The 144,179-nt window shown below is 44.7% G+C and overlaps 1 protein-coding gene and 3 long non-coding RNA genes across 7 annotated transcripts; 2 read left to right on the top strand and 2 right to left on the bottom strand.

Moving 5' to 3' along the window:
* Positions 1–23,786: 23,786 nt before the first annotated feature.
* LOC309538873 lies at positions 23,787–104,684 on the bottom strand. 4 transcript variants are annotated; one of them, XR_014222428.1, is made up of 5 exons: positions 104,612–104,684; positions 76,129–76,188; positions 69,386–69,494; positions 68,856–68,960; positions 23,787–23,908 (listed from the first exon to the last, which is right to left on the bottom strand). It is a non-coding gene; the product is annotated as an uncharacterized lncRNA (long non-coding RNA). The 4 variants fall into 4 exon arrangements; XR_014222429.1 differs by lacking the exon at positions 23,787–23,908 and adding an exon at positions 56,502–56,561; XR_014222430.1 differs by lacking the exon at positions 23,787–23,908 and adding an exon at positions 64,810–65,851.
* A 758-nt stretch (positions 104,685–105,442) lies between these two features.
* LOC309538931 lies at positions 105,443–106,722 on the top strand. The gene is made up of 2 exons (XR_014222520.1): positions 105,443–105,547; positions 105,884–106,722. It is a non-coding gene; the product is annotated as an uncharacterized lncRNA (long non-coding RNA).
* A 4,322-nt stretch (positions 106,723–111,044) lies between these two features.
* FOXA2 (forkhead box A2) lies at positions 111,045–116,290 on the bottom strand. Its single transcript, XM_082234522.1, has 2 exons — positions 116,084–116,290; positions 111,045–114,160 (listed from the first exon to the last, which is right to left on the bottom strand). The coding sequence occupies exons 1-2, from the start codon at positions 116,168–116,170 to the stop codon at positions 112,877–112,879; spliced, it is 1,371 nt and encodes a 456-aa protein (XP_082090648.1). The 5' UTR covers positions 116,171–116,290; the 3' UTR covers positions 111,045–112,876.
* Positions 116,291–117,655: 1,365 nt separating this feature from the next.
* On the top strand, positions 117,656–119,204 carry LOC309539844. Its single transcript, XR_014222993.1, has 2 exons — positions 117,656–118,430; positions 118,702–119,204. It is a non-coding gene; the product is annotated as an uncharacterized lncRNA (long non-coding RNA).
* Positions 119,205–144,179: the final 24,975 nt, after the last annotated feature.

The raw sequence follows: 144,179 nt of genomic DNA, 5'->3' as shown, positions 1-144,179 counted from the left end.
GTCTACATGGATGGGCTGTGGCTCTGTACAGGTATTGCACCTAAGAAGAGCCTGCGGGGTCAGGACAGTGGGGGCCACTCTAGTCCAGCATCATGTTCTCACAAGAGCGGAACAGTTGCCCGTGGGAGACCAGCAAGTGACATTGCAGCACACAAGGACTCTCCCCTCCTGTGCTTCCCAGTTCAATCTCCAGCATCTGCAGGCTGGGTTGCCAAAATGCTTTGTTGGAAACTCTGGAGAGTCACAGAGAGTCTATGCAGTAGTCTCATTTGGTATGAGGCAGTTTCAGATGTTCATGTGTATATTCAACTTATCACCATATTTTTAACCATACTTCAGAAATTGCCAATAGTCTGCAATTAAGCCAGAGAGGTCTCCATTTTTATCTCCAATGAAATCTGCAGTGGTTAAAGTAATAGCATTCAAAATAAATGCTAAGACACCTGGTCACTTACACTTGCTACTGAATTAACCAGCTACATTCACTGGTCTGAGCACTTGTGGAGAAATGAGGTATGAAATCTCTTATGCATCACCTGCTACTTGGGAAATTTGGACCAAGTGAGAATGGCAAGATTGCTGGGACAATGGTCTCTCTTGAGGCCCCAGCAAATGACCAATGTCACTGCCGGCCCTATAGGACATAAATCTGTGGAAGTATTAAGGGTATAGCAGGATCCATCCTCTTGATTAATTAAGACAGCTCCACAGATTAAAGCTTCGTTTCTTCCCTCCAATTAATGTATTGGGATTGTTCTTGAATGCCTTCTAGGGCCAGGGTGTCATGGGAAGCCTCTTTTCCCATATGCCCTGCCACAGAGAGGGCTACTCATGGCCTGAAGCTGGACTTCTCTTGGAAGTAAATACAATTGTAATCAATGGGATTTAAGACCAAGAAAATATGTTTAAGATTTTGAAGTGATCAACTAGTTACCATTACACTGCTTACTAATACAGCGGTACCTCTAGTTATGCACTTAATTCGTTCCGGAGGTCTGTTCTTAACCTGAAACTGTTCTTAACCTGAAGCACCACTTTAGCTAATGGGGCCTTGCACAATATCTGTTCTCATCCTGAAGCAAAGTTCTTAACCCGAGGTAATATTTCTGGGTTAGTGGAGTCTGTAACCTGAAGCGTATGTAACCTGAAGCATATGTAACCCGAGGTACCACTGTATTTACCCATACACTGCATAAGACTAGTGGTAGTGAATAATGATGGAGGGCAATGGGAAATACACCTGGCATTGGCATGCTTCCCTCCCTTTAGGGTGTTTTTGTTTTTTGAAGAAAACATTTATAGTCAAGGTGTGGCTGGCCAGTCATGTACATGCTTACAGATGCTCATTTTAATATATTATCCTTCTCTCCAAGAAAATGATACTTATTTCCAAGTAAGTAAGCATCAGGAGATCAGAAACAAGCTCCATTTTATTCTGGCAGTTATGATGAAGAGTTTACAACAGTGGTTCTCAAAGGGTATGTGCTGCAAATTGCACACAGCATTCGTTTGGTGTGCGATTCCTTGCTCAGCTAGGGAAATGCATTCAGAAGCTCACTTCCTTGCACCTCTCGAGCCAGACAGGGGCAACTGTCACTCTCCTCCCATTGAAATAAATGGGCTGTAAAGGCGCTTAATTGGCTTGCAGGACACAACTTTTTTCAGCAAGCCTTTTTAGGCATTTCCACTTTTTTGTATCAATCTGAATTTTTATGTCATTCAGCTGTAATTTTTAGTTGATAATTTGAGCTATACTGTAATTTTTGTAGATTGTTTGCCACCTTGACTATTTTTACACATAGCTGGTATAGAAATGTTGGAATAAAACAACTAAATAAAATGCAGCACATTTTAACAATTCAAAGCATTCTATATATTTTATTCTCAGTAATGAGAGTTGGCATCACAAACATTAACACTGTTGTCAAGGAGGATTAGGGGGCATCTCACTCAGAAAGCTAGACAAGAACTTTTTTTATCTTATTCAATCTAGAATAGAGCAGATATTGGAAACTCCCAACTCCACCCAAATCCATCTAAAAGTCCAGCACCATCTAGTAACAAAACTATATGACACTATTATCCACCCAACTGAAGAATATCAAGCCAACAGTTATAATATAATTAAGAAATATTGTCAAAATTGTACTTTGTGTTCAATAGCTTTATTAAATTAATTAAAACAAATAGGCTACAAACAGTGCTTTGCATTGTTTAGATTTAGGTTTAAGTTTAGGTTTGGATCTGTCCCTGTTAAGTGTTTTATGTCCCGTTAACTCCAATGTTTGTATCTCTCTCCTGCAGATCAACAGGACTTGAATGTGCTTAGCTTGGGCTGGATTATGCTCTTTTCTAATTATCAAGAGATTTGAAAAGTATAACAGTAAAATCAGATGTCACTATCTTACTGTTTCGGAGGTAAGCTCTTTCTTTTCATGATAACGCATACAAGAATTTCATTTTGGAGTTTATCACAACCATTTTGTCCCAGTGCCCCTGCTGTCTAACCCTGTTTGCTGACTTACCCAGGGTTTACTGACAAGTTTTACTTGAGTAAATTGTATTTAGACAACAATATATTTCATTCAAGTCTCTTGCAGTGACTGGGCCAAGGTCAGTTTTATATTCTGCTGAAATCATAAAGTGACACTCGAGATAAACAGAATGTTTACTCTCTCCATGTGAGCTGGAGCTGATATGTAAATTTATCCTTATTCTTTCATCAAATTTGCATTTACCCTCTTAGTCAAACACTACAGGACTCCAAATCAAACAGTTTTAATGGTGGTCAACTCTTTATGACCGATCGCTGTATCGAAGGGAAAAGAAGCAGCAATTTAGATTAAAATGCAAAGAATAACACAACACGGTGAGTGTCATCCGGTTTGCAATAATTGGGTAAAATTTCCATACAAGTGAATGGGTTTTGGTGCTTGGGTGCCTGAAAAGCAATTGCTGTATTCTTGTATTTTTATTATGCTCTCGTTATCTGCAACAAACAGGCCATTCTCACCTGTCATTGTTATTTTTCTTATGATCAAACAAGTCAAGTGCTACTGAACAAATTCTTTTTTTCCTCCACCCACTTTTATAATCTACATGAAAGAAACGCACTTCGATCCACAATTGAAATGGCCTGCAGATACAACAGCTAATTTTACAATAATGCCTCAGAAGAAAAGGAAATCTATAGGCAGGATTTTATCTTTCATGCAACCTAAAAGAAGATCAACATATGCTAACATGCATATTCAACAAAGGCTGAAAATTTCCTTAGATGAAGGGTTAGGAGAGCAAGGCTGGGGACAAAGAACAATTTTTAGGAGAGTTAAATGTGGCCTGAGAAAAGGGATTTACTTGCCATGGTGTAGTGCATACACTTTGGTTCTTTTGTTTGCATTTCTTTTGTTCCATTATTATCTGCAGTCAGATAGGTTTCATGTGTTTTTTAAACAATAAGTAAACCCACAAAACCTGTTTGTGAAAATGGTCTAATTAAACACACTATGAGCAGCGATCCCTCTTTCAAATTGCCTTCAACTCTTCTTCTTCTTCTTCTTCTTCTTCTTCTTCTTCTTCTTCTTCTTCTTCTTCGGTGGGAATACTCCAAAAGAGCTCCATGCCATATAAATTGGCATCTGTTGGCTCGCATAGATGTGAAATGCACAGAATAGAATTCAAGTGTTTATTTTCAGGCTCTACACTGTTTTGAACACTGACCTGTATTCACACATGCTGCTGAGTAACTTTAAGATTCACTCTAAAAGAATATTTCCAGCCTTATTTTAGCAACAAGTGAAATAGTTTCCGTGATGTGCATCCAAGAGAGGTAGTGTGATGTAGTGGTCAGACATTTGTTTCACAGTTGTACAAACAGTGTGGGGCAGAGCAGAGAGATCACAAGCTGGGGGTCACCAAATGAAGCTGGTCAGCTGGATGGACAATAGGAAGTACACAGCACATGACTAGTCAGTATGGAATTCCCCGTCACAGGGTGAGAAAATTGCTATTAGCTTGGAAGACTTTTTAGACACATACATGGTGGTGAAATCTGCCCATGTTGCTATTAGATATGATAGTTTAATGGAACCTGCAGGTACAAGGACAATATGCCTCTGAATACCGGAAGTTTAAGGATAAGCAACAGGGGAGCCCAGTGCCTTGAAGCTTGATCTGCGAACTTCCAGAGATATTTGGTTAGTCAGTCCTGGATCCATCCTATGTTGTTAGTGTGACCCATGAGCTTGGAAGTCCCTGCTTCAAATTCCGCTGCAGCCACAAACTCACTAGGACTAGATGGCCTCAAATAAGCAACTATTTCCCCAGCTTTCGCATCTGCAACAATAGCACCAGACTGTCTATTTTGGACTACTGTAAGGATTACTGAAACAATGTCAATCTGAACTACTTTGAATCCCTCAAGCATGCTTTATAAAGGCATTGAAGTAGTAGTATTGTTGTTGTTGTTAAGCCCCAAAGCTATAATGGTGGATTAATCAAAGACCACACACCTGGGATGACTAAACCACCAATTTGACGTTTACGGAAAACATGCTTTCATACAAGATCAGAAGCTTTTCTGGCAGATACTTTTGGGAGAGCAGACACAACAGGAAAATAAAAGAGAAAAGGGGGTGAATGATATGGCTTCCTGTAAGAAATAAAAATGATGGTGAAGATCCAGCTGCAGTCATAGGTGTGTAACAGCTGGTAGCCCCCAGCTACTGATATCCCAATTCACATTCTAATTCACAACAAAAGATGCATTCAGCCAGTTCAACGGGTAAGCATTACAATGTTGAGAATGTCCATCCATGTCTCTTATGTGTGCCAAAGGTGGCTTCCAAAGGCAGAAGGCTGCTTCTGTGGACAGATCTCTTTTGCTGGATCTAGGCAGAATTATATGGGTGAAAGCTTTTATAGGAATGCCATGCAATTTTAGTAAGCCATCTGATCTGGTAAGAAAAGTTACAGTCCAGTTGGACAGTCTATTGCACAAGCCCCATATATTTTATTTACTAACTTTGCATCCCACCCATTCTTCAAGTTGCTCAAGGCAGCGTATCTGGAGTTATTCCATTGTACTCTCTCTCTCTCTCTCTAACACACACACACACACACACACACACACACACACTTCCTAAGTGAGCTTTATGGCTGAGCAGGATCCCAAGCCCACATCTCTCTGATCTACTTTATCCTCTATGCAGCCCTAGCTCACCATTCATTTCACTGGGGCTTGCATAAGCGACCTTTGAAATGGATTGTGCCTAGTGGTTTATTAAAATGATATTTAACAGGCAAGTATGTTTTCCTGCTTTATGCTGCTTGTCTTTAAAAAAAAAAAATCCATCAGCTTTAAATAAAAAAGAGCGCAGACCTGAATTTCCCTTTTCAGTGTGGGCTGTCAAATGGCTATCTAATAGTGGCAGGACTGTAGCGGGAGAGATATCTGCCTTTCTCTGGAGCCTGCAAGTATTTCTGCCATTCACGAAGCCAAAGGGATGCCACCCACATGGTGTTTGCTCAACATAAGCAAACAGATTGTAAACTGGCTGATAATTTTTGTCCTGACAATGTCATTTACTGCTGTCAGCCTTTTGTCTGCCATGTTTGCTTTATTCAAATATGAACCAAGTGGACCTCCCTTCCAGCGCTTTCTTCTGCATTAAAATCACATCAATTCCCTTCCATTCTCTCTTATCTAAAATTCATTGGAGGCCAATCACTTGGATGAATGCTTTGGTGTTTCCATGGAGGCTAGAAGTCTAGTGTGGACTTCAGGGGATTAGGAAGTTTCACATTTAAAGCCTTGAAGTGCACGTTTTTGTATTGTTCCAACCCCCAACCCCCAAATTCAGTTCTTTCTTTTGCCAGTAGAGACAGAGGAAAAATTCGCTACATCATTTTATTTTTTCCAAAGTGCTGTTTCACAGCAAATATATATATATATATATATATATATATATATATATATATATATATATATATATTTCCTCCTGGTATGTGTGTATAAGAGAGAGAGAAAGAGAGAGAGCTCACAAGACTAAAAACAATTTATGACTGGCTTCTTACTGTCCTGACTGACCGAGTGCCTGTGCTGGAATGCGTCCTCTGGATTGTCTTTAACAGCAATTTTCCATCCCCTTGTATAATAAATTCTAGCACATCTTCAATAAGCTTGACTTGGATCCTGCTGCTTCCCAGGGCGCTTGCCCACAGGTCTTGAAGCATCTCCCTTTGTTAACAGAGGTCACGCTACTTGGTGTTAAATAATTCACATCAGACATGTCTGTGTATAGTCTGGAAGCAGCTGCAGATGTTGCCTGTTTGTTGGACAGTTGAAGACAGAACTTTAAAATTTAGGTTTCCCAGCATCTAACCCAGAAGAGTTCAGAGGAACTTGTCATTTGGGGCAGCATGCTTTGAAGTCATCTCCCCATCCCCTATTGCTGGTGTAAATGTCTCAAAATTTTAGCGTATACAGGTATATATTTTAAGGGAGCTTTGCTGATTCATGGCAGCACCAAATGTACACTTGGGACCCTGCATCTCCCCCATATTATACATTTGGCACCTACAATAAATAAATTAACAAACGGGAAATATATTCATGAAACACTATGGAAAATGTCTTCATTTCAAAAAACAATTTCTTTCTAGATGTTAAGCTTAAAACATATGATAACTGAGTGTTTTGTTCTTATTGTGCATATTTTGTTTTACCTGCCACAAGCCCCTTGGGGAAAATGAGATAGAAAGCAAACAAGCTGGTATATATAAGGCACAGTATAAATAAGCCCAGGCTCCAGGCATGTAGTCAAGAAACAGAAATCTTGAGCCAATAATATTATTGAGAAGACATCTGAAGGCAGCCCTTCAGATGGGGAAGTTTTTAATGTTTAATGTTTATTATGTTTTTCTATATGTTGGAAGCCGCTCAGAGGAGCTGGGGCAACCCAGTCAGATGGGGGTGGGGCACCATCATCATCATCTTGGTGAGGAAGAAGAAGCAGGGGAGATGATGGATATAATGCCCCCCTTCTCCTCCTGATCAGCTGATCTGCTGTACTCCATCCTTTTTTCACTGCTGGGGACTGATGTACACACAGAAGCCATTTTTTCCTCCCGCCAGCTTGGGATCTGCACAGAGCCATTCTTTCCACACTGCTAGATTGGAACATATACAACTATATAGATTACAATAAAGTAAATATCAGGGTAGAAGGAGAAGAAAGGAGGCAGAAAAGTCAGGGAGGGACATGAAAGAAGAGATCTATAAAAACCCTCCATGTGTTGTCAGCCACAACTGGGTCATGGCCCATGACCTACGGTGGTTCCTGCCTGTGACACCAGCCACTTCCAATTGTTTTTTTGTTGCTGTTTTATAAAGAGAAGGTGCGGGAGGGGAAAGAGATAGAGCTTGGGAGCCAGAGAGAGAAAAGGAAGGATAATTAGAAAGTCTCTCCTTTTAAAAACAATTTCAACAGCAGCATAAAAAGAGAGCAATAAAATACATTTACATTGATCAGCATGTAATAAAGCCAGGGCTTATGAATACCAGTTAGGAGGATTTTTCCCTGTTGACTTGATGAGCAACAGACAGGACCCTGTTGTCTAGTTAGACTGCTGCTGTTCCATGCCCAATTTCAACAAGCCAGCTGCTTTTTATTGCCTGTTTTCACTGGCTTTTTAGAGAGGTTTTTTGATGTGTACTTTGTTAGCTACCTTGAGATTCTAGAAATAAGGTGGGATACAAAATGAAAAATAAAGGAACTAAATATATTAATGGTTTAGTTCATCCGCAGCATAAAAACATCTGTAAAATGTTTTTTTTTAATGGCACTAGCTGTTCCATCTGAAATTGCTGTTCACGCACCTTATACAAAATCCAGACGGCATTGTTGTTTGCTTGTTGCATTCCAGTGTTTTCTGTGTTGCTGTCTGTTCATCTTTTTTGGCATCTAATCTGTAATAATCTTTCTCCTCAATTTGAACTGAATTTCAGTGCCACCTGTTAAGTATACATTGGCTGATGACTTTTCTATTAAAATGGCATTCAGATCATCTTACAATAAGAAATAATACAGAATAATAATGCAAAAATATAAAGTGCACATCCATTAAAACAATAGGCAATACTTAAAACAGCAGAAATTTAAAAAATAAAAAGGCAGTGGTACAAAATCTCAACTCATGTAGATCTGGCTTCAGGCCCAGGTGTGGCACAAACTGCCTTGGCTGCCCTGACTGATGAGCTTCCTTAGGAGAGAGGCTGGGACAGGGCAACTTTCTCGGTTCTCCTTGAACTCTCAGGGACTTCCCACGCCATCAAGCACAGTGGCCTCCTGGAGCAGCTCCATGGGCTGAGAATGGGAGGAGCTGTGTCCTACCTCTCTGATAATTTCCAAGGAGTTAGCTATGAGGGACTACTACATTACACTGTAGGAATTGACCTGTGACCTCTTCAATCAAGTGAAACTAAATCTGGACAAAACTTGAGATTTACAATGCAGTGCATTAGCTATGAAGAGTCAGAGCAGAAAGCAAACTGAACCTGGCTCAAAACATTTGCAGAGTCATGAAACTCAGTAGATGTCTGGGTCAGTTCATACACATCACCTAGTACTGGGCGACTTGCAGTTGAATCTGTGGGCATACTCTGTTTCAAAGCTTGAAGTGATATGAATGTTCTGTCTGTGGTATTTAATCTGTGATAGCTCATTCACCAATGTGCAAAATTAGTATTTTTATTATCTGTTCATGCAAGTGCCTTTGACTGTGTTTGCAGAGGATTTGCAAGGATCTTTCATGTACCAACTCATCAGAATGCACCTTCTGCCTGTTCCTCTGCTCCTGCTGATGGACAAGCCAAACTGGAGTCAGTGCCATGTTTACGGCAGAACATCTATGCCAATTATCTAACAAATAATTATGCCAATTGTTTAACGGGACTCTTTAATTGTCCATTGTATTTGGCTTCTGCTTTCCCCCCTGTGGAAAGAAAACCCAATCACAAGAGCAAAACCTAAGGATATAAAAGTGGGGGGGGGCCCCGCCCCACCCCACAAATTCAACAAGTGATGAAAAAGTTTCACGTCAGTAACTGGAAGAACTTAGTATAGGCTTTGCTGCTCTGCCCCACTGACAGCATGATTTAGCTCTGTGGGGTTTTGTACTGTTGACATGACAACTGTTGAATATGTCATAAATATGCTTGCAGTAGACGTGAATAGTATGTTTGTCTTGCCTCCATTGTATTGCATGATGGGTAGCCTAGTTCTCCGCTTCTAGAACTCTTGGCAGTGCTTCCTTTTGATTGCAAAGTGTCTGCATCGTAGCTTCAGTAAATCTTCTCCCTCAAACCTCATGGAAGGGCCTAAGTTAGTCAGGATCAAGTCCTATTGAAACCAATGGAATAATCTAAGTCAGAATGAATTTAAGTCATTTTTTTATATATAATTTTTTTATTGGGTTTTCCGCTTTTATAAAAACAAAACACACACAAAAAATAACACATAACAAAGACATGTATAAATTCAGCAGATCCTCGTTTCATAACCTTGTTCCCTGACTTCCCCCCAGCCCCCCTCGTGCATCCCAATTCCCAAAGTTATATCAGCAAGTTGGTATTTCTCCTCTTAACTATCTTATTCCTCTTATTACCTCTTTTATAATAAAAATTAATATTCCTAAGTTGGACTTAATTTCTCTTCCATCGATTTTTCATTTTGTCTTAATTAAAAATCATATTAACCAAACCTAAAAGTCTTAAGAGTTTCTGAAAATCTCCTCTTCCCTCCCTCCCATCCCCGGTTTTTGTCCCTTCCCAATAAAAATCCAAAATCGAGATTCTCAGCCTGGGTTCCTCACGTCCGAGGCTTTCAAATCTCTTTCAGTCCCTCTCCGCCGGTCTTGTTGGTAGTCCTTTATGTCAGTCGTCGAGTCTGGAAAAAGTTCTTTCACCATCCAAGTATGTTCTCTTCCCACAAGGAGATTTGTAATCAACTGCTGGAAAATTTCCACAAAGCCTGTATCCTCAGAATCAAAGGCCAAACGGAGGCCCCAATCATATCTCTTTATTTTAAGTTCCTGTATTCCATATTGTCCCAGGGCCTCCTCCTTCTTCTCCTGTATCTTTCGCAGACTTGTGGTAGATGTGTTCCCAAAGTCTCCTTGCTTGTATTCCACAGATGTCAGCTTTTGGTTGTTACTTCCCAAGGTTACTTTCTCTTTTTCTTGTTTAATCTCTTCCACCTCTGAAAATGTTGTTTCCCCTTCAGCTGTGGATTCTTTCTCATTCAGGTCCTCAGCACAAACAGCAGAGTTGCCTGTTCCCAAGGTCATAGTCGTAAGTTGTTTATTCATGGCCAAGCTCTGCTCTTGTAAGATTCCCACGAATTGAAACATCCTTTCGATTTCCACTAGTAACTTTCCATCCACAGCCATTGTATCCATTGTAGTTTCACAGAATTCCCCCTAGGGGGAATCTGGTTACTTATTAATCTTTTGCCCAACAACCCTTTAACTTCTTGTTATTACTTTGTTTCCAACAATTTTGGCTCAATTGTAGCTCGTCTTAGTCCAGAGGGGTCTTAAATACCGATTTTTCCGCTTTAAATTGCCCGTTTGACAGCTTTGACAGCTGTCAAACTCCGCGGCTCTTACACAGGCACAAAGGCAGGACGTTCCCGAGCCCGGGAGGGGGGGTTGTTTAAAACAAAAAGAAGGCTTCTGAAACTCCACTCTCCAGCACGAAATTTCCTTTAACTAAATCTTGAAAGTTAATGTCCTTTTTAACTCACCCCACCAAGGGTAGGCTCTCCAGCTTAGCTCTTATGTCGTTGCTTAGATCTTCTGCAAGGGGGGGGGTGCGGACTTCCTTTTAGCACACACCCCGGTCGTCTCCAATTCAGGGTAAAAAAATTTTTTAAAAGTCCCAATCCGTCTTACTCACGGGTAGTTCTTTCAGTCCAGATTTTCAAGGAAGAAAGTCAGCGCTCTCTGGTCATGGCTCGCGGCTTCGCTCCACCGAGGTAGCGATCGACTCTCAGTGCCACGCCACCCCCGTATCCCCTCCGCAGCCTTTAAAAAGGCTCTTCGCGAATCAGGGGGGGCGCTTAAGGCACCTGCCGAGTCTTCAGTCCGCAGGCTTCCGCGCCTGCGGTTTTTAAGGGTCCCCGCGTCGCCGGCACGGCAAAGACCCGTCCTCGGTAGAGCCGATTCCCTCCGCAGCTCGGAGGGAATCCGCCATTTCCAGATCGCGTCAACCCGGAAGTCCCCAGAATGAATTTAAGTCATGCTGCTTTCAGTGGGATGTGATCACAATAAACTATAGCTAGATCCAGACCAATCAGGGTATGTATGTATGTATGTATGTATGTATGTATGCATGCAATTTATACCCCACTTTGCACCATATGTCTCAAGGTAGCTAAGCCTATGGCACGTAAATTCAGCACATAAATGCAGAATTTAACCGTTGCTTGCGATACTTTCTTTTTGAAAAGTATATAATGATGGGAAGGTCTCCTGAGAAATTTTACTCAACTTGTCGGAATTCTTCTGGCTCCCTTGAATGGCCTCAGATATTTTACCTGAAGAGTATGAATTTTGCTTTAGTTGAAATCTAATAACAGTTAGGTATGTGAGGACCCAGCCACCCCAGTCATTTTTGAAACTTTTCTTTTTTATATATAAATCTGTTTTATTGAGTTTTACATTGCAAATTTAAATTCAAACATTAAACATCCACATCATCATTTAGGATCCCCTGAATCCTTTGACTCCCCATCTCCCTTCCATGGTTACCACTTTCAATCTTTTTCAACTGCTTCACTTATTTTCTCTCTTTTTCTTAAATAAACCATTTTTACCTTAATTTTAGTACATTACAAGCGTTACTCAAATCCTGCCAAAGGTTTTAGTTGTTTACAGTGTTCTATCCTTTTGAAACATTTCTGGCTACTCTTGAATTTTCTCCATATTTCACTCTGAAATATGCTTCAGCTTCAGCTCTGAGGCAACTAAGTGACAACTAGGAATGTAAAGGCAAATCTATCAACTTTACACATTCTGAAACAATACGAGCACCAAAAGACATCCTTAAAAAATTGCACCTACCCAACATTTACAAAAAATGCACATATTAAGGGAAGGTGTGCATAAAAATCTATGTGTTAGTGAAAGTAACATACAAAGATGCATTTTGTGTGTACATTAGTCAAAATGTTTATTAAGGTAAATTCAAAGTAAAATGCTGATGAACTTTCATGAGGATTTTATAAATAAACAAATCATAAATTTCTGCAGAAATGTGAAGAACTAAATTTAAGATAGGAAAGATGTGAAACTGAGAGAACTGAAATTGGCAGATACTTCCATCCTAGTGACAACCCAAGGATGGGAGTGATGATTCTGGCCTGCTTAACATAGTGACATTTTTTAAGGTCAGAAATCAGAATTCTATCTGAGGAGTATACAAAATGAGTCTGTCTTCTTTCTCTGGTGTATTCCTTTGTTTGCTGCGCAGATAACCTACAGTGGGGTCTAAAGTAGAAATTCTCATTGACATACCTATACTCCAGACTTAGGACAGAATCAGAATTAGTCTTCCTAGCTTTGTTGCTCCAATGGGATGTTTATGCTAAAGGAAGAGGGGTGGGATGCAATTTTTGCCAATTCCCTCTCCCATATGCAGTCCCCAGAGTCCTAAACAGATTTTCAGAGGGATGCTGGGGGCTGTAGAGAAGATGGGAAATTGGGGGGGGGGAGTCCCCGCCCCTCCTCCTCTTTTAGTAGATACCTCCAGTTGGATGAAATTGGCTGGACCACTTGGATACAGACCATGATGTGGTTTAATGGTTATTCCCTTTTCCCAGGAACTCCTGTGAACTGTAGCTCTGGGGATGAGGAAACAGTTGTTAAAATAAAAAAGTTCAGCACCTCAACAATACAATCAATAATTGCTAGGACCCTGTGGGTGAAGCCATGATTTTGAAAGACTGGTATGCTGTAGGACTCCATAGCCACCGTCCAGAGAAAGATTCCATTAGAACCAAGTTTGGGCTAATTTAGCAGGGAAAAATGTAAAGTATTGCACTTGGGCAAAAAAAAAATGAGAGGCACAAATACAAGATGGGTGACACCTGGCTTGAGAGCAGTACATGTGAAAAGGATCTAGGAGTCTTGGTTGACCACAAACTTGACATGAGCCAACAGTGTGACGCGGCAGCTAAAAAAGCCAATGCAATTCTGGGCTGCATCAATAGGAGTATAGCATCTAGATCAAGGGAAGTAATAGTGCCACTGTATTCTGCTCTGGTCAGACCACACCTGGAGTACTGTGTCCAGTTCTGGGCACCACAGTTCAAGAAGGACACTGACAAACTGGAACGTGTCCAGAGGAGGGCAACCAAAATGGTCAAAGGCCTGGAAACGATGCCTTATGAGGAACGGCTAAGGGAGCTGGGCATGTTTAGCCTGGAGAAGAGGAGATTAAGGGGTGATATGATAGCCATGTTCAAATATATAAAAGGATGTCACATAGAGGAGGGAGAAAGGTTGTTTTCTGCTGCTCCAGAAAAGCGGACACGGAGCAATGGATCCAAACTACAAGAAAGAAGATTCCACCTAAACATTAGGAAGAACTTCCTGACAGTAAGAGCTGTTTGACAGTGGAATTTGCTGCCAAGGAGTGTGGTGGAGTCTTCTCCTTCTTTGGAGGTCTTTAAGCAGAGGCTTGACATCCATATGTCAGGAGTGCTCTGATGGTGTTTCCTGCTTGGCAGGGGGTTGGACTCGATGGCCCTTGTGGTCTCTTCCAACTCTATGATTCTATGATTCTATGTGCCACGTGTATCAAGCAGCATGTTCCTCTGGATCCGGACCTGTGAGGATCCAGAATTCCCTTCTCCAAAAGAAACTGGACCTATTAAGCCGACCTCCTAAGACTTGGGAAAGAGCCCTCTTCACAAACTGGGGGGTGTTTAGGAGGGCAAGTATGGATGGGAGAGAATTGTGCAGTCTGCACTTTTGTGCAAAGGTACCCAATTCACATTTCCCTAAACCAGCGGTTCTCAACCTGTGGGTTGCGACCCCTTTGGGGGTCGAATGACCCTTTCACAGGGGTTGCCTAAGACCAGGGGTCGGCAAGCTTTTTGGGGGGTGGGCTCCTCTGCCGCCCGCAAGGGCAGGCGCAGGAGCCAGGCTTAGCAGAGCAGCAGTGGCAAACAGCTTGGAAATGCCCTTGGCCAGCTCAGCCCAGCCCTCTCTCAGCCACGCGCAGCTGCCGCTTGCCCATTGGCCAGGGCCTCAAACCTTAGCATGCGATTGGCCGGCGATTTGCTGCACTGGGAGGAGGGGGAGGGAGGGGGGAAATGTCAACATGGGGGGGGGACGGAGCCCGGGCCACAAAAAACAACAACCCCGGGTTCCCCTTGCCAATCCACGGAACCGGCCATTCTACACCATGCTTCAAGACAACATTTCATTTATTTGTAATTAGAAATAAATATTTCACAATATATAATTACCTATTGTTTTGTGATTAATCACTATGCTTTAATTATGTTCAATTTGTAACAATGAAAATACATCCTGCATATCAGATATTTACATTATGTTTCATAACAGTAGCAAAATTACAGTTATGAAGTAGCAACAAAAATAATTTTATGGTTGGGGGGTCACCACAACATGAGGAACTGTATTAAAGGGCAGTATTAGGAAGGTTGAGAACCACTGCCCTAAGCAATATGCAAATTTAAACACAGCTACCCTGCAGAATTTGAACTTATCAAACCAAAATGTGTAAAAAACGTGCTTAGGGTTGCCATATTTTGAAGAGCAAGAAAGATGACACATTTGTCAGCTTCTACTTTTAACTATGGATCGCTATGATGACTCATTTTACAAACCTATTCTGAAGACAACATGAAATTCCATTAAGTGCCTGGAACCCCTGAAATTTCACACTGCTCAGAGATTAAGGTGGCATGCAACACCACCCAAAAAATAATTTGATGCTGGGGAAAGGGAAATCTCCGAAGCTGGGGAATGAGTTGTTTTCAAAGGCTGGATGGAGTCTATCCTATCTTCTGTGTTTAGGGATCAGAGAGGGAAACTCTTAATGGTAAACTTGACATGAGCCAACAGTGTGACGCGGCAGCTAAAAAAGCCAATGCAATTCTGGGCTGCATCAATAGGAGTATAGCATCTAGATCAAGGGAAGTAATAGTGCCACTGTATTCTGCTCTGGTCAGACCTCACCTGGAGTACTGTGTCCAGTTCTGGGCACCACAGTTCAAGAAGGACACTGACAAACTGGAACGTGTCCAGAGGAGGGCAACCATAATGGTCAAAGGCCTGGAAACGATGCCTTATGAGGAACGGCTAAGGGAGCTGGGCATGTTTAGCCTGGAGAAGAGGAGGTTAAGGGGTGATATGATAGCCATGTTCAAATATATAAAAGGATGTCACATAGAGGAGGGAGAAAGGTTGTTTTCTGCTGCTCCAGAAAAGCGGACACGGAGCAATGGATCCAAACTACAAGAAAGAAGATTCCACCTAAACATTAGGAAGAACTTCCTGACAGTAAGAGCTGTTTGACAGTGGAATTTGCTGCCAAGGAGTGTGGTGGAGTCTTCTCCTTCTTTGGAGGTCTTTAAGCAGAGGCTTGACAACCATATGTCAGGAGTGCTCTGATGGTGTTTCCTGCTTGGCAGGGGGTTGGACTCGATGGCCCTGGTGGTCTCTTCCAACTCTAGGATTCTATGATTCTATGGTTGCTGGCTTACATTTCAAGCCACTGGGCTGCTGTTTTTTGCAGCATGCAAGTTAACAGGGGCAAGAGGCCTGCAAGTGGGTGTCATTATTGATCACTGCTGCAGATTAGTGCTTTGAATTTGGGTAGCTCATGCAGAAAAGAAGAGCACTTTTTTATAAAAAGCATGTTGTGACTTTGAGTCAGATTATCCACGCAGAAAAAAGTGCCAATGCTGAATTGATTGGAGGCAGTCCTTCTCAGGACCATGTATGAGTAAGCCAACAAGAAACAGGAAGATCTAACCATGAAGGAAGCTTGAAAATCAGATCAGAAAATGTCCCACCCCAGGGTCTTCCTGGCAGTTTCCTTTGTGTTCTGGTTAAGCGCAGAGAGAGGATCACAGACCCCATCACAGGCCTGTTTACTTAGGGAACAATCAGTAATGTATGAATAATAAGGGCACCTTCTGACCGTGACTAATTGAATCACAGCATGCTGGTGAGGCAATGAGAAGGCTTTGCGAGCTGCTAGTCTATCAATGTTGTTTTTCAAGCAGCAGCAATGACTGATGGATGTATACGCATTTCCAAACAAGTCATTTTAAATATTGCAGCATGAGTCTGTCGTTAAAAGAGGGGGCGGGGGTTAAGAAATCCTGAACTGAACAGCAAAAAGGAAGCCAACAGTGGATGTCAAATAAAGAATCACATATATGTTCTGGTGTGGAACGCTCTGGCAGATTTGTACAGGGAGAAGAAGGGCCACATGCAGATGAAGCCAGAGCCAAAATATTCCTAGTAGATCAGAAATTGGTTAAAAGAAAGATGCATAAATGATCTCCTTAAATGGTGAAGAGAAATGAGATGGGAGCATAATAATTTGGTCTGTTCTTGCAAACACAGATTGGGATGGTTCAGGTAGGTAGCTGTGTTGGTCTGACACAGTAGAAATATAATAAATAAATAGTGTCCAGTAGCAGCTTAGAGACCAACTAAGTTCGTTATTGGTATGAGCTTTCGTGTCCATGCACTTCTTCGGATTGGGATGGTCCTCTTTCACAGCTTCCTTTTTTTAAATGGGGCTAATCCATAATTCTTAACGTTTTAGGAAAGGATATACAGTGGTGCCCCACAAGACGAATGCCTCACAAGATGAAAAACTCGCTAGACGAAAGGGTTTTCCGTTTTTGCGTTGCTTCGCTAGACGAATTTCCCTATGGGCTTGCTTTGCAAGACGAAAACGTCTTGCGCTTTTTTTAAAAGCCGCTTGAAGAGGCGCAGTTGCGACGGACCATGCTTCGCAAGATGAAAAACATCGCAAGACGAAAAGACTCGCGGAACGAATTCTTTTCGTCTTGCGAGGCACCATTGTACGAAGCAAAGTGACAGCTTTTGCAGAAATTACTAATTTGTTTCACATGGTACCAATTTTGATTTGTCCAGTGCAAAGTGTGATGAGTTATGAGAACAGATCCATGCCTTCAAACCTTCTAGACCAGAGAATAGAAAGGGAAGGTGGAAAGGAGATGGGTCCCAATCATGACAAGAAGTGTTTTACTCCTTATATATTTGGAAACCTAGATTTAGAGTAGCACATAAATAGAAGGAAGGAAGGAAGGAAAATAATCTTCATGAATCATAACATGAACAATTGGTTTGTTTATATCTTGGGTCATGTGAAACTCCATGACTTTGCATTTTAACTACCTATTTAAACTCATCTATTAAAGAATACGAACAGAGTTGAGTTATGCAAGTGCTTTTCTCTCTCGCACTGAACATGTTGTCTTAGGTTGTTTGGATTGGCACCTACTCTGGCTGGAACCTCATGCTGTCTTTTATTTTATCTAAGCTTTTTACACATTCCTAATCCCCCTTGCTGGCATTCTAGAAGTGGATACTAAAATCAGAATGAGAAGAGAAACAAACTGACCTGTGCTCCTTTGTTAAGAGAATTCAGATCTAGCATTAGCAGCCCAAAAAAGCTGGGCTCAATTTCCAGAGCAGATGAAGCATTACTGTATCTCCATCGCTTACAGCAAAAGGTAAAGGCAAAGGACCCCTGGACAGTTAAGTCCAGTCAAACTTGACGATGGGATGCGGCGCTCATCATACAGTGTTGCCATCTGTATCACAGACATGAATTAAAGCAGTAGCTTTGAAACTGTCTACCTATGATAAACCTTGTCTACCTTGACACTTCTGCCAAGAAACCCCCATATACATAAGTTGGCATCTCAGTTTGACCTTGAATGTCATTTTAAGGAGGTCTCTGATGAGAACTAATACAGCATAGTGGTAAAAAGAATGAGCTGTGAATCAAGAAGTCTCTAACCCAAAATTCAAATCAAAGCAGCCTTTCCAGAGCCAGCCCAATACATTTTGCTGCCTGGGGCAGAAAATCCCATGTGCCTCTCCATGGCAGTAAAGCTACAATAATAAAAAATGATACCAATATTTTAAATGAATAATTTTGTTGCACATTCATGGCACTCCCAATCACCCTGTCTAATGGCATGGCTGATCATTAAAAAAAAAAATCCTGATAGGGACACTTGCCTCACTTACGAAGCTGCTGTAAGGACAGCTGAGATCAAAATCTCTCTGAAGTGCCTTGGGAAAGTATGGAGAACACTGCCTAAATGTCAAGCACATCATCTTGCTAATGGCAAGCACTTTTAAATCCCCTTGATTTTCAATGGGAAAGATTTAAGCACATACTGAAGTCAATGGGACTTGAAAGCACTTAAAATCTGCAGGATCTTTCCCTAGGTATTACTACTACTATTACTACTATTACTATTACTACTATAACTATTCTGAGCCCCTTTCATGAGCCAGGATAAGGCATTAAAACTTGTCCCTGGAGGCGCTGGCTCAACAATTCTAATGAGTTCCAAGCTATAAAGCATGAGACAGTTAGCAGTTCTTGAAACTGGCACTTTGTGTGAAGGCACCAATCCAGCACCAGCCTTCTGTGAGGGTGATATTTTATTTGATTAAGAATAGGATAGGAAGTTCACTAAATTCTGTGTAAATCCTTTCTTTCTCAATACTATTAAGGGAAACATTGTGATTTATATCCTCTTTGTGCACTCAGATTGTCAGAGCAGAGGTGCCAGCCGCTGGAATCTGGTCCAAAACAGCAAGCGTGAGGTCTGGGTATAAGTCAACAGAAGCTTTGTTTATACAGTGGAAGCCAAATGAAAATCCTTCATGCTGTGGACCAGCTCTAATTGATCATTCTTCAGAAAGGCAACTGCCTAGTCAAAGTCTTTTCTTCATCTGTTGGCAAAATATGGCAGCTGACAGTGATGCTTTAGTGATTACCTGGAACAGCAGAAGGCTTCAGGCCCCAAGTGTGTAGATGGCGCATCCAATAACATGATGGACACCATGTCAAATTGCTTTCCCCGACTCTCATCCATGCATTCAGATCAATCAGAAATCTGTTGCATACAGCAATCCACATGTTGATTCCTAAGCCAAGACTAGTTCTATCATAAACTGAAAGATAAAAGCTTGGATTTTAAAAAGGGGGTGGTTATTCACCATGGAACTGCATTAAGTCTTCTGAGAGGAAGTGCTCATTAATGGTTCCTCATCAAACTTGAAAAAAGTGACAGGTGAGCTGCCACAGGGTTCTGCCCTGGGCCTGGTATTGTTCAACATCTTGATAAATGACTTGGAAGAAGGAGCTGAAGGAATGCTCATGAAATTGGCAGGTGACACCAAACGAGGAGAGGTAGCTAATGCCACAGAAGTCAAAATGGGGATGCAACATGACCTGAAGAAATTAGAGAAGTGGGCCAAAACTAACAAAACGAATTTCAAAAGAAAGAGCTGCACAAATATAAGGTGGGGGACACCTGGCTTGCCAGTAGTACATATGAAAAAGATTGAGGGGTCTTAGTAGACCACAAGCTTAGCATGAGTCAACAGTGTGATGCAGCAGCAAAAAAGCTAATGTATTCTAGGCTGCATCAAGAGAAATATGGTGCCCCAATCAAGGGAAGTAATAATATCACTATATTCTGCCTTGGCCAGACTCCACCTGGAATACTGTGCCCAGTTCTCATTTTAAGAGGGGTATTGACAAACTGGAACACATGCAGAGGAAGGCGGTCAAGATGACCAAGGGTCTGGAAACCAAGCCTTCTGAGAAACAGTTGAGGGAGTTGGGCTGACAGTGGAATGGACTCTCTCGGGAGGTTGTGGACTCTGCTTCATTGGAGGTTTCTAAGCAGAGATTTGCTGGCCATCTCTCATGGATGACCTGAGATTCCTGCATTGCAGGGGGTTGGACTAGATGACCCTCGGGATCCCTTCCAACTCTACAGTTCTATGATTCTATGTTTCTATGACATTATATTATTCTGATCTGCCACCACCAAAAGGATTCTGATGCCCTTTATTTTAGGATCTGCTGGGTGATATGATAGCCATGTTCAAATATATAAAAGGATGTCACATAGAGGAGGGAGAAAGGTTGTTTTCTGCTGCTCCGGAGAAGCGGACACGGAGCAATGGATCCAAACTACAAGAAAGAAGATTCCACCTAAACATTAGGAAGAACTTCCTGACAGTAAGAGCTGTTTGACAGTGGAATTTGCTGCCAAGGAGTGTGGTGGAGTCTTCTCCTTCTTTGGAGGTCTTTAAGCAGAGGCTTGACAACCATATGTCAGGAGTGCTCTGATGGTGTTTCCTGCTTGGCAGGGGGTTGGACTCGATGGCCCTGGTGGTCTCTTCCAACTCTAGGATTCTATGATTCTATGAATCCATGCCAGCCTGTCTGTCCCTAAGATCTCTGTCGGCAGATTGCAGTGAGATTTCATAGTTTCACTGCTATGTTTGACTGAATGTTTCTTTGAGGTATTTTATTGATTATGAACTGTTTTGTGCTGTAATTGCCCTAAAAAGCACCATTTTTAAAATAAGCAAATACTCACACTTGCTTACCAGAAATGACTGCTGCTCTCTCCTTGGTTACTCCCATGTCATAAAAACTCATAAAACTATTATACACATGTGGGAGCATCATGGTTAGCAAAGATGCAGGGGACACAAGGTCCAAGAAGCCAAGCATTGCCCATTGTCATCAAACCACTAGACGATACTACTGAGTTCAGATACTGTTCAATTATTATTATTTTTAGCCAGATTTATATGTGACTTAATCAAGAAAAACCTCTTAAGAGGTTTACAGAAAACTGTTGACTCTGTAAAGAATATTTGGCAGTATTTAATAGTGTCAAAAATTGACAGTGTTTGATAGCTGACAGTCGTTGGCCATCAAACATGTATAAATCTAAGATAGCTTATCAAGATTTGTTGGTATCACATGAATTTCCAATACTATGTCTACTTGATCTATGGCTCCAGAAATAAAGAAAATGCATGATACACCTAATATAAATTCATGTTTTTGAAGGAGGACCCCTATCTTAGTGGCAGCACAGACTTAGCATTCAGGTTGTTTGGGATACTGGGTTTAATTAAAGGCATATCCAGTTCAAACATCCTCTTCTCAGGGGGCTGTTTCAAAACCACTGAGGCCTTGGAAAAGCACTGTCCATTGGAGTAGCCCAGCTTGGCTCAACCTTGTGTCCTCCTTAATAACATAAGAGCCTGCTGGATCAGGCCAGTGACCCATCTAGTCGGGCATCAAGTTCTCTCAGTGGCCCAACAGATGTCTATGGGAAACCCACAAGCAGGTTTGGGACTCCAGATGTTTTGGGCTGCAACTTCCACCACCCCTGACTGCTTGCCCTGACTGCTGGCTGTAGCACCAGGTTGGGAAAAGCTGGAATTGACAGTAGTGGTGACCAGTGGTGTGACTCAATATAAAGCAGCAATAATACCATTTTAAAACACATCTTCACATCTCAGTCTTGTCAAACAATCCACCTCTTCACTGGGTTTGTAATCAGTTGGTTTTGCAATTTGTAGGCAATCCCTAAAATGATACCATTCATTCCAAGCAGTGAAGAGTAGAACTTAATACTGGCCACTAACTCAGTTTATTGTTTTTGTTGGGTTTGGACCTTAAATGAATCCATACGGGACCAGAATGCATGAATCCAACATCCCTTGCAAACTGAAATTTTCCAGATTATTTTTTATGGTAAGTCTGGAAAAAATGTACAGTTTGTTGGAAATCAGTCCTGGGTAACCTCCCTTGAAATAAATAAAAGTTGTGCAAGAGTCCCAGAGGACCCCAGTGTATCTCCTGTACATTATGTGGGACTGGCTTTGCGCCCCACATTTGATGTCTGTGTAAGCAGCCTTTTGCATTGGGTCCAGGAAAGAAACCTTCTTTGCTGTTCCATTTGAACATGGCCTTGTGGAAACTCAGGACGGCAGGGCCCTAACATCATCTCCACTATATGTACACTTGGTCAGGCTGTGTAAACTTTGACATGTGGATGTCAATCTTTCTCATATTTGCAGATGGCTTTATCAGAGTGTGATTAGTTTCCAGAACAAATTTGAGCAAAAGAAAACATTACCTACAGTATGTAAGCCAACAAGACCCGCTAGTTTTCAGATTTGTCTATTTACATGGGCACTGGTTGTTTTGCTAAGGCTCTCTAAAAGGGATGGTAATTGAATGGTGCCAGTACGTTCATGGAAGCTGATGAGTTGTAAAGGTTTTATAAACAACCAGGGTGGATTTGGCCATAGCCTTTTTTCTCTTGTAATGTTTGTTAATCCCATTGAGCAAGTCGGCACCTAACGCAGAACAAATACTCTAGAATTTGGAGGTGTCAATAGTGTAACTTTGACTGTTTGCAAAATCGTTCTCCGATATCATCAGTAAGTTTACCAAATGTCCCATGGCCAAATATAATAAAAGTGTTAAGTAAGCGCTTGTGGAGATATAAGGGGAAACATCTATTGCTATTTTTAGTTCAGCTGCTGTGTTTGTTAAAGGATCATGGTAGATAAATGGGGCAATGACTAATAAATTCAGTCATTATCCTTATAAGTTTGTTGATGTTGTGTGTGACTTCCCAATTCATTGAACATACAGTGGGGAGTGTATTTACTTTCAATGGAGAGCTCATTCTGTTCACTGTTAGACTGTGTATAAATGGCTCCAGGTTTTTTGGGCACCCTGTCAAGGAAGAGAAAAATCATGTTCAGAAACCAGCTGCAGTTTTTTCATTTGCAAAAGACTCAGAAGTGCATAGAAAGTATGCCAAAAGTTTGAGTTCGAGATATATATGAGACATGGTTTTTAATTAATCTATAATTATACCTGCCTAATCACATCTTAGTTGAAGCATTTCAATCAAGAAAAATAAATTGGTAATTGCAAGATAGATTAAAATATTTAACAACATGCAACGAAAGCATCCAAAGACTTGCAACATTGATGCATAATAGTTCAGAGCCAGACAAAAATGGGTATAGAAAAAAATATTGGCCAAAATCAGGCAAAGGTAAGCACATTTAAGTCTCGTTGATTTCAGTGAGTGAGTTAATTGGCTTAATTTTGACTGGATTATGCCCATTTTGGGTTTGTACATCAATGTGCATGGTCTGTTACAGAGTAATAAAAGCACACACACACAAAAGTCTCCCTGCCCCAAGGAGCTTACAATACAAACTTCAGAAGGGAGGGAGAGGCAAAATGTAAATGAGAATAAATATAATCATATGTATGTAGGCTTCAGTAAGGTTGCACAAAGGCACGGAAATGATGAATTTTAAGGAAAGTTTTGAAGAAGCACCGGCCCACCCTGGAATTCTTCTAGGCATAAAGGAGGCAGCAAGAAGAAGGGCTGCTCCCATCTGAGGAGAAAAGACAGTCACGGCCCACAGTCCACTGGCCCTGGGTGGGAGCTGAAAGCAAAACGGCATGCGCTCGGGGGGGGGGGTTGGCCACCTTCTGCCCCAGGTCCATGACTTCTTCATCTTGCCTCGGGGGTGGGTCTCTGACCGGTGGGAGTTGTCTGGGCTGCACAGAGAGCTGAAATGGGGGAGCCCCTCCCCCCAAAACCTTACCAGAAGCGTCCGCCTTGTAACTGGGTGTTTTCTTTCCCCTTTCCTATTTGTATATGTGGTGCTCTAAGATCAGACCTTCCCACATCATCGTTTTTCTTTTCTTTTCTTTTCTTTTCGCTAGTGTAAGATAGGTCTGTAAAAGAAAGTAAGAAAACTGACAATTATGGGCTCAATCTAGCAGAATGTTCTGTTGAGGAAGCCGCACCAAAATGAATGGGTGTAGTACGGTTGTAGCACGGGAGAATTTCTCAGTGGATTCTACCTTTGCTATGTTTCATTATGGATATATATATATATAGAGAGAGAGAGAGAGAGAGTGCTAGCTATACATGTATACACACAAACATACTCAATTTAAAAATATAAGCATAGTGTTTGCTTGGTGAATACATGTGTATGAAGCTGTTGACAAGAATGCGGCTGCTGGGGGTTAATAAACAGACCCTGCCGTTTGCAGTATTGATGGCAAAAGGAGATGAAATGGCTGTGACATTTAAAGGAGGAATTTGTGAACCACAAATATGAGCATGAGTGACACAGCATGGCAGCACATAAAATCAATACAAATAACCTAAACCTTAATACCTTGATCCCAGGGAAGACTGCTGCCTTATCAGAGACGGCAGAGCAGCATCAGTCCTGGATTTGACTGTGTTGTGTGTTATTGACAATCTCACTCAAAGAGGCCCTGTGCCAATTAACAATTAGGACCTCCTTTATTGGGAGACTGCCCCGTTTCTTTGATTTGAAAGAGATTTCAGGCTCCTATTCAGCAGCTGTGAGGATATTTCCCAGTTCTCAACCATCATCAGGAGAACAAGGGCGATCTATGTTGGGGGGGGAAACATTTTACAGAGGTACCTTGGGTTAAGTACTTAATTCGTTCCGGAGGTCTGTTCTTAACCTGAAACTGTTCTTAACCTGAAGCACCACTTTAGCTAATGGGGCCTCCTGCTTCCGCCACGTCACCAGAGCACGATTTCTGTTCTCATCCTGAAGCAAAGTTCTTAACCTGAGGTACTATTTCTGGGTTAGCGGAGTCTGTAAACTGAAGCAAATGTAACCTGAAGCGTATGTAACCCAAGGTACCACTGTACTCATTTGTTCTGATCATGGAACATCCTGTCTATGGTCACCGATATGATGATCTGATGCTGTGGTCCCTGGTGTATGGTGCTTGTGGGCACAATGGTGACCTTGAGGTCTTCCTCTGGCACCCACAAAGCTTCTGGCTCACTGTCCCCTCGGTCATGAGATGGTGAGGGGGGGCCACCTTTGTATCCCTTGAAAGATACACAGAGGGGAAGTTGGTAGAGTGGTGCTCTTCCAGATCTTCTCTTTCACCTCTATGTACTTTTCAAGGCTCCGAAGTGAGTCTCTGTTTGCCTTCTCTCTGACTCTCATGGGGGGAGGGGCTGATCTAGGGGAGGGGGGAAGAGAAGACACCAAAGAAAGAGCTTAAAGCCAAAATCACATAAAGTCAAATCACACTCTCCCTGCACCTCCAAATGTTCTCCCAAGAATGTGTGTGTGTGGGGGGGTGCCAATAGTTCCTTTATCCCCAGGCACTCCCCCCCCCCACTTTTTATTTTTAATTCAGCCAAACACATAAAGCTGAATTTGTACAAGTTAAACATGTGTAAGTTGCAAGTCAACTGTACAGTACAGTGGTACCTCGGGTTCAGTGGCGTAGCGTGGGTTGTCAGCACCCGGGGGCAAGGCAAGTAATTTGCGCCCCCTAACCCGTGGATTTGCGCCCACTAACCCTAACCCCCAGATGTTGCGCCCGGTGCAGCCCGCCCCCTCTGCACCCCCCACGCTACGCCACTGCTCGGGTTAAGTACTTAATTCATTCCAGAGGTCCGTTCTTAACCTGAAACTCTGAAACTGTTCTTAACCTGAGGTACCACTTTAGCTAATGGGGCCTCTCGCTGCTGCCACGCCACCGGAGCATGATTTCTGTTCTCATCCTAAAGCAAAGTTATTAACCCGAGGTACTATTTCTGGGTTAGAGGAGTCTGTAACCTGAAGCGTATGTAACCTGAAGCATATGTAACCCAAGGTACCACTGTATAGGATATTGCAAACATCTAGTGTTCAGCCTGCTAAGTCTTCAGCCGTGGTTTACTAATTCATTATTTAGCTAATCTCGGATCTGTGACTCTGGTATTAATTTGGCATACTAATACTGAAGAGGAAGTAAGGGGGCTTGGCCACAAAGCCTTCATGTTTTGCACTCAGCATCACGAACGCTGAAAGCCAGAGTCCTGAGAGCAGTCAAGCCAGAGCTGGAGGCACTGGAAAGGTGAAAGCCGCCATCATTGTTTGAGTTCTGTTTGTTAATGTGTGTACAGAGGAACTCTGTTTGTTTGTAGGTCCTTAGTAGAAGTGTGTCTAATGTTGACTTTCAGAGTCTAATATTGTTTGAATTTTCTATCATGAGCCACATCGCCAGAGTGCTCTTTCCTTCGGTGTTTGTACATTCATTACCTTTTTGAATGTCTTGAAGTAGTAAACAGTTAATTCTCCAAGCTATGCCATTGTTAGAGAGAATACGATTACAGGCAGCGGGAGAAGATTCCATCTGTGATCCCTTCGTAATAAATAAGTTGGTCATTTAAATCACCCATTCCAAACAGCATTTAACCCTAACTATATAATATGACTATAGGAGGATTGTAGAAATGCAAAGGTTGGGAAGTCATCACTAGAGACGGGGCACTTTGATCCTATGTTTCCAACTTCATAATTTATTCTTAAACTTTATAAGCGGCTACCTCATTCCTCCCATTCAGAAACTTTGTAAATAAACCATTTGGGCCAATGTACGTATACTGTATGTTGCAATTACAATTGCACTATTAAGAATGTAGGAAACTGCCTTCAGACCATAACTCTGTGTCATCTACTCTGACTGAATGTCTCTCCAGGGTTTCAGATCAGAAGTCTCTCCCAAATCTACCTCACTATCCCTTGAACTGAGCCTGGACTTTCTGCATGCTCTGCCCTGGGTCACAACTTTGAAACCCTGGAAGTTCAGCCCAGATTGGGGGAGGGGATGGTGCTAAAATAACCTTCCCTCTTTTGCCTCTGGAGGATAGCGAAGGATTTCAGGGATTGTGGAGCAACTCTCTCCAGCATTCCTGCAACTTATTTTACAGTGCCAGTGGCCATTTTTATTCTCTCAAAGTGCTCCAAGTCTTGTGCAGGCCTGGTTTACACTCTACAATATACTCAGGGGTCGGTGGGTGTGATTATTTTTGTTTGTTTGCAGTGCAAGCCTATACAGTACATATCTACTCAGAAGTAAGACCCTCTGAATTCAATGTGTACATGTGTATAGGATTGCAGCCTTCTTATAAGCTGCCTTTCCCAGACTCAAGATAACAACAAACATACTACAATGAAGCAGCAAATTCAGCAAAAACAACAACAATAAAATGTGATTTCAGAACAGTCCCCAAAGCTGCTTGGGAAAGGTGGGCATTGAAGCCCTTGTGGAATGTCCTCTCCGGCCTCTATAAAGGTGTAATTCAGAGCAACTGCAGCAAAACCCATGCTCTTAGGTCTTGATGTTTTTACCTCACCTAAATGCCCTCCAACATATCCCGATGGAAAACCAGGGGACACATCTTCTGAGGCCGTGCTCCTGTGCAAGTCATGTGACCCACGTGATATCATGGCACACCAAAACTTATGTGCTTGGGCACTGTTCTTTCATGCAAGATCACACCCAAAACTGGATGTCCCGATTTAATCAGGACAGTTGAGGGGTATGCACCTAATCACAGCAAATGAGAACAGATTAGAAGTTCTCAACTGCCCCAGGGACTCAATCAGGGAAAGACGATCTCTAAGGTAGCTTGATCCCAGGCCATCAAGGGCTTCTAATAATTTATTATTTGTACCCTGTTCATCTGGCTGGGTCTCCCCAGCCACTCTGGGCAGCCTCCAACAAAATATTAAAATACAGTGGTCTGTTAAACATTAAAAGCTTCTCTAAACAGGGCTGCCTTCAGATGTCTTCTAAAAGTCTTGTAGTTGTTCTTCTCTTTGACATCTGGTGGGAGGATGTTCCACAGGACAGGTGCCACCACCGAGAAGGCCCTCTGCCTGGTTCCCTGTAACTTGGCTTCTCACAGTGAGGGAACCGCCAGAAGGCCCTCGGCGCTGGACCTCAGTGTCTGGGCAGAACGGTGGGGATGGAGACGCTCCTTCAGGTATACTGGCATAGCTGTCAAAGTTTCCCTTTTTTAAAGGGAAATTCCCTTATTCCGAATAGGATTCCTCGCAAGAAAAGGGAAAAGTTGACAGCTATGTATACTGGACCAAGGCCGTTTAGGGCTTTAAAGGTCAGCACCAACACTTTGAATTGCGCTCAGAAACGTACTGGGAGCCAATGTAGATCTTTCAAGACCGGTGTTATGTGGTCTTAGTGGCCGCTCCCAGTCACCAGTCTAGTTGTCGCATTCTGGATTAGTTGTAGTTTCCAGGTCACCTTCAAAGGTAGCCCCACATAGAGCGCATTGCAGTAATCCAAGCGAGAGATAACTAGAGCATGCACCACTCTGGCAAGACAGCCCACGGGCAGAGAGAGTCTCAGCCTGCAAACCAGATGGAGCTGGTAAACAGCTGCCCTGGACACAGAATTGACCTGTGCCTCCATGGACAGCTGTGAGTCCAAAATGACTCCCAGGCTGCGCACCTGGTCCTTCAGGGGCACAGTTACCCCATTCAGGACCAGGGAATCCTCCACACCTGCCCGCCTCCTGTCCCACCAAAACAGTACTTCTGTCTTGTCAGAATTCAACCTCAATCTGTTAGCCACCATCCATCCTCCAACCGCCTCCGGACACTCACACAGGACCTTCACCACCTTCACTGGTTCTGATTTGAAGGAGAGCTGGAGCTGGATATCATCCGCATATTGTATCACCATCTTGTATGGAATTCCTTGAGGAAATCTACTTGGTAAAGTAGGAAGCTATGCAAATATCTCATATAAATTTATTCTAATACTATCTCAGGAGCATAACGGCCCAGCATAGGTTCAGTTTCATCAACCTCTCAAGAGGAATTGTCACTGTAAGGCAAATTGGGAATTTGTCATGGATTGAAGGCAACCTGTTAATCTCAGTGGTTTCAACCTTTCCTGCAGTAATATTCCAACTGCCTTTAATCCTGCAAATTACACTTGGGGTAGGGAGAAGCTTTAGTAAATGGATAAAAATGTCAATAATCAGATATTAAGGTCCCCCCCCTCCGGTTCTTTTATTCACTGTGGGGAACTTTTATGAGAAGCTGGGATTACAACAACAACAACTATTTTACCAAAGGTGTCATGGGCTTTGAATACGCTCGACCTCAGGGCGAAAGGGAGAAGTGTGTTAAGAGGAAGCCACACTTGACAAACCCTCATCGTGATCAACTCCCACCCAGAAACCAATGTCCCCACTGTAGAAGGATGTGTATATCCAGAATTAGCCCCCACAGTCACTTACGGACTCATTGTTAAAACTGTGTTTATGGAAGACAGTCTTACTCAGCTACAAGTGATCACCAAAGAATAATAATAATAATAATAATCTGGGGGTGAACCTGTCTGGGAAAAAATTGAATTTGTATAAGGATAACTATGAGAAAATATGGAATGAAATTAAAAGAGATTTAGAGGTGTGGTCTAACTTAAAATAGTCATTAATGGGCCGGATTTCTGTGATTAAGATGAATGTGCTGCCAAAGATGCTTTTTTTGTTTCAACCCCTCCCAATTATAGACAATGTGAAATGTTTTAAAGAATGGCAAAAAGCTCTTTCTAGATTTATCTGGCAGAGGAGGAAACCCAGAATTAAATACAAATTACTTACGGATTCCAAAGAAAGAGGGAGATTCTCTCTGCCAGACTTAAAAATCTATTTTGAAGCTGCCGCACTTTGTTGGATTAAAGAATGGATGAAATTAGACGATACAGATTTACTAGATTTGGAGGGATTTGATAATGTGTTTGGTTGGCATGCGTATTTGTGGTATGATAAAGTAAAAGCCCATAAAGCATTTAAAAATCATATAATTAGGAAATTGTTGTATAATGTTTGGATAAAATACAAAGACCTTTTAGAAAGAAAGACGCCCAGATGGCTTTCACCAATGGAGGCAAAGGCCCAGAAAAAATTAAATATGGATACCAAATGGTTGAGATATTATGACTTATTAATAGAGGAAGAGGAAGGCTATAAATTAAGACTATTTGAGCAAATTAAAGATAAGCTAAATTGGCTACATTACCACCAGATTAACGAATTGTATAAACTGGATAAGAAAAATGGTTTTGCCTTGGAAAACATAGGTAGAGGTAAAGGGACCCCTGACCATTAGGTCCAGTCGTGGCTGACTCTGGGGTTACGGCGCCCATCTTGCTTTATTGGCCGAGGGAGCCGGCGTACAGCTTCCGGGTCATGTGGCCAGCATGACTAAGCTGCTTCTGGTGAACCAGAGCAGTGCACGGAAACACCGTTTACCTTCCCGCCGGAGCAGTACCTATTTATCTACTTGCACTTTGACGTGCTTTCGAACTGCTAGGTTGGCAGGAGCAGGGACTGAGCAACGGGAACTCATCCCATCGCGGGGATTCAAACCACCAACCTTCTGATCAGCAAGTCCTAGGCCCTGTGGTTTAGACCACAGCGCCACATTAAAACTTAAAAAGCTTCCCTATACAGGGCTGCCTTCAGAATACAGTGGTACCTCGGGTTAAGAACTTAATTCGTTCCGGAGGTCTGTTCTTAACCTGAAACTGTTCTTAACCTGAGGTTGCACTTTAGCTAATGGGGCCTCCTGCTGCTGCCGCGCCACCGGAGCACGATTTCTGTTCTCATCCTGAAGCAAAGTTCTTAAACTGAGGTACTATTTCTGGGTTAGCGGAGTCTGTAACCTGAAGTGTCTGTAACCCAAGGTACCACTGTATCCCTCTTCTTCCATTTAAGACATTGCATTCAGCCAGAAATACTTAATAACTGCTTATTAAGCAATATATAAATATTGGCAAATAAAATACATTCTGAGGTAATCTTTGAGATAAGATAGACCAGTCATATAATATAAGTTGACAGTCTTCCCAATCATAATTGAATGTGCATAATTTTTGATGATATTTTGAATTTTGGCAAAATGCCTTGAAATTTTAAATGCTAATTGTTTTAAAACTACAACCCTTGTTTTGCATCAGGGGTGCCAAGTAGGGGGGCCTGGGAGGCTTTGGCCTCTCAAAAATTTTCAGTGAAGGGGTTGGGGCCCTTAAAAGTTCTATGGCGGGCGTGCATGCAAGCTGCAGAGTGTCCTTGCATCCGGCACGCAAGCTATGGGGTGTCCACACAGCATGTCAGCACGCCCCACGTCGTGTGTGCATGGCATGCCGACATCACGTGGCGTGGGTCCCCTCAATCATAGGGGCAAGGCGGCGCACGTGTTTTGGATCTCATTTATAGATAGAAAAGGTAGTGGATTCAAAAGCAAATGTTTTTCAATCTTACTTTAGATCATTTGGAAGTTACTTACAACGATTCCCTTTTCTGAACCCAGTGTGACAATGTCATTGGAGAATATGAGCACACAGAAAACAGGAAGTTGAGGGAGAAAGTAGCAAGTTTATTACAGATGAGATAATGGAAGGTTATGGAAAGGACAGCAAGGGTTTAGTAGACTTTCATCTGTCTCTGGCTAAGGAAGGGATAACTCCCCTATGTACAAACACATACATTCACGCACATGTATGATGGCTATCTAAGCTGTCTACCCACAGCAGGTGTTCTTTATTCATGGTAACTGATTGCAAAGAACAAGTAAAACAGGTATAACTTAATTGACAATAGTTGGATCATGTTGCAAAAAGGGCACTCTCACTATCACTTTGATAGCTTTTGAAATTGAATGGGCCAAGATTGACCACATGATAGTGCTGCTGTCAGTTAACCATTCCTATTCCATGCTTGCTACTCATTCATCAGACACTATTCTCTTTATCTTTGTCCTTTCTGTATAAAGGCCGACTTTTCTGTGTTTTTCCAATCCATCTCCAGGCTTCATGTGCTCATAGAGCTTCTAATATAGGCTGGGATGAGCAAGGTCAGTTCAGATCTGGAGGCAAACTCAGGAAGGGATGGGGCATAAATACCTGACTTGCCATATGCTTGCTATATAATGACATCCAAAATTGAACTCTGTGAATTTCACTGATGTGAAATTACAGTCAGAAATGGGGTGGGGATAGGATTTATAGAATCCATTTTGGTTGCAATGTGCACATGTACAAACTAAGATTTGTGCAGCATTAAGAGTACAAAATCCTCAATGCAACATGGAATGAAGTGTGAAAGTTGATATGTTTCAGGGAAAGAAAGGGAAAGAGAAAATCCAACAGAGCCTTGTTCCCACCTTCCCCCAACAGCTGATTTCCTATTGCAAACTATCACCTTGCATATGCTTTTGACTGTATCCAATATCCAAAGCCCTGAATGGATGAACTATTTTCCTAGCACACAATCTCAGAGCACTTAGGTGCACAAGTCTGTTCGGTTGGTGGTGACGGGGGAATCAGAAAGCAGAGTAGGTATAGAAGGGGATCCAGTGTCAAAGCTGTCATAGGTTTTTGCATAATTGGCACAAGTTCAAAGTTAATATTCTAGTATAGGGGGCTATCCTATCAAAATCTTGAAGATAAATTTCTGAGCTAAGAATTGACCATCTAAAACATGGGGGTCACTAACCTATGTCTCTCCAAAGGCGGCTGAATGACAGTTCCCTCCAGCCTTGGCAAAAATGGCCAATGGTCAAGGATGATGGGAATTGTTGTTCATTAATATCTGTAGAGCCCAATGCAAGGGAGGTCCCAAGAAGCTCCTGAACCAGCAGGACTTGTCCAAGGCACATTACTCTCTCATGTCTGCCCTGTGCGACCCAAGAGCTACGCTCCCAGAATCCTTTATTGCTGGGCCAAAACTCGGAAATCACACACCACTGAATGGACACAGGCCTATCAGAGGGCAGGGGATCCTGGGGCACAATTCTCTAGCGCCATGTTCTTTCTTCGACACCCCTAAATGTATGTTGCTGCTGACCTGGGTAGCCTGTGCTGTTGCGCTAGTCCTAGTAACAGCAGTTGCAATCTATGGGGATCAGCTCAAGGCAGCTGATTTGAAGCAGCCAGAGTCAGTGTACTGTAAAGTTTGCTTGTTTGAATAAGGAAATGTGGATATCAAGAAAGTAAATAACAGCTGTTCCTGATGCAGGGAAGGCTGTAATTACGGTGATATATTTCTCTTGCCTGGTGCCTTGTCTAAAAAAGATACAATATTGGGGTCATAGTCGTGTTAATATGTCTCATAGGTTAAAGCAACTTGGTGGTCAACAGTCCTTTCCATACAAGGTGAAAACATAGAGTTGAAACTGGGACAATAGGGATATGGCAGCAATTTCCATTGTGTGCTTAAACAAAACCTGCCGGCTGTAAATTACTGTTGTTAATAAGAGGAAAGCATGAGCTCAGAGAGCAGCTGTCATGTAAAAGCCAATATTTAAAGGCAATATGTTTGCATTACAATTATATTTACCTTTAACATCTTCTGGGCATTATTAATTTCCTGCATTATTGCCCAGTTTCACATTTTATTTTACATAATGAAGCTTTTTACTCCTCAGTGAACCCATAATTGCTAATTGCCACAGACAAAACTTGGTAGTGTAGTTGTGCAAAGGAGGATCACAGATGCTGAAGGTTATATTTCATAAGCTCTTTTTAGATACATTTAATTAAATCAAAAGTATATAATCCCTTGTGATCCTCACAGGACAAAGTAAAGAGTGACTGGTAAAGAGGACTTGAGGATGACACTTTTAGAATTATAGGACAAGAAAGGATATGTGAGTGATTTCCTAGAGATCTGCATTGACCTTTTTTAGATTCTTGAACCAGCACTGGCTGGTGACGTTCAGGCAAAATTCACCAGACAAATGTGAATTTTTGATTACAAAAACATTGGTTTCAGCAAACTTGAAGTCCATAACCAAAGTTCATTTAAAGAGTTTCGGGAAGAAGGCTCAATAGAAGCACAAGTACAAACCATATACAGTGGTATCTCGGGTTAAGTACTTAATTCGTTCCGGAGGTCCGTTCTTAACCTGAAACTGTTCTTAACCTGAAGCACCACTTTAGCTAATGGAGCCTCCAGCTGCCGCCGCACCGCCAGAGCACGATTTCTGTTCTCATCCTGAAGCAAAGTTCTTAACCTCAGGTACTATTTCTGGGTTAGCGGAGTCTGTAACCTGAAGCGTCTGTAACCTGAGGTACCACAGAGGCTGGTCCAGCAGGGCAAATGGGACACTAAGGCAGCCCCCACCTGCCTGACCTCTTCCTTACATCTAGTCCAGGGAATGGCACTGTCTGTCAGCTTCCTCCCCTGCAGTCTCTGTGTTCCCCTTGTTGTAAGTTACTTTGGGTTGCCTTGGGCAAGATAATGTAGCTAACAAATTTTAATAATAATAATAATAGTGACTAAGCAGAGAGGAGAATTAGTTGTCTCTGCCTACCATTGGCATTGACATCTGCGTCCTGTTTGGGCTCCCTGCTTTCTGCTCTACCAGTCTCAGTGGGCACCACCTACATACATTAAGGAGAAAACGGAGAGAAATGTAAAAAGCAGAAGCGCCCAGTGGATGTGTATAATGATCAAGACTTCCATGCCACAGTCAGATGGACTGATGTTTTAGGACTTGTAGATGACAAGCTTCCTTGAGAATCTTGATTAAAAGTATCAGGCTTTTGGAACTTTGCTTCCCGCGGATCTCAGCTCTTCTCCAGGGGTCAGGGGAGGGCCTTAAATGCGTTTCGCTACCCTCTCTTCTCCCCAATGACTAGCAAACACAGAGTAAATTATGCAAGACAGTAAAACATTGCAGAATTAATTAGGCATAATAAAGAATCATGCTAATTGGCTTAATCTGCATAATGTCTACACAGAATTCAGGTTGTCTTGGCACAGAGTTTTGGTTTACTTTTTAATCTCAGAGAGTACACATAGTCTGGGTCTCCATGCCACTGGCAAGCTATTACCCTTTCTCTATGAAGGAGGGAAAGCAAGTTTCCATTGGAAAATGGCAAATGACAATTAATCATTTCCCCCTTGTCTGCTGGAGGGCTGACACTGTAACTGTTTCTGTGACTAATGCCTTGAGCCTTATTGAAATCTACATTGAATAAATTGCTGATAACGATCCTCTGTCTTCTGTTTGAGATGACCTTTCAGGGGAGGGGGAACCTGGTGAAGAAATGAAGTCCTCCGATCCTTTGCTTGACACAAACACTTCCCAGCAAATCTCTAAGAACTCCAATCTATCTTCATTTATAGGTTAATTTGCATTAAACAAATGTCCCCGTAAGCAAACGGCAGTTAGCAAAACCATATGGGCATTTGCCTACCAGGGTTATTAATGTTACACATTCCATCTGGAAGCATCCATTTGGAGAGACAATAAAGATCCAAGGTCACATTAAAACACAAAGTTGATTGCAGACAAGGCTCACAATGTATGGGATGAAAGCCATAAATGTTATGACAATTATAAATGACACAAATGCATAATACATAGCCCTCTTGTAACATGAACGCATGTAACAAAAGAAAATACTGTTTTAGTTGTCAACTATTTTATTACAAACTCACAGTGAGGGGAATAATTCACTGGGGTCTCTCAAAGATTTGCACTGGATTTATTTGTTAATTGTCTGGAATCAGGGGTGAGCAGTGAAGGATCAAACTATGTGGAGTTACCAAGTGAAATATCAAGCAGACTGTAGGGAGCTCCAAAAACATCTCTCCAAATCAGATGAATAGGCAACAAAATGTAGTTGTGGGATTACGCACGTCAGAACAAAGATGCTAGCCACATACAGTCGTGCTTTGGTTGTTGTTGTTTTTTTTATAATATTTTTTATTGCATTTTTTCCATATACAGATACCAAGTCAGATATACGAAGAAATAACAGAAAAGAAAAAAAGAGAAAGAAAGAAAGAAAGAAAGAAAGAGTCATCCAAAACATTTTTCCATAACCAACTGGACTTCCCCACGTCTCCCTCACCCTGCGTTCTTTACAATAAAAATATCAGCAAATTATAACCTTGTTTCATGCGTTCTTTTGTTCTTTCAAATACTTATATTTTAGGTTTAAAATACTTATTATCAATTTACTTTTTCTCAAAAACAAATGTATTGTTGTTTTAAACATTAGTCCTTTCATTAATATAACTTAATTTCCCATGCCATTAAATCTTGTTGTTGGAGCTAAATTTTCCAAATCATGCAGATTCTTAACATTCATATAACTTATAAAATTTTTGTAAATAATCCTTAAATTTTTTCCAATCCTCCTCCGTTGTTTCTTCTCCCAAATCTCGGATTCTGTCAGTCATTTCGGCCAGTTCCATATAGTCCATCAATTGCATCTGCCACTCTTCCAGTGTGGGTAAATCTTGTGTCTTCCAGTATTTTGCGATAAGAATTCTTGCTGCTGTAGTTGCGTACATAAAAAAAGTTCTATCCTTCTTTGACACCTTCTGGCTGACAATGCCCAGGAGGAAGGCCTCTGGTTTCTTAGGAAAGGTGTACTTAAACACCTTTTTTAACTCATTATAGATCATTTCCCAGAAGGCCTTCACTTTTGGACAGGTCCACCAGAGGTGAAAGAATGTCCCTTCAGCCTCCTTACATTTCCAACATTTATTATCAGACAAATGATATATCTTAGCAAGCTTGACTGGGGTCATGTACCACCTGTATATCATTTTCATAATATTTTCTTTCAAGGCATTACATGCCGTGAATTTCATACCGGTGGTCCATAACCTTTCCCAGTCATCAAACATAATGTTGTACCCAATGTCCTGAGCCCATTTTATCATGGCTGATTTGACTGTCTCATCCTGGGTGTTCCATTTAAGCAGCAAGTTATACATTCTCGAAAGTACCTTAGTCTTTGGTTCTAACAGTTCTGTCTCTAGTTTCGATTTTTCCACATGGAATCCTGTTTTTTTGTCCAACTTAAAAACCTCTTGAATTTGAGCATAATGAAACCAATCTTGCACCTTATTCTTTAGTTTTTCATAGCTCTGCAACCTCCAATTGTCTCCAATTTTTTCTATTATTTCCCCATATTTCGGCCAACCGGCCTCCATATTGGGTTTTTTTCGAGCCTTGGCCACCTCGGGGTCTTACTTTCTAGTAAGTCTTTGTATTTTGTCCAGACCATAAATATTGCTTTTCTGACAATGTGGTTTTTGAACATTTTATGAGTCTTTACCTTGTCGTACCACAAATATGCATGCCATCCTAGGGAATTATTAAACCCTTCCAGATCTAGGACATCAGTGTTCTCTAATAGTAACCAATCCTTCATCCAGCAGAAGGCTGCAGCTTCGTAATATAGCCTTAAGTCTGGCAGGGCAAACCCCCCTCTTTCTTTTGCACCAGTTAGTATTTTAAATTTTATTTGGGGCTTTTTGCCCTGCCAAACAAACTTAGAAATATCCTTCTGCCATTTACCAAAACATTCCACTCTGTCCACAATCTGTAGGGTTTGAAACAAAAACAACATCTTTGGCAATACATTCATCTTTATAGCTGCAATTCGACCCAACAAGGAAAGTTTCAATCTTGACCAGATTTCTAAATCCTTTTTAACTTCTGACCAACATTTTTCGTAATTATCTTTAAATAAATTCAAGTTTTTGGAAGACAAATTAACCCCTAGGTATTTCACTTTTTTAACCACGCTTAGTTCTGTTTCCTTCCGAAACCCATCTGTTTCTACAGGTGTCAAGTTTTTCCCCAAAACTTTAGTTTTTTGCTTATTCAACTTGAATCCCGCCACCCGACCAAACTCATGAATCAGTTCTAAAACTCTTTTTGTACTAGATTCTGGCTCCTGTAATGTTAAAACCAAGTCATCTGCAACAGTCGTGCTTTGGTTGTTGAACGCCTTGGTACTCGGACGTTTTGGCTCCCAAGTGCCGCAAACCCAGAAGTGAGTGTTCTGGTTAGTGAATGTTTTTTGGAAGCCGAACGTCCGACGCAGCTTCTAATTGAGTGCAAGAAGCTTCTGCAGCCAATCGGAAGCCACACCTTGGTTTTCGAACTGTTCTGGGAGTCAAACAGACTCCTGAATGGATTAAGTTTGACAACCAAGGTACCACTGTATAAGTGGGTGGTATCTGAACTAGCATTGGCTAGAGATTACTGGAAAGAGATTATGGGACCATAGATAACAGTTCTAGGGGTGGCTTCCAATATATATAAAAACATAATTAAACATCAAACATTAAAAAACTCCCCTGTACAAGACTGCCTTCAGATGTCTTCAAAAGGTTATATAGTTACGGTACTTATCTCCTTGATTCGTGGGTCGCATAACTACACACCCTCCAACATTTATCTGATGAAAATAGGGACGTCCTAAGGGACGTGGGTGGTGCTGTGGGTTAAACCACAGAGTCTAGGACTTGCCGATCAGAAGGTCGGCGGTTCAAATCCCCACGATGGGGTGAGCTCCCGTTGCTCAGTCCCTGCTCCTGCCAACCTAGCAGTTCAAAAGCACATCAAAGTGCAAGTAGATAAATAGGTACCGCTCCTGTGGGAAGGTAAACGGCGTTTCCGTGTGCTGCCCTGGTTCACCAGAAATGGCATAGTCATGCTGGCCACATGACCCGGAAACTGTATGCCGGTTCCCTCGGCCAATAAAGCGAGATGGGCACCGCAACCCCAGAGTTGACCACGACTGGACCCAATGGTCAGGGGTCCCTTTACCTTTACCTTTAAGGGAAAGCGAGAAACCAAGATGACTTCTGTAAATCCAGGACTGTTCCCAGAAAATAGACACACTTGGAGGGTCTGCATATTTGTGACTCCTAGCAACAGATATTCGAAAGTCATCATGCCCCTGATACTGGAAGCAGAAGTTAGCCATCATGACTAGTAACCACAAACTCTTTTCTGTTCCAGCGCATTTTATACTTCCATGAATTTACGGAGGCTCGTACACACAGTTCTGTTAATCTCCTGTTCCCTGGTCAATCAGATGTCTACCACTCAGCCAGTATTAATCCAATAGTATAGGAAAGGCAAAGAGGTCTCTTCCATGTGTCTCTGGGCAGAAAAACCACATGACTGATATTTGACTATTAGGAGGACTGAAGGCTTTTAAGCCCCTGGTGATATATTTTGTGTCTGTAAAATAGGGATGTGAAACCTCAGGTCCAGGGGCCAAATGTATCATCCAGGCCTTGTCATCTGACTCTTGGGACTCTTGCCAGAACACACACATCACCAGCCCTACTTCATGCCTTCACATGTTTTTGTAGTGCATCCTTGAAGTCTGATAACAACTCTTGAGAGCCAGTGTGGTGTAGTGATTAAGAGTGGTAGTCTTGTAATCTGGTGAACAGGGTTTGCTTCCCTGCTCCTCCACATGCAGCTGCTGGGTGACCTTGGGCCAGTCACACTTCTCTGAAGTCTCTCAGCCCCACTCACCTCACAGTGTGTTTGTTGTGGGGGAGGAAGGGAAAGGAGAATGTTAGCCGCTTTGAGACTCCTTTGGGTAGTGAGAAATCCAAACTCTTCTTCCTCCTCCTCTTCTTCTTCTTCTTCTTCTTCTTCTTCTTCTTCTTCTTCTTCTTCTTGGTTCCCTGGGTGGAGGGTGTGTGTGGGTGTGGGTGTGAAAGAGGTGGGGGGAGAGAGAAGAAACTAGCCCAGTGTATAAAGGTAAGGTTTCCATTGGTTGTTTTGCTAATTTTTGCCTCTGGCCACACCCATCACTGCAATTTGGCCCCTGGAAGGTTTTTCAGATGGGAATGTGTCCCCCAGTCTGAAAAAAGGTTCCCCACCCCCACTATAAATGAAACACATAGACAAATAAATTGCACAATGTCTTCTTCCATTACAGTAAACACCTTGCCCATTTTTCACTGGCATAAGGCAATATAAAATTCTTACCAGTAGCATCGTACATGAAAACAGTGTTTAATCTTGCCCCATATGAGACTTCACCACACTCCTGAAAAAAATGCCAAAATCTTATTGCTCAGTCTCTTAGACGCAACATAGGAAGCTGCCTTATAGCAGATCAGCCCATTTCTCCATCCAGCTCACTACTGTCCATTCGGAAAGGCAGCATCTCTCCACGGTCTCAGGCAGAGCACCTTCACATCACCTGCCGCCTGAACTTTAGCTGAACATGCTGGAGATTGATCCTGGGACCTTCTGTATACAAAGTACTGAGCTGTGGTTATAGAGAATAAATGGAAGTGAAGCACACTTGACTGGCTTATTTGTGCACACTATAAAAAAATAGGGATAGGGATTTATTAAGGAAAGAGAGAGGCTGTTTGAGTACAGGGATAGTGCCTCTATTTTGTTTATTTTTAAAGAAGGAAATACAACTCACATGTTTACCACTGTGTTTCAGATACAAGTTAAGCCAGGTCAACAGCTTAAATGGCTTCTGTGCAGGTGAGCACAGAAAAGAAAAGCATAAAGCCTCCAAAGGTCTGTCAGCAGATCCCTTCTGTTTCCTCAAATTCCTCCAACGTTGTGCTGCATATTTTGATAGAAGCTGTGGGGAGATATACAACAAAGACACCATGCTAGCAGGATGTATTTGGTTTTCACCATTCCCATACCCTCCAACTGTCCTGATTTTCCAGGGACAGTCCTGGAATTATGAAAGCCATCCCAGCTTCTGATTTGATCCTGGAATGTCCCTGTTTTCCCCTCCCGTCCTGCTGCTGCCAGCTCCCTCCCTTGGGCAGCTCATAGCAGCTGCTGGACAGCAGGCAAGGAGGAGGAGAAGCTGCAGCCGCCAAGGCCAAGCCTGGTGTGGAGCAGCCGCTCTGAGGGCAGAGGGCAAGGCCGCCTTGGGACGGGGGCAGAGAGAAGTGGAGCAGAGAGCAAGGGATCTTGATTTTTTTTTATTAAAAAAATGCTTTGTGTGTCCATGTCTAATCTACCAGAGAATAAAATAAAATAAAATCAGGATTAAGGGGTTTTTTCATAACGGTGGAGGGTGTATGTGCTGGATCCCATTGGTGTACTGGTGATGGCACTCGTCCTTCTTCTGATTGGACATGCTCTGTGGTGGGGGACAAACAATGGGGGGCTGAGGAGGATCAGTTGGGGTGAGGGAGTGAGAAACGTCCCTCTTTTCACCTGAGGAATGAGGCGCAAGGGGCTGCTGAAGAATCCAGGGGCTGCTGAAGAATCCAGGGTGCCTCCCTCTCCTGCTGAGACATGCCCCCCCCCCAGTCTCCAATAACACATAGTTATAAAGAGGAGAGCACAACAGAGGCTAGACGTGTGTAGACACAGCATGAGACTGCTTGGAAAACATGCGTGAGAGAAGGAGCCTTTGAAATGGTGGAAGGCAGGGCCCGCCAGACCTACTGGGAAGGGTTGCTGAGTTGTATGGCGTCTCCTTGAATAAAGAGTTAACTTCACTGGCAATGGAGTCCTGTGTATTTCGTGCTGACCTGTGTCTGACTCCAGCCCTGACACTTGAGGTATTGCAGTAGTTATAAGGTAGACAGCATTTTGGCAGAAGTAGCTTATTTATTATTATTTATTACATTTCTATACCACTTTTTTCTTCCAAGGAACTCAAGGTGGTCTGCATGGTTCTCCTCCTCCACATTTTATCCTCACAACCACCCTGTGAGGTAGGTTAGGCTAAGAGATGGTGACTGGCCCAAGGTCCCCCAGGGAGCTTTGTGGCTGAGTTGAGATTCAAACCCTGGTCTCCCAGGTCATAGTCCAACACACTAACCATTATGCCACTCATGCAGGGCTGAGGAAAAGCCACACCTCTTCTATGAAACCATTAAAAGTTCAGGAGCCCTGTCTCCTTCATATATGGTCACCTTACTCATAAATGATACTCTGTAGAGGTCTAATGGGCAGTGGAAGACAGAAGTGCCTGGCGTGCTCTGGTCCATGGGGTCATGAAGAGTCGGACACGACTAAGAGACTAAACAACAACAACAGAGGTCTAATGAGAGGCTTAGATTGTCGAAGGGCTGTAATGCCTATTGGGAAGTGAGTGAGACTGAGTCTGTCTATGCCCAGTCTCTGGCGAGTGATGCTCTGTTAGAGGTGATCTTTGTTATACAGCACTCCGTCCTTTCAGTAATAAGTAGGAGGCACTCACTCCAGGTTTCAGGCTAAAGCAACAGCTGCAGATCCGTTCTGTTGGGGCCTCACAGGCCAGACAGCGAGTGTTCCTCCCCAAGACTTTCTAAGTTGCTTAGGCTGAGTGCCAGCCCCACCAAAAGGCGAGCGCCACACAGCATAGCTGCTCAATGCCACAGGCAGCTGCCCCATGTCTGTCCTGTGTCTGAAGACACAAAGAGCCTAGATGAATGGCCTCGGCCTGAATTTCTTGAGTCGGTCACAAAGCCCTGGAAATGCTGGAGCTGCTATGAAGCTGAGTGGCTTTTGGGAGAGCAGGGGTATTGTAGTTCATTACTGAGATAATGTATCTGAAGCACCGTGAATATGGTAACAATCTGTATACACTTTTTATTATTGCTTTCCTTTTTTTTCTTTATTTCCACATTCTGAGGCTGGGAAAGAATGCCAAATTTAACACCAGTCACCAACATATAGTTTCACCTTCCTGTTACTATAGGCTGCACCACAGATTTACAGTGTGGTCCTGTGTAATGTTCCTTCAGAAGTTAGTCAATCTCGGTTCAGTGGTGCTTTTTCATCAGCAACAGTGTTTAGGATTGCAGCCCAAAACTACTTAAATGGACATTCCCTTTCCCTAGGAAACCCTGGAACCTGCAATTCTCTGAAGGGGGCCTGCTAAGGATTTTAAAATGGGTCTTTTTAGCACCCTCGTGGTACTATAATTCCCAGGATTCTTTGAGGCAATACATGGCAGTTTAAATGGTATAAAGCCATTTAGCAACAGACTGCCTGTGGGACATGTCTTATTGTTCACTATTAATAAGTCCACGTGTTATATGAAGAGGGTCTCAATGTGATCAAGGTGATATGATAGCCGTCTTTAAATATCTGAAGGGCTGTCACATGGAAGATGGGGGAAACTTATTTTCTCCTGCTCCAAAGGGTAGGACTCGAGGCAATGAATTCAAATTACAATAAAGGAGATTCCAACTAAACCTTAGGAAGAATTCTCTGCTGGGAAGAGCTATTTGACAGTGGAATGAACTCCTTCAGAAGGTGGTGGACTGTCCATCACTGGAGAGGTTGGATGGTCACTTCTCAAGGGATTATTTAGCTATGATTCCTGAACTGCAAGGGGTTGGACTAGATGACATTTAAGGTCCCCTCCAACCCTCCAATTCTATTATTCTTAGGAGAAATGAAGCCATGCAGCTGGCCACACTCCTGAGGTCCATGTGTTAGGTGTCAGGGTTAACTCTTAGACAAAGTAGGGTGGCAGGTGCTGCCTCCAGCAGAAGTTGACTGTTCCTCCTGAACCACCTGGTCATTTGTTGGATGGCAGAGCTGTGTATGTCACAGTGCCTATCCTGGACCCTCTAAACTATCCTCCTGCCTCAAATGCACTAAAGAAAATGGCCCCATCACCAGTGGTTGAAGTAAAATTCAGCTGCCTGTCCAGATGGCTTCAGATGGCTTGCTTGTCCCTTCAGACAGCAAAATGTCTAGGGCTGGCCCTTTTAGGTGAGGACATTTACATAGATGCTACGTGTGCCCAGTAGTGTGTGATGTGGGCTTCTGACCGCTCTTTAATGCTCCAAAGTGGTTGCAATGAATTTGAGTGCATCTGAATCATACACCTACATAAATATATGCATGGCCCTATTTAATTACAGTGCTAGGAAGTCAGAATAATTTTTGAACTTTACTATCAGTGATAGTAACATAAAAATTTTTAAACTTCTATTGAAACACCTCAAGTGCTTATTTGTAATAATACTGTGAAAACTAAGGTCACAATCCTCCTGGAAGTTCTTCTGTGCAAATCCCAGTGAGGATTACACAGGAGGGATTCCTTGTGTCTTTCGTTCTTGCATAGTTTTGCTTGCATGTTACCCTCTCTCTCTGACTAAAGGAGTCAAGTTGGGAGAAAAGACTCCCATTTCATGTATGTTGAGAAGTTACCCTATGAACTTAGAATCACTGAAATAATTTCACTTGAGAAGTAGAATGGGGAGGGGGGAGCAGCACTCAATTCAGTTTGAGTTTAACGGAAAACACTAAATTAGTTTACCAGCTTTTTTGCAGTGGCTAACCCTCCCCCCCCTCCCCATCAGCTGATTTTTAAAAGCAGAAAGTTGTCTGTGGGTTTCTTTTCTTTTGGGGAGTGGGGTGAGGATATGTGAATAGCTTAAAGCAAGAGCAAAAAATGCCTGGCTTGAGACAGTGAGAACTCCAGGAAGCCAAGATAGAGGCAAACAGAGGGGTTAATTTAGCCGAGCATAGCTGCTGCTGTTTGTGGTTGTCCCTGACAGCGCGGCTGACTCGAAAGCACCTGTGTTTGCTCTCTAGCTTTCCCCAATCTGCTAGAAAATGGCCTGAGCATGTCACATGGCTGCCAGATAGGCCAAGCACCATGGGAATACAAAAGCTGGAGCTTTTAGCAGAGTTAATCATTAATGCGCCTTTTCTTTGTCCCATTCAGGAGTGCTGACAAGCGCTTTGATATTTCATATTTGCCATCAGGTCAATTTCAGTCATAACCAGGTACTAATTGAACACTCTGACTCACAGCCCAGTTCTACCTGAACTGGAGGGCTTCTCTCCATCTGGATCCAACAGCTTTATTGCAGGGTGGGGCTTTATGGGGCTTTTTAGCCGACATTTACTTTTATGAATCCTGCACTCAGATCCAAAGTGAGTGTATATCAACATATTTTTTTTAATGATACTTATTTGTTTTGGAAGATGTGTTAGCCTGCTTTCTGTTTTTAAAAAATTATCAGAGTGGTGTACAAGATTAATTTTTAAGTAATTGTTTATTATCCTTTTTATGATTATATATATATATATATATATATATATATATATATATATATATATATATATGCTTTCGTAGATTTTCACGGGTACAGGAATGCAGGTTTTGGTGTCTTCGGGTGTCTTCCCGTGTAAGAGTCGGGGTGTCTGTGCGACGTTTCGACGAGGTCTCACTCGTCATCTTCAGGCTGGTGCTTTCGGCTTCTTGTTACTGGAACAGAGCAGAGTCTGGTGTTTGAGTTCCTATAAATACTGTTGAGGGGTGTGGTGTATAGCCTCCAACGTTCTGGGCAGAGAGGAAGTTCCTAGATTAGTGTGCCTTTTCTTCTTTTGTTCCTTAATTACTTGAGGGATATCTTGGGTGATTTCATGAGTGATATTCTGAATACCACTGGGTGGGTCATTAAGTGTAGATTAGTTGCTAAAGCTTTCGTGTCTTGACCTCTTGAGCTTGTGAAGAGTTTTTCTGAGAAGATGGCTGTGCTGCATTTAGTTGTGCTTTGGCTTGGCTTCGTGTATAGGGGCGAGCTGTGGTTTTGTGCCTTGTGCCAGCCAGATCTGTGTAGGGATTGCAGGGGGGTGCAGCATCCGGAGGTGCCACTATAGTTTGGCTACTGGATGGAGTCTGTAATATGTCTGTGGAGAGGGTCTGGGTTTGGGTCTGGTGTGGTTGATTGGTGACGGCGTTCTGTGTGCCTCTGGTTCTGGTGTCGGTTTTTGTGGGGAGGGCTAATTTCCAGATGTCTGGCAGGCGGGACGTGTCGTCACGCTTGTTCATGTTGTGAGGGTGTTTCTCTATCTCGATGGCTTCCATGATTATTCTCTTGTGGTGATGTTCCATATTAAAGAGCAATTTGGAATCTGCAAAATTAATTTCGTGTCCTGTTTCTTTCATGTGTTGGAAAAGAGAGGAAGTTTTTTCTTCTTTTTTGACGGCATTCTTGTGTTCTGCGATACGTGCATTTATTCGTCTGTTTGTTTGTCCAATGTACGTGGCTGGGCAGACTTTGCAGGGTATTTCATAGAACACAAGAATGCCGTCAAAAAAGAAGAAAAAACTTCCTCTCTTTTCCAACACATGAAAGAAACAGGACACGAAATTAATTTTGCAGATTCCAAATTGCTCTTTAATATGGAACATCACCACAAGAGAATAATCATGGAAGCCATCGAGATAGAGAAACACCCTCACAACATGAACAAGCGTGACGACACGTCCCGCCTGCCAGACATCTGGAAATTAGCCCTCCCCACAAAAACCGACACCAGAACCAGAGGCACACAGAACGCCGTCACCAATCAACCACACCAGACCCAAACCCAGACCCTCTCCACAGACATATTACAGACTCCATCCAGTAGCCAAACTATAGTGGCACCTCCGGATGCTGCACCCCCCTGCAATCCCTACACAGATCTGGCTGGCACAAGGCACAAAACCACAGCTCGCCCCTATACACGAAGCCAAGCCAAAGCACAACTAAATGCAGCACAGCCATCTTCTCAGAAAAACTCTTCACAAGCTCAAGAGGTCAAGACACGAAAGCTTTAGCAACTAATCTACACTTAATGACCCACCCAGTGGTATTCAGAATATCACTCATGAAATCACCCAAGATATCCCTCAAGTAATTAAGGAACAAAAGAAGAAAAGGCACACTAATCTAGGAACTTCCTCTCTGCCCAGAACGTTGGAGGCTATACACCACACCCCTCAACAGTATTTATAGGAACTCAAACACCAGACTCTGCTCTGTTCCAGTAACAAGAAGCCGAAAGCACCAGCCTGAAGATGACGAGTGAGACCTCGTCGAAACGTCGCACAGACACCCCGACTCTTACACGGGAAGACACCCGAAGACACCAAAACCTGCATATATATATATATATATATATATATATATATATATATATCAGCTGAATCATCTATGTATAAGAAAGTCTTGTTTGAAAAGATAGAATCTTTTGTCTCTATATCATATTACTCTTTAGATTTAATAATCTATCCTAAAATATGTTAATAAAGACCATATAAAGGGGCACAATCCAACCAAAGTCAAGCACTTTTCAGTCCCATTTACTTCAGTTCAAGATAGTGGAGCACAAGCTTCAGCTTCCCATTAAAAGCAATGGGACTTGCAATTGCTTAATTTTGTCTGCCCCAAATCTCAAATCAGCCACAGTCAAAGCAGCCAGAGCAGAGTTAAGCCTCAGGCCCAACATTATCTTCAAATGCTGGGAGAAGAGAATTGTTTTTATGAAACAACTGCCTAAAATTGGGCAATGTAGGTACTTGGTGGGCCCTTTGGGGGACGGTGTTCTGAAACTGTCAGGGAACTGACATCAGAGGGAAAGGAGGTGGTAGGGCTCCCAGAGACTGGGAGAGACTCAACAGCCAAAGCAGGGACCAGCAGGGGGAGCACGGGGTCTCTGGAGGGGAATCTCAGTAATACTGAGAGAGACGCAGCAACGCAGGCAGGAAGCAGGGGAGAGAAAGGGGTGAGAGACACTTCTAGCGAAAATAGTGGGGAGGTGTCAGAAGCAACTGCAGGGAGACCCATGCTTCGTCGGAAGCTGTCACGTCGTGAGTCCAGGAGACGTGTTTCCGTTAAGGAACTTCTTTGTTGGAGGCGTTTCCGCAAACAGCCACTGTCGGACTCCACCAGTGACTAGAGCAGACATGTCTGATGAGCTCTGTCACGCACAGAGACTTGTGGGGCCGCACAAACTCTGAAGGGGCACACTTTTAAGCACAAGCAGCTAATCAACCCCCTGACAGCAGTCCGACAGTCTTTGTACGCTGCCTGTGCAGGAGAAAGCATCATGAGCGACCCAGCAGGAGCCGGAGCAGGAGGAGCTGATCCAAGCTTGGAGGAAAGATACCGAGCATTGGAAGTCCAACTTGCGCTGCAGACGGCGAGGCTGGAGGAGAGGAGGGCGCAGGATGCTGACAAGAAGGGGAGAACCACTCAGTTCCCCAGAAAGGTACCAGGATTGGTGCAGAAGTTTGGGGGGGACCCCAAGGACTATCATGCCTTTAGGACAGAGATGCAATATGCCCTGAATGTGCAGTTTGATGAGTTCCCTGATGAGGAATCGCGAGTTGCTTTCGTAATTGGGCATCTTGAGAAGGGCGCGCGTGATTGGGTTCGGCCCCTGATGGCAACGCACAACGATATCCTAAAGGACACTATGAAATTCTTTCGTGCAATGGATATCATGTTTTCCAGTGATATTGAGGAAGGGTTGGTGCGCAGACAGCTGATGGCTTGCAAGCAGGGAAGCAGATCTGTCCGTGAGTACTGGACTGAATTTACCATGCTGATTCACAGATTGGGGTGGGATTTATCGGCAGCACCCATTCAGATGCTGTTTGAAGAAGGTCTTTCTTCAGCTGTGAAAGACGAGCTGTCCAGGAGCCCCAGGGCTGTGTCGATGGATCAGCTGACCAAGTCTGCGCTGACCATTGGAGCGCGCCAGGAGGCAAGAGCCTTGGAGAGGCGGGAAGGGAGAGGGGAACGTTGGAAGGAGTTACGCATTCCAGACATTCCTGAGCCAGCTTTCCCGCCGGCAGAGCCGATGGAAATTGGAACAGCCCGCGCGCGCGCAGTTTCAAAGCCCAGTGAGGGGGCGAAGAAGGAGGGAAAGGGAGCCCGGAAATGCTATCTCTGCCAACAGCCAGGCCACTTTGCCAGAGTCTGCCCCCAGAGGAAGGAATGGCAAGGGATGGTGGGGGCAGTGGAGGGAGGAGAGCAGGGAGAAACGGAGCAAGTAAAAGCCAACGCCTGGTTGCCGTCAGGGCACTGCAACCAGGCTCAAGAGCAGTGAAAGTGCCCGTACCAGAAGCTCCTCGACCTGCCCTAGTGATTGAAGTGTCGCTAGAGCTGCAAAATGGACACCCCCTACAAATAAAGGCGCTGTTGGATTCCGGCAGCTCTTGCAATTTTATGAGCAAGGAGTTTGCTGCTGAACATCAGATACAGACTATCCCTTTAAGCAACCCCCTGCAGGTGACCACAATCGATGGCAGGGAGCTGTTGGGAGGAGGAGTCAGCTTGCAGACCGTCCCAATGATAATGAGGGTGGCAAGGCACACAGAACTGATAGCGTTTAATGTGGCCACCTTGGGAGGCGCTCCCATTATTTTGGGAATGAGCTGGCTAGCCCTACATGATCCGCTGGTGGGCTGGCATCAAAGAGTGGTTTCCTTCGGTTCAGCACATTGCTTAGAACACTGCAGGGGGGAAAGGGGTTCAGCAGGGACCCAAGCCACCCTGGCAGGGACTGAAGTGATGGAGAAAGGGACGGTGCCACCACAGTATGCTGATTTCAACGATGTGTTCAGCGAGAAGGAAGCTGATCAACTACCCCCGCATAGGCCCTTTGATTGCCAGATTAATCTACTCCCTGGAGCCCAGCTTCCTGTAGGCAAGCTGTATGCCATGTCAGACAGGGAGATGCAGGAGTTGAGAGCGTTCATTGACAAGAACCTGAAGAGAGGCTTCATCAGGGAGTCTAAGGCAGCGGGGGGTAGCCCAGTGTTTTTTGTGGATAAAAAAAACACGGACAAGCCGAGGCTGGTATGTGACTTTCGACAGTTAAATGCAGTGACTGAGCCTGCGGCTTTTCCCATGCCCAGGATTGATGATATTTTGACCAGGGTGCGAAAAGGAAAGATTTTTACAAAGCTGGACCTGAGGGGGGCGTACAACCTGATACGTATAAGGAAAGGGGATGAATGGAAGACCACCATGTTCACCCCTTTGGGGGCATTTGAATATCTCGTGATGCCTTTTGGATTACAAACAGGCTCCGCGTGTTTTCAAAGTTTTATGAACCACGTGCTGGGGCCTTTGCTCTACAAGAATTGCGTGGCCTTCCTGGATGACGTGTTGGTGTATTCGGAGAACGAGGAGCAACATGTGAGAGACGTCAGGGAAGTGTTGAGCAGGCTGCAAGCCAACAGACTGTGGGTGAAACTGGAGAAGTGTCAGTTTCATACCAAGGAGGTGGAATTCCTGGGGTACCGCTTGTCCGATAAGGGGTTGGCTATGGACCCCAGCAAGGTTCAAGCGGTGCTGGAATGGAAAACACCCAAGACCAAGAAGGATGTGCAGAGGTTCCTAGGGTTTGGAAACTTTTATCGTAAGTTCATCCGGAACTTCGCCCACCTGACGGCGCCCATCACGGACTGTCTTAGCGGCAAAAAGAAGTTTGTTTGGACGGGGGAGGCGGAGAGAGCGTTTGATGAACTGAAAAAGGCCTTCGCCTCTGACGAACAACTTCTACATGTGGATTTACAAAAAAAGCTGAGGGTCGAAACAGACGCGTCGGACAGAGCCATAGGGGCGGTGCTTCTTCTGCAGCCGGGGAAGGAGGGGTCAGAGTGGCGACCGTGTGCCTTCTTTTCGCGAAAACTGAACAAATCTGAGAGGAACTACACGGTGTACGACCGGGAACTTCTTGCCATTTATGAGGCCTTCCGGAGATGGAGGCATCTACTAATTGGTGCACAACAGAAGGTGCAAGTGTGCACGGACCATAAGAATCTAGAGTATTGGAGAACTGCGCGAGTGCTCAACCAACGGCAGTTGAGATGGGCCCAGGAGTTCTCCAAATTTAACTTTGAGATTTGTTACGTACCAGGCCCGGAGAATGTTAGGGCTGACGCTCTCTCACGCAAACCTGAATATTTGGAGGGAGAGGGTGCACCCGAGGAGACCCATGTCATTCCCGAGGACCGCTGGGTGTGTGGGGCGGCATTGGTGGGGCAAAGGGAGCTGGTAGAGGGAACGGTGCAGGATGAATACGCCCAGGACAAACTCAGGAGTCTCAGGAGGGAGGGAGACAAACCCGGGGGTTTTGAGGAGAGAAATGGGGCATTGTACTACAAGGGAGCGTTATACATACCTGAAGGGGAATTGAGGGAAAAGGTACTCAAGCAACTGCACGATAACCCCACAGCCGGGCATTTTGGGCAACACAAAACCATGTGGCTGGTCACCAGGGAATTCTGGTGGCCCAAGGTCAGGGAAGATGTGCGGGAATATGTGAGAGGGTGTGACAGATGCCAACGAGCCAAAGGGGAGAGGCGGGCACCGGCAGGTTTATTAGAACCACTACCCACGCCGGAGAGGCCATGGGAGGCAGTGGCAATAGATTTCATAACTGATCTGCCCAGGTCCAAAGGGAAAACAGCCATCATGGTGGAGGTAGACCTGTTAACCAAGATGGCCCACTTTATAGCCTGCTCACATGCGGTCACAGCAGAAGAAACCGCCAAATTGTTTGTGGAAAATGTGTTTAGGTTGCATGGCGCCCCCTTGAGGGTGGTTTCGGACCGAGGGAAACAATTTACTTCCAGGTTCTGGAGGAGGCTCATGAGCTTATTGCATGTAGAGGTCAATTTCTCTACTGCCCGTCATCCCGAAACCAATGGGCAGGCGGAAAGAGCCAATGGTGTCCTCCAGCAATATTTGAGGTGTTATGTTAATGACAGAGAGAATGATTGGGTGGAGAAGCTGGCGTTGGCAGAATTTGCCTACAACAATGCAGAGAACGTGTCCACGGGGATGAGCCCCTTTTTGGCCAATCACGGGTGTCATCCCCGAGCCTTCCCAGGGGGGGAGGGGGAGAACTGGAGCGTTCCAGCCGCAGAACAGTTCGTTGAAGAAATGGAAGCTATCCACCGCCAACTTCAACTTAATTTAAACCGGGCGAAGGAGGAATATAAGAGGCAGGCAGACAAAACCAGAAGGGAAGGGGAAAGCATTAGGGTGGGGGACCAGGTGTGGCTGTCCACCCAAGGGTTACCGTTTAAAGGAGGTTGTAAGAAGTTAAGACCCAGAAGACTGGGTCCATTTGAAGTCACGCAACAGGTCAACCCAGTGGCTTTCAGACTCCGGTTACCGAACCACATGAAGTTGCACCCAGTGTTCCACAGATCGTTGCTGTCACCGTATATAGGGGACAGAGAGGGGAGGGTCAATAGGGGACCAGCGATGGAGGAAAAAGAACAAAGCTACCATGTAGCGGAGATTCTCGATTCCAGGTGGAAGGGAGAGCAAGTAGAGTACTTGGTAAGGTGGGAAGGGGAACCGGAGTCGGAAAACACCTGGGTCAGGGCAGAGGATGTAGATGACGAGGTTCTGATTGAAGCCTTTCATCAGAGATTCCCTCGTAAACCCCAGCCAGTGGCGAGGTGCCGGAGGGAATACTTCGCCACCACCGACGAAGAAGAAGAGTTGGAGGGGTTCGCTGATTCCGAGGTGGAGGAGGATTCAGCGAGTCGGAACGAAGACCGATGGAGGGAGATGTTCGAGACGTCTGAAGATGAAGAGGATTCGTTTCGGGGTTTCAGCTCCTCACCGCCCAGAGGAGAGGGAGGGGGCGGGGGGGAAGGGGGCCCTGGAGGGGAGGTGGATGTCAGGGAACTGACATCAGAGGGAAAGGAGGTGGTAGGGCTCCCAGAGACTGGGAGAGACTCAACAGCCAAAGCAGGGACCAGCAGGGGGAGCACGGGGTCTCTGGAGGGGAATCTCAGTAATACTGAGAGAGACGCAGCAACGCAGGCAGGAAGCAGGGGAGAGAAAGGGGTGAGAGACACTTCTAGCGAAAATAGTGGGGAGGTGTCAGAAGCAACTGCAGGGAGACCCATGCTTCGTCGGAAGCTGTCACGTCGTGAGTCCAGGAGACGTGTTTCCGTTAAGGAACTTCTTTGTTGGAGGCGTTTCCGCAAACAGCCACTGTCGGACTCCACCAGTGACTAGAGCAGACATGTCTGATGAGCTCTGTCACGCACAGAGACTTGTGGGGCCGCACAAACTCTGAAGGGGCACACTTTTAAGCACAAGCAGCTAATCAACCCCCTGACAGAAACTAATGCCAAAGCAGCATTATTCTGATCCCCACAAGCTCCGATTCCCCAAAAGACCAGAACCTTGAGCAAGGCGTCTGTTGCCGGTAGATGCCAAAGTTCTATGAGGTTCCAATGGGAGAATGACATTGCAACAGATTTGCTCAGGGGGCCTGGCCATTTAGGACTATATAGTTAATGAAGCTTGCATTTTGTAAATATAATTGAATGAAGTTTGGGTCGCTGAAGAAAATTAAGCATCCTTGATGAGATGAGTGAGATTTCCCCACTTGCACTCCAGTCTCAGACTCATGGCAGGGGCTGAAACACTTTGGACTCAGAGACTCAGTGCATCTCAAACCCATTGGAATTAATGGGCCTAGGACAGTTGTGGTCTACTCTGAGTATGACTACCATTGGATACAGCCAAGAGAACGAATGTGGCATTCCGGGTTAACCACTAAGCCAAAAACAATGATGGTCTTGTACAAAAGGGAAGGGAAAACAAATTCACCCGCAGTGCGATGTAGGGGGTCAGATGAGGGAATTCAAAGGAAGCCTTGTGCTACAACCTCACTCCCCCCCCCCCAGGTGTGGAATTCCTAAGGGCCAGGAGGTGGGGGGTGAATTTCTTCCTCTTCTCTCTGCCCCACAAGTTCCCCATAGCTTCCAACTTGTTTTATATACTTTCTCTCTGTGGGAGTGAGGGGATTTTTATTTTTATGAGTTTTGGAGACATGGTCTGGTTTTACTGCTCTCGTTTTTGTTTTTAAAATCTGTAAACTGCTGTGATATATCTGATGAACAGCTACATAGAAATAATTTTAAAGAATAATAGATAAACAAAATAGAGCATTGTTGCCATTGAAAAGCAACTTTTATTCTTTTATCTTTTCCTTCTGCTGTTTCTTAGTGTTTTACTGTTATATTATAATTTTTTCAGAAAAATATATTGTTAGTTGCCTTGCTCTGTTGAGGAAATATGAAATATCAATGTCTGTTGATAATAATAATGTGCAAAAAGTGTAATTTGCTTGGGCTATGCTTTTCTGACTGCTGTCAACCTTTCACTCCACTCTTTAGGGAAGACAGCCCACAGAGCATCGCTTTCTGCTGTTCTTGGTTCTTTCTTTGCTTGCCCCAGAGCTGCCCGGCTATCTCAGCTCTTTGCAGTGTTTGTGCAGCACCTAGCAGGCAAAGGCACAGATTTAGCCATTGCATCCAGGGAGACTGCCATAACTTTATTAACAATAATGATCTAGATGGGAAAAAATGAATCATTTGACTCCGGCATTTCAATAACTTGTTGTTAACATGAATATTCAAATGCCATCTGTAGTTTGTGCTTATTTGCTTCCCCTCCAGTTTTAACTTCATATTATGAAAGAGTCCCATTGCAGCCATACAGACAAACACAGAATTCACACCCCCTATAAAAAAAGTTTTCCCAGCATTAAACCATTACAGAAGAGGACATTCAAAGTAATAAGTCTTCTTTTAACAATGATACAGTGCCTCATCTCAGATTAATATTTCAGATAAGTAGATAGAGACTCGCTGAAGGAGGACATGGTTTAAACAAAGGTTTCTGTTGAGCAGGAAAAGGTGAAAGACAGATGGGTTGTTAAACATTGCCAGCATACTTTACGGGTGCCATTCAGCGGTCATTGCTAATGTTAACAACTCCATTTGCTAATTTCTAGGACTGAGCCAAAACAGGGGGAAGCATGTTTCTCCCCCATGAAAAATGCTCATTTTAGGCATTTGAGAAGAGAGAGAAAGCAGATAAATATTCTCATTGCAACACCACTGCTGTACTCCTCTGCACTTTCTCTCAGGTGACAGCAAGACTCCAAAGTGATCCTTTTCTCAGCTCTGATCTACTGCCACTTTGACACCATTTCTTTGTTCAACTCTGTTTTCTTCTTCGGAACAGTAGTGCCATCACAGGGCCAAGGGGGGGGACACCATAGACAGTCACATTTGGCTACATAGACAGATGTGTCACTGACCGCAGTGGCCTCATGCTGAATGAACTTTATTTCACCTACTTGAGGTAGCCAAATCTGAATGGCTGCATAACAACATCAGTGTCTGCAGGAAGACCATTTTGAAATTTAAAAATGGCACCTGGCTGGGTGTTGAGATCTTCCAAAGAGGCAATTCTCTGTCTCCACCAACATCTGGTATGTGTTTTGTGCACCCAGACTTTAGAATTCCCTAACAAGGGAGGCTGGTCTAGTCCCTGCCTTGATGGCCTGCTATTCACAGGCAAAATCACTTTTATTGAAAATGGGTACTTTGCCTACCCAGTTGTTTTATTATTTTCTGCTGCTCTTTGTTTTATTTTGTACTGTATTTTTAATTTAATTAGGATTTTAACTGGCACCAATTTTGGGGGCTTTTTATCTGCTCTTATCATGTTCTGATAGTCTTATTGTGTTGCTGCTCTTTCTGAAATGCATATTGGCAAGTTTTAATTGTGGAATTTATTCTTGTTAGCCTCACTGGGCATTTTTTTATGGGGAGGTAAGAAATAAAGGTTTAAAATGCATGTCACATCCCCATGTGATCCAGCCCCTAAATAAGCAAATGCCTTCCAGTTTTGCACAGATGAAACAGGAGCCCTCTGTGCTTCTTAACCCCTCTGTGTGCTTCTTAACTGTTCTCACACCAAGGATCATGGCCTGAGCCTCAATGCTCCCATTCTTGTACAACTCTAAGGCTGTTTACCACCTGCTGTTCATTTACTCTGCAATAGCTGTCCTGCTGCGGCTTTTGAAGCAAGCTGTGTTTGTAAACTGATCCTCACAATTAACATTGTCTTTATCACTTGTAGTTTTGACAGAATAGCTGCAACTCAGATACATTGGGCAACATTTGCTAGCTGCTGGACACACAATTATAGAAGGAGATTCTATGGTATTCTGTGTTCGGATGTGTGCATCCATCTGCACTATAATCATAAGGCATTCACTGCGCCATCATTCAGAGAATAAAGCTCTGCATACATGCTATGAATTTGAAGCACATTCGAAGCATATCCCCCCCCCCCAATGAATTCTGGCCGTTATAGTTTGCTAAGTTTGATGAGAATTGTACCTTTGTGACGGGTAAACTACGGTGTCCGGAATGTTCTTTAAAGGTATTGTGTGCACAAAGTATTAGAGTTCAATCCTGTATCCACTTACTGAAGTGTAAGCCACAGTGATAACAATAGGACTCACTTTTGGGTATACATGGATAGGATTTTGCTGTAAATTTCCATATACACAGAGGCTGGGGGGGGGGAACCCTCTCTAGTACATAAAGTGGTACCTCAGGTTACATACGCTTCAGGTCACAGACTCGGCTAACCCAGAAATAGAACCTCGGGTTAAGAACTTTGCTTCAGGATGAGAACAGAAATCGTGCTCCGGCGGCGCGGCAGCAGTGGGAGGCCCCATTAGCTAAAATGGTGCTTCAGGTTAAGAACAGTTGCAGGTTAAGAATGGACCTCTGGAATGAATTAAGTATTTAGCCCAAGGTACCACTGTACATGAGGGACACGGGTGGCACAGTGGGTTAAACCACAGAGCCTAGGACTTGCCGATCAGAAGGTTGGAGGTTCGAATCCCCACGACAGGGTGAGCTCCTGTTGCTCGGTCCCTGCTCCTGCCAACCTAGCAGTTCAGAAGCACGTCAAAGTGCAAGTAGATAAATAGGTACCGCTCCAGCGGGAAGGTAAACGGCATTTCCGTGCACTGCTCTGGTTCGCCAGAAGCGGCTGAGTCATGCTGGCCACATGACCCAGAAGCTGTACGCCGGCTCCCTCTGCCTATAGAGCAAGATGAGCACTGCAACCCCAGAGTCGACCACGACTGGACCTAATGGTCAGGGGTCCCTTTACCTTTACCACTGTACATGGAATATAATATTCTCTCTCTTTCTCTTCAAAGTGTTCATATCTCAGTATGGAGATATGAATTAAATAATCCTTATAGCAACCTTGTAAAATAGGTTGGGATTATTCTTCTCATACAGGAGATAGAAGGCCAGGGCTCAAAGTAGATGTTATATGGAGTTCTGATGTTTCCTCTCCTCTTTAAACCCAAAACAATCTGGGCAAATGGTAGCAGAGCTGAAAAATGGCAGTCAGGGAGAAGCTGCTCTTTCTCCTCTGATCATTTTGCAGCTCAAAATCACCTTGTCCCAGCTATTCTTTGTCTTTCCTTTTACATATGGTGGAAAGACACACACACACATACACACACACACAGAGGATAATTTTGAGCTGAAAAGGAACAGGAGAGGAAAGGGTTAAGAGCCATGGGACTTTCATGGCTCAAAGTGCTTTGAGTTAAACACATATGTACGTATATGCACATGTACACACATGCAGCCACACACAGGGAGGCAGAGAGGAAGATTCCCAGAAATTTGTGTAACGTGTAGTTTTGAGGCTAAGATATAAACTCCTAGCCCAAAGTTTAGTCTCTTAGCCACAGTGCTATATCCACTTTTAATGCAAAATAAATGCAGAATCGGGGGGGGGGGGGATAGTTGTTTCAGATTAATTAATACAGAATGAAGAGGTGTGACCTGGTGGACAAGCCCTTGTGACAGCTGCCATTTAATGATAAGGGGAGTGGTGGACATGTGCAATTAGGTCTGGGATGAGAACTGTCACTCAGTAATGCAGGAAATGGCCAGAAGATGGATTGTTTCTAGCATTCAGAGTGGCGGCGATGGCTGCCCACCATTCCCTCTCCTTGCTTGCTGCTTCCAGGAGAGATGAAGGAGGAAGAGCTTGAAAATCTGAAACAGCATTTCAGAAAAGCTTGACTCCAAAGCTGGTTGCTCTTCTTTATTACACTGGTATTTATTTATAGGACGTAAGGACAGATTTTCTCCAAGTCTCTCAACTGCCTCTCCACTGAAGGCCAAACTTCATGTGGCATTAAATTATCAATTAAAAATAAAACCTGTGAATCTTTTTTTGAAATGGTGGCCATCATCCATGGCAGGAGACAATGAGGATCAGGACCAGCCTTTCTTTACAGTCCATGATCGCAACGGAAATCTCTCTCACACGTCCACACATCCTTTGGACCACACCAGCGAGGTGGAGAGGTGGGTCTGGTCATCTGCACAGCCCTGGGCATGCCCACACACTGCCCAGGCTTGTGCCCAGGGAGGTCACTTTGGTGCTGCTAACACAGAAGTTTGACTTCTGCCCCAGAGGCCCACTCCATTGTCTCTCATGATAAACAAATGCCAACAACAAGACTTACAAGCTGCTATTGGGCACAGGATGGAAACTGCCAGTCAGATTAGCAATATTTAGGAAAGAATTAATAGTTTGGATGTATACACCCTTCTAAGCAGGAAAATGGCCAGAAAGACATCTCATTCATGCCCGAATGATTAGACATTATTCAGGCACAGGGATCTTACAGGGTTCCCACTGTTTGGACATGCATCTGCCCAGCCACTTTGTCCCCAGTCAAGACAAGACAAGACACAAATGGGGGAAAGTAATGCCCACAGTAGTCCTAGGTCAGAGGTCCTCTGTCCTAGGTATGTTGCAAGAGGATGGCTTATATTTGGATGCCATGGGTGCTGTAAATTCTTGCACTGAGCAAGGATCTGGATTAAAAAACAAAAGATCCCTCCCAACTCTAAAACTTTAAAGGTTGGATCCAGACTAAGTGAGCTTAACTTAGGTCATCATGAAATTAATGGGAGTTAAGTTATGACTAACTTCTTCCAGTGATGTAAGTTTAACTCCTTTGGAACAGAGTTTGGAATAGTATGGTGGTATTCAACTAAGTTTTACTCAGAGTCAGAGGCACCAACTTCTCAAGATGACTGAGGGGGCCCAACACGACGTCCTGACGTCACACGTGTGCTGTCACAAGGAGCCAGGGGCAGATCTTTCAGACACCCTCTGAACACTGAGGGGGCCTGGCCCCCTAAAAAAATCATGGGGGTGGGCAAAAGACACATTTAATTGAATGAACATGACTAAGTTTCAGTAATTTCAATGGATCTGTTCAGAGCTGGCTTAATCACTAGGCAAACTAGGCAACTGCCTACAGTGGCAAATTTTCAGGGGTGCCAAAAAGGGGCAGTAAAATTCAAAATTTGGCAAGCAATGGGAGGGAGGGGGCCACTGCCAATCCCAGTCTTTTCCATTAACTGAAATGAGGAGCTGCCACCAGGCTGACTCAAAACAGGTTTGGGGGAAGTCAATACCCCTCTCTCAGTGCCCAATATAGGCTCAGTACCCAATACAGTCTTGGAGGACCCAGTACTGGCACCTTAGACCTAAAATCAATGGGGCAGGGGAGATGAGGTGGAGTCTGGCGTGGCAGCTCAGGGTGGGGACTTGCATCCCCCCCCCAAAGCAATGGTCTCTCCTCCATTTCCAAGTTTGAGCAATTCATGCTATTCCCATGTTCTAAGGGTAGTGGGCAAATTGCTCTAGAATAAACAGAAGAACTATTCATAAGAGAAGAATGGGGTAGAAACTCAGAGATCACCTAAGGCACTTATGGGAGCACTGGGTCTACTCTGAGTAAAACTGCTGAATATGACCTGGGTAAGTTACACTGGCTCTCTGTAGTCAAGATTGCTCTTATTGCCTGGTTCCAGCTTCATGATTCAGTGCTCATCAGTCAATGACTGCAGCATCAGGTGGTAACTTGCACAGGTGAATGAGCCACCGCAGAGCAAACATCATCTCGCATCACACCCAGCTTTTCTATGGAGTCAGATCACACTTTCAAGGGAGAGTCAGCAAATAAGCACTCAAGCAATCCCCCGGGGTTAAGGAGTCCCATTTTCATTTTAAAATTATGGTGGTGTAAAGGCTTATTCTATCTATCACAGTTAATCTGTGGTTCTTGAACAAGACTCTTTTGTTGTTTTCTCAACAATGGGAGTAATAGAATGACTCCTTGCAAGTTTTATTTGTGGCAACCAACCCAAAACTAGAAGATAAAAACATCCATGAGGTGCGCTGCATGTATGAATAAGCCAACACAGATCATACTTCAAGTAAAGAACAAACTCTGAACAATAATTAGTCTGAAATATGAATATATAAGAGGGGTGTGGATTGATGGGGGGCAAATAGCGAGGTGAATCATGGTGATTCAGATGTCTATCCCCTCCTGAGTCAAAGTGCAAAATGCAATGGTACTTTTCTGTACCAATAGAGCTCTATGTTTCCCAAAGCTCTGAGCACATGCGCTTTGCAAGAAGTGAGGTGATCCAAAATACCACTTGTGGGCACTGAAAAGTTACTTACCATTTCTGCTGAAAATTCATGAGCTGCTATTACAAACCATCTGCCCACAGGGCACCCAAGACTGACTCCCATTTTTTGAGCTGTGTTACAGCAGGTTCCTGTCTTTGAGTGAAAGCACCATTGAACCCAATGAAACTTACTTCAGACTAAACATGCATAAGAGATTGGGTTTTGAGCCTTTGATTTGGTCTATGATTCTTTGAGGCACCTTCTGTTTTTGCTTTCTCCAGTGTTCCCACCATTTCTTAAAAGAACAGCCTCCTATTCAATATCTCCTCCCCACTTGTTCCTGGTATAGATCTTCACTCAACCCTTCTTCCCTGGGGGGTGGGGGTGCTATTGTGTAGTGTGCCACAGGTGCGAGCACTACAAACAATGCTGTATTGTGTTGCTGTTCTAACAAAAGCAGATTTGTCTTTCCATGATCAACAGTAAAATGAATAGAAATCAAATTATAATATTAGCAAATGTTTTTCTTTATTTTAAGCAAAGAAGCCATGTCACCTAAAGGGGGGGGGAGAGACACTTAATATTGTATTGAAGCCATAGCTATTCATATCTAGCGTGTGTGTGTGTGTGTGTGTGTGTGTGTGTGTGTGTGTGAAATGCTTCCACCAGCATACAAAGTCATTGTGGACTATTGTATTTGAACAGTGATCAAAACATTGTTCAGACCCAATGTGTAAGGTAAAGATTTTCACCAGGAACTCCCAACCTTGCAGCCTGGGCTCAAATCAAACTTGGACACAAGCAAAGACCCTCCCCCAAGGAAGAGGTTGTTATTAAACTGCTGAAACAACCTTGGGGCATGAAATTTTGCACTTTGGGGCTCTGCTTGTTCTGGTCATGAGCACAAATCAGGTCACCTTTCACGGGCATTCCCATTTAGTTTCTGAAACATCATTCAGTTGCCAGGTCTGTGGTTCAAGTAGCAACTAAGAACAACAACAAAACCACACTGGGAAATGGAAGGTGAAGGAGCCGCCTTGCAAGTCATAGTTCATGCCTATTGTTGCTTTGGAGGCACCTTGATTCTGCTTTGAAGTCCTTCAGGCAGACGCCTTGCCTACTTTCTACAAAGCCTGAAGGTCATGATTTAGGCACAGAACAAATTGTTCAAAAGCAGTAGAAAGGGTTTGGCAGGTGGGAAGGGAAATTAAATTGCAGAATTTATTGCAAATTGTTTTACAATGGACATTTTCAGTTGTCTTTTATTAACGTATTTGAATTGAAGAAACAATTAGAGCAAAATGGTTGCTGCCTTTGATATCAATGTGGGCTGTTCAACATAAGGTACAGTGTTTCCCAAACATCTGCTAAGTGGGGCACACTTTTTTCTGAGTTAAAATTGGAGGCATGTTTTAGTTGTACTCCTTGAGAGCATTTAAAATATGAGCTCAAATGAGCCCATTTCCACTTGGCTTCCCTATGTGCTGCAAACTGGGCAACCAATGAATCAGAGATGACTGACTGATCCAATATACGCACACCCAGAGCAGTGGTTCATACTTTCTTTGCTTTCCCCTGCTCTTCCACGTGTCCTACTTTGTTATTCTGTAAATGAAGTTTCTGTAACATAAGTTTTCTACACACCTCAGTATGCAGAGGTATTTGCAATCCCATAAATTGGCAGGTGAAATATGCAGATAAAAGGAACCATCAGCTGCAATCCATGACGCATGTTCCAGGAAGAAACGCCCAATGAACATAACGCAACTTACTTCCAAGTAGACATGACTAGGGTTGCACAGTGAGTTTCTTTCCTTGATGTAACTCTTTATGACCTGGGAAGTTGAACTGACAGAGAGGCGTGGCATGGCAAAAAAATGAAATGTGAATTTAATCATGGAAAAGAGTACCTCCAGAGAAACAGGCATCATCTATAGCTCCACAAACAGTGAAGCCAGACTGGACTTTGCATAGCACAGCATTTTGTTATGGATGTGCTGTGCCTCTAGGTCTTTTAGTCCCCTTTAATCCCAAAATGTTAATTGACCAGACATTCTCTCCAACCCATCAAAGGCTGGGATAAACCAAGCTTTCTCTTTATATGACAGACATCCCTAGCAGTTCAATTATAGAAGGTAACCTACAGGAGAAAAAATACTGCCAGCATAATTTCCTTGAAAAATGACTTTGAGCTACTTGAAAAGAGGTCACGTGGGACAGATGCTTCAACAAGCACTCTAATCAGAAATGCCAGATTATCTGACATTTTGGAAGGTAACTATTGCCATTTTTAGACTAGGAATTAAGTCAGACTTATTCTTGGCTGCGTATTAGTGGGGTGAATCATAGAATCATAGAGTTGGAAGAGACCACAAGGGCCATCGAGTCCAACCCCCTGCCAAGCAGGAAACACCATCAGAGCACTCCTGACATATGGTTGTCAAGCCTCTGCTTAAAGACCTCCAAAGTAGGAGACTCCACCACACTCCTTGGCAGCAAATTCCACTGTCGAACAGCTCTTACTGTCAGGAAGTTCTTCCGAATGTTTAGGTGGAATCTTCTTTCTTGTAGTTTGGATCCATTGCTCCGTGTCCGCTTCTCTGGAGCAGCAGAAAACAACCTTTCTCCCTCCTCCATGTGACATCCTTTTATATATTTGAACATGGCTATCATATCACCCCTTAACCTCCTCTTCTCCAGGCTAAACATGCCCAGCTCCCTTAGCCGTTCCTCATAAGGCATCGTTTCCAGGCCTTTGACCATTTTGGTTGCCCTCCGTTGGGTGCGGTTGTTCTGCACCGCTGCACTTTTAATGAAGGTGCAGAACGGAAGGGAACTGCAGAGTGGTAAGCACCAGAAGAAGATATATTAAAGAGGGCTTGGTGAGGTGGGGAACTGGAAGCGGGGAGGGGAGCAGAGATCAGGAGACATATGCTGGAGCAGAATAACCTCTGGGATGCAGAAAAATAAGCGGGGCAGTTGAGAAATGGTGACACAGACAGACCTGTGGAGAATTGGTGGGGTAGAGACTTGGTCCAGAGAGACACAAAGGAAAGAGGGCAAAGGCTGTGAAGCACAGAGAAGAGACCAGGCATTATGGGATGGGAAGAGAAGGAGGGATGACTAAGCAGAAAAGGGGGGCAGGCAAACATTTTGTGAAGTAGTGCAGAGAAGGAATCAAGTGCATGCTTTAGGGTGCAGAAAGATAAAGAGGGGTAGCAGAATGGTTTAAAAGAAAACACAGAGGAAACACTGCATTTTTAAAAAGGCTTTCCAGCACTTAAAATATTTTATTTGTTTCATTCACAAATGTATACCCTGCTTTCTCTCTCCACAAAGGGGTTGCTTCAACCAGTGTACAAATAAAAAGCAGGCATATAAGCTCCAATGATCCAACCAGCCCTCTCAAGTTAGCTAAAGTGCGGATGTGACTCTCTGGGTCAGGGGTCTGCAACCTGCGGCTCCGGAGCCACATGTGGCTCTTTTACACCTTTGCCACGGCTCCGGGGCGGATACTAGCGAGGGGAGGAGGCACATTGTGCGCCCCAACACTCCCCACTGTGGCAGGCGCTGTACTGGCTGTGACTTCGCATGGGGGCAGTGCGTGCGTTAGTCACGCACCGTCCCAACGTCACCTTCCCGCCTGCTGTCAGATCGGAGGGCAGCGGTGCGCATGCTTTAAATGTCGCATTGGTTTTACGGCTACCAGTTGTTGTTTTTTCTTCGGAAACGGGTCCAAGTGGCTCCTTTTGTCTTAAAGGTTGCAGACCCCTGCTCTGGGTGATCTGAGCTGGGTGCTACTGCAAGTGCAATAAGCCATTCTTATGGTTCCAGAATAGGGGACGCGGGTGGCGCTGTGGGTAAAACCTCAGTGCCTAGAGCTTGCCGATCGCATGGTCGGTGGTTCGAATCCCCGTGACGGGGTGAGCTCCCGTCTTTCGGTCCCAGCTCCTGCCCACCTAGCAGTTCGAAAGCACCCCTAAGTGCAAGCAGATAAATAGGTACCGCTTTATAGCGGGAAGGTAAACGGCGTTTCCGTGCGCTGCGCTGGCTTGCCAGAGCAGCTTCGTCACGCTGGCCACGTGACCCAGAAGTGTCTCCGGACAGCGCTGGCCCCCGGCCTCTTAAGTGAGATGGGTGCACAACCCTAGAGTTGGAGACGACTGGCCCGTACGGGCAGGGTACCTTTACCTTTACCTTTTATGGCTCCAGAATATGCTTGACTATTATTCCTCGCAAGGAGGAGAGCAGGAAGCTGTCACAGAGCAATAATCTGATGATGAAATAGTAGTAGCATGATTCCTTGTGGATCACAAGGACCTTGCGGAAAATCAGCCTTTACCACTCATGAGCCTTGCAGTCTCGCCCACAGTGGAAAAGCCCAGATCCTGCATTATATGGTCAACTGGCAGAAGCCAGAAGAGACTGTCATACACACTCCTAATACCTTATCCCTTTGTGTTGAATTATAATTGCAGTGTGGTGCTTTGGGAGCTAATCTGGGCTGAACAGTGCGAGTGGAATCTAGGACTACAGCAAACACTTCACAGCTGCCTGAAGATGGCAAATTCAGGGAGCAGCCAGCTTCTTGCCTTGTCCTGGGGTATTAGGAACCCCAAACCAGTTCATGTGATGCAGAGGTGATTTCCTTAGCAGTGAGCTGCAGAAACATCTGCTTTTCTGTTTATTTAACATTTTAATGTGTGGTGGCAGGCTGCTCCTATCTCCACTCCAACACTTTGAAATGAAACCGTGGCCATGTTCCTCCACTCCCCGTTATTTCCGCTCTCCCAGAGGATGCCGTCTGCTGCTAAGGTCAGGCATCTCCCTTGCTCCACCTGAACCAGAAAATCAGTTGAGGCCACAGCACTTGCAATGGCCACCTAGCCCTGTTTTGGAGGAGGGGGAAGTAGAGTCAAAGTTCTGCAGCAAATGCCAGCGCTTTTTAAAGTGCCCCCAACCTAAGTGTTCTCTGTAGAGAAAGTATTTTCAAACTTCCCCTCTTCAGAGAACCCTTTCCATACTGACTTGCCTACTGAAGAACCCCCAACGTATCTGCCCTGTGCTGCCCAGGATTTGGGCTAACATTCTTAAGCACGATTCTTGTGAGATATTGGCCAGGCCTGTTATCCATGATGACTGAAACCTAGAACACACCCCCATCTCCTCCAAAGCTGCAGTTTGTGAGGGCAGATTAGTAGGGGTGGGCAAGCAGTTATTAAGGGAAGATTGTCGTTACAGGTCTTTTGATTTAGCAGACCTCTAAAAGCTTACACACTTGATCACAAGACGCAGTGCGCAGGTCCTGGCCCACTCAAATATTTTAATGGGGGGGGGGCAAAGGCACTTGGCCCCAAGGAGTTGGCTCCAATGCCCCTCAAAAACATAGTTTGGAAACCACTGCTTTATTCCACATGCTTTATTCACAAGGCTCTGTACCCCAAAGAGGCAGAAGGTATGTCATTTTGCTTACAGTATAAAACAGAATGTCAGCCTCTGTTAAGGAAACCTTTCATGGCTCTAAATGCACAGCCTCATCCACTGGCTCTCTACCATTCTCTTCAAGGCTCACAGTTGGAGACCCTTGAAGAGTTGAGTTCCTGACCCAGAAAGGGCCACCTTGCCCAACCGTTAAGGCAGGGCAGCCTTCTACCTGTCAGAGGTAGAAGAGAGTTGCAATGGAGGCTATAAATAACTTGCCTAAGGGTCATGTAAAGGCTTGTGCGCTGGAATTGCACTTGCATCCTCAAAGACAATGGGGCCGTTGCGGTTGATTCCATTGTGCTGGATCAAACCCAAAAGCCTGTGATCACAGAGAAGCTTTGAACCTTTTATTTTCTCTGAAGTCCCAGGTGCTTCATCTGGAAGTCACGTGTCTTTTAAGAGATCTGAATGCATTTATTCCATCAACTGTGTTTGTGAATGAGCACTTAGAGCTGGCAAGAAACAGTACAGGTTTGTTTTCATGAAAGCACCAACATTTTCAATTACTTTATTCATTTTCTTCAGTATCATTGCTACCCAGTGTAAGAGGGCAATAAAGTCCACAGCACTTTTTTGTTCCTGAGGCTTCAGTAGTGGAGATGGTGTTAATTCTTTTCTTTGCATTCTCATTACAAAGCTTGTCACCAAGCCAACTACCAAAACCACAATTGTGACTGTTTGTTTGTCCCCCAGGTTAATAGAAATGGGTTAAAATGGAGCAAGAAGAATTTTAATCATATTTCATATCCACAGACTGAAGGATTCTAATGGGACAATAGTGTTGTGTCAGTAGGGGGTTGCTTCACTCTCAATTAGCTTAATTCACATTTGAAAAATGAGTGTGGCATAAGAAATGTTTTGAAGGAAGTGTCATTTCCACCTGCTGGATCCAGTTGATCTTTTCCCTCTCACTCTCTGCCCTCCCTCTTGATCCGGCCCTCTCATCCCATTCCCTCCGACCGTTGTCCTTTCAACCATTCCCTCTCCTGCAGCCCATCTCCCCTTGAGTTTGCCATTCTCTCTCGTTTGGATCCCCATTCCAGCCTTCTCCTTGTTTTGCAGTTTGTGTGGGAAACTCTTTTAGACTGGCCCCAAAACCAGAACATCCAGCTTGTCTTTCTAGGAGCTGCACAAACTTGTTCTATGTTGCGCCATCCTAGAGAAACCAAAGATCTTTCCTTCCTGAAGAAGGGGAAGGGCTGTAACATGGAAGTGGTATTTGGTGCAGTGGAAAAGAAAAGGAAGATGGCAGGTCTTTCTGGTGATTCCTCTTCCCAGGCTGCACATAAATCTGTGCATTGACTAGGTAAAAGGTAAAGGTAAAGGACTCCTGGATAGTTAAGTCCGTCAAACTTGACTATGGGGCTGCAGCGCTCATCTCACTGCAGGCCAAGGAAGCCGGCGTTTGTCCACAGACAGATCTGGGTCATGTGGCCAGCAGGACTAAACCACCTCTGGTGGAATGGAACACCCTGATGGAAGCCATGGAAACGCTGTTTACCTTCCCATTACAGCAGCACCTATTTATCTACTCGCACTGATGATTCTATGATTCTATGCTTTCGAACTGCTACGTTGGCAGGAACTGGAACAGAACAACGGGAGCTCACCCCATCACGGGGATTCGAACCCTTCTAAAACATACATAAGAGATTTGGGCTGTTCAGTGTCACAGGAGGTTTTAAGAAGGAATCACACCACTAGACATTTTGAGCATGAATTTGATGTGAAGATAGAGTAGAATTTAAAAAATAATAATATAAATAAGAAGCTTACTCTCCTCATGCCTCAGTAAATAAGCAAGTTTTGCCTTGTCATCAACTAGTTCTTTAGAATGATATGGCTGACATACCGGTCACATGATTCATGGCTTTATTTTCTACCTAACCCTCTATCAAAAATATAAATGTGCTGATACAGGCATCCTTCCTTATATTCAGGGCTTATAAATAAGCATGATCTTGTCATGACAGGATTAGAAGGCACACAGACTTCTCATAATTTTTTACATAAGTATCTATAAGGGCTGAGGCAGAGGGGACAATTTCTATATTCCACCACAGGGTTGAAAGGCACCTCTCCTTTCAGTGATTTCTTGACGTTTACTGTGAAAGGGCAGATAAGTATTCATTTATTCCAGTGATATCAGCATGGAGCAAAATATGATTGGTTATGTTGCTCTGTTTCATCATCATCTTCACCATGTGATCTCTCCTTTTCTAGAATGGTGACCTGAGAAATGTTAGGTGAGAATTCAACCTATGTGTTACCACCAAACTCTGACTAAAGAAATGAAGAAACTGCAAGAAGACTAGCCATATCAGCCAAGGAAAATCTCCTGCATAAACAGGCCTCAGCTGGTCAGGTGATACTTCCTAACTATTAAAAAACAGCTTCCAAATCAGATTGCCCCTCCAGCCTGAGCAGAGGTGCCAACTCTAAGAGGCCCCCAATGTTGAGAGCAATCCGTTGCAGAGGAGGCCTATAGCAGAACCAAGTACAAGAGGGAGAGCCTGGAAGGGAAGGAGGGGAGAAGCAGCCCTGGGCTGGTGGTGGTGGCAGGAGGAGGAGGAGGAAACTGAGCACCAGAGAAGACAAGCCGCCAACCACTGAAGCCATACTGCCCCCTGGCTTCTCCAGCATCTCTGCGTCCCTGCACCATGTGTGTGTCATCGCGGACACACATGCCCCCCACCTTTTTCTCAAGTTGGCGTTTGTGAATTTGAGACACTAGACAAAGGGAGCCCCTTTTCAGTTTGCAACATGGAAAACAAGGGAGCCGGCCATGGAGGAAGATCACTCTTTTCTTCCATGGGAAATTTGCTGTGCTTCTGTGCTATGCGCTGAGAAAGGGGTACCTTTATAATCAGGCAGCATTAAAGTCAAATATGTGTATGTATGAGAGAGAATGTGATGTGTCTATGTATATGTTAACAGGGGGTGTAAATTGAACATTTAATAGTCATAGCAATGAGCCATTGTATGAATTCACCAAGCCTCATGGGGAATGTGCACTTAGTCTGCCCATGAACAGGGAATCGTGCACATTTCCTGGTCAATATACATAAAGTGTTGTGGAATGTGCATAGCTTGACTGAATTTTGTACATGCTCTGGGTAACGTAGAGTGTCCATTCAGTATGTACGGTCTCAAAGAAACATGACTTTTTTCTAGCTATAGTTCAGAATTGTGCTTTCTAGAGCAATGTGGGTTCCATCTTCAAGTTAGATATACATTTTCTCACAACCACTGTGACATTTCTCATGTGTAAGGAATGCAGGTAAAGCCTTCTATGGCACATGGTGCATCATCTAAAACCAAAGTCTTGCTTCAGGACTATTGTTTTTACTCATATGCAATGGTGGAAATATAACTGAGCATTCCATCAGCAAAGCCGCATTTGATTACAGTGTGCTGCAAACATTCTCTCTCAGAAATCACAATGACGTTGCATACCTTTGCTAAGTTCAAAAGTCAGGTGTGCTAAGAATGGTACTCAAGACTTGGCCTCTTGCTGCAGTCCTTGACTGTGGAGCCAGCAATGCCACTTCAGCTTACTTCCTAAAACAGAAAAGGCACATTATATCATAAGAAAGTACAGGGGAACCCTTTTTTGGCAGTACATTTGAAGAAATTGAAAGTATAAATGCCCCATTAAAAAAGCAGAGAGACCCCCCCACACACCAATCAGGAGTTTAATCTGCTAGCTGATGGAGGCGTGGCATTGGTAATGAAGCCTCTGGCAGTAACTGATTGGCTGAACTTCTCCAATCCTTAGATGATCAGAGTAGAGAGAAAGCTCTAAGGGAAAAGACGTACAGGAGTGCCAACCTGGCCCCACAACTGTGGGTGCCTGGGGCCATGGGTGCCCAGCCTCTTCATGGGGAACTTTGTGGGTGCTCAGGCACACAGGCCCTCAGGGAGCTGGCACCTATGAAGGGGTAGAAGAAGTCAGTACCTTATTTCAGATGTAACTCTTCACTCACCCCTTCTTTCCTGGCCAGGGAAGGGGGCACCATTTTGTGGTTTGCCCCAGGTGCCAAAACATCTTCGGCCAGCCCTGGGCAACAGTATCATGAGCTGCGGCAGGAACATCTTATGGAGTGAAGAAAGGAGACAGAAGAACATTTGCTTCTCTAAGCTTCTAATACCCCTTAACCATTAAGGGGAGGGAGCTAGGAGCATTGCAGTTGATACAGCCTGAGTATGGTTTTTCTCATTAACAGCACCTGGTAATCTGAAGAAGGTTGTTAAAGAGGCTGCTCATCTCCCTGGCTGCAAGAATCCTCTTGCATTAGCAGGATATTAATACTTCTCCCGCGTCAGGATATGTTTCATGGGATTTGTCAATCTCTGTCGTTACCCACATTTAACTCTGATCTTATTATTGAATGATATAGATTGTGTGGTATACAGATATTGTAAAATTAAATGCATATAAAACATCTACACCATAGTTTAAAGCCCATGGCTTCCCCCCAAGAATCCTGTGAACTGTTGCTTGCTCCCCTCCACAGCGCTGCAGCACCCTTGACAAACTACAGTTCCCATTATCCTTTGGGCGAAGCTACATACTTCAAAGGTGCGGTGTGGATAGCCATGGATTCTGTGGCCAGTCCTGCCTATGCTAGCATGGAGCTGAAGCCAGCATTCCAGAGGCCAGTCTGGCATGTTGACTATGCAGGGTGAGGCTGCTTTATATCTTCAGGAAGTGAGGGGGGGGGCGAGGCAAGTTTCCTGCCAAACCTGCTGATGTGCTTTCTATTAGGAGGGTTTCTTCCAGCCCCGCGCTCCAATCCTTTTAGAGCTTATATGGGTTTTATCTAGTTCAACCCGGGTGGAAATCCCGATTAAAACCCTATCCTGATCATGTTTATTAAACATACACTTGGCGTAAGTGTCACCCCTAATTTAAACGCTGCATAACTGTATTTGCTCCTTTAATTCAATCATTAGGGACTCAGCAGTCTCTCATTGCCTCCTGTTTTGGAAATTAGCATCAGAAGTAACTACCTATAAAGATCATCCAGCAATCATTATGTCTGGTTAATTAAATGCCAGAAGATAGTTCTGCTTATTCTTCCTGAGAAAGTTCAGCAGCCTTTCTGAAGCTGATTTGCTTCTGAGGAGGAAAGAGTCGGTTTTTTAAAAAACTGCAAAAATTAATATTAGATGCTGCCATTGGTTCATCACTACGGTTAGTATTTTAACTTGCAAAATACTATCACAATACACACCACAGAATCATAGCATTGTAGAGTTGGAAAATACGCCCAAGGGTCATCTAGTCCAGCCCCCTGCAATGCAGAAATCTCAACTCAAGCATCCATGGTAGATGGCCATCCGACCTCATTGTGTTAGTTTTGGCCCAGTTCTCCAATCTGTTAGTAACATCTTGAATCCTGATTCTGCCTCTATGGCATTGTTACTTCTCCCCCCAGTTTGGTGTCATCTGCAAATTTGATGCGCATCCCCTCAATTCCTTCATCCGAGTCATTTATAAAGACGTTGAACAGCAACACCCAGGACAGAATCCTACAACACCCCACTTGCCACTTTTCCCCAGGATAACGAGGAACCTTAGTGAGTCCTCTTTGGGGGTCAGTCAGTCAACCAGCTACAAACCCACCTGACAGTGACCTGGTCCAATCCACATTTTACCAGCTTCTCTTCAAGGTTATCATGGGGGACTTTGTCAAAAGCCTTCGTGAAATCAAGATATACTACATCCACAGCCTTCCCCTGATCCACCAAGCTTGTAACTCTAGTTTTCAAAAAGAAATAAGATTCGTCCGGCATGACCATCATGGCAGATAACCTCTATGCTGCAGGGATGTGGGAGCATACATGTGGGGCAGTATATATTGCACTCCCCATGGAGTGTCTCTCAATGAATGCTGGACCTTGCATTATCAGCTATGAAGTGTGGGGGGGTAGGAAGGAGTGGGCAATGACTATGGGCCCTTCTACTAGTTAGAAGAGTAGGTTTTGACACAGTTTTGCCAAACTGAGATAATTTCGTCTCATGAAACTTATAGGGAACCACTAGGAATAAGGGCTGGTCTTAGCATAGACATCTAGGGTCTTCTTTCTTGGTCATGGTAGAGTGACTAGTATGAGGTTCTAATATGGTCTCCCATCCAGGCACTTGCAAGATTAAAGTCACGTAACTTTAGCAGGGTTGCTACATCATATCCCTAGAGAGCATGACCTCAGACTGATTGAGGGATTGCATATTGTTATGAATTGGGGGGGGGGGGTTTAAGGCTATATGCTTGAGTCCTCTTCTTGGATTCAGCACAGATTCAGTTCAAGAATAGCCAGGCTACTTTCCTGGTGAGGTAACATCCCTCTAAGTATGGGGCATTAAGGTAACAAAGGAAGTGGCTCTGTGCCAGACGACACATGAGTGGGCCTCCCTCAACTCGCTGGTAGTTAGCAAGAAAAAGGCCAGAGTTGAGAGTTGAGTTACAGTATTTGTGCTAGAAGTTAGGAGCTGGCAGGCTGCAGGCTGGGCAGCTGGAGACAGAAGCATGCCTGATTTCTGATGGAATCCAAGGCTGCGGCTATGAGAGAAGCAAGACCCACTTCGGGTGTTGATGTTGTGAGCTCCTCCATCGTAGGTTGCACTATTGTGTAAATAAACCATATATCATAAAGACACCACAGTCTCTGCTGTCCCTCATTCTCAAGAAAACCAAACATTTATAGTACAATTCATAACTGCAAACATAATTTGGACATAATGCCACCAAATCAGACCATTAGTCTATCTAGCCTGGTGCTGTCTATGCGGGCTGAGGCCCCTCCACACGTCCGTTTGTCCTGTGATTTCAAGTGATTTCAAGTCATGGGTCTGAGGGGGTTTGCTTTTTGTTAAAACATGTATATGCAACCCTTCATCCTATTTGGATTTCAGAGTGGTGTACAGTGTAGATAAATACAATAAAACAGAATTCTTGGAAGCAAATGAAGATTTGCACAGATAAAAATGCCTAGTCAAATAAAAATGCCTTTGGCTGGCACCAAAGAGATTATTGTGACGCTGGTGCTGAATAAGCACACACTCTCTACTGGGAGAAGGTATAATTATTCAAAATAATATATAAAGAGAGACACAGCAAGATAATGGATATGCAATATATGCCGCTGTTTGTTGGTGTTTTTTGCTGGTAAAATCAATTTAATCTTCTTGTTTTTGGAAATAATGCCCAATCCCATGTACTTCCACTACACTTGATTAAATAAAATAAAAATAAAATAAAAAAATTCCTTAGAGACCAACTAAGTTTGTCATTGGCATGAGCTTTCGTGTGCATGCACACTTCTTCAGCTGAATTTTGTTTGTTTGTTTGTTTGTTTGTTTGTTTGTTTGTTTCGACTATGGCAGACTAACACGGCTACCTAGAATCATAGGTTGTTTTCTGCTGCTCCAGAGAAGCGGACACGGAGCAATGGATCCAAACTACAAGACAGAAGATTCCACCCAAACATTAGGAAGAACTTCCTGACAGTAAGAGCTGTTCGACAGTGGAATTTGCTGCCAAGGAGTGTGGTGGAGTCTCCTTCTTTGGAGGTCTTTAAGCAGAGGCTTGACAACCATATGTCAGGAGTGCTCTGATGGTGTTTCCTGCTTGGCAGGGGGTTGGACTCGGTGGCCCTTGTGGTCTCTTCCAACTCTAGGATTGTATGATTCTAAGACATGGAGCTGTTGCTGAAAATAGCATCCTTATGTCAAGCTCTCCTCCTTTCCCAGATAAGCGGCACATGTTAAGGTTTTGTTATCATTTCAGATATCCCCGGTCCCCACCAGCAGCAGTTATGATGTGGAGGGGGAGGGGGAAATGGTACCTTGCAGTGACATCACATGAATGATCTGCTATATTAGGAGGGAGAGAAATCCCATTGAAATCCCAGTGCCATAGCAGCCTCTTGTTTTGCATAATGTGAAATTCTGTCCTTTAGTGAGAGAAGCAAAGGAACTGACTAACAAGTTTCTACATGTGGATCCCCTTGATGAATGAGAACCCCCTGCTCAGACTGGAGGTGTCTTCAGGACTACTCAGGATGTGGTGACAGAGACAGAGTGGGCAAAGATTTCCAGCCACATTGGAAGTGAGCATCCTGAAACAATGTCTTGATCAGTGTATGACTATATCTGGGTCAGGGCTGACGGGGAGGTTTTCAAAGCACTTTTAGAGATACTCTTCCCCCCCCCCCCGCCAGCCAAGGACCCTATCTCTGGGGGGGGGGGGTAGCTTGGTGCTCTTGGAAGCAGGGGGTAACTGGAGATAAACAGGTGCTTTCTTCTTTTTAGAGGCACGTGAGGTCAGCTGTTAAGACACAGCAGAGGACAATAGGAGTTCTTTTGCCTTTCAGCCTTGCCTCCTGACCACCCAGTAGAGGAAAAATCCCTGCAGTTTCAGAGGTTTCGCACTGGAAAAAGTGGTGCGCAAACATTGTGTTTCCTGTGAGGTTACACATTGACTGAGAATGTTCAATTTGTTCACAGTAAATCACTCTCTCGTGTTGCTTTTAAAAAATGACTTTCTACCTCATTCTACACTCATTCAAGTTTAATTAATCTTCTAACAAGCTATCTGGGATTTAAATTTGGAGGAAGAAGAGCCCTATGTTTTTCACTGATTTTATGCTGTAAAGCACTGTACATTAGTGATACTATAGAAGTACAGCTTTAAGGTCAAGACATGGAAACCTATACAAAAATCAGCACAAATGCTTCTTATGTTGGTTTACATGAAAGGCAATTTCCCTGGTTTTCATTCCACATAACAGATCATTAGTAGCTTTAGTATTTAAGCACTCCATGCAGATCTGACCAGAAATCAGATACTCAGTGAACTGGAAGTTCTGGACCAAATATAAAAAGCTAACACAGAAGTCAGACGACTTGCACAAGTCCACTAGTGCAAACAGTTCACATGTTACCTTTTAAACTGTGGTTAAGAAAATACCAGAAAGAAAATAGCAAAATATGGTAACAACTATCATAATACTCACACGTAACCATTTACATAAATGTAAATGGTTGGGTTTCCCCAATTGTGGGTGGTGTACAGATACTTTCATTACTGTTGGTTCTGCATTACTGTGGAAGAATGTGCCCATATCACACTGCAGTGGCATTTTTCATGAAAAACAGCATATAAATCTTTTAACGTAGGAAAAATATGTAAATGCACACATACCATTCATTCACAAACAGGTGGCACTGTATGTGTACTTGGGACATTTACGTTTTTAATACCCCAAAATCAATTCAGTTTTCTATATGTGAACAAGTTTTTTATATAACCCTGTGTCCTCATGTATATGTATCTGTGATAAGTTATTTTGCATATGTGGAAGCATTATATGTGAGGGATCTATAAAAGTCTGTGTGCATATATAAGCTATCGTGTGGGTGTCTTTTATGTGCTGGCAATTACTGAGCAGGAGGGGGGTCCATTTGACACCCTACACTGCATGTTTAACACCATATATGATTATTATTCCTCAGGAGAATTTTATCTGATTGCCATATAACCACCTCTGAAATCTCTTTGCTTTTTCAATGAAACACGAAATAGGGCACTGCTGAAAACCCATTACATTCCTATTCAGTATGGTGGACTGGCATTGAAAGTGTTTTCCATCCTACAGACATTTTTTTAGCACTAAACAAAGAAAAATTAACCGGAATCTTGAGGACTTAAACCTGCAGTCTTATGCACATTTCATGAAATGTTCTGCAGAATGGGCCTCATCCAGCCCCAGGTAAACACTGTAAATGGCGGAGACTGTGTACTACTCACTCAAAATCGACAAAATTGATATTGCTTAATTTTGGCTGGAACACTAACTAAGCAATTTTAGTGGGGGATCTGGTTAAAACCTCTCTGTGACTCTTTCCATCTCTCTAAGAAAGCAAAGGAAATGGGATGTAGCACAAATACGACAAGAAGCTGCAATTATTATTTTTTTTCTTTTACAGAATATAGTTCTCATTTCGGAGTGGAAAAATGAAACCTACATTTCAAAAAAAATAGGACAGAAACTTATGCAGCAAATATATACAGTAAACATGAATTAAACATGAATGGAGACTTCTGTGAATAAAGCCAGGCCCAAAGTTAGCTGGACTCTCTGCAGCTGTGTTCTTATCTGGCCGAAGGAAGTAGAAGAACAACAAAAGAGGCTAAGAAGCCCTGGCTGATGCATGGGAAAGCCATTGGCCGGCAATTGTGGCTGCCCTTCTGCTGAGCAAATAGTTCAAACTGTTCACTCCCATCTCCCATTCTCTCCCTGGGACATTGTTTGTGTCCTTGCATTTCATTCTGCAAGGAAGATTGCTCTCTGGGCCTATAAGCAAACAGTCCAGAAAAAGAGCCAGCTAGCCGCCTCTTTTCCCTGGAGAACTAGCATTTTTAGTCCCAGCTCCAAGCTGTCAATGAGCTAGAGAGTTAATGTCAGTATCCTGAATTAATTGCTTTAAGCTGCAGCAGCCAAAATGTGTGCCACCAAATGTCCAGAAATGTTTTTTAATAATGTTTCCTTTCATTTCTGTTTGGGGTTTCTATTGCTGTTTTTGCTCCAAGCATACAGGCCCTCCCTCTCCACTGGAATTGCCTCCCCAACTATAGGTTACGCTGGCTAAAAGCAAAGCACTTATGGTGAATTACAGTGAACGGCTCACAAGGTATCATCAAATGGAGAGAGCAACACTTACGTGTTCTGGGCTTGCAGCTGCCGTTGTCATCCTATCAGATATTTCACATTAGAGCCTTGACTATAGGAAGAAGGTGATGGATGAGAGAGTTAGGAATAAACAAGAGCATGTTTAGATGTAAATATCTTTGAAAATTAACTTCCCAAAATGGTGTGGAAATTACAAAGGGAAAAAAGGCGTATGAATGGTAAATCAATTTATGTTTAAACATGCTATATTTTAAAGTGCTCCCCTGTGCGAATGGCCCTCTTTAAGAGAATGAAATAATAAACCAATTTATATACCAATAGAGAGCTGAGATCCTGAGTGCCGTTGTGTAAATTTTCCCCCTTGACTTTTCATTATCTACCTGTGCAAAATCAATCTATATGTATGGGATCAACATACAATTGGAGAGATAAAAGGCGAAATAAAATGTGCTTTGCATATCCCCAAGATAACAGGCACGGTTCCTCATTCTCCTTTGGTTTCCAGGCAGATGCTTCCCCCCCCCACACACACACTTTTAAAAAAAAAATCAGGTTGTAAAGGTAAAGGAAAGTGAGGGGGCTGTGTGGTAAGTGTTTACTTCTTCCCCAGAAATATTGATTCTGTTAAATGAACTATGATTAATAAGTAACCAAGGAAATACCAGGTTAATTTTGCACATAATTTATTGTACTTCAGGAGAGTGAAAGGTATCTCGTATTTTAATTTTACAGGGTATACTGCATGTGTTTTAAAGGAAATTTCGATAAAACACAAAGCAAGGGAATAAATCACTATTAAAAGAGCCCCACCTACTGCAACAAGAGAAGTTCGGCACATGCTTAAGTCACTACGCCTGAAATAGATTTGACATAAATCTGCACAAATATAAGATGGAGAACACCTGGCTTGCCCATAGTACATGTAAAAAGGATCTAGAGGTCTTGATGGACCACAAGCTTAACATGTGTGATACAGCAGCAAAAAAATCTAATACTATTCTAGGCTGCATCAACAGAAGTCTAGTGTCTTGATCAATGGAAGTAATAGTACCACTCTAGTCTGCCTTGATCAAACCACACCTGAAATACTGTGTCCCAGTTCTGGGTGCACAATTTAAGAAGGACATTAACAAGCTGGAGCGTGTGCAGAGGAGGACAACTAAGACGATCAAGGGTCTGGAAACCAAGCCTTATGAGGAATGGTTGAGCGAGTTGGGTATGTTCCAACTAAACAACAGGAATAACTTTATGACAGTAAGAGCTGTTCGACAGCGGAATGACTTTTAAACAGAAATTGGATGGCCATCTGTCATGGATGCTTCAGTTGAGATTCCTGCATTGCAGGGGGTTGGACTAGATGACCCTCCAGGGTCCCTTCCAGCTCTTCAATTCTGTGATTTTATTCTGCTAGATTCTGTCCTCTGTTACCTACGCACTCACAGCAATGCTGTGTTCTCAGAGGATGGGGAAACACCATAGGTCCGTTGTGTTCAGGCTCCTAAATTTCTTGGCCACTTTTGAAGGTCCATTGTGCATTGGGAACAGGAAACACTTATAATCAGTTCTCACGTATATGTTCATGTTTGGTAGTAGTTGTTGTGTAAAAGAGCATTCACAGATCGAGCACCAGAAAGGAGTGAGTTAAGCTGCAAGGCAGCAAGCATGCAATGGCTAAAAGATACATCAAGAGGTATATAAGCATTTGTGAACTATATCATTATTTGCCCCTTAGAGTGTGTATGAAAATAATTGATCATGAATTAATTACCTAGTTAACACTCTAGAGTGTGTTTTTAACGCGCCCATTCTTACAGATCACTGCTGGGAGAAAACGGGTTCCTCTCATTCACAATTCCACAGCGCTGAGTTCTGCATCTAGATATGAAGCCTCAAAGTGGAGTCAGTCATCTTGGTCCTTCCCACTCAAACACCATCTTCCCTCTCAGCAGGACAGCATTTCAGGAAGACATGTGGCTCCAGTATTGCAATGTACTCTGGCAATACTATATCACAATACTACATCACTCCTGGGATGTATGAATCAGGCGTAGTACAATCAGAGTGGTTAAAGCATGTTAAAAAGAAAGAGAGACCTTTCAGTTAAGAGGTAGGAATTGTTACATTTGTGTTAAGATGCAAAGGTGAGACCTCATGCATGTAGCCAAAGCTCCACACTCGTGCACCTAAAAATATTAGGAGACACAAACTCACACATGAAATTATAAATATTTCAATAAAATAAATAATATAAAATAGAGTTGTGCCATTATTAAGCTCCACAAGCCAGAAGCTGCCCCTACATACCGGTAGTTTGAAGTCTGCAAATCTTTCCATTTAATTCTAATGGGCCTGAGATCTTTATTTTCAGTGGTTTCAGATTCCTCCTACACTGGGCTTTAAAACTAGAACACTACATTCATCACCCAGTACTTAAGTATTTGTGAAACTCCTTCCATCTTTCTTATTTGCTTCTTTAGTCTGCAAACCCGCTTTGTGTCAGTCTGGGGTGTGTGGATTGGCTCCCTGCAAACTTCCATCAGCCATCATCACTTCTTGGGCTTGGAGTTTCTCATTCCACCTGCAACTACAAAAATCTCTGAAGTGGGACATGGTGGGGAATGACTGAGCCAGCCTCGCTGTCATCACTTGGCAACATCAGTCTTCATTTGGGTCCTATTGATGCGCCAACTCCAGGATGGGCCAGCTATTTGCCTGCCCCCTTACCTTCTGCCCTGGCCAACATGAGTGATGGGGCTGCAGGCGTAGTAATTTCTCCACCGGTCCGCCATGCCCCACCACTGCAAGGCCAGGGCTTGGATTGTCCGGTTTCCTACTGAGGGTGGAATCCAACATAGTGCTAAGGCAATCATTCTATCAGGTGTATCAAGGAATAAGCTTTCATGGGCTACAGCTCAGCATCTGGTGAGGTGGGCTCTAGTCCACAAAAGCTTCTGCCAAAATAAATCCAGATGAAGTTGTGCTGGCCCAATTGTGTGTGCCCTCCAGAGCCTGGGATGCACACATGTATTTAATGCATTTATTCATTCATGAAATTCATCTCCCACCCTTCCTCCCAAGGGAGCCCAGGGCAACATGGAGCCTTGTCAGACAATTGGCAATTGTGCTGCTCAGCTGGCTGGTGGAGAAGTGGGGCAAGAGGGGCAAAATCCACAGCTAGGCAAATGACTGCTGGTTTTCTGCTTGGGGAAATATGAGTGCAGCCGGAGAATCTGGGTGGGGATTTGGGGTGAACTATGCAGGCAAAACCAGTTTGCATATAAAGTTCCTTTTCCAACAAGGGATAAGCATGTCAGAAGCCTGCCTCACATGATCTGAAGCTCAGGCAACCACTTTTACTTTCTATTGGTTTTTTACTGAGAGACTTACATGGGGGGTGTGCTTCTCAGCTCTGCCCCTCAGGTGAATTTAAAGGTGTCAGACTTTGCTCATTGTTCTATTCATGTCTATTTAGAAGGCAGACCTGTTTATAAATTTAATGATGAGAAGCTGAGGCTGGAGAATTTTGAACCACACCATCTCAGTCTGCAAGTGTAGGTCACATTTCTGAATGCTTCTTCCCTCTGTAAAATGCCTCTTGCCTTGACTAGCACACCAAGGAGACACCTAGACGAAGCCCTGCCTCCTAATTTTCTACATGCAGCGAGGTTTCATTTTTAAAAGCTCAGTTCTGTATCTGTGGTCTGAAGTGGAATACTCCAGAATTCAACTACCTTATTCTGTATAAACAGTGGATATGGCTCTACGAGTAAATGGGCATAGAATCGCAGCTTCAAAGGTCAAACCCAGCACTTTTAGATTCTCTACATAAAATAAAGGTTACCTAGAGACTCTCCTTCAATACCTGCCCCCCAAGCAGCCACCTGCCACATTATGGATCGGATGAAATTTTTAAACCCGTTTTCAAGAGCTGGCCCATTTTAGATGTTTCTTAAAATCTTATGCATCCTCCCTAAATGACAGTGACTGAAAATCACCATGCCTTTATTGTAGTGCAGACCTGATTAAATTCATTCATTCCTTTATTTATTTGAACTATTTATAGAATTCATTTAAGGGTTCAAACCTGTCTTTAAATTGTTGTATTGAAAGGTTACATAAATTGGGGCAAGGGAGGGAAAGATAATTAGTTCTGGAATGGAAGGAGTTTTGCAGCTTCACAAATCAGACTGACGGGTTTGTACCATTTGAGAAATATTCCCATTCCAATCCAAAGCCTCAAAGGCAATAAACACAATATTCTCCTTCCATTCTACATCCTATTTTGTGGTTATTTCTCCACATGATCATGTGTATTACTGTGCAATTATGATCCTATTATGATCAAGCCTTCAGTTTTGTGATTTCAGAGTTGACACCCTAAAAATAAAAAGCCTAATCCAGCGCTGCAATTTAACTTTTGGAAATGTGGCATTATCACCTGTCCAAAGTGCTATAACAAGGGTTTGGGTTTTTTGGTTTAGGTTCTTTTTTGGCAGTAATTCAAAGCTGAGAAGCTTTCAATGTGAAATATTATTCCAAAAAAAATCAAACTGAAATGCTTTAGACTTGATTGCATCCCTTTCTTTGTTTGATTTTGGCTGCTCCCAGTTAAGTCCTGACAAACCCCAAATGCTTGCATGTCAGATTTCAAATGCTGCCAGTTACATACAACTAGTGTATATTAACTATCAGATCTGGTCAAAATACTACATATCATATCAGGTATGGAATGTAGTTCGATGCCTGGTGCTTTCTGCACGTCGGCTATCAAACACGGGCAAGCGCTAAACAGGCAGTTAATGACGAGGCTGGAGCTTTTTGACCTGCACCATCTCCAGGGTCGTGGTGGTTTAATGGCTGACTCTGCAGAATGTCAATCAATGAGTTGTAGTTTCTTTTACCATTTACTTGCAACAGAGAAGATTGCACTCTCATGGTTCTGCTTGTTTGCCCAGTTCAGCTGAGTGGATGTGATCCTCTTCCTCTGTCAACCCAGCTACCAAAGCAGAATCAAATGCATCTTATCTGCTGTTAACTCAGGCTGTGTTTGCAATATCTGGAGCCACACATCCAAGACATGGGAGGGAGAATCAAGATACAGCAGGTGGGATTGCAGCCCAGAGACACAGCTAAATCCTACCCTGTAAGTTGCAGGAGGGGCAAGTTGTTCTCTAGCCAACAGTGGGGAAGCCCTGGCTGTACAGTTGCCTGAGTGCAGCCTATAATGCCTTCTTCACGCAGGGCTCGGCCACACTTCTCCTGTGATTGCTTTGGTTTATTCCATAATTTCTAGGCACAGGTTCAAGAAGTTTTCTTTTGTCCCACCACTTTCCCCAGGAAAACCCACTCCTTACTGCTGAAACAGAACATACGTCAATCCTCAAAAACCTGATTGTCATTTGTTCCAATTCAGCAGTAAACAGCAGGCTTTTCCTGGGGAAAGTGGCAGGACAAAAGAAATGCCTGTGCCTGGAAATCATGAAACAAACAAACAAACAAATTATTATTATTATTATTATTATTATTATTATTATTATTATTATTATTTAGAAGTGTGGGTGAGCCCTCAGTATACATTTTTTAACACTTTCCCAGTTTATTTAATTGTATTGTGATCCCAGTCTGGAACTCTTCTGATTCAGTAATGGGGTGTGGGATCTGTAACAATCAAAACCTTGGACTGCCTGAGCCCTTACATCCCTGCCCGATCTCGTAAGATTTTTAGGGGAATCTCTCTTGGTGGTCTGCCATGCGCCAGAGGCATGCCGTGCGGGGGGCCTGAGATGAGACAGGCCCCCTCTTTGCTGAACTTCAGGCACATGGCAAATATTTCAGCCGGCATTTTCAGACAGTATTCAGGTTTCTCTTTAGTTTTATGAAAAGAAAATCGTTGTTTTATTCTCTGTATGGCTTATTTTTATGTACTCCACTTAGAAATGCTAAGTGGTCTATAAATGCCTTAGCTAAATTAAAATAAACTGTTTTTCACAAAATTGCAGTTCCTAGGGCTTAGGTGGGAGCCAGCTGGTCTCAGACCAAAATCTGTGTCATAAGAGCTTGAATTTCTACCAAGAATTTTCAGCACCTTCAGAAAAACCACAATTTTCACTCTTCTTGAAAAGGCGTCTGTGACAGTTACACTGGTTTCAAATGAGTTTTACAATGTAAGGTCTTACTCTTAAATGAGAACAGGACAATTTGTTAGTGAAGCTATAACAAATGCTAACCCGGCTTGTTGGTTTTTCAGTATTTGCATCCCACCTTCAAAACAAGCAAGCAAAGAAGTAAATAAATACCACGGCTGATTACGAGGCATCATAAGCACACAGCACACAGATGAACTGAGCCATTGAGCAGGATTTATGCCTCCACAAGCACAGCCCAAGTCTGCAAGGGCACTTGCTGACAAGAAGGTCAGGCGGAAATGGGACACTTTTGATTAAGCAGCAGGTTCCAAAGTCAAATGGCTGATACCCCCTTCTCAAAGAGATGAAATAACAGCAGCTTGCTGGGCACATAATTCAAATCAGAAAGAAACCCCGGTCAGCACCTTGTTTTAAAATGGGGGAGGAAGGTGCTGATACAAATGTAGGGCTATGCACTGCGGCATCACCTCAATAGTGTAACAGGGTGGCAAATATGTGGTGAACTGCCCTGTGATCATCAGATGAAGGGCAGAATATATATGTAATTGATTGATTGATTGATTGATTGATTGATAACTTGCCAGGGCTGCAGACCTTGAAGTTTCCTTCCTTCTTTAACCACAAGCATTGAACGCCACTCTTTCCCCCTCTCTGGCCATGCGTCTTGAGGAAACGTGTCATCATAATATTATATAATACAGGGTAGTACCTTGGAGCAAGTACAGAGTGCCTATCCTTCACTCTCGTAACAGAGGAGCAAAGCTTCCTTTCAGAGGTTGCAAGGCTCCCAAGAGGTCCTGTAACATCTCTCTTATTTAAAATGGAAAACTCCACTTGGTAAAGGTAAAGGTAAAGGTACCCCTGCCCGAACGGGCCAGTCTTGACAGACTCTGGGGTTTGTGCGCCCATCTCACATCTATTGGCCGGGGGCCAGCGCTGTCCGAAGACACTTCCGGGTCACGTGGCCAGCGTGACAACGCTGCTCTGGCGAGCCAGAGCCGCACACGGAACGCCGTTTACCTTCCCGCTGGTAAGCGGTACCTATTTATCTACTTGCCCCCGGGGGTGCTTTCGAACTGCTAGGTTGGCAGGCGCTGGGACCGAGCAGCGGGAGCGCACCCCGCCACGGGGATTCGAACCGCCGACCTTTCGATCGGCAAGCCCTAGGCGCTGAGGCTTTAGCCTTCTGCAAACACTGCCCAGATATTACAACTTTGGCTGCTGCTCTCATAGCACTGCTAAACATCATGTTGTTGCTCCATACCACAAGACTTGCCAGGGGAGGCATGGACCCCAGGCAACTCACCTCTGTGGAACAGCCCCTCTCTGACATGACTAAAAGCAATTTATTTATTTAACAATATAAAAACACAATACATACCATAAAGGTAAAGGAACCCCTGACCATTAGGTCCAGTCGTGACCGACTCTGGGGTTGCGGTGCTCGTCTCACTTTACTGGCCGAGGGAGCCGGCATGCAGCTTCCAGGTCATGTGGCCAGCAGGACTAAGCCATGAGCCAGAGCAGCGCACGGAAACGCTGTTTACCTTCCCGCCGGAGCAGTACCTGTTGATCTACTTGCACTTTGAGGTGCTTTCGAACTGCTAGGTTGGCAGGAGCAGGGACTGAGCAACGGGAGCTCACCCCGTCGCGGGATTCAAACTGCCGACCTTCTGATCGTCAAGTCCTAGGCTCTGTGGTTTAACCCACAACACCACCCGTGTCCCTCAATACACACCATAGTAACAAACAAAGACAATAAGACGGGGGGGAGCAGAGTTAAAATGGCTCAGGACGACAATACCTCAAAGATCACTTCTTCCATGAAAGGCCCAGAGGGTGGCAACATGAGATTAGGGCCTTTTCTGCATTGGCTCCCTGGAATGCTCTCCCCAGGGAGGCTTGCCTGGCAATCTCGGAGCAACATGCTGCAGCCCCCAGAGCGGAGAACAGGCATAGGCGTGGCTGGCGCGCATCCCAGGGGCATGGTGTGTCGCCTGTGGGGGCAGTCATGGTGGCACCCTTTCCCCAAATGGTTCCCAGTGCAGGTTGCTGCCCCGCCCCCTTCGTACGCCAGTGTTGCCTGGCACCTTTGTTACACAACTTTTGGCTAATTAAATAAGCTATGGCCTTTATCGTTGTTGTTAAAATTTGTATCCAGCCCTTCATCCATAGATCTCAGGGCAGTTCATGGCATGAAAATACAAGATAAAAATATAAAATATATAGTAAGAACAAGAACAAAACAATAACACCCCCCAAAAAAACCATCCTACAAACACATTTAAAGGGTATAAGATGTTAATCAGCCCAAGGCCTGGCTGAAGTGGAACATTTTTACCTGGTACCTAAAGGTATACAATGAAGGCGTCAGCTGAACCTCTCTGGGGATTGTAGAATGAAGTGAGGATTTGCATGCTTTAAAGCTTTTGGGTGGGGACCACCATGGGAGGGGAAAGAGGAAATACACTGGCTTACCTGGTAAACCCATGCCTAGGGTGTAACTACTTTCCCATTTCTGGGAATCTACTTCAGGCTACACACACACACACACATATATATATACACCTGCACATAAAAATTAGCACTCCATGAATGGGCTTTGGCTTACTTGCTAGTTCTCTAAACAGAGCTGGGGTTTTTTATGGAGGAGTATTTATTTGTGTGAGACCTACCTGTAGTAAAAAAAAAAGTAAAGGTAAAGGACCCCTGGGTGGTTAAGTCCAGTCAAAGGCAACTACGGGGTTGTGGCGCTCATCTCGCTTTCAGGCTGAGGGAGCCACCATTTGTCCACAGACAGCTTTTCAGGTCACGTGGCCAGCAGGACTAAACTGCTTCTGGTGCAACGGGACACCATGACGGAAACCAGAGTGCATGGAAACACCGTTTACCTTCCTGTCACAGCAGTACCTATTTATCTACTTGTACTGGTGTGCTTTTGAACTCCTAGGTTGGCAGAAGCTGGGACAGAGCAACGGGAGCTCGCTCCATCGTGGGGATTTGAACTGCTGATCTTCTGATCGGCAAGCCCTAGGCTCTGTGGTTTAGACCATAGCGCCACCCACATCCCCTTCCACCTGTAGTATGAAGTGATGACCCAGGCAAAACCACAGTAAGAACTAGGCCTAAGCTGAACCTTTCTCCCTAGACTGCATTCCACAAAACCTCTCTGGAGAAGCACTATAACCATGTGATGCTGCCTGAAAAGGGATTTCGCTGCTTGAATTCAACCATGCAGCCTGAATCTATTGACCATGTGTAGCCCCCCTGTCCCCTGGTCTCTGGGCAAATCAAGTCTCACATAAAAAGAGATGCAAAGGGGCTGCATAGAAAGGTAGGGGCATGAAGGCAGTGCTGATCCTGGTGGCCTATTTGAAAATGATTGGGGTGCTGTAGCTCACTTGATAATGGAAAGCACTTTTATATTCCATTTTTATTTTTTAAACTCTGGTGGTTAGCCATAGTCAAACTCCTGAAGCAGCTATCCTAGGCGTAGCTTATTTCAAAATAAAGGACTTAAGCAGTTTCCTGCTAACCTGGTGCATCTTAAGGGGAATTCAGAGACTGTATTTTACCATAACAAACTTCAGACATGGACAAAAGGCACAGAAGGGTAGGGACCATCTCCAGCAGACCATCTACAACCAGGTAAGATTTATTGCCAAGAGCACAGTCCTCTCAGGTCTTCCTGCACCTTAAGCAAGAAAACACACTAAGGAACATTTTAGCACAGATTAGCGAGGCCTTAATTGCTTTTGCTTTGTAAAATTTAAGCACCTGGGTAGACAAGGAGGTTTCCAGTTTAAAATAAAATAAAGTAAACCTGGCAAGACTGAAATCACACCACCCCTAGAGTAGACTATAAACCTGCTACACTGAAGGCGAACCCCTAGGCATATTTACTAGGATGCACGTCCCCTTGGATTCAGTGGGGCTCCCCCCCCCCAAAGAAGTCTGCATAGGATTGCAGCTTTAAACAGGTATTGTCTTTCTTTTCTTTTTCTAAAAAAACCCAACAAGGATCGAAGTGTCTGCGTGAAAACTATTTAAGCCCGTGCTTAAGTTTTCGCTCGTGTCATCCTTGGTGGAGCACGTTCGCGGATGTCAAGTCAGTTACTAATGAGCTAAACAATTGCGCCTAGCAATTAGCCTCCCGGTAATTAAATCGCGTTTATGGGATTAACGCCCCGCGGTTCGAAACAAAGCCGAGACATGATAGGGAAATGCGTGCGTCCCGAAGCCTCGGCTGGATCCGAATCGCCTCTTGTTTGCTTTGAAATCAGACAAAGGATGCGGACAAGAATGTCAATTTCCCGAGACGCCTCTCCTTTAAATGCCGCGCCGTTTCCAGCGAGGCCAAGCGCCGCTTTCGCCTCCTTCTCCTGCGACCAGATACCAGAGGCGACGGGGGGCAATAAACCGGGAGATCTCTGTTTTGCAGGCTACTTATTACTTCTTCTGGCTGATAAAAACTTCTACTTTCCACTAATTTCACGGCGGGGACCGCGAGGGAGGCTGCGGGGGGAGGAGGCAAGAAATGTCAACACAGAACTTCCCGGGAAGACGCGAAAGTTGATTCAAACGGAAAACGAGGAAGTTGGGATTGCGAGAAAGAAAACGGTTCCGCTGTAGGAGGAAGAGCGATAAGGAAAGGAGAATTAATAGCGGCTGCTTCTCCGGAGAGACAGAGCTTCTTTCCGATGGACTTCTTGCCCAGTATCTCCAACGATCTCCGCTAGGGTGGAAGCAATCATTTAAAGCAAACGACTCTTCTGGCTGAGAAATGAAGGGTACGATCCAGCCATGGCTGAGCATTTTCAATTGCCGAGGCGTTCAGTGGTAGAGAGAAACAAGCGTCTCCCACCGAAATCCGCTGAGACGCGCAGCCCGATCCTATGCGTGTCTCTTCAAGCAAATCTCGCCGGATTCCACGCAGGTCGCTCCCACGTTAGGGTGACAGGGCGTGGAAAGTGTTGACTTGCGCCCCAAAAGGCATTGCGATTAAAACACCATAGAACTCTGATAACAAAATGGTGCGGAAATCTAGACGTCATTAAACCGTTCTCAATTCAGCCGAGATGTTAGGTTTCCTTGTGAACTTTGAGCGCTGCGGAGGCCCGTGTCAAAGGAGAGCACAAGCTTCCATAAGAGATGCATGGATCGGGAAACAGCAGGCCGGGAGGAGGGCTCTGGCACGTCCTCGCCCTTTCCCGGCGCAGGTCACGAAGACAGATGGAGCCAAAGCGTGGTTACTCGCTTGCACGAGCGCGAGCGCTGCAGGATGCGGATTCCTTGACCTCTGCACACCTGGGCCTTTACCCGCGCGGCCTTGGCTCGTCATTGAGTTGCGGGGCTGGTTTTCAAAAAGGGAATTTGGAGGATAGGTTTATGGTCAGTTACAAGTCACAGTGGTGAGTAAAGGGATCCTGCCACAGGCAGAGGCAGAGCCATACTGAGGCAAATGGCAGGCTTGCCCGCTCTTGGGGGGCATCTGATGAGCCCCCGTTGGAAGAGCCAGCAAAGCCACCCCTCTTCTGCTCCCAGGGTTAAAGGAGGAATAAAGGACGGCCTTCCTCCCCCCCCTTCCAACACCTTCGTCTGAGTGCATTCTACATTCTAATCCGCGTGGAAGACTGATTCACACAACTCGGGGTGGGCATAAAACTGATTAATTACATCGCAGGAAGAGAGAAATCACCTCCTAAATGCCTCTTCCTGGGGCGACATTATGCGTGTAGAGCAGTCTTCCTTTAAAACTATATTAAGGCAATACCTTCATGGCTATGTCAGCCCTCTTTGATAGGGCTCTCCAAGGCTTAGCAGCTGGAGACGTGTGTGGAATAAAGGGCAGGTCTGTAACAGTTTGCCAGTCCTGATAGAACCTCCCTGTACCCATGAGCTTGGGACCCTGGGGACACAGAAAGGGTGGGCTTTTACCTCCATGCAACCCTTGTAGGCTTCCAAGAGACATCTGTCCTCCTTTGAAAACAGAATCGCTGCTTGGGTGGCCCTTGGCTCTGACTCAAGTGCTTCCGCTCATCTGTAAACTGCCAGAGATCCACTGACAGTCAACTGATGTCCTTCAGCCATGTGGTCCCCACTGCCAACACAGAGCTTAAGGTCCACAGGATTATGAAAAGCCTCATCCTGCAAAGCAACTACAGATGAGGCAGCCAACCTCTACTTCGAACCTTACATGATGGAATGTCTCCTTCCCTGGCAGATGCATAACTAGTATATCTGGTCAGAAGTCTCCCTGACATGCTTATTTTCTACCTACAGGGAGTCGCTTTCCAACACAAGTGCCTCACCTGCAGTCTGAAGTGGTATAGCCCTGGCAGGGGTTGCCAACACTCCCCACCCCCAATCTCCTAGTTGTGAGAACAGGGAGATAAAATCCAACCTGTAGAAGTAAATCTAAAAGATTAACACTGTCGCTCAATCTAATTTGACAAGCAAATTGAATTAAAGTGGACTGTGATTCACTGTCGCCAGTTAACAGGCTTGGGATGGCAAGAGAATTGTTGCTCTCCGGAGGGCAGTGAAGGAAAATCAGGAAGAACCTAATGAGGAGAAAGACACCATAGAAGAACTTCTTCATCTAGGTGATTCCCCACCCCCTTTTCCCTGCGTAGTATTACTATTTCCAGAATATTCATACCCTACGAGATACTTAAAATTCCTTATTCATTTAAACATGAAAGGGATCTTCTTATTCCAGATGCCAGAATATCTCCCATTTGTTGTAATTTCATCAGGAGATCCTAAAAGAGTTGTATATCATCCTTCATTGTTTGGGGGATTATATCAAGGTGGTATACAATCAATAATCATAATAAAAATCAATAATAAAACAATTAACTACAGCCTCCTTGATATCTGTAAATCAATACTAAAACAATAACCACAACCAATCAAAACCAGCCTAGAGCAAAAGAAGGTTCCTGCATCAAGGGAAACTGGTGCTGGAGGGATTATGTGGGCATTATCAGACTAATATCCCCACTTTCTTCTGTGGAGCTTAAGGTGACATACATGGTAATCTCTCCACCAGTTTATCCTCACCACAACCCTGTGAAGCAGGTTAAGCTGCGAGTCAGTGGCTGGTCTGTGTAACCCAGCAGACTTTTTTATGGCTGGATGAGGACTTGGACCCCATCTTGCGATTACATGGCAGCTCTTGAAGGGGTGGTCCTAAACTGGGGTGCCACGCCTGAGAAAGCATCCTCTTTTGTTGTGGGGCACTGTTTCCTTTCCGATAAAGGAGGCGCCCAAAGCAAAGCTGCAACAGAAGATCTCAAAAGTGTCTCAGACAAACCAGAAGAAACATGCAGCTCCAAGCTATGCAAGGCCCTTTTTGTTCAATGCAGCTTATTTCAAAGTGTGGGTAGGATTGCAGTTGTAGGAAAAGGAGCTGTTTGGTTACTCCTTTCCATCAATGGTACTCATTGAGCATTGGGCTACCTTGGAGACAGCATGGGACTCTTAATCTCAGGGTTGTGGGTTCAAGCCCCATGTTGGACAGCCCTGCATTACAGGGAGTTGGACTAGATGACTTCCACAGTCCTTTTCAACTCTACAATTCTGTGAAAGGCTCCTCCCACCCCGTTACTGATTAGAGAAAATGATTTCAGAACATCTTCTAGCCATTTCCCAGCCTTATATTACAGATTAGAGTGAAAAAACAATAGTAATGAGCTGTTAACTTCTCCTGGGTGAACATGGTTTTCAACTATGAGATTTGAATTGTGGTTGATCCTCTTTTGGAACAGAAAGTGGGAAAGAACCATTTGCTTTATTAATCATTACATTTATATCCCATCCTTTTCTCTATGGAGCTCAAGATGGCATACATGATTCTCACCATCCTCTTTGAACACCCACAACCACCACCATGAGAGGTAGATTAGGCTGAGAGGCAGTGACTGGCCCAAAGTCACCCCATGAGCTTCATGGTCGAGTAAGGATTTGAACTCTGGACTCACAGGTCTCCAACAGTCTAACCACTACATTGCAAACATCTGCAAGGCAAATGGACATTCTGGGGATTATTTTTCCCATTTTCATTATAAACCATATTATGTGATGGCAGTGCACATGTTTGCTCAATAAGATATATAGACCACAAAATATGTTGGCATTAAGCTTTGTGTGAGAATACACGTTTGTTTCCAGCTTGGAACATTTGGGCCACCATCCAACTCTTTGCACAGGCTGTAATATTATACAGTGGTACCTCGCAAGACGAATGCCTCGCAAGACAAAAAACTCGCTAGACGAAAGGGTTTTTTTGGTTTTTGAGCTGCTTCGCAAGACAAATTTCCCTATGGGCTTGCTTTGCAAGACGAAAACGTCTTGCAAGTCTGTTTCCTTTTTCTTAACACTGTTAATACAGTTGCAACTTGACTTCGAGGAGCAACTCATAGAACGCGGGGTGGTAGCCTTTTTTGAGGTTTTTAAAGACTTTGGTGATTTTTGAAGCTTTTCCAAAACTTTCCCGACACCGTGTTTCGCAAGATGAAAAAAATCGCAAGACGACAAAACTCGCGGAACAAATTAATTTCGTCTTGCAAGGCACCACTGTACACAGTAAGTCCAATTGGAAATGAAGTCGAAGCAGACTTAGGGTTCCATTGTTAGTTGTTCTCTTTTCTCCCACGTGCTTAATGGAAGATGTACATTCATGAGAAACTTCAACACACAGGTGCAAAAATAATATTGGAGGGCATGTCAAGTGTTAATTCACCCTAAGGTTGAGGAGCTGTCTCTGTGGTCCATCAGAGGTGCTTGGACTGCAGCTCCCAAGATCCTGAACCCTGGCCACTGCAGCTAAGGGATCCTGGAGTCTGACAATCTCTGGAGGACCATGTTAGCTATTCCTCACTAAGGGCAGGGCCCATGAGGCAAGGTGAGGCAACCACCTCAGGCAGCAGGATCCACAGGGACAATAGTTCCCACTGAATATCACAGAATCATAGAATTGTAAAGTTGGAAGGGACTCTGAGGATCTTCTAGTCTAACACCCGGCAATGCAGTTGTCCCATAAGGGGACTGAACCTGCAACCTTGGCATTATCGCCACCATGCTCTAACCAACTGAGCTATCTTCATTCTCCCTTTGTTTGATGTGATTTGCATTCCGTCTTTCTTCTCTGGAGGGGAGGCACCATTTGGTGGTTCACCACAGCTGCCAAAATGTCTTGAGTAGGCCCTGCCGAAGGGATTGGCCTGGAGGCTTTCGGGAGCAAATGCCCTGGAGATATTGGTAGCCTGTAAGTGAGCTAACATTTTCAGAAACATCACTCAAGCCCCCAACCCAACCCTTGCTGGTCGCTCTCCCAAGGGAGACTATAAAGGAGGCAGCTCCGCTTTTAAAGAAATTGAGATCCTGTGCACACGTATGGGGAGGTGCGTTTCTTTTGCAAACCATGGAAGTTAACTGGTTATTTGCAAGTAACTTCCTTATGACTGTTGATCTCAACTACCTGTTTCTCGATAGACTTCCAGAACCTGGCTTATGGTCACAATGAGCAAGAGGTTAAAAGTCTGTCCAAGGGAGTTAAATTAGCTTCGTTTGGCCTGGATCATCCCATGCTTAGTTTTAAATAGACTTTTCAGTGCTACCATTTAACATTTAACTTACTCTTGGGGTCGGCGCTTCTCAAACCTCATGAGCAAAATGTCAACGTTATGTTTCCTTTCTCGCGAGAGCTTCGCTAGGTTGCTACACCTCTAACTGGGTCCTCCCTCTGCGGCTTCAATTGTATTTGCATTTGTTAAAAGAAATGGTTAACATTCAATTTCATGCTTGATTTCTACTGTAAATACTGAGCCCCATCTTCGCTCCCCCTCCGTGCTCACTGGGCCTGAACAAGCCGAAAAATGCTTTTCGGAAAATCACGTTTCGGAGTCTGCAAACGCTGCTATCAGCAGACTCCACCTGAAAAATAGTTTTGCAAGACGGAGCACATCCCCGAAGACATAGTCCTCCTCTCGAGCGCGGCTGCGCGCGGCACTTCTGCGCAAAGCACTTGGCCGGCGGGGGGGGGGGGTCGGGATCGCTCTTTTTAACCCTTCGGTAGTCTACGGCTGGGATGAGTCCGGCCCAACCAGTGGCTCAAATAAACCTGGATCTCTCCCTCTTGTCTACGAAAACCCGAGATTTTAAGGTTGCGTTTGCTTGGAAGGGAGGCGCGGGCGGGGACGCCACGAGAACCTCACCTCCAAGAAAGCGCCCCCTTGAAGCTGGTGAGACTTCATTGGCAGCAGGGGTGCCAACTTGAATAAATTAGCGGGGGCAGGTAAGCTCCATCCCGCATAATTGATCACATAATTATGCACACGCACACCATTTGAATGGCAATGCCAATCAACCGGGGGGAGCGGACCCCTCAAATATTTTATTGGGGGGCTGGGACTTCATAGGAATTGGCTCCTATTCTGCGCAGTAAACAGCACTGCCCGCTCGTCGAACCTTTCCACCTGGCACAGGCGAGGCCTTCGCCACGGTCAGCGCCAGCCTTTGCCCGGGGGCACTTCCGTCAGCTCTAACTGAACAGCTAACAATGCACGATGGCAGGATCCCCGCTGCAAACCATGCGGAGAGGAACATTCTGGAAAGGAAGGAGAGGACCTGCAGTGGGCAAGCGTCGAAACTGACGAGACTGTGCCTGCGCTTTGGGGGGGGGGGCCGCCTTTGGAGAAGAGTAATAGGACGTGGATAGGATGGCAATTTCTGTGCCTGCCATTAGTAGTTTTGGAGGAGAGGGCGTTTGGGCAGGGACGACCTATCTGCTCCTCAGCAAGTTGCGGTTGTGGTTGGTGTTATTTATGCCCTTTCTAGACAGACCGTCGATCCTCAGATTCCTCTGGGAGGGGCTCCAGAAGTCGATAAACCACACAGATCGAATCGATGAAACAGTGTGGAAATGTGAATGTTCAAAGCGAAAAGAGCCTTGCCCTCAAGTCCAGACGAACCTTTTTCTACTGACAACGAAATGCGTTTCGAGCCCTGAGCGCCGCAATTCATCCCTTGAATGGAAGGGGTTTCAGTGAGAGCTCATGCAGTAACAGGCCACGGAGTACCCCGCCCTCCAGAAAGGACTCTGCAGCCAGCTCACTCTGAAGGGGCTGGAGAGCTAGCGGGGACCAGTGATGCAGCTGGAGCCACGCTGGACAAGTCCAGGCCGCCCTCAGTCAAATGACCTCCCAGAGATGCTCGGGGCAGCACTTGAGCTGGCCATGCCGGGCTGACATGATTCCTGCAGCACCTTTTCTTCTTCCTTTTTAAAAACGCTTCCTTTTTCAGTGGGCAGCAGACAGGGCACGTCCACATAGTTAGAGATGTCCCTCTTATTATGTTTGCTTTAAATATACATTTCCTCCTGCTTTTCTCCAGCAAAATGGTGATTCTTCCCAATAACGAAAACCACCAGTATGGTCCTTCAGCCCTTGTGGCAACCCCCGCCAGCACCGCCTTCTGTGGGTGTTGCTTCAGTAGAACCGAACAACTCCTTTTTCAGTCCGTTGAAGACTGGCGGAGAAGGAAAGGAGCCCCCGAGAGCGAAGAAGCAGCTCGGCCTGAGAAGGCAGATGTCAAGCCCCACCGACTCCCAGGCAGGGTCTCCGCCTCCCATAACGCCCACCGTCAAGACTGGATTCTAAACCATTGTTCATTTATTAAATTTGTATACCGCTCTTCATCTGGAGATCTTAGGGCGGTTCGCAGCACAAAAGTACAATATAAAAAGACAAAATACATAATAAAAACAAAACCATCACCCCCCCCCACGGATGCTTTGGTTAGTTGTCATCGGTCTGTCTCGGGAGACAATGGAAGAGAAGTGCGCCTTCCGGGGTGAAGTCAAACTGTTGGAGAGTTAGGGCACTTTAATGGGTCGATTAATCAGCTAAATGTCCTGATTAATCGGAGGAAGCCAACCGGCCAGGACGAATTTTAATCCCTGGCTCTCGGAATGAAGCGCATACCTCTGATGATCCCTAGATTCTGTTGTGTTACTTGTGAAAGGGAGTGAAAAAGAAGACACTAAAATGATTTTTAAGCCTTTCCCTGATAAACAACAAGCTCACCCACACGTGGCTTAATATGCCTAAGGCACCTATATTTTATTTAAAATGTTTGCATACCTTTTCTATTTAAACCTTTTAAAGCTGTATTGATTAATGGGATTTGGGCAATATGCTGATATAAAAAAGAAAGAAAAAACAAGCAATTATTATATTGCTTTAACAAACCGTAAAGTATTTAGTTGTTAAGAGCCCTGGACACTTTGACGCCTTCACAACCCAGATAACCTCCCCACACAAAAAGTTCCAAATAAGTGAGTACCCAAAATGCTTCAACTATTTGTTATCATCCTCATCCTCATCACCCTGCTACAGGGGGTTTGGTTCATCCTGACTATTACAGCTCCCTCCCTGGCTTAGCTGGGATTCAACATACGTAACAGGGCTGCAGAATTCTCCGCTTCTCTGGCATCAGCACGCGCACGTAAAACACGCGGAGGACCCCTCATTTTTGCTTTTTTTCTGGCTGCAAACGCTCCTTTTGCAAACCTGCGCCCCCCCCAGCCTTTGGAAGTAAGCTGGAGACCCCACGAACGTAACACCTGCCAGTCAGGTGTCAGAGCACCCGCAGCAGCTCTAAATGCCCACCTGCTGGATCTCTCTCACACACACGCACATCCACGCACCCCTCTTTGTCCTTAGGAATTCGTCGCGAGACGTTTTAAGAGGCAGCGACCTCTCGGATGAGGGGAGGTGTCGCTCGCTGCAAGTGGCTCGGTTGGGGGGGGGACGAGGCCAGCTCCTTGGCGATGTTTACCCAGAGAGGGTGGAATCTAAAGGACGCTCTCGACAATCAATGGAGCCTTGTCTCAGGTTACCGAGCTGAGCTCCCCTAAATGAGTCCAGCAGGCTGATAACCGCAGGTTAAAGGCACCTGAGATAAACGGCTTCCAGTGGCTTGATGTCAGAGAAGATAAGCAGGGGCGGGGGGGTGTGCTTTTTATCTGCTGGAACTAGAGCAGGTTTCATTCACCGAGTCGCGATTAGAGAAGGATGAGAGTCTTTTGTAAGGTTGCATAGGACGGAGTCCAAGGAAGGATAGCATCGCAATTCTCCCTTCTTCTTGGGGCTCCATGGAAGTGAGGTGCTGGAAAGAGTGGGGCTTTCCTCCTGAACTACCCCCCCCACTCCCTGCCTACTCCTAGGGGCCGAGGTCCCTTGCTCCCCCAATAGGCGACAGTCCCATGGGAAGACCCTGGAAAGCGCCTGCCGGTGGTGCGAGTAAGTGAACTCGATCAACCCTTGGTATAAGACAGGTTCATACGTTCATGATCTTTCCGAAAACCATGCTATGGAGCGCTTGGAAGGAAGGAGATGAATCTCTTGAATCACTCCCATGAAGTGTTCAGACCTGCTCCAACTAGCCTAAGGGTGTCACACTTTTAGATCTCGCAACGACCTGCTTCAGCGTTCAGCAAACAGTACCTGTGTGCAATCCTATGCATGTTTACTCAGTGATTAATCTCATTGGCTTTGATTGGGTAAGGGTTTGATTAAGAACCCTTACCCCAAAAAGTTGTGGGGTTTTTTGCCTTCTACTCAGGGTTGCAGATGGCTGGCTACTGAACCGGATAGCGCCTGCCATTTACTCCGAAGCAGACGAATTGACTTTGGATCAGACGTCACTTTGAAATGAATAGCTTTGCGCGTCGGCGCTTAGCAGACCCTCTATTAAAGTTACGCAGACTTACATTACTTTAAAAGATTCAATCAAAACATTTATTTCCTCAATAAATATCTGAACTACAATAACGGTAGTAGTTATAATAGCCCACCAAATATAAGAATTGTTAAGGCTGTAATACTATGCACGCTTACTTGAGAGTAAATCCCAATTGATCTCACTGGAGTTTACCTTCCAGTAACCATGCGTGTCCAGTTTATTATAACCTTGTTGTGTCCAACTCTTATATAATTGTATCAAGTAGACTTAAGATGCTTGTTTTGGGGTGGGATGTGGCCTTCAGCATCTAAACTGCAATCCTGTGCACACAAACCTGAGGTTAAACGTCATGGGACTCTGTGATGCTTACTTCCGAGTAGACTGTTGGTCATAAACTGGTTTGTCCTGCAAGGCAAAACTCACTTGGCTTCAGGAATTTGTGTCAGATCCACATTTGTGGATTATCTTCTCCCCACCACCCGAATTTCGAATTCTAGTGAAAGTCTAGGGACGCGGGTGGCGCTGTGGGTAAAACCTCAGCGCCTAGGACTTGCCGATCGCACGGTCGGCAGTTCGAATCCCCGCAGCGGGGTGCGCTCCCGTCGTTCGGTCCCAGCTCCTGCCCACCTAGCAGTTCGAAAGCACCTCCGGGTGCAAGTAGATAAATAGGGACCGCTTCCCAGCGGGAAGGTAAACGACGTTCCGTGTGCTGCTCTGGTGCCAGTTTGCCAGAGCAGCTTCGTCACGCTGGCCACATGACCCGGAAGTGTCTCCGGACAGCGCTGGCTCCCGGCCTCTTAAGTGAGATGGGCGCACAACCCTAGAGTCTGGCAAGACTGGCCCGTACGGGCAGGGGTAGCTTTACCTTTACCTTAGTGAAAGTCAGCCAGATAGGGGCTGATGTTTTTCTGAAACAAATGCCGCTGAGATCCATAAAATTCACCTACAAGTCTATAGGATTGCTGCCGGTATTGTTTGCATATACCAAATATGGTATGAAACCTACAGAAAGATGGAATGGGTTTCACACACCTAGGAGCTAAAGCATAACTTCGAAGCGATCCATTGATTTCCACAAAACATGCTTCCCTATTAACTTGCCTAAAGTCTCCCAGAAAGGCGAAGGCCCCGCGCGGGTGGAAGAGAAAGTGAGGAACAGCAGAGCCGAAGCTGGATCTAGAACGCAAATGAATGAGTGGATTATTCATTCTGAACGGCATTGTTAATTAAGGCTTCCAACTTAAACATACTTTACCAGAAATTAAGTCCCACTGAACGGCTCCTGCATGCGACTCAGTTCACAAATCTGGACTGATGCTGCGGCCACAGACTACATAATATTACATCGTAATCGTGTGTGAGGATGCCAACTCTTCAGCGGGCATCTGTACCTGCACTTTTAACAGCAGTTCCGTCTGCAGCAAATTGAGATGAAATCCTCTCACCTCCACGAAAGAGAGTTGCAGATCAAGCTGCTGTTAGAGGCACAGCAACCAGATCTGATTGCAAAGTTGGCTGCCATTTATATATGAGATTAATTTTGCTCTAAATCCCTGCTGGTAGGAGAATTGCTTCCCTTCTGAATTTTAACTTTTCAAAGATTTGGGGAAAGCAGTTAGAATGAAAAAGTCAGGACAGACAATCATGGCTTTGAGTGCAAATTAACCCAGCACCTCCACCTTTAAAAATAGTATCAAATTGCACATGGCCCTTGATTTATTGTCTCTAGCCTGGGGTTTTTTAATGCATAGCTTACTATGTTTTAATTTTGCACCTGTTTGTTTGGGGGTCTAGAGGACTTAAGGCTGGAATGCAAACTTTTTCTTTTCTTTTCTTTTTGTCTTCTATCATACCAAACTGACAAAGCGAACTGGCTAGAAGTATCAGTGAAATGAAACTGCTTTTTGGGTATTGATAAGGATTAAGCAATTGGAGGGAGAGAATAGGTATTTTAATTATTTACTTTCTAAAATATATGAATTTATATGTTTTTATTGCCAATTTTGCTAAAAATAGTAAAAAAAAAACCCTTTTTAAAAAAAGCCTCGAAGCGAGTTCAGTATCATGTAGGCATGTAAAGTATAACTGCTGAAACCAGTTGGCCTTACTTCCGAGTAAGAGTAGGAAGGAGCAGACTTCAAAGCTAGCTGACCACTTGCTTCAGTGGGATATGAAGGATTCCTAAACCTGGACTGGATAGCAGGGTGCGAACCTACATACACTTTCCAAACAGTAAGTCAATGCGGCTTACTTTCAAGTAGACGTGGGTAGGATCGCACTATTGCAATACACTCGTATGCATATCTACTGAGAAGTAAAGGAGAATTAAGTTCAATTAGACTTACTCTCAGGTATATGCGTATAAAACCAACTTTACAACGCAGCTCTATTTATCTGTTCAAAAGAAAGGCCGATTTAGTCTGCCAAATAAGTCTGCTTGCACCAATTGCCATGTACACTAACTCAGGAGTCAGTCTCACTTTGTTCAAGGGCGCGTATCCATTTATTTTACTAATTAGATACATCCAAATGAATTATTATATTTTCACTACATACACACACGCGCGCGCGCACACACACACACATTAGTAGCAAACTGCTCAAACCCTTCTCAAATTGACAGAACAAGAATAAGGCTATCAAAAGAAAAACTCTCGCTTCGTTCATATAATAAAATAACAGAGCAAGGGACCATAAATCACCGAACGACATATCTCCCCGTTTAATTTTTACTTTTTCGAAGGTTAGACGTTGCCGAGGTAGTTAAACTGGTGGGGTGAACCCCTTTTCTTTCCGCCCACCCAACCCACAATTATCCGGCTTCTTTCTATGAAGTTTCTAGATTAATATCGGTGGAGCGAAAGGCGAGAGAATTCCCCGCTTGAACGGCAGGATTAGGAATATTTCTAGAAGAAAGAAGAGGGTGTGAATTGACTTTAGCCTGCAATCGTCTAAAGCGGAATTACAGCTTGTAAAATAGGTCTCCATCAGTCTCCCGGGAGACGGGCTCAGTTCGACTTGGGTGTTCCAGCTCCTTCTTACCCCTCGCAATAATTAGCTCCATCTCGGCCCCAAGCGTGTGTCTTCCCCGCCCCCACACCAGTGCTTCCTTATCCCCAATAAATGTTGTTGCTGTTTTGCTCGGCCCCCAAGTCCAACAAACTTCTGGGGCACCCAAGGGACTTGCCCTGTTTACGAAAGGGGGGCGGCAAAAGATGCAAGATGCGAAAAAGAAGGAGGTTTTGGGTGCCCAACTCAGAGCTTGCGGCCGCCCTTGGGGGCTGGTGGGTTTGCCTTTAAGAAAGGAGAGAAGGGAGGGGGCGAAAGTGAGGAGTGTGACTTTCTTATCAAAGTGCGGGAAATGTCATTTTCTTTGTGCTTTGATGTCTGGTTGTCTTTCAGCCCATCCTTGCATGTCATTACCAGACTCCCAACAGAGAAAGAGGTGTGGGGCTTTTTTGGTTTGGTTTTGTTTTGATGGGAAGTAAAGAAAAGAGTTGGTGGGGGGAGGAGAAGACGAGGATAAAATAGGGATGCACAGTTAGATGATTTCTGCCCTTCTATTACAGCGGTGAATGGCAGAATTCTTGACAGAGTAGCGAACCGGCGGGTCTATTCTTAACTGGTTGAGTTAACATATACGGGTGTAAAGCGCCAGGGGCGGGCGGGCGGGCGGGCGGGCGAGGTTTCTTGTTATTCCCCCCCTCCCTCAGGTCTTTTTCCTTTAGAAAAAGTCGACTTCTGAAGCAATTTCATCCGTTAAAAAAAGGAAAGGAAAGGGGAAATAGTCTGTTAGTTCAATATTGAAGCAATGTTGCATGAAACCAAGTCAGGATTAGTCCAGGGAGCCACGTTGTTTCTGTGGGTCCAATTCAGCCACCCCCAAATCCCAAAATATTGCTAGTCTCGCAGATTTCCAAAGAACTAAATCCCCTCCAGTTTGGTGCAAGTTTACCCGATCAAAACCGTGATGAATTTCAGTTCAGATCAGTGGAGCTGACTCCTCAGTTAGGACACTTGCTTGGGAGTAAACTCGGTTGAGCATATGGAGCCTACGTCTGCGTAAGCATGCATAGTTTGGGGCTGCAAAGCTGCAGTCCTTCTTCACCCACTAACCTGCGACTATTGAACTCAAGAGGCATTGCATTTTTGAGTCCATATGCTTACCTGGGGCTAAGCCCAGTTCCACGGGGTTTCCTCCTGAGTAAACACGCATCAGTGGAGGCAGCGTGTCAGTTCGACTTCTCTTTCCAGAAAAGGTTTTAAATGTTCGAGACTGCAAAGCTGCCTGGCTAATCCCCTGACAGCCGAGCTTTCTGTATACATGGCATTAAAACACATTGACGCAGCGCAGCCGCAACGCTCTTTTCTCCTTCAGGATTAATAGGTGTTCTGGACACTTGGACTTAGGGTGAGATGTGTTGAAAAGGAAATAAGACTCATAAACCTCTATGAAAGTTTGAGTCGCTGGCTAATGAAGAGAACAGGACTCCTGCACCTTCCGTTGCTCCACAGAAAAGGGAAATTTACTAACTATAGGTTGCATGATAAACCATAGCAGCTGAAATGTCCTCTCTCATGCAGCAACTAAAGGGGCACGAGCGCTGCCTTCTTGGTTCACCTGACCATTCTTATTACTAGGGAAGTGCATCCCATTGAAATCCATCTAACTTGCCTCGAAAAAACTGCGTTTCCCATCTGGGGTGCGTCTTTTGTGATTCAGGGAACTCCTTCTTTGCCAAAGTCTTCCGCCAACTTACGGTGCCGCGCCGGGTCCCCAAAAGGAGATTCCTAGGTGTGTGTGTGTGTGTGCTGTGGGGGGTTGGGGGTTGGGGTTACCCTGAACGGTTCATCGAGGAAAGTCTCCAGGCAGTTAAAGAGGGTCAAACGCTGCTTACACTTGTGCCACCTAAACAGAGAAGAGCAGGAGGCCGAGGGGCATCGGCCGGGAGATGGACAAGGAGGGGAGTCCTGAGGACGGAGTGGACTAAACTGCCCTAAGGAGGGAGGCGGTGGCTTTCCGCTGTATAGACAATGCTAGACACGGTTGCCATAGCGGCGAGGACGCCTCAGCGTATGTATGCTTCTTAACGCAGCAACGAGGGCGCAGGGGGGCACCGAGGAGGAGCGGGGCCGGGGACGCAGAGGGGAGTCGGGGGGCCTCGTCCTCCTATCCCATCTACGGTTAGCTAGACGAAAAAAGGCGCAGCGCGCTTTCTGGGTCTTGGTTGATCCACGTCGCCTTTGCAACTAAGCGCCCTCCGCCTCTGGAATGCAGCGCCGGATTGTTCCTTTGGTGGATGGAATGGAAATGTTTCTTTACAATCAGCCTAGACGTTCCCACCCCCTTCCTCGTTCTGCCCCCCTTGCAAAATGCTGCCTTGCGAGCTCTTAACCCTCATTGTATGTCTCCTGTGCCTGCCTTGCGCCTCTCGCCTCTAAATTTGGGACAGGGTTCAACTAAAGATAGGCTCCCGGATCCATCTTCTACCACAGCAGGAGATATTTGGGAGATCTGGTTCTCTTTGGCTTGAATGGGGCAGAGGCGCAGCATCTTGTAGGCACCCTGACTATCTCCGCCGCCGCCCACCAAAAATGCTCTAAACTGACCTCTTGGAAGCTTACAAGTGCTTAACTTTGGCTTGGAAGTAAAATTGGAGGGAGGGGAATGGTAAACTCCTTGGGGCGGGGACCTAATCCCTTTTACCTATGTGACTCTCGGCTATGTGACTCTTGGTCGCCATCACATTATGACATCACATTAAGGGTTAAAAGGACGTGGGGTGTGGGGGGCGGGTCGAACCACAGTTTGCTTTAGTTTCCTCCAGAACTAGAGGGGATTTCTAAAATGAATAGCTCTGTGGTGTCTTCTGCCTTGACAGCTCTGCCTACTCCACCTCACGCCCCAATCCTCGGTATGCTAGATGCTGGTTGTGATTATTCAGTTCCTAGAAAAAACAGCACTCTGAACAGACTCAGAAGTGATGTGAGCATGTTCCAGAGCGCAGCCGTCAGACTGGGCCCAAATTCAATAATTCGCTGAATTGTCCGAATTCCATTTTATTAATAATCATTAAAAAGGCCGGCGGGGGGGGGGGTGTTGGCAGCCCTGCTGCTGTGCTTTTAAGCTGTAGCGTGGCGCAGTGAATTTTAGCGAAGTTTCTTGGTCTGGCTGCACAAGAGCAGTAAAAGAAAATGTTGGCAATCTTGCTTCGAAGGGGAGATTGGTTTCTGCCTAGACGAAGTATGTTTACTATTTATGCACTCATTTTCCTTTTTAAAAAAATCTTGCCAAAAGAAGGATAAGGATCGGAAACACAAAATTGCCCATTTGGCAGATTAAATCTCTTTCCAAGCGCCGGCTCCTGGCGCTTTCTGCAAGCCTCTCGCCCGACTCTGAAGAAGCTGCCCCTTGCCTGCCTGACCGCCTATCACAAACACTGAGCGCCTCTCCCAGCTGAGATCAGGCTGCCTGAGCTTCTTGGAGACGAGGCTGGAGGTGATTTTCTTCCCTCAGCCCTCTATCGAAAGACCCGAAGGGAAGGACGTGGATAGACACTCATTTAATGACAAGTAATTGACAAATCCGAGAGGCCGCATTACGAGTGGTCTAGGGGAGTATTAATTATTGAAAAACCATTAGCCTCTGTGTGTGTCCTGCAGAGATCCCATCTTGTTCGGGAAATATAAGCTGTCACGTCAGTTTAGATGGAGGGGAAATCAGATGAGGAACTCCTCCCCCCTCCCTCTCTCCGCTGCAAGCCCCAGCCGGAGGGAATCGGAGGCCGCGCCGCCAGCACACAGGCTTCCTACCGAGAAGAAGACCTCTCGCTTTCTTTCCCGAAGTAACTCCTCTGGGTCTGCTCGCCTTTCCCCCGACACTGCTCCCCAACAGTTGTCGTGGCCTGGGATGGCGTTAAAGAGGGAGGGGGAAAGGCCTTGCAAGTCAAGGTCACCGAGGCAAGGAGAGTCAAATCCACGTGTCGCTCCACTTTTTCCTAAAATGCCGCCCCCCCCCCATTACGATACAGAAAACAGCTTATCCCCTCTACATCTGATGTTCTGAGGGGCAGAGATTGGTCGACCAGTTTAAAAGCTACTGAAAGATGTGGGTCCTCCTAGCTGAGGTTTTTGGGGAGATTACGACTTCACTTCAGTTTTATATCTGTAAAATGGGGGAGGGGTCTTTAATGAAGATATATGATAAATGGGCAAAGGGAGCAAAAGCCGAAGTTAATCTCCTTCAAGTCAAGGTTGCCTGAATATGCTTGGCTGGGCTGGACTGAATCTCGCCCTTGTTGTCCGAGCTTTCCCTCCGTGCTCAAAGCTCTTTACCACTCTCCGTTACTACACAACGTGAGACCTTCGGGTGGTGTTGTGGGGCAGAAATAATTCCAAAGCACTTTTCACACACGCACACAAATTTAAAAATACGCATTTAACTCTCTTTTTTAACCAGAGCTACTTCGCAAAGTGGTGTAGAAAATTTGGAAATGCAACCGCCCTGCCCAGAGATCGTGGCGGCTTCGCGCCAAAGGTTCGCTTCTCTGTACTGTATAAGAAAGAGCACGATCCAGCGGGAAGTTCTGAGCAAACCGAATCGGAATGAATGAGGAATGGGCAAAGGTAGCGCAGACAGGAGGACTTCTCGGTGCGCAGCTGAGAGTCCCAGTGCATTGCAGACTACGCATTGCCCCAAAGGCCCACAGGCTTCCGCGGCCACACAACTGTCCCACGAGCCGCCTCCATCCCGTTCAAGTCCTTTGCAGTCTTGGGAATTTCGGTTTAAAAACCCAATTTTTAAGAAGTGTTATAACTCTTTTCAAGCCATTTCCCTGCAGTAAGTATGCCGGCTTACTTGGAAGAATGTCCTCATCTGGGCTCGCTCCCAGGTAAGCCTGCACAGCGTGGCGTCCTGCTGCTTCTGAAGCCTCAAGGAAGGAAGGAAGGAAGGAAGGAGTCGGCCGAGGGCGGGTGGCTGGCGCAGAAGCCGAGAAGAAGAAGAGCACAGCTGTTCAGACCCGCCAGCTGCTCCGAACGGCAACAAGGTCGATTCCGAAAAAGGGAGAGAGAGGCGAGGCGGGTAAAAAAGCTCGCCTCTCCCAAGCAATAGAAAAACCTGCTGGATCAGGCCCAACGGCCCGCCAGAAAGCCCATTGAGCTCAGTGGCACTTGCTTCCGAGTAAGCCTGCATACTCATGCTGCATAATAAGCCAGCACCTCTCTCTCATCCACTTTTTCTGTTCCGCACCCACTCCTTCCCACAACTCCAGCCAGTAAAACTTAAACAGCCCAGGAGGCCGCTTGAGAATCAGGTCGCCAGGACCTTTAGGGGACGATCCCGGCTTCCTGATGACTATGGGGCAGCCCCCAGCTCACATTCCTCCGCTGGGGAGGAAGGTTTCTCGTAGCCACGGGGAACCTAACGCACATTTTAAACCTGCGGTTCTGGGGTCGGGGGAGATGACCGCTGCCCCCCCCCTCCTCTAGGCCTGATTCTGACCGGGGATCAGCAGCAGGTAGGAATCAGGCAAGACTCTCAGCTACCTCTCCCGCCCGCTGCCAGCAGCGCAAACCACAACGACGCCCCCCAGCACCACCAAGCTGAAAAGTCCCTACCTGATGCCCTGGAGCTGCCGGTGGCAGAAGCGACGGTGAGGAGCCCAGGCGCCCCGCTGACTGCAGCTCGGCGGCAAGGCATCGCGGCATTTATTGGAGCGACTGTTGACTTTAGCACAAAGCAAAGATTTCACTGCCCGCTAGTTTAAAAATGAATATTTTACCAAGATATCGATCAGCGTTATAAAATTCAGTTAAGCACAATGGCTCGAAAGGAGCAGAGAAAACACACGCACACGCACACGCATGCACGCACACGTACACACAGGCAGAAGCATTCCTAATATCTGTGTAAATTTGCTGAAGAATGACGTGCTGCGTGAAGTTTCCCTCCTGGAATTTGGCGTTAAATATTTCGTTATTTATTTTGTTGTTGTTGTTGTTGTTAGTTTACTGGTTTTGCCTATTCGCAGATGGCGGGGACTTAAATCACCAGCGGTTCAAAAAAAATAACGGGAGGTGGGGTTGAATGAGGAAGGCAGACGGTGTGGTCCTTTGCAAAGCGACCCCGATCTAACGCGTGAAGAGGATGTGAAAGGAGGCCGAAGAGGAAAGAAGAGACCTCGACTCTAAACGACATCTACACGCGCGCACACATTCCTCCCTCTCCTTTTTCCTTTTTAAAAAGGTCTTTTGGCAGAGGTATATATCTTATCGCTCGGGATCAACGGAGTGGGAGACAGCTAAGTAGTTTAAAACGACCGCAGGCGCGATGGGACCGGCCAGGTTAGAGCATCACATTCGCGTCCCATTGTCCGCGCAATCGCTGCCATTCCAGGCCTCCATTCTTCGGCGCGACGGGAGCCTTTTATGTGGTAATGAACACACATTTTCCGCTTTGCTTCACAACGTGTGTGTCCTCGCGGGACACAGGCGGGCGGCGGGGAAGCGCGGCCGAATGGGGTCCTCTCCACGCACAGGCCTGTTTTTTAAAAGGTGCCTTTTGGGGGGCCCCAGTCTTCCCGAAAAAACAATGAGGGGGGATTTGAGAGGGATTCGCAAGTTTAGATCACTTCTTAAATCTATAAACGTGGGGGGGGGGCGAGGAGCGGACAGACTGTTGTCCGGAGCGAAAGCAGTTGATATTTTATTTAAATAAATACATATTTATTCATTTAAATAAATAAATATCCAAATAAAGCTGCTTCGACGATGCAGCCTGAATTAATAAAATTAGAATGTGGGAATAAGGTTGGCCGACGGGCCAGCTTTCTATGCCCTAGAGAAAAATACTGGCGATCACATTTTAATTTATTTTTGGATTTCAAAAAGCAATCGCGTGGCCTCCTGCAGATTGAATCTGAGGCCTGCAGAGGGAAGGGTCGAGAGAGGTGTGATCACTAAGGTGCAGATGACCAAAGTTTTGATATGATATGACGGATAGACAGGCAAATATTAGGGCAGAAGAGAAATTTACTAGTAGTCTTCAGTCTGAATGTTCCCTTCATTCCTTTCATGGTAAAAGAGCATTAACCAGATTGTTGGAGTAAATGTAAAAAAAAAAAAAAGAAGTATATTTCTCACATTTCAGGCTAGGCCTTCTACAGTCCTAAGACATTCTGCTGAACATCAGGATTCACCATATTTCTAACAGTTACCTTAAATGTACCCACATCTATAGATCAATATCTATAAATTTGGGCAAACTACTACACAGGTGGAAATACAAAACTTCACCAACTAGCATCCAGGTAAGAGTGGCACTTTCCTGACAAGGTGTGGCTTGCTGCAGCCACCCAGGTAGGCCTGGAGCACCCAGGAAGGCTACACTTATGGGGGCCGGGTGTGGTTTTATGGGCCGGTTTTTGTTTTGTTTAAATGCAACTGTGTTACAGTATTTCTCAAGTTTGGGTTCATGGTGTCAAGTCATTTACACCTGCTTTGCATTTAGTCAAAAATTCCAGCAGTAAAACTGAAGTACTCAAATGTCAAATCTTCCCCAAAACAGGGAACCTGTGCACCAGCTGGGTTAAGCCACTGAAGGTCTGCCAAATTCTCCTTTACAGTCAGCTTTCCTGCAGAGTTACTTGGAAGAAGTTGGTCATCACCTCACTGGAAATCATCTGTTCAACCAGGCCTTGGGCTGATTAACACTCTATGGTTTTTTAAAATGTGTTTGTGGGAGGGGGCGCTTATTTGTTCTTGTTTGTTTTATTGTGTATTGTGTATTTTCATGTTGTGAACTGCCCTGTGATCTTTGGAAGCAGAGGAGTATACAAATTTGATTAATGATGAGGATGATGTCAATTAAAACAAGTAGGGGCATACTCCCCAGAAAGTTTACTGGCAGATATATGTATATTGTTCTGTCTGCATTGGAAGGTGAAAACAAACAACTATTACAGGATATTATTTGTCTATTTATGCCAGGGTGGCTCATAATAATTTAGGGGGGTTAGGGCAAATGAAAATTTGACTCCACACAAGTTAAAAAGTGATGGCGGTGGAAATCTGTAAATTACTTGATTCTGTATGTTGGAGATGTACACTAGAACAACCTGGATCCATGTGGTGCTGTCACATTTGGTGATACTGCAAAAGTGTGAGCAGGCTTTGGATTGGAGTAAGAGTTACTCCCAATGGCATTTTCTAGAAGAGGGTCATAATCCTCCACAGGCTAAGAGCAGACTTTATGCATAGTCGACTTGAAGACTATGGAAGACTACTGGAACACCAGCCGCTGGCGAGTCTCGACTGGCACCATAGAGGTACATTTCCAGGGGTTAGGAAAGTTAAATCTGTGGTGTTTGATTTGCAGAGGTTCGCAAATATGAAGCTGTCCTCCCCACTTTCTGACGAAGAAGACGATTATTTCCAAAAGGCGATCTTATTAAATTCAGTGAGAATTACTTCCAAGTAGAGATGTAGCTTCCAAGTCCTGGGAAAGAGATGCTTTTTCTGAAATAGTTCTATGCACCAAGTCTACTACTGTTCGTTCTCTCGTGTGCGCCACACATCACTGTCTCGTCCCAAAGTCGAACTATGATTGGCATGGGGAAATCCGACGCCCACACATTTGTCAGGGAAGGATTTCACCTGCAAGTGAGTGTTGTATATGAAACAACCTTTAGCGAGAACGCAATCGGATACTGATCTTTCAGAATGCACTCCGGAGGAAGCTGGAAGGCTGCTATAGAGCTCTCATTTGCTTCCCATCCATTTATTCGTGCAGCAAATGACCCCCTGCGAAATGAGTTTCCGGATCCTAAACATATCCAGTTTAAAAGCCACATGTTCTGTTTATACATCCCACTTTAACCAACCACATTTAGACTTCCAGCCCTATAATTACTGGTACCTACCTGGAAGACCCATTGAACTCAGTGGGATTTGACATATGTAGGATTGTAATGCAAACGTTCAGCAGAACTGCATTGTGCGAAGCGCTCTCTTTAATGAATTTACGCGGCGCCTCGGAGGACGACTCATTTCCTTTAAAAACTGAAATTCTATGCATGTTTCTTCTGATGGCGTTCAGACTAACTTCTGAACAAACATGCAAAGGGCAGGATGGGCTACAATCCTAGCAAGACTTTCTGGTAAGTACCAATGAACTCCACGAATGGGGTCGGGCTGTTCTGTGGGAAGGGGATAAACGTTGCCAATTTTGTATTAAAATAGCACCTTGTCCTAAATCGTATTTATTCACGTGAAGAACGTTTCACCAAATTCAGGAGAGGGGTTCTTCTTTCTCTCTCTCTTAAATAAGTTTGCAACTCTAAAGACTGCAGGGACCAAGGCTTCAAAAACTCACCTACTGATCTGGGAGCAAGTCCCACTGATTTAAAGGACACTTATTTGTAGACGATGATGTTTAGTGGCACTCTCTTTGAGTAACTGTGCTTAGAACCTTTGTTCATCTGAGCTCCAGTCAGGGAGCACTGGAAGAAGACCTCAACTGGGTTCACGCAAGCGCTTGCCTGAATGCATGTAATGGAATCTTGGAGGTGGTAAGAAAGAGTTGCTGTGGTCCGAGTGGAGGCCACAATCCGCACATGCAAGTCGTCACATGATGAACGGAATCAAAGCCAATCCTTCACTTCGAAGTAGACGTCTGAGTAAAGGTTTCCGAACGCTCTGTGCATCCATCCATTAGGCTGCCCGATTTTGCATTTTCCTCCTTTTGTTGGCGCTCCAAGTGAAATGTCTCAGAACATCAGTCTCCCGCCCTATAGATGTGGCAGAGGCAGAGCACAGTGGCTAGCAAAAAAAGAAAAGAAACAAAAAAAAAAACCCCTCAACCAATACGTGTTTATTCGGTAGCGAATTGCCTGACATTCAGTGGACCTTACTCCCCGGTAAGTGCTCATATCCGAGCAGCCTGAGGTAGGGATGAGGACCTCCCCTCTTATTTCTGCCCTGAATTCCTTAAGTGGCAACTTGTGATGTTAGGATAATACTGAGCTACCTTGCCAAGCTGGTGTGAGGATTACAAGACAGAGTATTATGTGAACTGCTTTAGAAACTCTAAAGTTCTGCTAGAGGGCTGGGGTTAAACTATTGAGTTACGCGCCACCGGCGGTTTCTGCCCTTTGGGGTCCGGAGTGTGAGTGCCTTGGACCAGGGCCGGAGTCCTCGCTCAGCCGTGAAGCTCCCTGGGTGACCTCGGCCCGCCACTCCCACTCAGCCTCACCTGCCTCGCAGGGTCGTTGTGTGGCTAAGGGGGGGGGGAGCCTTGCTCACCACCTTGAGCTCCTTGGAGGACGAGGTGGCATGTGAATGTAGTAAATAATAATAAATAAGAAACGAAGTTTTGTTTGACTTCCGCTGGCCAGGTAATCTTCTCTACCTGAGTCTAGTTGGAAACCTTGGGATTCAACCGAGGTTAGTTCCCATGAACTGACCATGAACCCTACACCTGCTTCTTGGGAAGGATGCCCCGTTTATTCCAAGTGGATCGATTCCCCATCCAGTGAGCCTTCGCTGGAAGCCGCCTTCCTCCTAACCAGGCTCCGTGCTGCGTCTTTGAGATCCTGCTAAGCTATGCTCTCGAAAGGCCAACACAAAAACCCCCTTCCTAGGGGGGAACGAGCATCAAATGTCTTCCTTCCGGATGAGCCTTCTGAGCAATGGCCCTGCAGCCCGGCTAGAGGGGCGGCACAACGCGTAGCGCGCGAACTCAGAAGTAAGTCCTCCGCAATTCAATAGGTTTTACTTCCAAGTAAGTATCATAAGATATTCAAAAGCCATTGAAGACCTTACTCCTGAGTAAAATATGCATAAGGTGACACGCATCAGTTTCACTGAAAATCAATTAAATTCTTACAATACTCCGAAGTTAAACTTACCGTTTTCAACTGTTTTCAGGATCGGTGTGAAAGGGAAGACTATAGTTGGCTGCCTTTGAAGAGCTGGTTCGAGATCCAACACGGGACTGGGCGAGAGGGCTCGGAGTCAATCGACTGAGTTTCATTTGGACTCGGCAAGCGAAAGGAAGCTCGTAACTCCCCTTCGCCTTCTGACCAGCTCCTGCCACAGGCAAGGCCTCTCGTGTGTATGTGCTGTCACTGTTGCGCGTGTGTTGTGCGCAGATTTCTGCATGAGCAAGATGGGGACTGATTGGAATGCCATTTACTCATCCCTGTTCTCGCGTCGCTAAGAGTCTCCAAAGAGGAGCCCCGAAGTTTATCCAAAGACGACTTAGAGGAAGAATACGGCTCTGGAGGGCGGACAGAAGAGGAGGAATATAGGAGCACCGAGCTTTCAAACAACTTCCGAATTCCCCAGCATTAGGTTAAAGGCGTCCTTCTTGCTAACTGCGTTTCAAGTAAGCTAGAACCCAAATCTTTAAAGAAAAAGAAGCTAGAATTCGAGTCCATCTAACCAATTTGTTTTAAAAGTCCCGAAACTCTTAACCTAACCAGGCGTGTTTGGGTTTCCACTGGGCACTTGAGGCTTCACGCGCTTTCTCTGATGCAGAGAAAGGTTCTAGCAAGCCACACACAGTTCATTCTGAAAGGCAAGAGTAGTCTCGGTGGGTGATAGTCAACGTTCCTCTTACTAAAGAGTAGACCCACTGAAACCAATGATTTATGCTTTTCAAGCCGCCACCTCCCGTGTGGCTTTAATAGTAGTTGTACTTCAGGATTGCTATATTGGCTGCGATTGTGTGGAACGCGAGGCTGAATATCAGGTACAGTCAAAGATGAAGCACTTTTAAGGCCGGAGATTGAATGAGATATGCTGTTAACATTATAAGTGAAATCAATGAGTCATAAAAATACTTTGGCTGAATACTGTGCTGTTATGTAAATGATTCCACTATTATCATGATGCCCAGATGTCGAGAATACCCCTTTTAACAGAGGTTGCAATCCTAGTCGTGGACGGGAGTCAGCAGGGATGTCTAGGCAAGTATAACTCGTGGGAGCCTTCCCGATTGCAAATGTGTAAGGTAACCGATGGGTTTTCCTATCAAGTAATGTTCACAGGATCAAATAAACAAAGCAATATTTAAAGTCACGTAGGCAAAGCAATAATATACATACATAGAATAGGCAGCATTGGTAGGCTCTCGACTGAGAGCCTAACAACCCAGTCACAGAATCATAGCATTGTGGAGTTGGAAGGGACCACGTGGATCATCTAGTTCAACCCATTACAAGGCTGGAGTATTTTTTTTGTCCAACCTCTGCCGACAAGAAAGCCCCCATTTTCAGTCCGACTTGCCCTAGGACTTCCATGGGCTGCAACTCAGGGAGTTGGCAGATTTTAGGCTTTTCTGATCTATTTTGCTTTTTACTAGAATCGCAAGATCTACCAACCGGATTCTAGTGCCTCTGAGCCCATTCTGGGCCTAGGAGTTGGTCTGCAGTATCGGAACTGAGCTGAGCTCCCAGTCCTTTCGCACAGCCCCAAAACAACCCCCTTCATTTCAGCAGTTTACTTTGGACGAAGCAGGAAGTAATTTTGCTAAACAGTTGGGAGTCTGAAACCAAACTGCTTGTAAATCTAGTGCATATCAGGCAAAGATTTACCATAGATTCAGCTCTGTCTTTACTTGAGAATAAAGTGTATATTTGGGAGTAAGGTTGCAGTCCTATTCACAGTTTAGACGTGGAATGGTAAGCGTGCTAACAAGATTTGATGATGTATGAAACATGATACTCCAGGTTCATATGTGCATTTTAAATACGCATGTTATTCATACAGGCCATCTTGGAGGGGGCCTACTCTGAGCACAGTAAGCCCACTGGCAAGCAATATCAAGAGCTAAAATTAGTTCGTTATCTTTCCCGCATCTCTTTGCATTATACTGTACTAGAAAATAACAGACGGTATTATTGTTTAAGTTAAGAAAGGGGGGAAAAAATCTCCAACAGCAATTTAATATATGGTTTGTGAGAATTTGGTCGGTCCTTACCAGAATACACATCTATAAACCATAAATAAAGCGTACAAAAACGATAAATTAATTCGATCGGAGTCGTTTACTCTCCCGGTAACATCAAAACTTCCTGTGTCAAATTACAATCTAAAGTCCATTTTTTGGTACCCCCCTCCCCCGAGTTCACAACGCTACAGTCTTTTTGATCCTCCGTTTTGAAATCTAACACCGGTTCACACACACACTTATTTCTGTGTCACTTTCACACCCAAAAATAGATATATTTATAACTCCCCGCAACAAACAAAATAAAGAAACAGACAAGGAGACTCCTAAAAGGAAACCTCCAACTCATATAAAATTTAAATCGGTGTCTGAAGAAAAGTGACGGTGGTCAAGAGCCCGCGGAACTGGATGTTTTCCACGCCCCACGGTTGTTGGAGATCAATCCTGTTTTCCCGACGCCGGCGAGAAAAGAGTAGAAGAAAAAGGAGCTTTAAATTACACAACAGCAAACGTCGATTAAATATTACGGGAGCCTTTTCTAAACTAGGAGCGGGGCGCGAAGTCCAGGATTCTTTGCCAAAAGTGGTGCGCGGGAGAGGTGGGGTCAGTGCGCTCCTTATAGAAAGTTGTCTTTTTCATTTAAAAAATAGGGCTAGAGAATCTTTAGTTGATACAAAGGGCGCCAGAGCTCCCAGGTAGTGGGTGGAGGCCACCGGATTGTTTGAGTCCGATGGGCTTTGGATATGGATTGGGATCGGGAGGCGACGCCGTGGAATAAACTGACCTGGCTTTGGGCACCGTTTGGATTCTTTCCAAAGTCTACATCATATCTCAAATCTCCTCCTGCCCAGAGAAGTCTCGGGTTTGTCCTGGGGAGAGAAAGAGGGCATTGGCTCTTAGGGGGTGGGCAGAGCCGAAGGGTGGGGTGCCCTTTAGGAAGAGTTCATGATGGGCCTGGAGTAGACCCCTTGGTAATAGGAGGCGTCTCCGGCCAAAGGCGAGGTCTCCAGGGCGCTTTTGTTCGTGACGGAGCCCATGGCCAGGCTGCCGGGCACCGGCGAGCCGTAGCTGCTGTAGTGCATCACCTGCTCGTAGGCTTTGAGGTCCATTTTGTGGTGCGGGTGGTGCGGGTGGTGCGGGTGGGGGTGGTGCTGGTGCGGATGGTGCGGATGGTGGGGGTGCTGCTGCTGCTCTGTGGAGGACATCAGGTTGGTGATGGAGAAGGGGTGGTTGAAGGCGTAATGGTGCTCCGCCTTGAGGTGCGCCTCGTGGGAGAGCCCCGCGTGGGCGTGATGCTGCGCCAGCAGGTGCTGCTGCTGCTGCTGCTGCTGCGCCGGCGACGGGGCGGGCTCCGGGTGGCCCTTCAGGTCGGCCAGGGCGCGCTTGTGCTCGTGGCAAGGGGAGGCGCTGGAGTGCGGCGATTCCGGAGCCCCGTTGGGCAGGTCGCGCTCCTGCGGCGCCTGCGAGGCCGCCTTCTTCCCTTGCGACGGGGCTCCCGCGGACGAGGCAGGCGAGGCGCCCTGATTCTGCTGCTGCTGCTGTTTGGAGCCCGGCGGCTTGTCGCACTTGAAGCGCTTCTGGCGCCGCAGGTAGCAGCCGTTCTCGAACATGTTGCCCGAGTCCGGGTGCAGAGTCCAGAAGGAGCCTTTGCCCGGCTTGTCCGGCGAGCGCGGCACCTTGAGGAAGCAGTCGTTGAAGGAGAGCGAGTGGCGGATGGAGTTCTGCCAGCGCTGCTGGTTCTGCCGGTAGAAAGGGAAGAGGTCCATGATCCACTGGTAGATCTCGCTCAGCGTCAGCATCTTGTTGGGCGACTGCTGGATGGCCATGGTGATGAGGGAGATGTACGAGTAAGGCGGCTTGGCGTGCGTGTAGCTCCGGCGATAGCTCTTGGCGTCGCGGGAGCGGCCCAGGCCCGCCGCTTGCCCGTACGCGCCGCTGCCGCCGGCCCCGACGGGACTCAGCGCCGAGTAGGCGCCCAGCGCGCCCCCCATCGAGCCGGCCTGCGCGCCCAGCGGGCTCAGGCTGGGGCTCAGGTGCGCCGCCATGCTGGCCATGGCCCCCGCGCCCGGAGAGAGGTTCATGCCCGCCGGGCCGGCCCCGTAAGACATGCCCATGGAGCCGCCGGACGCCACCGTCGTCATGTTGCCCGCCGTGCCCATGGGGGGCATGCTCATGTAGCTGTTCATGCCCAGCCCCGCGTTCATGGTGGAGTAACCCTGCAAAGGCGACAAGAGCGGGGAGCCCAGCGGTTAGTGGAGGTGGCCCACGGGTCGTCCCACCCGAGACCCCCAACTCCCTGGCCACGGGATCGTGGGCAACCCAGCCAGCCCTCAGCCCCAACCACCGCGCATTTCGAGGGAGCTTTCTTTGGTGTAACGGTCTCCTTCGGAGTCTGTGTGATACAATGCTGGAAGGTGAAAGTACCCAGCGCCCCAGGGAACGTGGTCCAGGCACTCTTGGGCCCCTTGGATTTAAATGGAAGGCTACAGCAGGTGCTTGAATCTGGGGGGCAGTTAAATTGAAACCGGTCAGATTTACATCCGAGTAAACACGGCCCGGAAGCTGTACGCCGGCTCCCTGGCCAATAAAGCCAGATGAGCGCCGCAACCCCAGAGTCGGTCACGACTGGACCTAGCAGTCAGGGGTCCCTTTATCTTTACCTTAAACACGGGAGAGGATCGGCTTGTAAATCTCGCCAAATACAATTTAAAAAGGGGCAGGGGGGGAGCGCCTAACTTAGACTCGATTGTGTCTATGGTTAGGAGAGGGGTCCAAGCATTGCACACTTGGATCCCAAATGCGCTAAGCTGATACAGGTCCCAGTGAAATCGATGACATACAAAACAACAACAACAACAACACCTGTTAGGATCTGGACCTTAATGCCACAGGAGAAAGTCGACCAGTCTGGTCATAACAGTATTCCTGCACCCTCATTTTAAAAATTCCTGTTGTCTTTAATGAGCCTTTGCCCAAGTAACGTGTTTCTTATTGCGATGGAAGAAAAGGAGGACCCAGGTGGGTGTTTAAAATATTTCCTTGTTCGTTGGCTGGGGAATTGTTCCTGTTAAAACCCAAATGCTAATGCAAATCTACCAGAAAGCAAGCCCGCTCTCTACCGCACACACTTTCCCGGTCTAACCGTGCAATCCTATGCTTGCTTACTCAGAAGTAAACCCCACTGTGTTTCGCGGGACTCACCCCCAGCTAAGCCCGCAGAGGATTAGAGCCTCACAGCCCCATATCTGACTCCCCCGAAGCTTTTCGGTTTCCAATCCTTAGCGATTCTCTTGGGTTTCAATGCAATTTACTTCCCAAGTCGCTTGTGTTATAGTTTCTTAACCCAACAGAAGCCGGGTCCATCAAAACGACTCGATAGAATTTGTGTTTCGTTTCGGTAGGATTCGATTTCAACCCGAATTTCTCATACACTGACTAGGGAATATCCGTGGTGATCTTCCGACAACTTTGTTTCTTTACTGCGGGGGAGGATTGCATCGAAATCACTCGGGGGTCAAGACCTCAGCCCTAGGCAGAATTAAACGCCATGGAAATCGGCGTGGGGGCTCTGTTCAAAATCCAAGGGTAAAAATGGGGCTGACGGCTGCAGGAGGGAACCTGAAATGTGATTTGACTCAAGGAGGGAAAAGATCCCAAGGAGGCACGCAGCCTGGAGAGCGGCAGGAGCTTGGGCGTAAAGCTTTGCTCCTCTCATTCAAGAAAGAATTCTTGTACGGCTTTGGGTTTCATTTGCCCCCAGACTCCGAGCCCTCCCAGGGCGAGATTTCGAGCAATAAATGCGCCCCCTCTTCCCCTGGTTCCTTATAGCTCCCCCCTCAAACGCCCTTCCTCTCTCCCCCCCCCCCAACCTCTCTCTGCCAAACACAACTTTGTTAGGATAGCGCGGCTAGGCATGGCAAAGGATTTGGAGGCTTCGCAAGTCAATATTTGATCACAAAGTTAATATTTTCTCAAGGCTAACACAGTGTTGTATAAAAAGAGGGCGAGAGGGAGAGAGGGAGAGAGTCCTGTTTTTTAGCGGAAGGAGGAGGCTTGGGGATTGGGTGGGGGACCCACACACAAACAGAGAGAGCGAGAGAGACACCCACCCACGCAAACAGACAGAAGTTGCCATTTACCTCCGGCTCGCCGTAGTAGTTGCTCCACTCCGTGTGCTCGTGTCCTTCCATTTTCACGACTCCTAGCATACTGGAAGCGGAGTGCATGGCAGTTTAAAATTTAACAGCCACAACAAGCGACGACAGAGGGAGAGAGAGCAATCCAAAAAAAGGGGGGGAGAAAAGGAAAACACCCTCCTCGATAGCCCTCCCTCCTTCTCCTTGCCTCGTTCCCTCTCTCCCTCCCTCCCTTCTCCCTCCCTCTTTCCTTCCTTCCCTCCCTCCCTCCTTCTTCCCCCTCCCTCTATGTGTGTGTTGGGGGAGGGGGAGGGTGGGCTCGCTTTGCGTGGGGTTTCTCCCTGCCCGCTATTGCTGCTGTCGCTGCCGCTGCTACTACTACTGCTTGGGTGGGTTTCGCTGAGAAGAGTTGCCCGGAGGCGAAGGCAAGGAGGAGGAGGAGGAGGAGGAGGAGGGTGGAAGGAGGAGGAAACGAAGTGGTGCAGTGACGTGGGTGCCGGAGTGATATAGCAGCCAGAGGCCAGGCTAGCCTCCAATCCCCAAGTCCTAGGCAGGCGATTTGAATAATCAGCTCCCACCTAGGGCTCTCCTCGCCAAGACGCCGGCTGCTGCCCTTGACCACCCGTGGGCGCAACCTGCGGGGAGGCTTTTTGCCCCCATGTTCTGGGACTAAAATCACCTTCTTATGCTATATCCTGGTCATGAATCTGGAAGGACTACCTCCCGGTTTCCTACTAACTTGGATAGTTTCAGTGCTCTAGTTCACCTATCCGCCCGCCTCCAGGCCGTGCTGCTGAAGAACATTTCTACGGCTGCTTTCATGTTTTGCGGTGGATTGCTCAGAGGGGACTGACCCTATATATCTAGGGATTTTATGTTACGATCGTCATCAACAATCACAACAAACATCTTCCTCCAAGGAACTTGCGAGGTTGAATAGAAATGCTTTAAATGTATGTTATATACATACAATATAGTCAAGCCAGGCACATAGTTCGTTGATTACTATGGGGATTTAGACGCTTGCGCAGTCCTATGCACACTTAGTAGGTGGTCCTATTGGAATGTATAGAATGTATAGGATTGAAATCAATAGGACTGAAAAGTCCATGCCTTAGACTGGATCGCACCATAGGCAGAGAAAAGAAATAAAGTTGATGCTTTAACCATGGTCTGTTTCTTCAGAAGGTAACTAAGGAAAACTCCGGCAGCCATAGTCCATACTTTCGACTTCGGTTGAAATGCTTGGATTTCAAAACTTCCAGAGGAACTAGGCTGATAGTAATCACATTGGCCTAGCCATAATAATTTCCATCCACTTCCCAAACTATTCGCTTGGCATAAAGGGCGAGCGGGCGGGGGTCGTAAGGAAGGCATTTCATTTCCCTAGTTCTAACTCTGCTAAAGATTTCAATAGAAGATTGATTGGTGCAGTGACAGCTAAAATGGGACCTCTGCGCTCAGGAGCAGTATATCTTTGAGTACCTACTGCTCTGGACAACCAACAGGAAATGGCGTCAGAAACAGAACGCGGCCCTTTGGTGCAGCAGCAAAGCAGTTCTCCCGCGACCCCCTTGTGCTCCTGGCCACCCGGAAGGGCCTCGCGCCCTGGGCATCCACCGCCGCCCCCGACCTGCCTTCAGAGCAGGCGGCCAGCAGGAGCTGGCCAGGTGTACCCGACACCCTAAGGGTGACCCATCGCCAACATTTCGTAACTAAAGCAAAGCGCCTCGAAGTCACCCAGCTGGGCTAGTGCGAAATGTTCTAGGCGAACCGCTGAAGAAAGACTGGCAGGAACTCGGTCGGCCAACCGCACAGAGGCGCCTTGGCAGCGCGCGCAAGCGAAGGAGCGGGCGGGCGCGCACGAAGAAAGGAGCGGGCAGGCGACCCCAGAGCAAAGGGCTTCAGCGGATTGAGGGAACCAGCTTTGAGCCGGCAGGTTGGCCTCACGGAGACCTTAGCCCGGCGACGTTCAAGGGGCCCGAGGCTCCAGGATCGCCACAGTCAACTCTGTTGGCTTCCAGGAACGCAGGAAGCGTCTACAGAGCGTGACTCCCCCGGCAATTTCTGTTGAAATTGTCGGGACGGGAATGCGCTTCGGAGCTGCGCCATCGTCCCGCACGTTTCAGCGGGAGACTTGGGCGTCTCTCTGCGTGCAAAGGCTCTGTGGGACTTGAAAGTGCTTCGCGTGGAGTTGCACCCTGTGGTGGGCCGGCAGGCAGCAGTGCCCTCTCTTCCGCCAGAAGCAGCTGAAATGCCCTCTTGTTTCAGCAGGAGAGAAACGTTCCACCCCTTTCAAATCCGAGGCCTTCAAAGTACCTCGTTCTGGCTGGATCCCGCACTAAAGCATGTAAGCTCTCAAGGAGAGTTGGGGGAACGGATGACCTCCAGGTGTCGCTGGACTCCACTTCCCACCATCCCTGACCATTTGCCGGGCGGACAGGTGCTGATGGGAGATGGAATTCAGTGTCACCTGCAGCGCCACAAGGCCCCCTCCTTTGGTCTAAGATGAAGGCCTGCTGTTCAGGCAGGTCTGGTAGTCTATTCCAGAATTATGATCAAGAGCTGCTGTCGCCGAGCAGGAAATGTATTGCTCAAAGGCGCTTTTTTCTTATTCCTAGGGAAGTACTACCAGAATCAAGGCTGCGCATGGAAAAGATGCTGGAGCTTTCTCGGATGAAAGGAGCAAGCGATCCAGGGTTTGCTTTAATGGGGAAATGTCTGCTCTCTTGTTTAAAAGATGGCATTCGTGTGAGCAAGGTTGCCACTGGAAAGCGATCTCTCCTCGAATGTGCCATTAGCGCTTTCTTCCCTTCAAAGCGCTTCGCAGGCGCGCGATCTCAGTCAGAAGTCAGCCTATTATAGCAATGCTTTCCCGGCGGTTTTCGAGGGCAGGAGGCTGGGTCTTGGCGAGGACCTTTCCCGAGCGCCACCAATCGAGGACTTCCTGGCTCGCTCCTTGATCTCCCATGCATTCAGGTGGACTTAACTTCCAAAATCAACCTACAGTATTTGGGTTCGTGGGCGAGGAAGGGGCCACTTCGGACGGGGGAGGGATTCAGAAACTCACCAAGCCCTCATCAAAGTGAACGAGCTTTGTTCAAAAACAAAGCAACAATAAGTATTTGTTGCCTTTCTGTTACTTTTTAATATATGTATATATATCACAGCAAAGAATAGACTAAAGAATTGACTAAAACGTTGGGAGGACGGGACGGCAGGTAAGTCCCGCCCTGCCTAACCGATCACAAGACTTGGCGCACGTACACCATTTGAATGGCAGTGCCCATCAACTTGGGGGTGGACGGCCACCTCAAATATTTAAGGGGGGGCCTGAAGGGACTTCGGCCCCTAGGAATTGGCTCCTACGTATAGACTCCGCTGTGCAGTTCTCTTGCGCGAACCCTAATGATGCGTCAAAGAGGCGCATCTCTGATCACTTTAAGTGTGGTTTGAAAAGAACAACTGCACGTGCGCCGACGTTATCAACCACCTATTGGGGGATCTTTCCTTTCCTTTAATAATAGGGATCAGTATGTGTAGGACATGTGAGCAGCTCCGAGATTTTGATGCTCCTGAAGTGGAATAATTATAAATTGTCTGAAACACTCTGAAAAGCGGGTCTCCCCCCCCCCACCGCCGCGCGCGAAGCAGAGCCACTGGATTGGCTGGCTTGTTGGCAGGGCAATTCAGCGGCTGCATCAGTGGGCAGGTGCTGCTTCTGCACCTGGAGCTGCAAGGAAAAGGGTGATTCTTCAGAGAGGAATCCCATTTGTCTCCTTCCATTGTTCAGACACGGCAGGGGAAAGGCGGGCAGGCAAACAAGCGGCGCTCACTACAGTTTGCCAGGTGCCGTCCACTGAAAAGAAGGGAGCCCTGCCTTTTTCCCCTTACCTGAAAAACCAGGTCAGTGCCAGCTAGGAAAGGAACGGGGCCCCCCTCTGGTTTTTCTGAAAGGGCCCCTCCACCTCATCACTCCCTTGCACATCAATGAGCACCCGAGGAACCTATAGCTTGTAGCATGGCCCTGCCAAAGCAAGCCTCTGAAACTCAGGGGTCATCTCCACATTTATTTATTTATTTCATAAAATTGATACACCCCTTGATTTCTTTTTTTTTTTTTTAAACACTCTTCAAAAATTGCCTCAGTTTTCTGAGCAGCTGGGCAGGTGCCAATCCCATAAACATTTTTGTTTTTGTTTTTTAGGCCAAGAAGTGTTTCCTTCTGTCTGGCCTAAACTGAATCCCAATTCACTTCCCTGGTGACCCAGAGCTCTCCTCTCCCAAATAGCCACTGTTGCCTTCATGTCCATACCACCCATGTGGATTCCTGCTGGGTTTTATTTATAAAGCCATAAGTTGTCTAGTACAGGTGTGGGTAGAGTTCAAGTTTGTTGGAACTATGGTCCCGTTCCCCCCCCCCCCCAGAACCCTAGAATCTACCAACCAGAGCCAAGTGTAAAATAACAGGTGCCTCTGGACACATTCTGAACCTGATCAGTCTTTCCCAACAGAAATCAACTCCTGGTTAGCTTTCCTCATTTCATTTTTTATATATATATATATAATTTTTATTGGTTTTACAAAGTTTTTAAATAACAAACAAACACTTAAAAAGACAAACATACACGTATAGTTTCATACCATATTTTCATAAACCTCTTTTCTTGGACTTCCCCTCCCCCCCCCTTTCTGCATCCCAATGTCCATAATTTTTAGCAACTCCCAATTGTTACTTCCAACCTCTGTCATCTTAGTCTTTTCTATATTCTGACCTTATACCACTGTATCCCTTTGTCTCTGAAAACCACAACACTTTAACATTCATTGAGTTTATAATAGTCCTTAAGGTAACTTTTAAATTTTCTCCATTCTTCTTCCACCGTCTCCTTTCGTTGGTCGCGGATTCTGTCTGTCATCTCAGCCAATGTCATATAGTCCATCACTTTCATCTGCCATTCTTCCAAAGTGGGTAGATCTTGTGTCTTCCAATACTTTGCGATGAGTATTCTTGCTGCTGTTGTGGCATACATAAAAAAAGTTCTATCCCCTTTGGACACCAATTGGCCGACAATGCCCAAGAGAAAGGCCTCTGGCTTTTTAGGAAAAGTACATTTAAGTACCTTTTTCATTTCATTATAGATCATTTCCCAGAAAGCCTTAATCTTCGGGCACGTCCACCAGAGGTGATAGAAGGTACCTTCAGTCTCTCTACATTTCCAACATTTATTATCGGGCAAATGGTAAATTTTTGCCAGCTTGACTGGGGTCATGTACCACCTATAAACCATTTTCATAATATTTTCCTTTAGGGCATTACATGCCGTGAATTTAATACCGGTGTTCCATAACCATTCCCAGTCAGCTGACATGATATTGTGCCCAACATCCTGTGCCCACTTGATCATAACCGATTTGACTGTTTCGTCCTGTGTATTCCATTTCAGCAACAAGTTATACATTCTAGATAAAATCTTAGTATTGGGTTCTAATAACTCAGTTTCTAGTTTTGATTTTTCCACCTGGAAGCCAATTTTCCTATCCTGTTTAAAAAACTCCATTATTTGACGGTATTGAAACCAATTTTGTACTTTATGTTTCAATTTCTCCTGGCTTTGTAGTTTAAGCTTATCTCCATCCTGTTCCAAAATTTCCCAATACTTCGGCCATCCGACCTCCATATTGAGTTTCTTCACTGCTTTAGCCTCCACTGGTGACACCCATCTAGGGGTTTTGTTTTCCAACAGATCTTTATATCTTGTCCAAACATTATATAGTGCTTTCCTAACAATATGATTTTTAAAAGCACTATTAGCTTTGTCATACCATAAATATGCATGCCAACCAAAAGCATTGTTAAAACCCTCCAGATCCAAAATGTCCGTATTCTCGAGGAGCATCCATTCTTTCAGCCAGCAAAAAGCTGCTGCCTCATAGTACAATTTTAAGTCCGGCAGGGCAAACCCCCCTCTTTCTTTTGCATCTGTCAATATTTTAAATTTAATTCTGGGCTTTTTGCCCTGCCAGACAAATTTCGAAATATCTTTCTGCCACCTCTTAAAACATTCCATCTTGTCAAGAATCTGCAAGGTCTGAAACAAAAATAACATTCTAGGCAATACATTCATTTTGATCACCGCAATTCGGCCTAACATTGACAATTTCAAATTTGACCATATTTCTAGATCTTTTTTGATTTCTGACCAACATTTTTCATAATTGTCCTTATACAAATTCACATTTTTAGATGTCAAATAAACCCCTAGGTATTTGACCTTCTTAACCACTGTCAGCCCTGTCTCTTCTTGGAATTTCTCCTTTTCCATATCTGTTAAGTTTTTTCCTAAAACTTTGGTTTTTTGTTTATTCAACTTAAATCCAGCCACCTGGCCAAACTGTTGTATTATTTCTAGAACCTTTTTCGTACTAGTGATTGGCTCTTGTAAAGTCAATACTAAGTCATCTGCAAACGCTCTTAACTTGTAATGTTTAGCTCCGACCTGCACTCCTTTAACCTGCTGGTCATTCCTTATCATATTCAGCAACACCTCCAGAACTGAAATAAAAAGTAATGGGGAAATTGGGCACCCCTGTCGTGTTCCTTTTTCTATCTTAAGCTCCTCAGTTACTACGTTGTTTACAATCAATTTAGCCTTTTGTTCAGAATATACTGCAGCCATACCATTCTCAAAACCTTGGCCTACCCCCATCCCATGAAGGTTCTTCATCATAAAGCTCCAAGAAATATTATCAAAGGCTTTCTCCGCGTCCACAAAAATCAATACTGCTTTAGTGTTTATATTCACCTCTAGCTTTTCCAAAATGTCTATTACATTCCTTACATTGTCTGCCAGGTGTCTTTTAGGGAGAAAGCCTGCTTGGTTCTTATGAATCCTTTCCATCAACACTCTTTTAAATCTTTTTGCCAAAATGTCTGCAAAAATTTTATAATCCACATTAAGTAGTGATATTGGGCGGTAGTTCTTCAGTTGAGTCTTTTCAGTCTCTGTCTTTGGTATGAGTGAAATATATGCTTCTTTCCACGATTCAGGTGCCTTCTTTCCCTCAAGGATCTCATTACAAACTTCTTTTAATGGTTGAGTCAACCATTCCTTCAACGATTTGTAATATCTAGAAGTCAGTCCATCTGGTCCTGGAGATTTGCCCAGTTGCATGTTCTGAATGGCGGCCTCTATCTCTTGTTCTGATATTCTCTGGTTCAGATCCATCTTACTTTGATGAGAGATTTTTTGTAATCCATATTTATCAAGGAATTTGTCTATATCTTCTTCATTTTGCGAACCTTGAATATATAGCTTTTTAAAATAACTCAAAAAACAGTTTCTAATTTCATTAGGTTTAGATATATTCTTTCCATCCACTTCTAGGCTTGTAACCGTATTCAATTTCTGCCTTTTCTTCAATTGCCATGCCAGAAGTTTGCCACATTTATTTGCTGATTCAAATGTCTTTTGTTTCATTTGTTTTATCTTCCATTCAATCTCTTGGTTCATCAATTCCATATATTGTGTTTGATATAACTTGATCTCTCTTAGAATCTCCTGGGACTTTGGTTTTGTTCTTAATTTTTTCTCTCCTTCCTTTATCTTTTCCAAAATCTTTTCTTTTTTCTCATTTTGTTTTTTTCTCTTTATTGAATTTTGTTGAATCAAGAAGCCTCTCATCACTGCTTTACTTGCGTCCCAGATCACTCTCTTTTCCACGTCGGTCCTCAAATTTATTTCAAAATAGTCTTTTAGGGTTTTTTGGGCCTTCATAAGGATCTCCTTATCTCGAAAGAGGGTGTCATTCATTCTCCATCTGAATTGACCAGTTGTTGTAAGTTTCATCTCCATCCTCACGGCATTATGGTCGGAGCAAGTTTTTGGGCAGATTTCCACCTTCTTAACCTTTGGAGCCATACCACTAGTAATCCAAATTTGATCGATTCTGGTCCAGGTCATCATTGCTTGAGAGAAAAAGGTTCCCTCTCTCTCCAGAGGGTTCCTTGTTCTCCATATATCTATCAAATCCATGTTTTCCGTCATTTCGAAAAAAGTCTTAGGAAGTCTCCCTTCCTTGCTAACTGTTAGTCTTTGTGCCTTGTCCATGTTAGTGGAGACCACACCATTCATGTCTCCCATGATTATCATATTGTAATCCAGATAGTCCATCAGAGTTTCATGAAGTCTCTTAAAGAAGTCAGATTTACCTTCATTTGGTGCATAGATTCCCACAACTAAGAATTTTTCTCCTTGTACTTGTATCTCCACTGCCAGATATCTCCCTTGTTCATCTTTAAATATCATTTTTGGGGCCCATTTCTCTTTCACATATATTACAACTCCTCTTTTCTTAACTTTATCTGATGCAATAAATTCTTGTCCTAGTCTTTTATTTATAAGTAGTCTTCTATGGGCTCTAGTTATGTGAGTTTCTTGTAGACATATCAAGTCCAGTTGTTCTCTGTTCAAAATATGAAACACTTGTCTTCTCTTCAGAGGCCCATTAAGTCCATTACAATTCCAACTAAGGAATTGCAGAGCCATCTTATTATTTTTCTGAAGCTCCTCCAACAGCTCCAAGTTGTTGCTCTTCTTCTGATGGTGGTGGTTTTTGTCCAAACGAGAGATTCAAAATGTCTAGTACTCTCCTCTGTTCTGCAAGTACGTCCACTGTCCCCTTCTGTAGGTCCTCCTGATTTCTTGCCAAAAATTTGTCCTTGTCTTGAATAGTCTTTATCTTCACCTTCTTTCCCCTGTAATCAAATGACAGTCCTTGTGGAAATTCCCACCTAAAACGGATAGAGTTTTTCTTCAGCAGAAGAGCCAAATCCTTGTAGAAGTTTCTTAAATCCAGAATATATTTTGGAATATCTTTGAAGATCTGTATAGCTGAGTTTCCAATTTGCAAGGCCTTTTCAAAGTGTAGTCCTAATATTTTGTCTCTTTCGTCCTTGGATCTAAATGTAATCAGGCAATCTCTCGGGGTCTTTCTGTCCTGCTTTTTGCCCAGTCTGAAAGCTGTTGTAATTTTGAATTCGTCTTCTTCAAGATCCCAGCAGTCAACAAACTCCCGTGTCAGATATTCCGTGAGATTGTCTCCTTCATTCTCTGGAATCAGTCTTAATTTTAAGTTTCTCTCTTTTCTCTGTAACTCCCACAAGGCCAAAGTTGCGTCGTGTTCATAAACCTTCTTAGCGATCGGCTCTAATTTCTCTTGTGTCCCTTCAGCGGTAACTTTGGCATCTTCAGCAATTTTACGCGTGGTAGCATTTTCCTCCACCAATTTATTTATTGATTCTGTATTCTGGTTTAGTCTTACTGATATTTCTGTTAATTTTTGTGTATTTTCTGAAGTCTGTTTTGTCAGAGACTCCAAAGATTGATTTATTTTAAGCAGGGCTTCTGTCACGGCATCCATAGAGACAGCTGTCCCTTTTTCTTGTCCTGTTGTTCCTGCAGATCCAGTAGTTACGCCTGAAATTGAGCCTCTTTTCTTTGTCTGTTGCTGCAGCTGTTGTTGTTGTTGTTGCTTGGTCTTGGCTCTTGTAACTATCTCTTCTTGTGAGCCACTCATGTCAAGGTCGTTTCCCACGGAAGCTATTCCCCGTTGGAAAATTCCACTGTCCCAAGCTGTGCCAAGTTTTACTTTACCCTCTAGAGGGAGCAAATCAAAATGGCCAAAAGTAAAATGTCCAAGTACAAAGACAAAGGAGAATATCCAAGGATGTAAGAAGAAAAGTTTTTTAACACAGTTAAAGCAAGTATAACTGGAGGCTTGTAGCTACAAATTACCACAGTTTCCCAGTATATACTGTTTCATCTTGTGATGTACTGTAGCCAGGCACTGTATAAACTTTGTATCGCAGTATCACTTTTACAGGAGGAAGTCAGTTCAGTGTCCTATTGTCCTAAAAGGCAGACCGTTTCATACTTTTGTTAGCTGAGACAGCAGAGGATTTTTACTGTAAATAGGTCGTGCAGTTACTAAAGTCTCTTTCACCTCCCCTCTGCCCTGCTAGCTAGAGGGGAGATCTAAGGTCTGAGTGTCCGGTTTAGTTATATAAAAGCAAGTTTCAACGGATGCAGATTTAGAGTTCCGTTGCTTTCACTTTCATGCAGTCGGGGGGAGGGAGACTTCCTTAATTTAACCTCCCCGCTTTTAGTCCGATTTTCAGAATTTGAAGGGTCCCAATTGTTTTCAATTCCTACTCACGGGAATTCAGTCCAAATTTTCTTTCAGGAAGGAATCGGCGCTCTCCGCTTATGGCGACGTGGCTTCACTCCGCAGGCTGGGTGACGACTCTCAGCACCGCGCTCACTCCCGATGCCGCTCCGTAGCCTTTAAAAAGGCTCTTTCGCAGTACCGGGGGGCGCAAAGGTGCCCACCGAATCTCCTTGTTCTCAGGCTTCAGCGCCTGAGATTTTAGGGGTCCCCCGCTCGCCGTAGCGGGTAAGACCCAAACTTGCGGAGCAGTCCTTCTCCGGAGCTCGGAGGTAGGACCGCCATTAAGCGCTGGCACCTCATTTCAGCAGCCTAAATTAGATGGGAGAAGTTATTCAAAAAATTAGTAGCAAGAAACTATTGCAGATCTAGTGCCAATCACTCAGAGATCTACCAGTAGACCCAGATCTACCTCCTGCCCAACCCTGGTCCAGAACCATGAGGGTACCTGGGGGATCCTTACTCTCTTATGAACCAACCCAGGAGCTAAATTCTTCAATGACAGTCTTCTCCAGATGCCACCACCCGTCTGGCCACCAGGGACATGGCCTGTTCTGGTTGTGAAAGTCCAGTGGCTCACAGCGACCCACTTGAGAACTTTATTGTTATATTTTTGGTGCCAAGTAAAGGCTCTCTTGTTTCTTTGGGTGACCTATTTGATTGCTGGGTTTTACCGCATCAGATGGTTGCATTTTGCCTCTTTGTGACCTGTTGCTTTTATGGTTTCTTCTGTACTATAGTGTGGTTGCAGTTATGCAATGTGTACTTTTGTGACACTGATTTTCTGAAAGTGCTATTTACAGCAGGGTACAAGTAGTGTTTTCAAACAAATAAACGTGTATCAGCTTCAATGAAAATTTGGAACATTTGTAGCTGAGGCTGGTCTGGGAATCCAGTTCCTTTTGTAGATCCAGTGAAGGTTGGATCCATTTGTATTCATGACACCACTCATATCCTTTTCTTTAAATGCATGTGAAAGTTTAAGAAGAAAAGAAAAGAAAACGCCCTGAATTTTCTCAATCAAGAAAATGGATCTCTGGCAGGTGTGAGAAACAAAGCAATTGCAGCAGGAAATTTCAAGCCAAGCCCCCTTTTTTGGTTGAGGAAGTGCAATCTTTCAGAGTCCCCAGGGATCCTCAGAGGTGTTAATCTCTGTTTTCTTTCCAGCAGCTCCATATAGTGAATCTGAGATCCACATCTACAGTGTAGTGTGACTGTTCCAGGGAGTCTCTTTTGCAAAGTGTAAGAATCCATAATGGCTTTCCTGTAAATGGTACCTAGGGACTGATTAATCCTGTTATAGCTTTACATTGCTGTTAGGTCCCAATAAACACTTGTGGGGGGAGGTTTAGCTCTCTCTTTCAAAAAGCTAGAACATCACAGAGTGGGTGGAAATTACATGCTGATAGGCAAACCGTGAGCTTGTCCTGAACTTTGGAAGAAGAAAGGAAAAGGAAACTATGGGGATTAATATACAGAAACCACTGATTACACTGGATTGTGGAGTAGCTTCGATGAGCAAATTGAGGTTGTATCTATTTGCATTCATCTCCTAATGTCTTGCCAGGAAGCTTTCTTTTCCCCTAAAGAAAGGCTACCAAAGGCTAGTGGAGCCCATGAATATCTTTACAAATGCTTCAAAGCTCTTGGGCCTGACCACAACAGAGTCTCAGCTGCTTTAACATCAAGCTCAGTAAACAGATTATTAAAAGTTTGAGATTTAAGAAAAGTTTTTTTTAAAACGATGCTTTTAATTTTAATATTCTTTATTTAAAAGAAAGAGAAAAGGCAGATAAAATTCTAGCATGATATTAAAATAGCATACAAGGAGAAATGTAACCTCAATAGAATTGCCTTGTACCTTCTGTCTGATACCTCCAAAGGTTTGCTCCAAAACACTGCTGTTGAGCAGTTCCAGTAATTTATATCTGAGAATTTAAGGGGTCATTCCTGAGCTGACACGACCCCTTCAAAATACAGGGACATGTGTGGTGTTTTTAAATCCCTATAGTTTAAACCAACAAGGGGCCGGGCTGCCTTTGCGTTGTCATCACGGACCCCTCGGCTCCCCAAACATTTGCCTAACCAAACTGATCAGCTCACACATATCAGTGTTGGCCCACTCAGCATAGAGTTCACCATTATAACTCCATCTTTGTTTTTTGTAACTCGGAAACATTTCTCATTTTCTGACAGGTGGAACAGAAGGGGAGTGTGACAGGTTTGCCTCAGGGGTGTCTCAGAGGGCGCTGCAACTATGATGTAGAATGCAAGGTGAGAGGCAGGGTGTGCACACGCCGAATTTTGGCATTGCACAGGTTGCCACTGAAATTTGAGACCCCAAGGTCAGCCACTGCATCCAATGAAGCTGAATGTTGGAAGATTTAGGACATATAAAAGAAAGTACCTTTTCACACAATGTATTGTTAGACTATGGAGTTTGTTTCTAAGGGAAGCAGTGATGGCTTCGAAATGAGATTCAACAAATTCATGGAGGTAAAGGCTATCAAGGACTCCTAGCCAAGACGCTTCTGAATGCCAGCTGCCAGAAGCCACAGGAGGGAAGCGTGCTCTTGTGCTCAGGCCCTGCTCCTGGGCATCCCACAGCCATCTGACTGGCCACTGGGAGAACAGGCTGCTGGGCTAGATGGGGCACTGGCCTGATCCAGCCGGGCTCTCCCTCTGTACTTCTGCATAAACGGTCAGCTGCTACCATAGTTTTTTGTCCTGGATGTTCAGTGCAGAGGAAAACAGGAAATTGCTTCATACAGAATCAGACACAGCGTTGCATCTGTCTCAGTATTGTCTACACTGACTGGCAGCAACCCTTTCAGACAGTGAGTATCCCCCAGCCCTACCTGGAGATGCTGGGGATTGAAGACGGGACCTTCTGCACACAAGGCAGAGGCTCTTCCAATGTGCCCTGGCCCTTCCCTGAAAAGAATGTCATAATGTAGTGAATGCATGGTCAAACAACGTACATTGTTACATTGGCCTACACCTTCACTGCATGTTGAGATGTTCTGTCCTGAATCTGTCCTGAATCTGTATTCAGACCATTTCCATTGCATTTAGGATGTTCCCTCTATCTTCACCCACATTGTAGTGAACCCAGCTCCTCAAGGTTCTGCCCTGAATGGCTGGTTTAGATGCCAGACGTGGCCAGTAGCACTGGGAAGCCACTGGTGGCGTGGGTTGCAGGGGCAGCAGCTGGGGCAACAGCAGCAGTTCCATGAAAATAATTGTAAACAAATATCTGCCATTAATGTAAAACAGTCTCTTGCTCCTCATCCTACCTATGGGACAATAACTAAAATCTGAATGCAAGATTTGTGTTTTATGGGAGGGCAGTGTTTGCATCCTGCTTAGGAGGCCAATTTTTCATGGAGCGTAATTTTTTGTTTTCTAAGACACAAACCCAGTTAAGAAGAAGACAATTAGAAAATACCCATTTCTACACTGAGAGAAAGAAATTTGGTGACCGTCTAATTAAGAGACAGATTTCTGATAATAGAAATCATAGGTAATTGTCACAATAATACAATAATTATTTCTTAATTATTTGAAGAACTCTACAGCTCAGTCTTTTTTATTAAAAAAAGCAAATTTTACGTTTAATGGGTCATCTTATTTTTGGAATATATTTTCGGAAGTTACAACCATTATGATCAAACCATCATTTTTGCAATTTGCACAGACTGGACACAATGGAACAAAATTTATTCTTGGTTAAGTACCACTGAAAGCAATGGAACTGGACTTAATTGTGATTAGTCAAGACGACTGATTTTTTTAAAAAAATATTTTTTATTAACCGACCAATCAAATCAAATCAAATCACATCACATAAATTCCGAATTACAACACCGAATTTTAAATTTTTGTTGGGGGGACCCATATTTCAAGTTCCGAAGGGGAATTCCAATCATCTTCTTGCTGCTGCGTTAATATCCAAATCAGTCCAAATAAAGTTCATAATTCTATCCAGTCTTATCTTGCTGTTTCCACATCTCATCTTGTTCGTATATTTTTCTTTTTTTCTTTATGATCTCTTCTGATAATCTCCTTAAGCAGGTAAACACCAATTATAATCCTGTGTGAATTTTTCTGTTCGTCCAATCATCATACCGAGATGGTTTCCATATATCATCACCTTCATAAATAACAGCACTCTTTCCATCATTAATCTTGCAAATCTGTCGCTCTTTAGTCCCTCTGAGGAGGCTTACCCACAATATGAAAACAAATCTACTCCTCCTCCCAGACATAAGTCTTTCGACAGAACTTGCCAAAATGGCGACGCTATTTTTTGCTGCGTCATTCCAAAGCTCTTATGCTTTCCACAATCTTCTTGAAACATGCTTTGGTTACACAGCTTAAGTCATTTAAACAGCATTTCTGACTTGTGACTTGTGGGGGGGGATTCTTGGTTAATCACATAGAGAAAAGAAAGGAAAGTTTTCCCCCCTCCCCCATCCAGTCCCATTGCCGAACATACTGAGCCTTGGTGTGTCTTCTCATGATTTATTATTGTTCCTCCGACCCGTCTTGTTTCTCAGAGATCTCTTCGGTTAGCAGTCTTTACTCCCCCTTCTTCCTTGAAATATGTGCATTCGCTTCCTCCTAATTGTTTCTTTTGAAGTTGCTGCAGCTAGAGGCACGAATCAGAGACAGCGTCCAGGAGCGCCGAAGTCCGCACAAGGGCTTTCTGCCTAGTGCCCCCACCCCCACAAATTCGGGGGTGGTATAGGGCTCAGCAGACAAGGGCAGCCCCCCCACACACACACACTTGGGGAGGGCAGGGAGGCTGTTTACTCCCATCACAGCCTCTTAATTACCTCGTGTGGGTCGTAGAGATGTTATTGTCAGCCATCTTCCGATGCGCCCCAAGTGGCCCCCCAAGACGACTGATTTTAATGGGGCTTAGGTCAAGTTTTAATTTCATAGTTTTGGGAGCAGTATGAATGTTACATCTCCATGGCTTCTTACTGATACAGTACCCTTGAGTGAGCCAAAAGGGGTAGACTTACCATTTCTAGGGGGTGGCTTCATGGTTTCAAGAGTGTAATATCCTTCTCAGGATTTCCAAGGGAAGATCAGCAAAACCTAAAGGGGTGAGTTATTTTACACAAACAAGGCCCATTACCAGCCTTCACGCTTATTCCTTAAATTTACACACCTGCTTTCTACATTACATTCTTCCAGTCTCTGATTTTTTTCCTTTTTTCTTTCTACAGGAAGATTGCCTGAGAGGAGGACACTAACATAATCAATTCAATTTATTGTATATAGACAAAGGCTGTGAACAACAGAGGGCAAATATTAAGACATTCATCTAAATCACACAACATATCTTTAAAATTACACAGCATAAAATTTTGAAATCACAATTTATTAACATAGCTGGAGCAAAGCTTCTTAGCTGCCAGAGCAAATTTGGCCACCAGATGTGAAATTCGCAGGTATTTATCAGTTAAGAGTTCAGCCATCACTTGGGGGGGGGTATCTGAGACTGAGTAGAGAATAGAAGATAAAAAAATTATCTGGGGGCCATATAGAGATAAGGACATGAAGACAAGTGTAATAAATATATTTGAGGCCCCACAGAAAAGGAAAATATAACCCTGTTGTGAGGCTACCACCCTAAAATCTGCCAGACCTGCCCCGTTCTTCTCACTAACACCTGAGGCTCTGTTCCATGGTGAGCTGGTAGTGCTGTCACTCATTCCTCCTGCAAAATGTTGGCACTGGGATTTCATTTTTCAATATTTTATTTCTTATGAGAAAATATTGGCAAGCTTTATTCATATTCATATTATTCATCAATCATTGATTAATACATGTTCTACTTATAGATGAACAAACCTTCCAAAACAGGAGCAATCCATAAATGATTATGAACTTTGCTTCAGGAAGGGAGTGCCAGAATATGTGCGGCTCTGATGTTGAAGTGGCAAACTCCATTCTATGCTCACCTTGGCACACGGGGCTCTCTCTCCTGCAGTTCTTCCACGGACTGTCGGTGGCAGGCACCCAATGGTTCCACTCAGTGCTTTTTTCCCTGGGGAATGCAGCGGGATGCATACCCCTAAACATTTTGTGAATCTTTGTACTTTTGTCCATTTACTGTATTTCCCCCCCCCCCCCTGATTTGAACTATAAAATGGTGATTTTCTTGAGTCAAAATGTGAGTACCCCTAAACATTTTTTTAAGGGGAAAAAAGCACTGGTTCTGTTCCTTCTTCCAAGGCCATTTATAGAGAGTAGCAATAGAGGGATTCTAGCAATGGGAAGTGACATGCAGGATATCCCCCCTCGGCTGCTTAACCTTTGCCTGAAGCTACTGGATGACGACATCATCAGGGGTTTTGGAATGAGGTGCCATAAATACGCTGATGAAACCCTGCTCTTTCTCTCTACTGCATCTGCATGTGGAGAGGTGATTCAGGTGCTGGAGCATTACCTAAGGCTGTAAGGGGCTGGATGTTGGATCCAGACACAATGGAGGTACTGCTGTGTATTGTTGGTTCCCAGCTGTAAGAAATGGGAAGATAACCTGGTCTGAATGGGTTGCCCTCCACTTGAAAGAGCAGGTATATAGCTTGGCTTCAGGACCTATATTTGTTGCTTCAAATCCAGGTATCTCCAGTTGTGAGGCATGCCTATATGCAGCAACAGCTGGTTCACCTGCATAAATAAATTTTGGCCACAGTTACTCATGCTCTGGTCATACTGGAATATTGTAATGTGCTTTTCACAGAGCAACCCTTTGAGACAGTCCAGATGTTGCACCTGTTGCAGTGTGCAGCACCCTAAACACTGGTGTGCACTGTTGACCAGGCAGCACTGGTTCTAAAAGATCTGCATGAGTTTGCCAATTTCCTTTCAAGCACAATTTAATTTGCTTAGGGTTGACACAAAGAGCTTTCAATGTCTTGTTTCCAAATACCTGAAAGAGTGCCTTCTACCATATCAACCAGGTTTTATGATTGGCAGGGGAAACCGTACTTGTGATCCCACCCCCAAGTTAAGCATGGGGTGGGGTGATGGTGTTTGAGAAGGCCTTGATGGTGGTGCCCCCCAGATTGTGAAATGCCTTTCCCTCTAAGGTGCATTATAGAAAGTGCACCAACATTATATACTTTTCAATGGTAGGGAAAGATCCATCTCTTTGCCCAGGCCTTTGAGGATGGGTGAAGCAGTCTGGGCATATATCTTGAAGACAACCACCTCCTTCTGCAGAATGTTGCTTTAGTTGTTTTACTACTATTATGCACGTTTAATGATGTTATGCAGTTTAGATCAATGCTGTATTGTTTTATTTAAGTATGTACTCAGACCTGGAATCGTTTAGTGAAGGGCAGGTTATAAATGTTGTGATTTAATTCCGTTTAGTTAAATACAGGTAGGGCAGGGGAAACTGGGGTCACAGAAAGGAAGAAGAATAAATTGTGCTGAATCCTCTTTCCAAGTTACATCTGCAGAAACCAATAGAATGGTAGCTTTCAATATTAGTAGGCCATTGCAGCAATTTTTACACACACACACACACACACACACACACACAGAAGAGGAATCTATAGTTCACAAGCCAGCACTGTTTGGCTTCATGGCCAAGTCTGACATGGCATAAGAAACCCCAGTCTCCCCGGATCTTTCCCTATCCATCAAATCACCTGTGGGATCAGAGCTGTAACAGCAGGGAGGGAGGAGTTTTGAGTCTTTCCCTCACATTGTGCCTTCATTTGAAACCACATACAGCACACAATCTGAAGCTGTACCCATCATGGAAGAGCAGCTGATAGCAGCTTTGGAGGGGAGTTTAAATCTGAAAAGTAACGTGGGGGAGGGTTAAATAAATATCTCCCCAAGCATTCCATCCTTTCCCAAAGTGCCTCTGCACAGATCTTCCACATCACATCTGCTTTGGTCCTCATTCTCACCATTCACAAACTGAGATTGTACCCGAACACACCCAACACTGCCCTTTATGTGTGCAGTGCAGGAGAAGATCAGTTGTGGTAAGCAGTCGGTCTTTCAAGGGAAGTAGTTCACCATTACCATTTTTCTCAGGTGCCTGGCCAAGTTTATAAGGCACCCAAGGGTGTTTCACACACTGTTTGGAAACCTCTGTGCCAGTACAATGCATTCAGTTTGCTTCCAATAGCAGATGCCTGACACATACTAGAATTTCGGAAATAAGCACAGAGGGTGTGTGCGTGTAAATTGTCTCTGAGTTAGCCCATAAGCAAAACAACCATTGGAACTTATGAAAAATTATGAAAAGCCTCCAAAACAAAATAAATAGCATCCATCTGTTGGCTGTTTACTGTATCCCACATGACTTCCACATGTCTGATGCTCTCATCTCACACATTTAGTTAGGTAAACAAGAAATGCAGAAGGCTGGTGCAAGGTCCGGAACAAAAGATTTGGTATTAAAAATGTAAAGTTAACACACTCATCTCGGGACTGTGTTCTCTCACTGAGCATTTTGAATATTAAAGTGCCACATCCTTGTGTGGTATGAGAGATGTTTTGTCCTATTAATCCATGCTAAGAGCTAATCACAACAACATCTCATTTCGTTCACCTTCCTTCCTCTCTCATTTATAGCTACTTTTCAAGTATAGAAACTTTTCATCCTCTTGCTTTCATTTTCAACTGTAATCTTGTAAACCCGATAGAGTAATAACAGCTTTGGCTTATTCATATTAGAAATAATTTGAAGACAAACAGGAAGAAGTTGAAAAATTCCAGAAATATAGCCATTTTGAATGAAAATCAGCAATGTATCTCCTGCAGTCTCAAAGACTGTGGCTGTGTCCCTATACATCCTTAGCCTAATTTCATGTGAGTCCACAGGGAGAGGAGGAGGGCAGAAGGGAGGGAGAACTGGAACGGGGGAGCAATATAAACTGTGGGAGGAGCTGCTCTGCAAGTGATCAGTTCGGACCTCTAGCAAGTGGGAAAAGAGAAAGAGGGAGCATTTCAGAAAGAAAGAAGAAGTGTAGCCTCACCCACATTTTATGCCCTCTCTTCCCTACAGGTGGGCGGGGTTTGCGGCACCGAGCGGGGGCTTACCTGGATGGGTGCCTCCCACCTGCTTGGCTTGGCCTTTGACCTGCCCTCAGCCAGGGATGGATGGCCGGCCGGGGGTGGCCAAGCCTCACTTGATTTTCTTCCTTCCAGGATCACCCACCCTCCCTCCCTGAAAATTAATAATTTCTTGCCTCCAAATAATTTCATCCTTGGTCAGCGGCCATCAAGTTAATGAAATTTTTTTCTTTACAGAGTAATATTTTGCATTCCAGGTCAGCAGGCGCTGCTGCGGTCGTAAGATGGAGCAATGGATCCAAACTACAAGAAAGAAGATTCCACCTAAACATAAGGAAGAACTTCCTGACAGTAAGAGCTGTTCGACAGTGGAATTTGCTGCCAAGGAGTGTGGTGGAGTCTCCTTCTTTGGAGGTCTTTAAGCAGAGGCTTGACAACCATATGTCAGGAGTGCTCTGATGGTGTTTCCTGCTTGGCAGGGGGTTGGACTCGATGGCCCTTGTGGTCTCTTCCAACTCTATGATTCTATGATTCTATGATTCTATGATTCTATGATGGTTGCTGTATTCAGAACCAGGAAGGAATTTTCCCTGCATTGCCAGGTTTCGCCTTCCCGTGGCATTTTGTCACAACTTTGGCAGTTTTAGGCCTTGGCAAGGTATCCTTTAGTCTATCCTCAAGTTGAGGGGGATACATTCATGTTCCCTCCCCATGCGGCGGCGCTTGCAGGGCCCGTTAAAGGGCAAAAAACGGGAGTCCCTGGCCCTAGAGTGGCGGCATGTAGGTCAAACTCCCAGGACGAGGTCAGTGGAAGGGCATGCTGTGTAAGTTTGCGCTTTGCAGTCCCCTCTCACTGGGCCTCAACTGCCTGCATATCCTCAGCCAGATGGGCTGAGAGGGTTACCTGCCAAGGCCCGTGCCAAGTTTCCCACTCCCAAAGCTCAATAAAGTTGTGGCCAATTTGAACCCATACTCTGGTCTCTTGTCTCATTCTTTGGGGGAAGGGGTAGGCACCACAGGGTTTAGCGCGTGAGCCCACAATTGACTCTGGCTCCACCACCAACTGGTTTCAACATCACCTGCAACTTGTACAGAGCCCCCAAAAGATTATCCCCAAGGGAATGTGGTCCTTGACAGAAAGGCTTCCCCTATTCACACTTATTGTTGCCTAAGTTACATTCAGCTTTAAGAAGATAGAATAACAGCATGCCAGGTTAAGTGGTGCAGTTCAGAGATCGCTTTACAACTTCTTTCTCCTAACTATATAACTCATTCCTAAGGCCCACTGAAATTGGTGGAACCTGCATTTCATTTTGCACTTTCGTCCACCTCTTAGTCCACCAGGAAGTGCAGTCTGATGATAAATAAGTCCTGCAGATTTCAATGGGGATTACTCACAGGTATACATAGGACTTTTCCAGCTGCAATTACAATTAACTCTCACTGCAGCTCCACATACTTGCCTATTAGCATAAGCCAACCTTCTCCAACCCAGTGCTCTCCAGAAGTTGTGGTCCTCTGACTCTCATCCCCATGCCCAGCCAATGGCCAGGGGTGATGGGAGATGCAGTCCAACAACATCTAACATTGAAATTTCTTATGCCCTTCAAGGGCAGAGAAGTGACTTTATATCTAAAACGAAGTATGGGTCTGCTCTTAGTTCTTCATAAAATGAACTGGATGGAACATGCTACCTCATGATGTGGACCAGTCCCTGGTCATCAGCTCAAATGCCTTCAAAGAAAAAGAGGGTTTGTATGACTTCATGGTTTGTCAATGGCCACCAGCCAATAAGTAGCTAACTGGAGCCTCCATGTTCATAACTGATTGGCTGAAGAGGGGAGGGGAGGAGCTGTGGCCATCTTCTTCATGTCCCACTTATGAAGCTTCCCAGGGGTATCCAGCTGGCCATTGCTGGAAGCAGAACACCGACCCAGATGGGATGTGCTAATCAAAGATGGGCATTCTTATATCCAGATGGCTTTCTAAAGTAGTTACCCCCTTTAAGCCTTTCTTGAATTTTTACACACAAACTGTATCCAGGATTAACGACCAGCAATGGAAAAGTAGACAGGGTCTCTGCCACATGTTCTGCTAACAGTTTGTAAAAGCAGCCAAGATAAACTGGAGACCATCTGCCCTTTCACAGCTAAAGCCAGCAGCACTCAGACTGTCATTAGTTATGGTCACAAATGTAGTCATATAACATTCATAGTGGCTGCAGGAGTGTCCCCCTTTTCCTGACTGTATCCTCTTGCAAATACTTCTCCATTAACTTAAATGAAGAAAGGGCAGGGAAATACAACAGGATCTACAGGTTGAAGTTCTCCTCCACCCTAAACACTGTCATCCCCACTATTGGGTGTGTGCGTGTGTGTGTGTTGCAGGGAAGAAATTGCCCATCAATGGCTCCTTTCTCTTGTTTCTTCTCATCTCCACCTTCTTGCTTCTGCCATACTACTTGATGGGTGTCTGGACTTAACATGCAACTTGAAAGCCTAACTGAATACCAAATCATTCTTTACCCTGCGTGTAATCTCACAGAGACTCTGAGTTTGGAAAATAACAAAGCTATGTTTATTAAAGGAAATATATGCTTGATAGGAAATATCCTAGTCCTAGTTGTGTCAACCTAAAGTGGAGATGCAAAGATTGTTCTTTCATTTCTGTTGGAGACACACACACAAATATATTTCCTCTCCCAAAGTAAGGATGAAGAAGCAGGAAAGTAGGGTCAGCATCCCTAACACAGGTACAGTCTAACACTGGAGGCAACATTAGCACAGGTTAAAGGATAGTCTAGAGAAGTTGGATGTTTCTTTATCTCATCTTTCTGACACAGACATATCTGCTTCATTGCAAATTGAGTTGTATTCCTTTTCCCCCCAATTTTTTTTAATTGGTTTTCACAACATTATAAACAAACAAACGCATAAGACAAACAAACATAAATCATAGATTTATTGAAAATTACACTTGTTAACATTGTTAAGTGACTTCCTCGCTTCCCCTTGGTTGAATTTCATTGCATATCCTTTTAACGGTTTTCGAAATCACAGTTCTTATAAAATTTAACTTAAACATTAACATCCTTAGATCTTCACATTATGAAATTAAACATATTAATTCGACACTTAACGTAAATAAAATCCTGAGCCAATTAAGTATCTGCAAGCTGTTTTCAGTTAATTTAACTTAACATATTAAACTAAGTAATCATTAAATTTATTCCACTCTTCCTGATACGCCTCCTCCTTCTGGTCGCAGACTCTTCCAGTTAGGTTGGCTAGCTCCGAAAAATCCATCATCTTCACCTGCCATTCTTCTATCGTTGGTAATTCTTGGGTTTTCCACTTTTTAGCTAATAAAATACACACAGCAGTTGTGGCATACAAAAATAATTTAACATCTTTCTTGGGAAATTCCAAACCTGTTATTCCAAGAAGAAAGGCCTCTGGTTTCTTTATAAATGTATATTTCATCATTTTTAAAAATTCATTATAAATCTTTTCCCAGAAGACTTTCACCTTGGGACAGGTCCACCACATATGAAAGAATGTTCCTTCCTTTTCTTTACATTTCCAACATAGATTGTCACAGTTATGATAAATCTTTGCTAATTTTACAGGAGTCAAATACCAACTGTACATCATTTTCATTGTATTTTCCTTTAACAGAGTACATGCGGTGAACTTGACCCCTTTCTGCCAGTCTTTCCCAATCCTCAAACATTATATTATGTCCTACATCTCTTGCCCAATCTATCATCACAGATTTAACTTGTTCATCTTTTGTATGCCACTCCAACAATAACTTATACATTTTAGATAAATTTTTACCTTTAGTACCCAACAACTCCGTCTCCAACTTAGATTTTTCAAAAGCAAAACCATTTTTCTTATCCAATTTATACAATTCATTAATCTGGTGATAATGTAACCAGTTTAACTTATCTTTAACTTCATCAAATGGTTTTAATTTCTAACCTTCTTCTTCTTCCATTAATAAATCATAATATCTCAACCATTTGGTATCCATATTTAATTTTTTCTGGGCCTTTTCCTCCATTGGTGAAAGCCATCTGGGCATCTTTCTTTATAAGAGATCTTTGTATTTTATCCAAACATTATACAACGATTTCCTAATTACATGGTTTTTAAATGCTTTATGGGCTTTTACCTTGTCATACCACAAATATGCATGCCAGCCAAACACATTGTCAAATCCCTCGAAATCTAATAGATCTGTATCTTCTAATTGCATCCATTCTTTAATCCAGCAAAGTGCAGCAGGTTCAAAATAAATTTTTAAATCTGGCAGGGAAATCCCCCTCTTTCTTTAGAATCCATAAGTAATTTATATTTAATTCTGGGTTTCTTCCCCTGCCAGATAAATCTGGATAATGCTTTCTGCCATTCTTTAAAACATTTGACATTATCTATAATTGGGAGGGCTTGAAACAAAAAAAGCATCTTTGGCGACCCAAGGCCAGCGTCCACCTTTGAATATATCTACTTTCGAATATATCTTGCTTCGTTGCTCAGCCTACTAAGATTTATGTAGTATCCTGATGGAGCACTGATGGAACATCTTTGGGGCTGAATAATGAAATTACCATTCTTGGGGTCCCGTGTTCCACATTCAATTTTGCCTGGTGCTGAAATAAGAAGCCAAAAGTTCCTCTTCAGGACTTCCGGTTCCGGTCGCGACCTGGGAGGGAGCGCAGAGAACCAGCTCCTGGTTTTTCTGGGCGTTGCGGAGGTCTGGGGAGCCGCTTGGGCGCAGCGAACCCGAAAAAAATCCTAAGGGGGGAACCCTTGGGAGTCTGGCCCCCTGCAGCGTGGAAGCGGTCAGGTCACCTCTCCGCTCCGATAGGGCGTGAAGACGGAGACCGCTAGCGCAACTGGGGATAGTCCTGCCCCCGCAACGCGACGCCTCGAGCTCCAGCCAGGAGAGGCGACGGACCTCCTAAAGAGCAGGAAGGCACACGCAGTGTGTTGTAGCGTATGCCTACTTCGAACGCGTTTTCTTTTTGGAAGCGCAAAACTAATAGTGGAGCTGCGTGTTGCCTGGATCTTTTTATTTTTATTTTTTCTTTTGAAGTCTACAGGGGAGTTCACTTGGCGATGGAACTAAGATGGCGCAGGTGGAAGTCGGTGGTTTGAGGAGGCTCTATGCAAAGTCTGCCTGAGTGAGTGAACTTTAAGTTGTGGAACCAGAAGTGCGGCGTATTTGCCTAAAAGCCTTAATTGTTTATAAAGATTGATTAAGTGGGGGGGGCGGCATTAGCCAGTCCCTCTATGTCGTTTACGCTGTTCCTAGCCGCTGTTCGTCTATCGGATTTTAAACTGCTTAAATTGTTTTCTACATTTAAAAACTTTGTAATGGATATAAGGAAGCTCTGAGGCGCTTTTGGCCGCTCCTGAAGGGCATTTAGACCGGCCCCGAGAACTTAGAGGAGTGGACGGACTATTTTAAGAGAGAGGTGGTGGCAAGAGGTATCGCCATTCCGCCCTCCCCCTCGCGCCTCTGCTGCCTCTCCTTTTCCTTTTCCTTTTTCCTTTTTTTCCCCCTTCTGCCTTTTTGCTTGGAGGCTACCCACTGGCAATTGGATTTGGTTTTGGATCGGAAAGTGGAGTATATACCTTTAAGGCTTGACTGTGGACAGAAAGCCCTGTCGACTCGTGACTCAGGACTAGTGGAGGAAAGTGGATCGATGAATGAACCCGCCGGGACTTTAAAGCGGAATTACCACGCTCTGTATCGCCCGTGCCCCCCTCTGATATTCCTCTTCAAATCCGGATTTTTGGCATAGACGCTGGCACAGATGCTGACATAGAGCTTTGCCCTGGGGGTGCTTGGAGTTTTATGTTTTGGATTCAACTCTGAAGAGCCTGGCCATTTTTGGACGGTGAAAACTGCTTCATCTATGTTTTATTTTTCGGTTTTGTTTCCTCTTTGTTTTCGCCTGTAATTGTTGATGTTTGTTGAAATTTAAAGGAGAGACTCAAGGGGAGGGGAAAGTAGCAGAGGGAGGGTAAAGAAATTGGGTGGGGGATTTTTGGGAATGGCGGGGAAGGATGGGAAGGATGGGAAGAAGGGGGGAGGGACGCCAGGGGAGAGGAAATGGTCCCGCCAGGAAGAAATCAAAGACCTAGACAATTTGTGGGCGAGAATAAAGGAGGAATTTAAACAGAATACATTAAGCATGGAACATAAGCTAGGTGAGGTACAAGAGAGAATTGACAAAAGGATAGAGGGAGCAGTTGGGGAACTCTCGGCTAAAATCCAGGACCTCTCTGTTAAGTCCAGACTGATCGAAGAATCTAACAAGAAATTACAGAAAGAGATAAGGGAGCAGAAGAGAGAGACAACAAAGGTGAAAGAGGAGTTAAGAGAGTTAAGCAGCTCACAAGACAGGATATGGGACAATCTAGCCATGGCAGACATGCGACAAAAGCAGCTACACTTGAAATTTAGGGGAGTAGCGGAGGAAAGAAATGAAGATATAAGAGGAAAAATGATTAGAGAACTGTCTAAATGGCTAGACATAAGGGAGGAAGAGTTGGCTCTCTCTATAGAGAATGTTTTTAGGATGTCAAGACCTAAACATTTTAGAACTAACAAATTCTTGGGAGACTGTTTAGTGATTTTCAACTCAGCGGAAGTGAAAAACCTAATCTTAAGGAAGAGCTACCACAATAGATTAAGAATTGATGGAAGACCTATTATTATTTATAAAGAAATACCGGTCAGGTTATTACGCAAAAGAGAGGGATATAAACAGGTGGTAGCTGTTTTGAAGAGAAAGGGGATACAATATAGATGGGAGTTCCCGGAAGGGATTACCTTCCACTATAAGGATAAGAAATTTAGATTGATGGACACACAGGAGGCTGAGAAGTTTCTGAGAAGGTATGAGAAAGATCTGGGAAGGCCAGAGAACAGACCCGGGAGCAGGGAGAAGGTTGAGGATGGGAGGGCGGAAGAGGGGGGGCGGGAGGAGGAGGAGGGGATGGAAGGAACAGATGAGGAAGATGATGAAGCCGTGGTGGGAGCGGAGACGGCAGAGGAGGGGGAGCTCTCAGGTAATAGAGGCAGTAGAGTTTAGTTCGGGACCTCGGTTAGAGAAATCGTAATAGATAAAGAGAAACAATAACACACACATTAAACCTTTTATCCTGGAATGTGAACGGGTTGAATGAGAAAGTTAAAAGGAATAAAATTGAGAGAGTGTTGAAAAACAAAAACTATGACGTAATTTGCTTCCAGGAAACCCATATTGCGAAGAAACACAAACACATTTTGATGAATAAAAAATTAGGAGTAGAATTCATTAATTCGGAGGTAAATAAAAAAAAAGGGGTAGTGATATATGTAAAAGAGAAGTGGAACCCCGTACAAATCTGTAAAGATGAGGAAGGAAGAATTTTAGGGATTCAACTAAATTTTAGAGGGGAAAAAATTAATGTAGTGACGGTCTACGCCCCTAACAAAAATAGAGCAGAATTTTTCGAGAAACTTGAAGGAATCCTATTAGAATTAGAAACGCATAAATTAATCCTGCTCGGGGATATGAATGGGGTGCCAGTACCGGAGCTGGACAGGAGCGTAAAGAGAGGGAATTCTAACAGAGGAAAACTGCCGAAATCTTTTAAGGACTTAGAAGATAATCTAGATTTAGTTGATGTCTGGAGACACAAAAACCCTACTTCTAAACAATTTACTCATTATTCAGAACCACATCAAAGTTGGGGTCGAATTGATCAAATTTGGATGACGAGAAACCTTATTTTAAGGGTGAAGAGATGTGAAATTTTACCTAGGACACTTTCTGATCACTGCGCGTTGGTAATGGAAATTAAGGGTGGGCTTAAGGGACAATATAGATGGAGGATGGCGGAAAATCTACTGGATAATGATGATGTGAAAGAAAAGGTTAAAGGCACCTTAAAAGATTACTTGGATTTGAATTTGAAGGGGGAACCCACCATAGATATTGTATGGGATGCCAGTAAGTCAGTGATGAGGGGGGTTTTAATTCAACAAAATAACCTTAGGAGGAAATTAAGAGAACAAAAGAAAGAAGAAATCCTCACACAATTGAGAAATTATGAAAGGAAATTGACCACAAATCCAGCAGATGTTGAGGCCACTCGTGCCTTAAAGGTGCTACAGGCCCAGTATTCAGCTATACTAAACCAGGAAATGGATTGGAGAATCAAATATATGAAGCAGAGGTTTTTTGAATCGGCAAATAAAATCGGGAAGCTACTCGCGTGGCAGTTGAGAAAGAGGAAAAAGCAAAATGTGATAAGTAAAATCATAATGGAAGATAATATCATAGAAGCCCCAGATGAAATAGAAAAAAGGTTCGTTCAGTTTTTTGGAAAGTTATATGAAAGAGGAACTGAAGATAGGATAGAAATTGAAAGATACTTGGAGCAGGAAAGAGGAAAATATATATCGGAAGAGGACAGAATACAATTAAATAAGGAAATTACTGTAAGTGAAGTGAAGGAAGCTATTAATAGGATGAAAAATGGAAAGGCCCCTGGGCCGGATGGTTTGCCCTCAAAATATTATAAAACACTAGAGGAACTCCTTGCTCCAGTACTTAGAGATGTTATCAATAACATCCTCCAGGGAGGGAAAATTCCCGGCTCCTGGAAGGAGGCATTCATAACCTTAGTTCCAAAATCAGAAATTGAGAAAACTGATATAAAAAATTATAGGCCAATCTCTTTGCTTAACAACGACTATAAGATCTTTGCCGATATAATGGCAAGTAGACTTAAGAAGCAATTAATGAAAT

Source organism: Podarcis vaucheri (genome assembly GCF_965113315.1).
Source record: "Podarcis vaucheri genome assembly, chromosome: 8".
In the NCBI taxonomy this organism is placed as follows: domain Eukaryota; kingdom Metazoa; phylum Chordata; class Lepidosauria; order Squamata; family Lacertidae; genus Podarcis; species Podarcis vaucheri.
Note: the sequence above shows the minus strand (reverse complement) of the source record. Positions and strands in the feature narration are given on the sequence as shown.

Excerpts from the sequence above, each read along its gene's own strand:
- FOXA2 (XM_082234522.1), bottom strand. The coding sequence starts at position 116,170 with ATGCACTCCGCTTCCAGTATGCTAGGAGTCGTGAAAATGGAAGGACAC. Across the intron at positions 114,161-116,083 it reads ACTACTACGGCGAGCCGGAG|GGTTACTCCACCATGAACGC; the intron begins GTAAATGGCAAC and ends TCGCCTTTGCAG.